Source organism: Diabrotica undecimpunctata, chromosome 8 (assembly GCF_040954645.1).
Source record: "Diabrotica undecimpunctata isolate CICGRU chromosome 8, icDiaUnde3, whole genome shotgun sequence".
NCBI classification, from domain to species: domain Eukaryota; kingdom Metazoa; phylum Arthropoda; class Insecta; order Coleoptera; family Chrysomelidae; genus Diabrotica; species Diabrotica undecimpunctata.
The window spans coordinates 95,980,402-96,124,580 of record NC_092810.1 but is presented as its reverse complement, the minus strand read 5'-3'; the positions used below and the strand labels follow the sequence as shown (position 1 = coordinate 96,124,580).

Sequence of the window (144,179 nt, the reverse complement as noted above, 5' to 3'; positions counted from 1 at the left end):
GATTAACCGGAGTAAACGATAATTAGGTCCTCTCATTATATGACCAAAGTATTGGATCTTTCTCATTTTGATGATGTTGATCAATTCTCGCTCTTTGTGCACGGTCTCTAGCACGCGTTCGTTAGATATGTGTGCTGTCCACGGGATTCTGAACATGCGACGGTAACACCATAACTCAAACGCTTCTAATTTGTTAAGATTTTTTATTTTTGTTTTCCAGGTTTCACATCCATAGAACAAAGTGGACCAGACGTAGCACTTCAATACTTTTAGACGTGTGGTCAACGACAGACTTCTACTGCATAATACAGAACGCCAGTTAATAAAGTTTTTCCGTGCGAGTTCTATTCTGGTCGAAATTTCCTCGTCACTTTTAACCCTGCAGTCAATCCAGCTACCTACATATCTTAAGTGTTCCATCCGTTCCAGGATTTTGTTATCTAATCTTAGTACTGAGTCTTCGATATTAATTTTTCCGACCACCATCCAGTTTTTTTGCGTTGATTGTTAAGCCCTTTTCGGTGTATTCGTTGTTTACAGCATTTAACAGGGTTTGAACATCTTCTAGACTCTCTGCCATTATTGCAGTGTCATTGGCGTATCTGATGTTGTTAATAATTTCACCACCGATCTTAATACCTTCGCAGCGATTATTTAACGCTATTTTAAAAACTGGTTTAGTGTAGACCTTAAACAACATCGGTGACATAACACATCCCTGTCTGACACCACGCTTAATACAAACTTTAGCTGAAATCTCTTGGTCCACCTTAACACAAGCGGTCTGATTGTAGTAAAGATTTTTAAGCAATCTAATGTCATAAGTGTCCAGACCAACTGAGTCTAAGCATTGAAATAATAATACAGACGCCGACAAGAACATACAGACACAGAAATAAAAAAATAAGTAAAACCAAACCCTTGCTTAACATAACAAAGGAGTAAAAATTACCATGGTCATATAATACAGAAGGACAGTATCAGGCAAGTGAAAAGTGTGTAGTAAGGTAAACCAATAAGAAAAAACAGAAGGGACAGGCAAATAAAAGCGTGGGGAAACGACACAGCAGAGATATTACAAAATAAGCGTAAATCTTGACAAGAAGCAATAGAGATGGCGAAGAACAGAAAATAATGGAGAAAATTCTAAAAAGCTAAACGCTCCGTCCTCGACAACTAAGGTATACCAACAACTTATGTATATGTTAATTAATATATTTTTAATTTCATTGCTAATATGTTCCTAGCTTTATATTAATATTATTATGCTGTGTTCAAATATTACTGTAATTAAAGGTAATCAGTATTAATTATAAAATACATAAACATTTGATAAACAAGAACCTTTGATTCCTTGTTATTCTAGTGGAAATCTTTATATTGATAATAAAAATATAATAAATTTCTATTTCACAAAAAATAAAGTGCCGTCAATCATTTAGGTTACTAGCAGGATAAGCTTACAATCTTTTTCAATGCATACATTAATTAAAATAGTTGATACAGTTGAATGCATTTATGGTATTTAATTAAATATATTTTGTTTAAATAAAACACTTGTCTGTATATATTGTGTAGACGAGATACTACATACTTGGGACAGTTACGTTAATTAAGTATTTTATGGTAAAATATGTGTTACAGACATTTTAGTCGGATTTATCTTCACATAATACATAATTTGCAAACAGTTTTCATACAGATGATTTAACCCGCAAGCCTTTGAAGAGTTGTTGCGAATACATGCATCTAGGAGTGGAGAAGGCACTGCGCAACAAATGAAGATCAAGAAGTGTATTCCCTAAGCCTGTGCTGTAAAAACAGGCCTTCCTAACTTTAACTTTATAAAGTCACTATGCCTCAGCTAAATATTTTATTAACACGCGTAGTGTGGCTGCTGTCATCGTTCTTGGCTTTCAGATTTTTTAGGTTTCCAGCTCATATAGGAACCGAGTCAAAAAGAAGAAGAAAAAGACTTTAAAAACTTATTGCGCAATGTAATATAAGGTACATCAATTCTCGTACTTGCAGTTAAAACTGGCATAACCATTTACGCTACTGATAAAGCTTTTGACATTTAAGTCGCTCAGAAGCAGAGTGGCCCAACTGATTTTTTTGTATAATTTAGATAGGTAGTACCATAGGTGGCATTTTATCATATCTTTCATTTCAAAGTGGCTCAACTAACATTTAACTGTATACCAAGAGAAGGCGTGAGTGGTATAGTTATTCTACGTAAACATTTAATATGATCTAGGTATGGAAATGTAGCCTATAGTACAGTTGGGCCAGTGTGCAGTATGATATTTTAGACATTTTCACTCTTGTCTTGTGTGTTTGTATCAGTTTATCTAGCGTTAATTCGCTAACTTCGGTAACTGTTTGCAAATCATTTTTTAAAATAGCTCTACAAGTTTCAGATGAAAGACTCACCAGAGCTTTAATAAACATATCAAGAGGTGGCGAATTAATCACTCCGCTACTAGATAAAAGAGGCGAGCATCCCCCCAAGAAGAAGAAAGGGAAAACCGATATTCAAAATATAAAAGATTTCATTAACAAATTAGTCAAATATACATCCTACTATAGCCGCAACAAAAATTCTAATCGAGAGTATCTGTCACCTGATTTAAATATCTTAATTTTTTTTATTTGTATGTGCAAAGTAAAGAACCAGAAGTGAAGGTAACCAAATTTGTCTTTTCGAAAATATTTAATGAAGATTTTAATTTTCATTTCTGTTATCCTCTCACTGACACTTGCAAACGACGTGACGCTTATAACATAAAAATAAAAAGCTGTGTAGATGTAGAAAAAAGCAGAATGGATACAGAAAAAGTGTTACGCCTACGGAAGGTGGTGGAATGAAGAAATATGCAGCCAAGAATAAAGATACCACAACAGTAATTACATTTAGTTTAATGAAAACTTTAGCTATTCCTAGTATTTCTACGGGAAGGCTTATTAAAAAAGACAGCTCTATACGTATTGTTTTGGCATCCACAATCTAACGACAGGTCAGATACACATCTATGTATGGCATGAAGGCATAGCCTCGCGTGGCCCCCAAGAAATTGGTTCTTGCATTTTACACTACCTAAAAACGTATGTTAACACACCAGTTTTGAACTTGTACAGCGATCAATGGAGGTCAGAATCAAAATAATAATAAACTGGCATCTATTTGCACATACATGACTGTCTCCAACAATGTCAGTCCCACAGTCATACATCACAAGTTTCTAGTTTCCGATCGCTCCTATTTACCATATTACTTTGGAGTGATCAAAAAACAAAAATGATATTTCCAGTTCCAAAAAAGAAGATCAAATTTCAGGTTAAAATGACCTCTGAAAATTTCAAGTGTACTGAACAACTAAAGAAGTTATTTCTTCTTCTTTTGGCATCATAACCCTGGATGGGTCTTTGCCTGTCTGGCTATGTCCTTCCATTCAGATCTCTCTTGTGCCCTTCTTCTCCATTGTCTTATGTTCATTGTTTTTAGGTCGTCTTCCACGTCATCCAACCATCTCGTTCTAGGCCTTCCTTTTTTTCGCCTTCCTATGGGCTTCCATTGTAACATTTTCTTTGTTGTTTTTGCATCGTTTTGTCTCTGCACATGTCCCAGCCATGACAGTCTTTGACTTTTCACAAATCTTACAATGTCATAACCTTCATTTAACTCATTAACCTCGTCGTTTCTCCTGATTCTCCATGTGCCATCTTCCTGTTGTACCGGGCCATATACTTTCCTTAGTATTTTTCTCTCGAATGTCCTGAGTTGGGCTTCATCTTTTTTCGTCATTACCCAAGTTTCACATCCATAGGTTACTACGGGTCTAATCAGTGTTCTGTAGATAGTCATTTTGGTTCTTTTGTCTAATAATTTCGATGTCATCAATCTTTTATTAGCATAGTATGTACGATTCCCGCTGGAAATACGTGCATTAATTTCGCTACTTACGGAGTTATTCTGATTGATTTCTGTGCCGAGATATGTAAAGGCATCCACTCGTTCGATAGTATAGTTGTCTATTGTGATATTATTTTCATTGTCAGTTATTCTTTTGACTGTCATATACTTCGTTTTTGCTTCGTTTATTTTGAGACCTCTTTTTCTTGCTTCAGGATCAATTTGTTTAAACACTTCCATTAGTCGTGGCTTATTCCTACTAATGATGGCTACATCGTCTGCATTTGCAGTAATTTGTACTGATTTGGTGTTTATATGGCCGGTTATATTGGTTTTTCTGATGACTGCCTCAAGAACTAGGTTGAATAGCATGGTTGATAGGGCATCTCCCTGTCTTACTCCCATGTTGATGTTAAACAAGGGAGTCAGTTCTCCATCTACTCTGACTGCGGCTTTTGAACCCTACAATGTCATTTTTATGAAACTGATGTATTTCTTAGGTATACCTACATTACAAAGGTCTTCCAGCATTTTGTCTCTTTTCACACTATCAAAAGCTTGTTTAAAGTCTATATACATATTATATAGGTCTATGTCGTATTCATAAGCTTTTTCTTGTATCGTTCTTAGTATGAATATGTTATCTGTAGTGGCTCTATTTGGTCTGAATCCATTTTGATAATCACCAATTATATTTTTGGAGTATTCTAATAATCTATTGTAGATTATACCAGAAAGAATTTTGTATATTACATTTAGCAATGTAATTGGCCTATAATTCTGGCATTCCCTCTTATCTCCTTTTTTATATATTGGCTGTATGAGGCCAACTGCCCATTCCTCTGGCATTTGCTCCTTCGTCCATATTAATGTTATTAGGTAATGGATTCTTTCCCAGAGTTCGGATCCTCCATGCTTTAATAATTCTGCCGAAATTCCGTCCGTTCCTGGTGTTATATTATTTTTTAGATTATTTATTATCTGAACTACTTCTTCATAACTTGGATTTTCGATGTGCAGCTCCGCCGTATAATATATTGTCTCGTTCTGATCATTTTCGTTGTCTGCATTTAGATTTTCTTCGAAATATTGTTTCCATCTCATTATAATTTTTTGCTTCTCCGTTAGTAGTTCTCCGTCCTTGTCTTTGCATATCGTTAGTTTTGGTCTAAATGACTGTGTGCTTTCTTTTATGCATTTATAGAATTTTCTGCTTTCGCGTCTGTTGTTATGCTTTACGATTTCTTGTACTTGTTTTTTCATAGCCTCTCTTTTCTTTCTTCTGCATATTCTAGTCGCTTGTATTCTTTTTTCGTTAAAAATCTCACTGCTATTTCTTGTATTTCTTTGAAGTTGGTTAAGCCTAGCTTGCCTTTTTTCCTCTACTGCAGTTCTGCATTCATCATCATACCAATCCGCATTTCTTTGCCTTTTGGCTTTTCCGACAGTTTCCTCGGCTGACTCCGTTATAATTGTTTTTAATTGTCTCCATTCCTCCTCTGCAGTATCTTCCTCTCTAGTTCGGTTGAGTTTTATTTGGAGAGCATTTCTGTAATCTTGTCTTTTTGTTGCGCTTTTGAATCCTTCGACATTCCATTTTTTGATTTGAATATTTTTCCCTTTTGCTACAGTCGCTATTTTCTGCCGTAATTTTGCCCCTACAAGATAGTGATGTGAGTCAGAGTTCGCCCCGCGATACGTTCTGACATTAGTTATGTCTGTTGCCCATCTTTTTGAGATGAGTATATGGTCAATTTGATTGGCTTCGTTAGTTCCTGGTATTTTCCATGTTCCTTTATGGATATCTTTTCTCTGAAAGTTAGTACTGACAACTACGTAATTATTTGCTGCTGCGAACTGTGCCACCCTGAGTCCATTTTGACTGGTTTCAGTGTGCAAACTGTGTTTCCCAAATATATTTGCAAACGTTTCTTTTTTTTTCCCAGTTTAGCATTAAAATCGCCTAACGTTATAACAGCATCGTGTCTTTGGATTTTATCACATACATCCTGTAGTTCTCCGTAGAATCTTTCAACGTCTTCTTCATCAGCCTCTTCCGTCGGTGCATATACATTAACCATTGCCACGTTATGAAATTTACCTTTAAATCTTATGGTGCAAATTCTATCTGATATTGGTGTAAATGCGATAATGGCTTTCCGCAGTTTTTTGGTTACCATAAACCGTACTCCTCTTTCACCTTGTCTCATTTCATTTCCGGAGTAGTATAGTGAGAATTTATTCTTATGAATTTCTCCCTGGCTCTTCCATCTGATTTCCTGCAGTGCCAATATTTCAACTCCGTATTTTTCAAGTTCTTCTGCCATACTTATCATAGCTCCTGCCTTTAAGAAGGTTCGCACGTTCCAGGTTCCAAATTTTAAATCCATAATCATGTCCATTTTTCTGTGCTGAGTTCGTCGTTGTGCGATCCGTCCGTTTGTTTCATTAGCCATTGTATTCGCAACAATTGAGTTCTACAAGGAGGGTTGTTAACCTTTCGCTTAACCCCCTTTTCATCGGAGGACCAAGGCTCCCTTCTTCGTCTGCCCTGACCCCACCTTCCACTGGGGTTGGCTACCCAGTCTCCAGTGGGGTTGCTCAGGTTACCGGTGTATACCAGCTTGGAGGTGAAGATAGGAATTGAGTAGGAGAGGCTAAGTGATGCCAACAGGATACGACATCATGTATTGCGCTTCACTACCCCTTTACACACCAAAGAAGTTATTTACAAACCAAAAAAAAGGAGAGCAAGATATAAAAGTAGAATGGCTTAAAATACAGTGGCTAATGTTCCAAGCAGAAAAGCCCTTCAAAATTTATAGTAAATATTTTAATAATGAGAGTGTATTATTTAATTGTGTTGACGTCTCAAAAAAAAACAGCCGTCTTTCAGAGAAAAAGAGAAGCCTTCTACTTGGACATCCTCTATCTTGCTAGAAGACCCATAGGGCAACTAAAATATAAAGACCTTCAGAGTTTTTTCCTTACATTCTATCATAAATTTTACACAAACTTGAAGACAAACGTGGAGGCAATAGATAATTGTATTGGATAGGAAATAGATCAATAGGTGGCCGAAATAAAAGTTTTATTTGTTTTCGTACAAACTTAATATTTGACATAGGGGCCCAACTGACTTTTTTTGTAGAAGGAAAGATTTTTTTGTTAATTTTTTGCTTACTCGACTCATATAATGTATAAGATTCTAGAAATGTTTGTGTAAGTGAAGAAAATAATACTTGGTTAATAAAAAAAAAGCATTTCATTTCATGGTTTTATTTTTAGCTCAATTCTTTATTTGCCGATATCTCAAAACATCAATCTTATACTTAGGCCATTGTACTTCTGAGCGACTCATTTGAGCAGTGGTATGATTCTGATGCCCCTTTTTAACCATCATAAAAATAACTAACTGTAAAATAATAAAATAAAATTCCTATATCCTCCAAATATATAGAATTCCTGTTTATAGCAGAAATTAGCATTTTTTAGTTCTTTGTATTGACCAGTTGGGGAGACCAAAGACAGTTGTAACAATTTCTGTATTATTGCACACTTCATCAATATCCGCTTTTTAAGCACAATATTATGCAATTTTGTAAAACTGTTATATTAAGCTTTAGCGATGTTTTAGCATAGATAAAAACACATGGCTCATTAATTTACCGAATAAAAACAACTACTTAATACATCACAAAAATTAAAAAAATACTAGGTACAAAATAATATTTATTTGCTTAAAACAACTAGATATATAATATTAAATAAAAACTAGCATTTTTTTAAATGTAAAAAATATTGAATTTTCTCATTGAATGCAGTAAAAAAATAAATCATCATCATTATCTCTGCAATGAGAATGAGCCCAACCTTTGCAGAGTTAGCTTTTCACCCATTACTCACCATGCTTGTTATAAAAGTATAGCTGCAAATAATATAAGCATTGAGCATCATCATCATCCGACGAGCTCAACTCCAGCTCCAATTTTCATTTTTATTTTTTTTCTTACTTTAGCTGTCTCTCCTTTAAGTGCGATATTCTGTAATGTAATTCTGTAAAAATACAACAAAAAATAGTAAATTCAAGTTCTATCGGCTTCCAACTTCAAAGCACAAATTAATGTAACGAGAAAAATGGATTTGTAATATCATAATAAACCAGAAGTAAGTAACACAACCCAAATTCTCTATGCTTACGCCATATTTCTTAATAAGTTTGACGTGAACATTAAATTAAAGTTCACTTTAAAGTGTAAATTTAATATAAAGTTAACTTTAAAGTGTAAATTTCAACAATAATCATTGTGCTTAAAGTTTATTTACAATTTTATGTTTTTTTCAAATTTAAAAAAAAATGCTAAATATTTCTTCAAGTTCGGATTACGCCATCCAAAAGTTGGCAAAAAGATAATTAATTATTTAAACTAATGTGATGTATGTTTTTTTAAAAGGTTTGAATATAAAAAAAGATACAGTTATGCAATTTATTCTAAAATGAACATTAGTTAAAGTGTACTTTAGGTTGTCATTACGAAATCGGGCGTTAATGTCGCTCCAAAATATTGTTATTATATGCAATTATTAATTGTATTTTACAGCGGATATGATAGTTGGTTGAAAAGGTATTTTAAGATTTATTTTCTGGAATTCAGTTATTATTATTGTATCCATATTAATAGCAAGACTACAATTTAATATTTATTCTTATTTACTACATATAATGTTTATCTTTTAATAACCTCATAACCTCAATCTTAAACGTCAAAAATATACTTATAATTTTTTACAAATCAAATCAAAATTTGTACAAAGTAATTATTGACATATAATTACAATAATTATTGTATTAAATAAATAAGTTCAAGTCACTTTATTTGCATCTAATATAAGTTCATAAAAGTAATTAAGCTGAAATATTAATAGTGCTAACACCTTTGCTGATTTATACCACTAGGTGTCTATCTTCGGAACTTGCATAAAGCGAATAGTTGTTTTCCTATTTATTCTATTTGTCGTATTGTTCTAAATTCTAAGTAGTAGTTGAAGCTTTTGGAAAGTGGCGAATACTTTGCAATAGCCCTTTAAAAGTATTTAACTTGTCGGTTACTCTAGATGCTCTCGCTGCAGTCTAAGAGCTGTAATTTGTGTTATTTGGGGAGAGGAAAAAACAGAAAAACAATGTCAGTTTGTTAACAGAGGTCAATAGTTTGAAGACCTAGGCGCGATTTATGGTTATCCAGTACAATTAGTACCTTATTTTCAGAGGATGGCTTAGTATACCTTGCAAAATATTTTATGAAGATAAAAAAAGGATCAGTGTCTATCCAATGTAACCCATGTTTCATCTAAATTATATATATTCGCAGGTTCAAATTTGTCCCCCTTTATCGCTCCACCAAAATTAGAAAAAAAATTTACCTTATTAAAATTTACAGTCTTTGCTGTAACTTGTCGCTTCTGGTACTCTTACTGACAAGGAATAGTTTCTCTTTATTAAATTGAAAAACTAATCCCTTGATGCCATTTTGAAGCTACAAGTTTTTCTTTATGCAAAATTGCGTGACTTCTCTCGATTTTTCTTATTCTAGATGATAGCATATTTCTGCAAACCAAAAAATAATTTTATTTAAATTTAATTTATGTCCATGGAGTCTAATAGGAAGAAGGAAAAGAGGTAGACCCCGAAGATCATGGAGGGATGAAGTGGACGAGGCCATGGAAATACGAAACCTTAGAGATGGAGACAGAAGGAAGGCGGCGACAGCTGTAAAAATCCTTAAATAGATAGATAATTTATGTATCATTTTAATTGTGACAATAAAATTGTAACATGTACAATCGTGTTTCATCAGAGTGGTACAAATGTTTCTGTTCTTAATTTTGTCGAAAAATAATAACTCGATAAGTAAGCGTTTAATCTTGTACTTTTTAACGTTTACATAACAGTCACATAACGTACAGTGATATTTTAAAAGCACTTGTATCAATTTTTTTTCCTATTTAATAAAATAATTAGAGTAATCAGATATTACATACCTGTTTAAAATTTGCACAACTTCACCTTGTATCAATTTTTTTTACTTTTTAACAAAATAGTGAGAGTAATTAGATATTACATACCTGTTTAAAATTTGCACAACTTCACTTGGAGACAATTGTTTCACAACTGGTGCGCTGAATTTACAGCACTACGCATATGTTATGACAATCGCGTCAATCTAACAGTGCCGCCAAATTTAAATTATCTTAACAATGAATAGGGCAAATGTTATAATTGTACCATGGCAAATTGTATGGCAAATGTTACAACTGTCTTTGGTCTCCCCTAATTTCAAATAAACACGTGTGTGGCCTTATATAAACACCCTGTCGTGTGTTATTATAAATTTTTAATGTCAATTTGAATTTTTAACGTATTTTCCATATATGCGACTGTGGTCGTCCATTTTTTCTTATGATCACGCAATAGTTTAATATATTTTGAATTAAAAAAAATTGTAAGCGGTTAAACTGTGTAAAAAAATATAATCTATTATCGCGCCCCTCCGCCCACCCTTATATTATATGGGTGGGGAGGCGCGTTTTTCAGTATTGGAACCCACACTAAAAAAACCTGGCCACGTTCATGGATCGAATGGCTCATAATGTTGATGACTCCGCTACATTAAAATTATCAGCAAATAATAACAGTAACTAGCCTATGTACTTAACCAATAGTTAAGTGGTGCTGTTTGAATCTAAATTGGTGTGATGGTATATTCATTTGTTTTCCTATCTATAAGAGGAATAAAAGTTTTTGCACAAAATTTTTCAAGCCATTTAGATGCTTGGGGTTTGAAAATGATTAATTCCTAGAAAAGCACTCGAAACACAAATTAGCGTTTATTATATTAGTGTTTATTTCTTTTTACATTTTCTATATCTTTCTTTTTATATCAATTTCTGTTGTTAGTTTCATTTGTAACGATATAATTTCCCTACCTTATTGGGTATCACTTATAGGGGGTTGAAAGTGGAGACTGAACAATTTTTGGGCTGAAGATAGGGTAATCAAACAAACCAAAACGTTTGCGAACGGATACTCTTGTTTTAGTTGGAGAGCTGGATCGTAAGTAAGTGAATACGGTAGGGACTGGATGGGGTTACTACAAATAAAGAAATCAAAAAAATACTTTCATAAATTTCCTGGGCAACAAACAAGAAGGTTCCTAAAATATTTGAAAGGGACGCCGTTTAAAATAATCCTTTTGCTGGAAAAAAAGAAAGACTCTTTCTTTCCTCAAAAATATTAAAGCGTGAAAATCGTTTTAAAAAAAATAGTTCTACAACTCCTGGTTTAGAGAGAAACATTACATTTATTATTATTATTATATTTATTATTACTTCACATCAAAGTTATTACAAATAATATTAACAAAATTGATCAACAAACCTTACAGTTTGGGCGACAGTTGTATCAATTTTATACCTTTAAATAATTATTAGAAATAAAAATTATCAAAATTTTTCAAAGGAGCTTACATTGAGGTTAACCTTTCAACAAAACAGAATTCAAAATTATGGTTATGTACCAAATATCAGAAAAAGGTAATACTGACTGTCATATGTCGAAATGAAATGTCAAATCTTTTTGAAATAATAATTAAATATTAAAATTAATTGTATTTAAAAAAAGACTAATATGACACTTAGCTAATCCATAAAACTTATAATTTTATTTATTTATAATTTTTTAGTTTGTCGTGAAAGCAAATTTTTTACTTATAAAAAATTGTTTATTTTTACTTTGACAAATTTTAATAAACAGTACCTGGTATCACTGGCTGGTGTATTACCTTTAAAAAAGTTTTTGGGATTGGAATTGAATTAAAAACACTGTAAACAACACACAACTGTATCCCACACAAACTTCAAATGGTCTGGGGTGACCATGGAACACAAAACGGACAAGTTCTGGCACTGAGTCGGGCTTTGGATTATCCTGGATGACAACAAACTGCAATCTTCAGAACTCGGCCACTCAATTACTTCTTAAAATAATGTGGACCTCTCAAACGGTTGGAAACGTCGTCTTACAAATCCCTCACATAGGGCGCATCACCAACAGTCGGTGATTAACTTAAGAAAAACTGCCAAATAGCATGTTGAGCCCAAATTCACCTCTCAACTTAAAAAAAATTGCCGGCTTTGAAGACTACACTCTAAAAGCTATCTCTTTTTAACTGCTACTATACTTCACTTTACGTTACTGAATTCCCGATAACAAAAAACCAATAAGGAAAAACCATTACCAATAAAAACCAATTTAAAAAAGGAAAACCCGGACTAAACAATTACATGAATCCTATCGTGGTCGTGGTGAAGCGGAATAAACATCAAAAGTAAGCAATTAGTGTTATTATATTCAGACCAGAAATGTTTATATTATTAATCTCAACGACGCAAAAATATTGAGAATATTCTTCGGTGTTTTAATACATACGAAGGAAAATCGAAATGCTATACATTTATTCCTTTTATCCAATCTTTTATTTTTGCCGTCCCTTTTTTTACTAAAATATTAATTTAAATCTATATTAACTTTAAGTTTTTCAAGTTTTATCTACCGTTTTCGATTTCAGATCACTTTGGGGATTGCCTTGCATCTCTCATATAAAAATCCTACGGTTTTCAAAAGTAGTATACCACAAATAAATAAGTAAACAAGAACATATAACAAATAAAATATTTAATCACATCGACTGTTTCAACTTACTAAAAGCATTCTCTACAAATAACTCACTGATAATGTATTAAAGCCATATTGATTTTCTTCCTTCACACATTACCAACAAAACCATCAAATAACACAACTAACATCTGGATTATTCTGTTATACGACTAAAATAAATATGCTTTCACCTAAATAGTATAATTGAATTGGTGTGTTTAATTAAAATGCTATTTTCATTCATTTATTATTACATATACTATGATGATGTATTGTTTGTGAATGATGTTTTAATGAGCAATGAGTGTTTTTTATTAATATATATATATATATATATATATATATATATATATATATATATATATATATATATATAAATATATATATATATATATATATATATAAATATATATATATATATATATATATATATATATATATATATATATATATATAATATATATATAGGGTTTTTATCGCGGTTCTCAAAGAATTAGTTTGTAAGTACTTTTTTAAATTATCTTTATTATATCTATTATGAAACTCACATATATATCTAACATAGCCAATGTAAATTTAAAATAAACTATCTTTAAATTGTAATTCTTATGAAAATTAAATTATATAGACAATGTAAATTTTAAACAAACTATCTTTAAAATTGAAATTGTTATGACACTAACTAAATTATATTAACAAAATGTTGTACCTTTCTGTCACTGAATACCTAAATGAAACTGTTCTCCACTACATAGATTTTAATCACGACTCAATGTCTTCGTTCTCAGCTTCGGTTACCTTGTTTTTGTGAAATTACTTTTTCTAATTATCAGCTTCCACAAAATTAAAATATTTTTCTTCTTAATAGCATTTATATTTATTCTTCTTTTTAATACACCAATATCAAATCACCAAATATATTATATAAATTTAATTTTCAATTAATACTTTCTTCCATTATCCAATCACCATTTATATATAACATAATTTTTAATCTTCAATAATATTCTTCCAATATACTTTCCAATACTATCAAATTTTAATACTAAATCACTGATTATTGCATACTTTATACTTTCTTCCTAATTCTGACTGACTTTATACTGACTTCATAGTAACTGTCTTCTGTCTTACTGACTGACTGGCTCCTTTTGAATCCAAATCACTGAGTATTTATATCTTTTTCCATGTTAGAGAATCATCTGGCAAGAAATCATATTCAAATTGTTTTGTTTTCTAAATATATGAATTTTCTGGAATAGTCTATCTCGCAAACAGGGTTAACTCTCGTGTTCTAGAGAATTCTTTTCTTTTCTATCGAGAATTTTGTTGACATTTAGGCTTTTCATATCAGAATATAAACTTAATTGTAATTTAAACAACCTAAATTAATAAACTACACTACTTCAAATCCGTAACTATATATAAACTAAACATTTTAAATTAAGAAATAACCCCACTTTATATTCGCAATCATCACTTAAATGTCATTTTCAGAGTATTTTTGGTTGCCTATGCACATGGCTCACTTAAATATATTTACAATATTATAATTATTAAAAAAAAACTTTTTACACTTATTATATGCTAATTTCTTAAGAATACCCTCATAAATTTACTAACTAAATTTACGGAAAAGCAACGGACACAAATTTTTGATGCATTACCATTTATCTCATGCATTACATAAGCGTACCTTCATTGCTTATAGCATCGAGGAAATAAAGCCAAAATATGTATACAAATCTAGCAACAGAACAAGAAAAAACAATTTGAAATGTTTCTTTAAAAATTGCAATAACCAAAAATTCGTGTATGTCAAAAATTTTTCCTAAATACTCTTGATGTATTTCTCTCAATAATACGAACAGTGCGAAATAAGGTATTTAGCATGAATAATCCGATGCCTTTACTCGAAGACGGAAGAGGTAAACATGAACATCATCATTCTGTTGACGAGTCATTAAAAAATATTGCTAGAAAGTTTATTCAATCGATTCCTCGTGTCGAGAGCCATTATATTCGAGCTAATTCTAGCAGAGAATACATCTCAGGAGGTAGAAATCTTAATGATATTTATAGGGATTATGTTAAAATGTGCACTGACAAGAAAGAAAAGTATATTAACCATGTTATGTTTCATAAGATCTTTAATACTGAATTTAATATTAGTTTTTTCATTATAAAGAAAGACGCGTGTGAAGATTTTACTACCTACAGTAATGCTGTTGGAAGTGAAAAAAAAAAAAAAGTAATAAGAAAGGTATACAAAGACCGAAGACCACATAAACGAAAAAGAATTATTACGGTAAAAAAAGAAAAAGACAAAAACGAAGCTCAATGTAGATCATCGCTAATTGTTGCTGTTTATGATCTTCAAGCATTATTGCCTTGTCCAAAAGGTGAAATTTCAACTTCTTATTCCGTATCGAAATTAAATGCTTACAATTTTACGATCTTCGATTTGAAAACAAAAGATGTTGAGTGTTTTTTCTGGCATGAGGGGCAAGGCAACAAAGGAGCTAACGAGATAGCCGCATGCGTTTTTAAGCATATCCAGGAGTTATCTGCAAGTGCAAATGAAGATATAGATATCATTTTTTACAGTGATAACTGCACAGGTCAGCAAAAAAAACAAGATTTTAATAAGTATATACATTTTCAGGATATGGCAGTAATTCCTACTCCTAATTCAATTACTTACAAATTTCTGATTAAAATGCATGCGCAAAATGAAAATGATTCTACTCATTCCGTAATTGAGAGAAACATCAAAAAAGCCCTTATATCTGGACCTATATATACTCCTTATCAATACGTTTCTTTAATAAGAACAGCCAAGAAATCCGGTAATCCTTACAAAGTAAATGAATTTACATACGATCAATTTAAAGATTTTAGGACTCTTGCTAATGATCTAGGGCGTAACTTTTAAAAACACAGAAAATTAAACTGTTAAAATGAATGATATAAAAATTTTACAAGGTACAAAAGATAATTGTGGCAGTTTTTTTATAAGACTTCATACAGTCAAGAACATTTTAAAATGGTAGAAGGTGCATCTGGTAATTCAAAAGCTCTAAGACAAAACTGTTTATTTAAATCAATATACAAATATAAATATTAAAATTTTATAGCAGAAGAAAAATAGTTTATGGGGTTTACTGCAAAAGAAAACCATTCCTGGTTATTATCTTGGATTCTATGAAAATCTTTGAAAAACTCTTCCGTTCCTTTTAATTTGTTTTTACTTTAATTGATTGTTTGTATTTAATAGTAAATGTGACTTTGTTAAATAAAGAGTTTTGACTTCCGTACACTCATTTCTAAGACTAAGTTTCATTGCAAGGTTAAATTTTTTTTGTACGTTGTAAATTCTTACATTTGTGCCATATTACTCTTTGTTATAATATTTTTGCGAATAAAAATTTGCTTATAATCCTAATCTTTCATTGGACAAACTTTATTTTATCATAATAGTTCTTTTTAAACATCTGTATAAGAATGGAAATTAATAATATTTTCTCTGAAAAAGTAGCAAAATTTAAAATATCTTATTTAAAAAAAAAAAATTTTTAATATTATTATTTATATGGTTAAAATATTTTCATGTTTTTTCGACTTAATCTTAGAAAAGATACAGCTAATACAAACTAAAACTAAAAGCTGCTAATGTTTATTGTAGAAAATTTTATTTAGCGATAAATCTTAAAAATGCACTCCCTAAAAATTTGTAAATTTTGACATTGTACAGTTTTCATCCGAACGGACGAATTAGAGAAATATTTTCAAGTCAGAATTTAATATAAGTTTCTTTGTACCCAAAAAAGATCATTGCGAACTTTGCACAGCCTATAAGAATGCAGAATCAACAGAGAAACAAAGTTTAAAAAAAGATCAAAGTCGTATAGAAAAAATACTGAAAAATTAATGACTGATAAGGGTTACATTGTAAGTTGTTATGATCTACAGGTAGTTTTGCCGGTACCAAGGGATAAAGTTTCCGTCTTCTATTACTAAACTAAGTTAAATTGTATAAATTTTACTATTTTGGAACTAAGCAAAAATCACACCTGAGTGCTATTTTTGCAATGAAGTAGAAGGACAAGGAGTTAATGTATGTTTTTGCTATTAAATTTTTACCCATAAACTAAATAACCCATAAATTCTTAATTAAAGAACATACCCAAAATGAAGGGGATTCGGAACATTCGGAACAGAGAGAGGCAAATTAAACAAAGTTTAAGGTCTGGTCCTATCTATGTCCCAAAGTTCAAAGAAGAAGGGTAACCCATTTACTGTAAACGAAATAAGTCACTCTGATTTTTATGATATGAAATCGGTGTCACAGTTTGCTTTACTAAAAACACACACGGAGAGAAGATAGCATTAACAGACATAAAAATAATGAAAGTTGTAAGAGTCGTAGACGACTTTGATAAAGTTCAGTTATTTTATAAGACCTCTTATTCACAGGACGATTTTAAAGAAATTAATTTGGAGTTGAATAAAATAGAAACTCGCAAATCAAATCAAGAACAAGGTGACCAATGGCAACTTAAACCTCTATCAAGCCAAACTAACTTTAGCTGAAAGAAAAAAGAACGAAATGAAATCACTAATAGACCAGAATCTAATATCCAAATACTACGCATCTTCTATTTTTAACTATATGATCTAATATTGTTCTGAAGCTATTTTCTTGGGCCATTTTAAAGTAATTACTATTTAAATGGGAATAAGCCACAATTAAAAGTTAAAGTAACTTTATTGACGTTTCAATTTCCACTTCGAAAATCGTTCTCAAAATACAAACATTAGTAAATTAAGCAAATTTTGTTTTTTGATATAAAACAACAAGAGGAACTCGAGGGAAATGAGAATTGTCAAGAAGATGAAGACGATGTAACTTTACCATATCTACATTTATAAAAAAAAATCCTATATATTTGGTGCTTTAATCTATCAGGACAACTTTGCAAGAGTGCAAAGATATTGGAATTTCATTATCACTTAAAGAAATAACATGCTTGGCTATCGACTTTTCATTTTCTTGAGAAAATACTGTAGGTCTTCCTACGTTTTTTAAATGATTTCGTTTTAATTTACTTCGAATTGTATTACGCGGGATATCGTATTGTTTGGAGGCCTGCCTATCACTCAGCATTCCACTTTTAACCTGTTCTAGTACTGTTTGTAGGTGTTGCTCTGTATATCGGCTTTTAGTTCCATACTGACGGACCCCAGTATGTAGACTGTGTATCTGTTTTCTCGGTATTTCGGGAAATTCTGAAATACAAAATTTAATTCAATAAATAAATTTTCCTACAACTTTAAATCGTCAAAGTAACTTTGAACCAGTTTCAATGTGGTGCAAAGTTAGCCCAAAATCATATAAATTATCAGGCCGACAAGTTTTTGCTGGAATTCCGGGTTATTTTAATGAAACTAGAAGCTCTGATGTACCGAAAGTGATCCTAAATCATTAATAAAAAATTAAAATACCTTGCATACTTACTTCTTCGACAGAATCGCTAGAAGTAATCGCTTTGAATTATTGTTTACAACATAGCACTTTACAGACCGTACAAAAACTCAAGGTTGACACAATACAACGTATCAGACGCCTTCAAACTAAAGGGAAATGTCAATGACAGAGACATCTATTGCAATTTATCCAAATTAAACAGTCTCAGAAGCAAGAATACTACTTATAACGTACACTAATATTAAAAACGATCTAAGAACAATGGGGTTACCCACGGTTCGTAGACTTACTACGGTTGCCTCTTTCGACTAACCAATGAACATTAAGCCCCAAATTACGTCACGAGATAAGTAAAGATAGTTATGAAATAAAGATGTCTAGTGGATTATAATACCTAATTATGAAAAACTGTTGATATGTAGTCAGTTTGGTAATTAAAATTAATCAGAACCGGTTATTAACGTTTATCCAATGTTAATGCAGGATTTACGTAAATCTAGGACTTCAATCTCCATTTTACCCTGAAAATTTGTCGCGTATACTGAATTTCCATCAATACTGGATTACCTATTGAATGAATTACCGAATTACATAACTATTTTTCCATTTTTTAAATATCTTGCCTTGATTGATCAATAATGATTATTTTTACAATTGGTCACATAACAACCTTTGCCTGGCATTCTAAAATTTTATCAACATTATTATTACGTTAATACGCAATGAAATTTTAAAGTTTTAACCTACCTTATAAAAAGATACGAAGACAATAGGTACGTTTCTTCGATAATTCAAAATAAGTTTTTATAAAAAGCAACACCAATATTTCAAATACAAAAATATAAAGTAAACTGAGATATTTAAGAAACGATAAATTACTAATAAAGCAAATATTAAACTGAAAGATAATTACCACGAACAAACTGTGATAATAAATGGGTTTTGTATTTTTGTGTACTCTGGTGACGTAACTCAAGCATTCCCACCCCAGTTGAAAAAGGCGACCGTAGTAAGTCTACGAACCGTGGGGGCTACCCACTGATCCAACTATTATGGACGACTGTTCAAGATGGAAGCAAGTTGTGCAGTCAGCCAAAACCCACCCCGTGTTGTGGTGCTACGAGAAGAAGAAGAAGAATATCATAAATAGTAAATGGTGCAAAGTTAGACCCTGTGGATCAAAGTTACCCCGAATGACTGTAGTTTTGTTCACGAAGCGGAGACAGTCCCTGACTGCTTTCTAAGAGATTCGCATGCGCAGTTCTGCTTTCGAGCGTTAGCGGTGTTAACATGACTTTGACAAAAAGTTCGATATTCGCGGATTGTTTCTAACTGGTTCATGATCAGACCATTTGGTTCATGCATTAAAGTACGGATTTTTGGTTAGCCCAGCGCTAAAGAAACTGTAAATTGTTGTGTAAAACGTGGCTATAGAATCTTTAGGTTCTACATCTTTTAATAAATATAACTAAAACTTCATCTTTTTATTAATATAAATAAATAAGATTAAAAGCAAGCATTTAACATTTTATTACATTATAAATATGGAACACAGTACACCTATTTATCGGCATTAAGGAACTATTGTTATTTACAGATATGTGATCGTTTTACATCCAGCAATAAGAATTTAGAGGAAATTCTGGACGTTCAGGGTCATTGATATAAATTTCACCTCCGTAGACATTGTTCCGTCTTACTACACTAATACCCTATTGTTTTTACTTTCACATTTTGGCAATATCGTCTTTAAAATAAAATGTTGTCAAACTTCTGTGTTCCTCCTTGTACATATAAACAAAACAAGGTGTTTAACTAAAGCAAAATAAAGTTTTTCAAGTTGTAAGTGTTTTTTAAAGTGTAATCCGAGAAGTGTGATCGCCAACTTAAGGTAACACATTAATTATTTATTATCATTTCGAACCAGATCGAAGGTATGGCCCCAACAGGCATTGAGCAACACTTCAGGAGGAGAAGATAAAATTCCCCGGTGTTCTACACAAGGTGTTGATGTTTTGGGGTTAGAAACAGTCAGAAACATCCGGATATCGTTTGCGGAGAATTAATTGTTAAAAACTAGTAACTAATCGCACCAGCGCACAACATTAATCCCGAATCGATCAGAAATTTATCCAAAACTAGTAAGGGACTGTCTCCACGAACAAAACTAGTATCTGTGCTTACAATACTCGGCTTTTGAGTCGAATAAAATGAAGCGAATATAGTAACAAACTATACTTACAGGTTTACAGTGGCACGTGTCTGAAAGGTATATTTTGGTGAAGCTGTATTAAGAATGCTGTGGTTAGTGTGGACTAGCGCCAATTAACAATTCGCCGATTGTGTCAACAAGAACATACACGAGCGACATAGAGTTATATAACTAGCGGCAGAATATAAGGTAGTACATAAGATACGGGATACGAAGTACAATGGCAAACAAAAGTAATATCCAAGTCTATTAAAAAAAATCTAAATTTGCGGGACAATTACAAGACATGATCTGAATAAACGAATTTCCGCCAGGTTGGCCTGCTTAACTCAAAGACTGGTATAAAAATAAAGTAATTATTGTCAAAAATTGTATAAGAGCTTTAATTTCCTCTAAAGAAAGGTTTTTTGGCTCATGCGAGATTAGCTCTTATTATACTTTAGAATTAAGGACCGACTCGAATGAAAAATTCCTTGATTTTTGGAGGTTTTAGAAAGAGAGAAAATTATATCTGTTCTTAGAAATGAAGGTTCGTGGCTAGATAAAACAAATAAGCTATTGACTTGTTTCTGAGAAGGGAAAAGATTATATGAGAACCATGACTTGCACTTAAAATGCCAATTAGAAAGCGTAGTACACCTTTTTTTAGGGATTTGTTAGCAATGGCGTAGCTTAAAGAAATTTGTGAGAGCAAAGATTTGAAATAATTTGCGGAATGATTGAACATGCTTTAATACTTGTAAAATCCATACCATTGGTCTATTTTTGGCGATATTGCAATCTGGTTTTTCATTTATTTGTATGTTTAATGGTAATTTCAAAGAAAATTCAATGTGCAATTCATCGGCCTCTTAATAAAGCTGTAGACATTCCAGATGAAGCCAAAGCTAGGGCTAAAAATTCTTGCCAATAACAATAAAACTAGTAATGTGTTTTCTTTCCATTCCGGAGAATCAAGGATCAAATTTCAGATTTGATTTTAGTATATTTTATTTGATTTTATTTTGTTTTGTTGTATTCTACTTTACTCTACTTTTATTTTATTTTATTTTATTTTATTTTAATTTTAAATAAATCTATTTCGTTTTATATGGCTTTATTTTACTCTATTTTATATTTTGTCGGACACTTTGTCCGACGACAACAAACCCTTTTGTGTTTTTCGTTTCCATCCAAACTTTTTCCCTTTATCATAACCCTATTTCTTACATTTTGCACATCTACTTTCGCAAAATGTATGTTAGCCTTTAATCATACAATTCGTCCGCTCCAATAACCATATCATATTTCATATTTTCAATTACAACAAAATACATAAAATCGACACCCCCATCGAACAAGGTTTTTTTTATTATTTAAACATAAAACCACATCAACCGCGCAGGGTTATTAGTGGGTATAACAAATACATGAAATATTACATTAAAGAAAATTGAATAACTTGATGTCTTTTAAATAGCTTAACACTGTCGAAATTTTTTTGGTGAGAACTGTCTTGAGATCATCATCTGTCAATCCGTGGGATCTTCTTTTTTTCTTGAATTGAGGACAATCAAGCAGGATGTGTTTCACAGTCAGTGGGTTAGAGCAGCTGGAGCAGATAGGTAGTGGTTCTTTTGTTATTAGGTATTTGTATGTTAAGGCAGTATGGCCAATTCTTAAACGATTAATATTGACTTGGTTTCTTTTGTTTAAAGGAGTCTCCAGGACATCAGTTATTTTTGGGCAAATTACACCTAATTTAGTACCTAATTTTTCCCAATAATTTTGCCAAGTACTAATACAGTGGATTTTAACCAGGCTTTTTAGATCGGTGTACGGATATGACTTCAATTTTGCAGGATGTTTTGAGTTCATTCGACCTTTGTTAGCCAGTTGGTCTGCTTTTTCATTTCCGTAAATATCTGTATGTGAAGGTACCCAAATAAAAGCCGCTTCCTTTCCTAATGATCAAAATTTTTCCAATTCGTTTTTTATACTCTATATAATAGGGTTGTTGGTATATATTTGTTTCAGTTCCAGTAATGCATTTAATGACTTTGTTACGATAATGCACTTCATCGTTCTACTCTTTTCGAAGAAGATTCGAACAAAGTTGTAACTAATTTTTAGCGATTTTATAGGAGGAGCAAAAAACGAAAACATGTATTTTTAATAACCTGTAGCGAAATGATTCTTTTACTCATGCGATACGATATTTATAACATAATGAGGGATTACTTTAAGATGTATGATTTGTAATTTTATTAACTATTGGATATTTTGAGTTTGATTAAGATACAACCTTGAAATTAAACATGACTCTTCGTAGAAAAAGGTTGTAACTCGCTTAACAACCATTTTAAACTCTCCGTGTTAATTATTTTTTCCGTTTTACCATTAAAAGTTTGTATATTTTAACTTATTGGCAATGTAAATAAGAGAAAATTGGTTTTTATGGTATATTTATATAAAATATCAACTTGGAAATATAACTTAGAATTTATTAATGTTACAAAAACAACAATATTCTACCACTGCGAACAAAATAAATAAATAATCACTATAAACAAAATAAAATAATTCTATCAAATTTTTATTCGAAATCTGATTGTTATAATATTTTTAAAATTTGATGTTTAATATTTTATTGTTTAAAATTTTAATTCTTTATAATAACGGTGATATTATTTCGGGTATGACATTTGACTTACAAAGGCAGTTTAAATCTTTATATTTATCTTTCGATACTCTATTTTTGTGTTGTCCACCACACCTATCAAAAAAAAATAAAAAAGTCTGTAAATCCCTCTTTTACTTTCATTTCAATAAATAAATAAACAGCAATAATAATTTCGTTAGTACTTTCCGGTCAACAGTCTCATCCATCGAGCAAAAAGACAAAAGAGGGAATCTAATCGTTATGAAAAGGAGACCAAAAAAGTGGGCTCTGATGGCGGACATATCCGGAAATGCGAATGCGCCAAATTTAAATTTCATGACACTTCGCAATGATCATACAGTGGTGTAGGGGTTCTAATTTATCTATTTATTTGTTATATTACATAATATTAATACATAATACACTTAAAATACTTTTTTTAACACTAGAACACAATAAAGTTATAATTAAATAATAACAATAATAGTCTAAAATGTGAAACAATTGTTAAAAAACTTCAATTCAAATACAAATAATCTTTCATGTGACAGTTGGGACAAACAATAACATCAGCAATAACATAACCCAACTAAATTTGATTTCTTAAACAAGGAAAGAGCCTCTCTTTCCTTGTTTAACGTGGCCTCTCAAAATGGCCCTTCCTGTCTATCAATATTTTTGCGTCTACTACCTTTACATTCCCTCTTTTGTCTTTTTGCTCGATGGTCTCATCCCAGACATAGCAGTGTCCTTCATTGTCTCCCAAATCAAAGACTGTAAAATTGTAGACGGCGAGTTTTTGCTAGTATGAAGCAGAAACTTCTGATATTGGAGTCGATAAGATCTTCTGGAGATCAAATCATGCCGAAACATCTGAGTTACTAAATTAAGGAAAATACTTATTTTGCGTTTTAAATTCTCGTACTGCAGTTTTATAAACGATATGATAAGTATAATTAAGCTGTAAACTTTCCCTTTGTTCAATCGAAGCTCTTTTGTAAATATCACATGTTGCGCATAGATCTTTCTCGGGTTTAAAGAAATCTATGTTAAATTGATCGGCTAGTGAAACACAATCAGTTAGGTACTTTCATATATTTTTTTTTTAAATAGTGTCAACCCACTTATATGTAATATTTAGAGTATTGAAAAACATTTTCTTTCGTACCTGAATTTAATTATCGTAACTGAATATTTATATGAGCAGCGGCGCCTTGAAGTTGCAAGTGTTGCAAATATTGCTTGTTTTTTAGTCTTTCAACACAGTTATTTACAGACTGTACTGGATGATCATGATTCTCAAAAGCCCAAAATTGTGAAAAAATCTGGGTTCTCATTTCTAAAGAAAACTTTTAAATACATTTTTGGAACAGTTTTGTGTACACCCTGGTTTCTTTTGCCTTTCTCGGATTTGTTGACCTAGTTGATTCGTAAATACCAACCTTAATTTTTTTTGTTTAAATTGCATTTCCAATTGTTGGTATTGCATGTTCTCTTACGACCAGAAGTACATTTTCCCGGAATATACGAATTCTGTTATATATTACTAACACTATATTTGATTCGTAGACTTAGATTTGTTTTTGGTTCAACCTCGTTTATTTTTTGTAGATTCTTTTTTTTAGTCCATCTGAATAGCTACTTCCTATAACAAAACTATTTGTATATCTACCTGAAGACCACAGAATAACAAAAGAAACAGAAATTAACAATTCCTAGCAAAAGGAAATTGTGGTCGTCTGTTAAAAAGAAAAAAATAAATACCACTGGGTATTCTAAAAACTGACATCTTACCTTCAGAACTGGGAGGTACATACTCGGACACATCAGCAGAGAAAGGCCGTAAGTTTCTTTTAAATGCGATTGTCATGTTGAATAGGTATTTCATCATATATTTTTCTGTGACATAATAATAATAATAATAATACTTTATTTCCTTTTTGACAAATACAATTTGTATAGGATCAGTCACAGTTTAGAAAACAAAATAAGTAAATATAAATGTAAATCTAAAATTACGCTAAACCTAACATTACAAGACAAACACAAATGGAAAATGTAAAATTACTAGTATATACTAGTATTACTTAAAATAATGTCAACTACTAAAATATTCATTAACAGAATAAAACGTATTCTGCAATAAAAAATCTTTTAAAGTTAATTTAAATATTTTCATATTCTTACATTTTTTTATTGGCTCGGGTAACTTATTATATATTCTTTGACCTATTATTGCAGATGAGTAAAAATGCATATTTCCTTTAGAAAAAGGCACATGTAATTTTTGATTCTGCCTTGTATTTATATTGTGAATTTGACTATTAGTTTTAAATTTCTCAAGATTTAAATGAATAAAAACACAAACTTCAAAAATATATAAAAACATTTAAAGCACAGTTAAAGTTGATATCTAGTAAAGTGACTCTTACAGCTAGTGATTCGAGAAATACCAGCAATACAACGGACTATTCTCTTTTGAGACAGAAAGACTTCACCGAATTTACAAGACCTACCCCAAAATACTATGCCATACCGCAAACGAGACTCCACCTGAGCATAATACAGCATAAATAGCTGTTTTTCACTTAGTTTATCTTTGAGGTTTCGAAGTAGGTAGCATGATGAGTTTATTTTGGAAATAATATCATCACATTGCCCTTTCCAATTGAGACATTCATCAACATACAAACCCAAAAACTTTAGGCAATGAACTTTTTCAATTTGTTTAGAATATATTGATAGTTCGATATCTAACAGATGTTTCTGTCTATTGTGGAAATGAATAGCATGCGTTTTATCCGCATTAAGATGTAAGTAATTCGAGGAAAACCAATTACTTAGATCACACAAAAGTTCGTTATATTTATTTTCAAGAGATATATGTGATTTATCTGAGATAAGTATTGAAGTATCATCTGCATAAAGTGTAAACTGTACAGCAGAATTTATTGAGACAATATCATTTAAGTAAATAAGAAATAATATTGGGCCAATTACAGAACCTTGTGGAACACCCATATAAATGTAAATGTAATCTGATTTGCAAATATTTACTAATTGTTGGGATACATCTGTTCAGGAGACATACTCACGACGTTCTGATAGGTAGGATTCTATCCATTTTAGAGAGATCTTTTATTCCAATATTTTCTAACTTATTAACGAGTAACGTATAATCGACACAGTCAAATGCCCTACTGAGATCACAAAAAATCCCGACAGGGCATTCATTCGCATCAATATAGTTAGTTAAAGTCTCATAAAATGAATGAACTGCTGTATTTGTAGACTTACCTGCCTGAAAGCCATGTTGATATTTACTAACAATACCTGTCTCCAATAAATAAGAGTTTAATCTGTTAAGATAACAGTATTCGAATATTTTTGAAAACACTGAAGAGACAGTTATTGGGCGATAATTACTAATATTCTTTGGATCACTTTTCTTATGTACAGGAACGACTTTTCCCACCTTTAGATAATCCGGGAAAATACCATTGCAAAAAGACAAGTTTATTAGAAATATTAAAGGTGATAATATGAATGGAATTACTTTTTTTAATAAAAATTGAGGTATTTCATCAAATCCACACGATTTTGAAGATTTCAATTTTCCTATCAATAATTCACTCAGCTCATTTGGAGTGTAAGGACATAATTGTAAAAAATTGTCATTTTCATTATAAGGCGGTTTCCTTAAAGTACTATTTTGATGACTGGGAATTTTAGAACGTACCTCAATTGGAGAATTCTTAAAGAAAACATTGAACATGTTAGCAACAATAGGGCATTCCTCTATTACACAATTTTCATCTGATTTTAAACATATATTTTTCCTTTTATTATTGTCAACATTATTAGTCACGTCGGCAACAAGTCTCCAGGCACTTTTTGTTGGATTATCTGATGATGAAATAATATTCTGGTAATAATTTTTCTTTGTCAAACATAAAAGTTTCTGGTGTTTCTTTTTTTCTAATTTGTAATATTCACGAAGACACGGACAGGATCTAGATAAAACATGCAAGTTTTTTAAGTTACTACTAGATAAGCGTACTTCAGTGTTTACCCATTTTTTACAATCATTTATAATACGTTTATTTTGCAATGGAAAATTAATGTTAAAATAATACGAAAAAATATCAACAAACACATTAAAAGCCAAATTAGTATTAAGTATACCATAAACAAGATTCCAATCTTCCAGCACAAGACTCGTAACAAAATTATCTATCCCACTCTCAGAAAAATATCGCTTTTGACAAGGCATAGGCAATTTCGATATATCGATTTCAAGTTCGACTAAAACAGTTCTATGATCAGACACAGTGTTGTCAAGAATACATGATGTACCTAAATTAGAAAAAATTACAAAAATATTATCAATTGTTGTTATACTGGTATTTGTTACTCTTGTAGGCCATTTCACAAGATTAGTATGTATGTTATAAGCAGATAAGCAATTAAGTAGTTTTGTTTGGTTATTGTTTGACGTTTTCATATCAATATTAAAGTCACCACAAATAATATAACATGCATTTGGCTTGTATAAATGATTTAAAAGACAGTCAAGATTATTTAAAAAAATATTTACATCTCCACACGGAGATCGGTAGCAATTCAATATGTAAAAGATATTATTGTTTTTGTCCCTAATTAAAGAACAACAAAACTCTGAATGTTTATCAGAACAGAATTTTTTAACATTAATATTATGAGCGTTTACATTTCTCTTTACGAATATTCCTACACCACCTCCTCTTACGGAAGAGTTTCTACAATAACTACTACTCGTAGTAAATCCATCAATGTATACATTATTAATAGAGTCAATGGTTTCCCATAATTCTGTTAGACATAAGATTTCTATATTTTTAAATGTATTAATATCCACAACAATGTCACATATTTTATGGTTATTTATAATTTGAACATTTAATAACATTAATTTAGGGTTAAACATTACCTCTGGAACCTCTGATTTTTCCGTAGGTACAAAATATTGTTCACACATGCATTTTCAGGCCAGAGTGCTGGATCCATAGCTTTATTGAAATTATTTTGATATATTCGGACCTTAAATGATGAGTAAAGACTTGGGTAGCGAGACTCCATAGACTCGCAAAGCACTTCCGGAAAATGGGGTTTTAGAAGATTTTCCATTGCAGTCACATTGGTGCTAGGATCAATGCGATACACATGTAGATCCACATATTTTGGAACACCTTTGACAGATCCAGCACCAGTTCCAACAACTAACTGTCTTCTTCTTTTGTTTCTGTCTTGAACTTTCTGCCATGGAGCTTCATCTTTTGTGGCTTATTTCGTAAGATTTATTAGAGATAACATAATACTTTCTTGAGCCTTTTGACACTCATTACTTCCTAAATCAACTGAAGCTGGAAGTACTGCTTCCACAGTGGACGTGGATTGACTTTTACTACGACTACGACTACTATTATTAGCTACAGCATTTGAATTTTCAGGTGGTTTAAGTCCCCCGTTAGTAGGTTTGGCAACGTTGGACGTAGTCCGTTTATGTTCAATATTTTTATTTGAATTCGTTTTTAATACTTATTCCATCTCACCGAAAAATAAATTTTGTTTTATATCTATAGTAATATATAAAATACTTATTTTGACTTACAAAAGTATGGTTATAATAATTAATTACCAAGTTCAGAGTCTAGTTCACTATTTTTCAAAGTTAATTCGATATACGTTATTAAGATTCATTTTGAAAATATATCTCGATATTAAAATACTTTTATAGTCAATAATATCAACTAAACTAAATAATGTATAAGTTACATTCACGTAAACGGGATATACTGCAACTACTGTCTGTGTCAAGTTAAGAATTCATAAAGGAGCCTTATGGGAAGCGGTGATGCCAGAACTACCGATAGACTGAGATAGGCGAGAGTAGTGGAGTTGCAGCGAAAAAGCAGGGCCGAACTGCATGTTATATTGCACATTAGACGTTTTTTCACTTAGGTAACTTTAAATTTTTTTTGTTTTTTTGAAAAATAAAAATTAAAGACATGTCTTTTTCTCACAACAGTTATTTATTAAATTTCGGCTTAGGTCATCATCAGACTCTTAAAAATATTCTTAATTGTTTAATGAACAAATTGAGTGAGTATTGTGGTAGATATTATTAGTGTCAGTAAAAAACATAAAAAAACAATAAAAACTTCTGTATATTTTAAAAAAAATACAACAGAACCATAGAAATGTAACAAATTATTTGGTTTTTTAGTTTGACATTTATATATTTACAATATTACAATTATCAAAAACTATGTACATTCTTCGTCCATATCCAAATCGGAATTGTCACTACTATCATATAAATCTATAACTATGGGAGTTACGTCTTCCATTAGACCGTCCACTTCCCAAAATTTTTTCTCCAGAGTCATTACATGTTGAATATAGTTTTTCCAGTTATCAGACGTAACATTTGAAAACGCTTTTTTTATGAGGTCCTCCATATCCTTCGCTTTGAAGGTGCTGTTATTTACGGCCACATGCCTTTTTACTTGGCTCCATACCATTTCAATTGGATTTAATTCGCAATGGTATGGAGGCAAACGAAGCACTTTGACATTATTTTGTTGTTTACAAAGTTCTTCAATTTTGTAATTATCAAAATTTTGTTTAAATTGCGCGACTACCTCCAAAAGCTCGCACTTCAGATAATTTTCTTCAAAAAATATGTCTTTTTGTCTTAACCAGTCCATAATGTTATTCTTATTCCACGATTGGTTAGGCAACAACTCGGTTTTTACACTATGATATGGAGCATTGTCCATAACAATAACCGTTTTTCGAACTAAGTTGGGCAACAGTTTGTTTTCAAACCAGTTCTCAAAACACGGACCGTCCATTTCGTCGTGATAATCAGCGCTGTTTTTTTTTGCAAGGAAAAACATTTCAGCACCGTTTACAAAACCATTTTCACTTCCGGCATGGACAAGGATGAAACGTGGTCCACGCTGAGTGGGATGCTTTAGTCCAGTACTTAGCCCTTTTATGAACGCATCTCTTGCCGAGGTGACGGTTTTGTCTTTCCATTCTCTGGAAACCGAGTGCCCCACATTGACCCATGACTCATCCAAATACACAATGTCATAGCCCTCAGCCCGATATTGTTTAATGGCCCTTAAATATCCATGCCTCCATGCAATTATATCAGGACGTTCTATTAGCACGGCACTTTTATCACGTTTTGCATAAACAAAGTTCATGTCTTTTAACAACCTGTACATTGTACTGCGGGTAAAATTTGGCAAGTTTTCGTCTTGGTTCACTTTTGGCAGAAGACGATTCAAAGTAGGAGGAATGTTTTCAAAAAAAAAACTATGCACTGTTCGACGAACGCCGATACGAACACCTTCATCGTAAGTATAGTCTCTGGAGTTGTTTCGGCAACGGGTTCTTTTTCTGTTTGTTTTTACCTCAGAAAGCTCACCTTCTTTGTCTTCCTGTACGATTTTTTGAATCGTACGAACTGACACTCCTGTCATCGCGGATACTTTGTCGAATACAATACGTTGACTTTCATCTCGAAGCAAATTAATGTGGTATCTCACTACGTTTAAGATCACTTTTTTAGCACTCAGATGTAAAATTTGACCACTTTTAAACGGCAAAACTGGATCCATTTTAACAATATAATTTTTTACACTTGAGATTTGAGTGCGCGATGGTTATGCCTTAACCCTTGTCCGGGCAGAAGAATTTAAAAACGTAATCGGGCAGTTTGGGCTTATGTATACAGACAAACATATAATCTCCACTTCACCTAATTACACTATTTTGAAAAACATACCGCTCATTTATCTATAACTCATAAATCTGTCTGCTTTCCAAATGTGCTTTCCAAATGACACTATTGTTTGGAATGACTAAGTACATAAAGAGAATTAGAAAACTATTAATAGTCAATTATAAAGTAATCAATATTGTTTACTGTTAGGGCCTGTTAGCCCGGCTTGCCCGATAATGGAAGTTTAAGCACAATATCTTAATTATTATTGCTTTCTATTTATTAACTATTGTGAAAGTAATATTTTATAAATAATTTTGAGAGTTGACACCTAAGCTGTCAGAATTACCTGTGCCATAATAATTAACCAATTGCGTAAAACCTAATATTTTAACCACTAATAAAGACATTTTTCTAATAATCTTTAAAATCACTTCCCTGAAAATGTAACCATATTTATAAGTAATTGTAGTCGTTAAGCTTATTAAATAGATACGTACCTATCTTTTTAAAATAAATTTGATTAACATTGGAAAATATAAATAAAAATTTGAATATAAATAAAGAATGGGTTATTTCGGCCGGCCCTGCATAGTCCCGTGAACTATTGGCAACATACGCCCGTAAGAAATGCACTGGCCTATCTGTTCAGTTGTGAATTCTTAACTTGAAACAGTCTGTAGTCGAACACAAACAAAGCAGCAAATCATATAGCATATGGAATTCCCCAGTAAACTATTCATACAACAAGATTGACTTATGAAATACATTGTATGTTTAATTACTTTTTAACAAAAATCATACGTGCAACAATGCTGTAACTTCTTTAAAAACCTTATTAATCGTCATAATATATTGTAGGCACCTTTGTAAAAAGAAGAATCGTGAGATCTGTTGTCAAGTGACATATCTCTGGATCTCTACTTTCTTTTTATTTATCCTTGTGGTCTATTGAATTGGTTGTTATCATGGAATCTATTAGTATGTGGTGTTGTTCGAGTCCTGTCGTGAGTTTTTCTTTCCTATATTGCTTTTTACGTATTTCCCGTACATGTAAAAATTGGCATGGGCTGTCTATATCATGATAGTTTTGTAGCATCACATATTTTATGGTTTAATTAAAGTGACTCGTTGTCAAATCCTTCATATATTCTTGTGAATAATTATATTTTAAATATTTTGCATTGTTATAAAGTTGTAAAAAGCGTATCTTTTTTTTGGATATTGTTGTCCTTTTATTGAATTAACCATTTTGTAGTACATTTTTAATTTTCATTTGTTTTGTTTTATCGTAATATTATTTCAAAAATTTTGTCTCAGAGACTAATGTATATTTCTAGCTTTCAAACCAAAGATCTGCGTTAAATATACTAAAATTAAATAAACTATAAATTTATTTTTAATAATTATTTTTATGAAAGTCACTGGATGTTGTTTTCTTACGTTGAGGCGTTTGATCTTGATGTCACTAGAAGTTTTTATGATAACTTTTCCGATTTTCCTGGACAAATTATCTATTTCCTATTTCTTTAACTTTTTGTTCAATTTTTAAATTTCTTTTTTTGTTTCTTCCACTGCCTGGAGGTTATGAGCGCGATGACTGGGTGTAGCTCAGAAGCCGCGTTCATGCTCACAGCCGGTCCTAAGCCCAGATAAAGGAGAAGGAGTGATGGGCTAGGTCAGCATCCTACCCATTGTAAAAGAAAACAAGGCTCAAAGAACCGATATAAAGCTTCGGAACCAGACGGAACTTAAGATGATCAACCACTCAAAGAAAAGGAAAGTGAGAAGGAAAAATAAGCCCACAATCAGATTAGCGACATGGAACATTACTTCTTTCAACAACAAAGACCAAGAGACAATAGAAGAACTTTTAAATAGAAACATAGACATTTGTGTAATCCAAGAAACCAAGAAGAAAGATAAAGACCAGAGAGACTTTAACTAATATATCCTAATATACAGTGGAGTAAAGAAAGAAGAACGAGCACGAGCAGGCGTAGGTATACATGTCCATAAAAAATTTACTACCAAAAATTAAATGTCATATCCATCTATAGCTCCGAGGACTGCAAACCTAAGGAGGAACGAGAGGCATTCTATGAACAATTGCAAACCATTCTGGATGAAATACCTTATAAAGAACCCTTAATTATTATGGGTGACTTTACTGCACAAATCGGAAATAAAATAGTTCCAGGAGTAAAACAAATATTTAGTAAAAACCATGTCAACGCAAATGGAGAACTTATGGCTAATCTCTATGCTTTTAACGAACTGAGAATCAATATTACATATTTTGACTATTTGCTCCAGTATAAATATACTTTTGAAAGTTCCAGTGGGCACAAAATTATGATTGCTTTAATAGTCACTAATAGAAAAGTCTACCAAAGGCAGATTCTAGATATCCGAACTTTAAACTCAGCAGACGCAGGAAATGAACACAAACTAGTACTAGCAAAGGTAAGAATGAAAATAACAACAAAACATTTTTTACAGGAAATCACCAAGGAGAAATTTAACATAGAATCACTGTGGAACGACTCCATAAAATAAATGTACCAACTGAGGCTAGCACATAAGATACAGCTTAAATAAATAGACAACATCGAAGATACAAACGCGAGCTGGGAGAAAATTAAAACCAAAATTAAAGAAGCAGCAACAGAAGCTCTAGAAAAACGCAAAGTTATACTAAACAAAAGAAACAACAATAATAAACCATGGTTTAAAAAAGAAAAAAAAAAGAGAAGTGTAAAGAAAAACGAGAAGCATACACGAAGTACAAAACATCAAATACTTCAGAATCCCGAGACACATATAGAAGAATATAAAATGAAACAAAACAGTTAGCAAGAAGAAAAAAAATAAACACTGGGAAGAGCTTACAAAAAGAATGGCAAGCGGCTTCTACGGTACACAAAAACAAATATAGTAATTTATAAGAAACCAATGGAATTAAATGGCAAAATTGAAGGAATACAATGTAACAACCTACCAACCAACAAGACACGAAGTAGAAATCAGTTTTCAGGAAGTAGCAATAGTCCTAAATTCACTCAAAAATAGAAAGTCAGCAGGACCAGATGGAATAACCAACGAGTTTCTAAAACACGTAGGAGAAAGTATAACCCTAGAGATGACAAAACCTATACAAAAACTACAATTGAACTGGAATGTTCAATAAAGGGGATAAAGAATAGTTATAGAGGTATAAATCTGCTGAACATCGCACTTTTACGCTTACCACAAAAACTCTAGCCAACAAAATCAATAAACTAACAACTTTATCAGATAAACAAGGATTCTAATCCGAAAAATCCTGAGTAGACGTAGTATACGTGCTAAGACAAATCACAGAAAATGCCATCGAGTACAATAAACCATCATATCTATGTTTTATAGTCCTGTTAAAAGCTTTCCATCCCATCCAAGTCGAAGACGTCTATCACCTACTGTTTAAAAGAAACATACCAGTCAATATTGTACAAACTATCGAAAACATGTACTTCCATAATCAAATACAGGCAACTAACACAGTGTATACCAGTACAAAGCAGTGTCAGATAGGGTGACTCGTTAAGTCCACTTCTCTTTAATATAATAATGGACGAAATAATACAGGCAGTACATAAAGGTTGTGTCAAAAGATGAGCTCCAAATATTAACACACATCTTTAATAAAAGAGTCAAGAAATACAATATGATAATATCAGTGCTAACCAAGGACAGCAACAGAACTATAAAGACATGGTAGATACGCAGTTAGAGTCTAAGACAATAGCTTCCACTAAGGAGAAGACAGTAAAAGAAAACATTGAAGACATGTGGGGGAAAATTAAAAATACTGTCTTGGAGGCAGTAGACCAAAGTATACAGAAAGAAAACTGTAAACATAGAAAACCATAGATGACAAACGAAATATTACAAAATATGGAGCAGAAAAATGCTCTGTAACCCAAAGATATCAGTCTCAATAAGATTGAGAACACTAAAGTGATATGTGCGGTCTCTATTACTATATGGCTGTGAGTCCTGGACATTAAAACAGTATGACGTCAACAAATTAAATTCATTTGAAATGTGGATGTGCCGCCGAATGCTAAGAATAAGCTGGACCAGCAGAACTGCTAATGAAGAAGTAGTGAGAGCAATGAACACACGCCCTCATCTGGTCAATACTATCAAAATTAGAAAGACGTCATATCTAGGACACATGCACCATAGGAAATTAGAGCAGCTCCAAGTAATGTTAGAAGGCAAGATTGAAGGTAAAAGGGGCATAGGACGAAAGAAAAAATCTTGGCTACGAAACATCAGAGATTGGATCCACACAAAAGGAAATTAATTAATTCATCAAGCCCAGAATAGAGAGAAATTTGCCATATTAATCGCCAACCTCAACAGAGAAGGAACATAGTAGGAGGAGGAATATCAGTAAAAAAAAACAAATATATGGCAACATCTAAAGACCCACTATAATGAAAAATTGAAATTTATGTGAAAATAATAAAGCAGGAAGCAAGGATTAGATATATGGGAATAGATATAACTAGTTATGGAGATATTGAAGAAGAAGTACGACAACAAAACTTAAAAGCAAGCAAAGCAGCGGAATCTCTTAACGACACTATCTGTAAGAACAAACACCTAAAACAAGATACAAAAACAAGAATCTATAAAGCAGCAATTAGAACTATATTAACATACACAGCGGAGACAAGACCTGACATATCTAAAACTAGAAGACTATTATAAAGAACAGAGATGAAAATACTCCGACAAATATCAGAAAAAAGTCTGTTGGATAGGGAGAGAGGCGAAAACATAAATGGATAGGTGACAAAACGAAAACAGGAGTGGAACGAACAGATTAATGGACGAAGAAGTATTCTTCTTCTTCTTCTTAGTCGTTAACCTGATGCAGGTATCGTGATGTCATGAAGCTATTAACTAAATTTCCCAATGTTTCTCCACGTTTTTCTATCTTCTGCCATTCTAGCACATTCTGACAATGGAGCGCCAATGGTAGCAACAATATGGTCCGTGTATCGTGTGGGAGATCTACCTCTATTTCTTTTGCCTTCTACTTTTCCCTGGATGGTAAGTTTTTCAAGACCATTTCTTCGAAGGACATGTCCAAAATAGCTTATTATTTGTTCTGATATTTGTGTTCTTAGTCTTTTCTTTATGTTTAGCTGGTCCAGTATGGATTCATTTGTTCTTCGGGCCACCCATGGTATTCTCAGCAGAAGTATTAGCAGACCAATAAAAAGATGATACAATAATTTAAACAATTTAGGAGGCTTATATTGAAGAAGAAACATTCCATCACTGTCCTATTTTTTTACTGTATTTTCATTATTGTTTAATTTTTTTCTTGCTGTACTTTCATCATCTTCTTTTTTTTCTCTCTATATTTTTTTTCTATTTTCTTGCTGTACGTTCATCCTTATTTTAGTTTCTACTTGACGTGCTTTTATCATTGCTTTATTTTCCTTTTACTGTGTTTTTGTCATCATGCTTGTCACGATACTTCTAGATCAAATACAAAATATAATATAAGTACTATTTTTGAAGACTGGTAACGCTAACCTTTCTATTATTTTCCAAACACATAGCCTTATTTTTGATGATGAAGACATGCTACACAATTTTTTTTAGAAAGCTTATTATCTGGAAGAATATAGCTTATATTCTCGATAGACAAACCAGAATTAATTCCAAAAAATATTTCTATATTCTTCCTTAGGTCTCGAGGAAGATATATTTCCACTCTTTGTTCGAAATGAGATTAAAGTAGTTCAAAAATGAATTTTTTGTACAAATTTAAAACGAAAACGTAATTCCTTATCTTGGTAAGTAAGATAAAGGGTGTAACTGTTAACTAAGCTTATGTTTACGAGTGTGTAAAATACGGCTAAGGCTTAACACCGTGTTCTTGGTTTGCACTATATTTGGACATTGTATGTCTAACACATCAACTCCTGTCTTTTGTGTGATGCATAGAGGATAATAGAGCACAGTTCTACTTCGCTTTGGTACATATGATATTCTTTTTTAATGCATCCACATAAGAGATTATGTTTTTTTAACTCATTGACTAAATCTATTAAAGAAAAATAATTGCCAGTGGTAATATTGCGGACTAGTAGCTTCTATTGGCTTGGACAGTCAGACAACACATTGAGCAGGCTTGGAAAGCTTCAGTTATTTTTTCTAAAAGTTCAACACCACTCAAATCTTTTTCAGAATAAATATACTCATATACTCATAATAGAAATAGGAACTCTTGGCACCTGCTAAGGATATTACTTTTGTACCGTATTTTCAAGGTTTACTGCCGATGTAAATTCGAAAACAACAGTGAAAACAATCAATTTTATTTCGCTCTTATGCTCATCCATGCTTTTGTCTAATCTAAAACATCATAACAGTATTTTAAACCTATTTAAAGACATCATCATTTTAAATATTGGGTGAGGAGACAAATCTTATGATACTGTTACGACTGACAATTGAGTGACAACTGTTGATATTTAAAATGACCCTTAAATCAGAAGTGTCTTGGAATGACATTTTATATTGAATGTAAATTAAGACAGTTGAGTGTCGAGGTGTTTTGTCAAATTAATTAATTTTTTAATGTCAGTGAGTTAGTTCAGTATTTTATACACTTCCAATAAGTTTGAGTTTGTGATTTATGGACTTCAATTAAACCACCGTATAAATTGGTGTCAGAAGTGGAACGTCTTAGTGGCTGAGCTCAGATGATTATTATTTAAAAATTCTGAGAACTACAGGTCAAAGCGATTTGCTGACGAATTAAGATAATCGAAAACCAGACTGCGTTTGCAAGAAGGCGTGAAACACATGCATGCTATGCACACAGAAAATCTGGATTCTGTTAAAGAAGCTCAAGCTACAATCACGTTACTTTTAAGTGGTCTTAAAGAAGGTATGTTTGTCAAATTGCCAGGGCTCCAAACGAGGATAAGAGAAACCAATTCAGACCTTTATGTGGAAGTGCGTGATACTACTACACAACTGCGTACAGAGATACAAGAAGCCGCTAATGAGACCATAATGCAACTTCGCACGGAGATACAAGATGCTGTGAATGCATAAACTTCGCAACTGCGAACAGAGATGCCGGAATTTGACCGCAAATTGATAGATGATCTAGTCGAAATAATAAGTCTGAACTAAGCTAAACAAGCCTATTTCTGGCCCGATGAAGTAAAGGTCACTGCACTAGTAGTTTCCCTTTTAGGAGAAGCCCTAAATGTTTTGAAGACCACATTCATTGCAGTTATTTCTGCAGAGAAACCCAAGGTAATCAGTCAGAGAAACGAAAGGGATATCCATTAATTGATGCTTGGGTATGAACAAAAAGACATTGAGACTTACTTGCAACTGCTAGAAAATACTATCACCCACAACGACCTTATGAATAAACCTGGACACATCTACAATATAGATGAGACAGGCATACAACTGAATAATTAGCTAAGACATGTTATTGTAAAGATAGGATCTAAAACCATGGCAAGTAAGTGAAAAGGGTGAAACCCTCATCATTATAACGGTAAAGGGTTTTTCCCCAACTTGCGTAATGAAAGGGAAAAATAAAAAGCAGTAACGTTTAGATGCTAGAATACTGTGTTAAACACATCATACTGCTTTGCTTACCAAATCATACGACACAATTTTTACAACCGCTTGATAGATGTTTTTCAGATCATTATAATTTATTCATTACTTAGCTTGCAATTTATACATTAAAAATAATCCAGGACGAAAGTTGACTAGACTACAATTTGAAAAGTTACTTGCTAAAGGATGAAACGAGTCTGCAACTGTAATTAATGGAACTTCGGCATTCAAGGCTACGATAATTGTGCCATTTAATCATTTGCCAGAAAAGGTAAAATGGGCCATATTGTGCTTCACCCCTTTCAAATCACCAGGGCCTGACGGCATATATCCAGCCCTACTACGGTGGGGACTAGATATCCTTCTGCCGCACCTCGTGGAAATATTCAGAGCCTCTTTGGTTCTGAGAAATATTCCTAGGAAGTGGAGAGAGGTACGTGTGGTCTTCATACCAAAACCAGGTAGGAGGGACTACACCCTACCAAAGACTTTCTGACCAATTAGCCTAACATCCTTTCTGTTGAAAACGATGGAAAGGCTATGCGAGAGGTACATAAGGGATGAAGTTCTGGTCCATAACCCACTTCACCCAAATCAACATGCATATACTTCGGGAAGATCTACCGATTCTGCACTGCATCATGTAGTGGGAAGAATTGAAAGATTGCTGGATAATAAAGAATCCACCCTAGGTATATTCATAGACATTGAAGGAGCGTTTGATAAAACCCCATTCCCAACTATTACCCAACAGCTCAACGTCAGGAATGTTCCCCTGGCCATAAGCGAATGGATATTCAGTATGCTCTCTAATAGAGCAATAAGCATAAATGTAGAAGACGTTTCTGTTAGAAGCATGGTTACGAGGGGCTGTCCACAGGGAGGGGTGCTATCACCACTACTCTGGAACATAGTGCTAGATACCCTGGTTGACCAACTCAGCAGCAACGGTTTCTACACAATAGCCTATGCAGACGATATTGCTGTCCTGCAAAGCGGTAAGTTTAAGAACACACTATGTGAGAGATCACAAGTTGCTCTCCGACTAATAGAAACATGGTGCAAGGAACACTATCTATAAATGCAAAGAAAACAGAGATGATCCTTTCTACCAGGAAAAGAAGAATCACTGGCTTAATATCCCCAAGGATTCTAAACTACAGTCTAAATTTTTCTGACGAGGTGAAGTACCTTGGTATTACCCTTGACAAGAAGGTAACATGGAACTCACACTTAGATGGTAGAGCTAAAAGAGCATATATTGCCTATGAGCAGTGTCGACGAACGGTCGGACGCACCTGGGGCCTCACGCCCAGCGGGAGCTATTGCTTGGGTACCAAAAGTGCTACAGGCAACAGCGATTAACAAACTAAACCCTATTTAGCGGATGGCTTGCATAAATATAACAGGTGCCATGAAAACAACACCAACTGCTGCAATGGAGTTGATTATTGGCATCACGCCTCTAGATATATATGTCAAAGAGGTGGCGCTAGTGACAATGATGCGACTGCGCTCAGCTGGTGCAAACCTTGATGTAGGAATGAGCCAATTGAGCACTCGTTTCTGGCGAGAAGAGTTAGATGCGTTACCACTTCTACAGGCAGGCTGTGACTCAATTGAACCAAAGTTTGTCTTTAACAAACCCTACAAAATTGAAACAGGACAATATATGGAGACAAACGTGGCAAATGCCTATTGCATATACACCGAGGTCTCCAAAATGAAAGAAGGCTCAGGATGCGGGATATACTTCAGATCACTGAACCTAAGAATAAAGTGGGGTATGGGCAAAAATGCCAGCGTAGTTCAGACAGAACTGACTCGTATCTCCATAGCCGCAAAAGAAATAACCCAAAAAGGTATAGCAGGTAAAACTATAATCATCTGCACAGATAGCAGACAAGCGCTACTAACCTTGAATAGACCACGTGTCACATCAGGTTTAGTAATGGAGTGTCATAAGTCACTAACCCAAGCTTCGGATGGTAATACCATCATCCTGAGATGGGTTAAAGGACACAATAGGAATAAAGGCAACCGCATTGCTGACCAATTAGCTAGGAAGGCGGCAGGCCTAAGACTCTTAGGACCTGGGGATTTTCTTGGTTGGTCAACTACAACAATCGCGGAAATTGTCAAATGTCACTCCCATGCGCAAACCGTAAAAAGATGGGAAGAAGGGAAAGAATGTAAACTTGCCAGGGTAACACTAAGTAACCTTGAAGAGTCAACATCTAAGAAGTACTTGGGAATGACCAGGAAAAACCTACGTTTGGCAGTTGGTTTTTTAACTGGTCATTGTCAATTAAGCAAACACCTCCATACACTGGGGCTAGCAGACACACCTCTATGTAGGAAGTGTGAACGAGAAGACGAAACTGTAGAGCATGTCCTATGTGAATGCCCAGAGTTATCGTTAATACGAGAGTACGCGTTCGGCGAGTCCTGGCCAACACCTGCCCACATAAGAGAGATGTCTCCTGGTGACTTGTCCACCTTCCTAGAATTGGCAGGATGGACAATGAGCTAAGGGTGACAGCTCCCTGGGAGGATGCACAATGGGTCAATTGTGGCCTAAGTGCTGTGAAACTTAACTCGCCCTCCCTACTCTACAGATACAGATGTGCCATTTAATCATTTTGCTATCCCAGACGATGCTTATTTGCCTAAAAAATAGTATCGTACTTGAGGCTCCTGATTCAGGTAAAAATAAACAAATTCCAGACGGTAGTTCTCACGCTAGTTTTAACAAAGTTTTATCGTATGATGATCAACAACCTTGCTGCAGTTGCCAGGCTGGAGATGATTCTGTATCAGAAAACTAAAATAAATCGGTTGCAGAAACTAATGCAAACACTCCCGTGAAAAGTACCCCTGGAAAAATGCAAGATATAATCTCACCTGTTCCAGTTGCTTCGGTTCGAAAAAGAAGCGAACAGCTAGCGAAAATGTTAACTGGAGAGACTAAAATTGGCGAAAATGAGAAAAAAGCGTCTAAGGAAAGAGAGAAAGAAATAAAGACCAATAAATTAAAACCAGTTTTAAAGAAGCCAAAAGTAGCCAAAAAGAAAATTAAGAAAGCTGCCAAAAGTTATTCATCCTCAGACAAAGATCTAGAGGTACCGACATTGCATCACTCTTCAGATGATACGAACGACGATAACTAGACGCTCCGCTTCTGGGAACATATATTTTCTTAAACCACAAAATCTGACGATTGGGTTAATTAATAACATTGCTCCAAATGGTTTTACGATTTGTACTCCAAGTTTGTGAACTTTTTGTGTTATTATGTTGTAATGTGCAAAACAAAGTGACATTTTGACCACAACACTTTTTGTTGGGTCATCTCACCTTAACACTATCTGGAGATGGTTTTTGTTAATTATTTTAATTTTTTTTATTAGGTTTAATTTTTAATGCATTTTTTTACTTTATACATGTTTCTCAACTCAATATAGATTCGTTAAAATAATTAGCAGTAATTCTAATTTAACATTTAGCAATGCTGGCATGAAATTTAAACATGGGTCATCTAACCTCGATTTACTTGAAAGGATAACAGCATAAGAAACAACATAGTTATAGCATGTTACATTAAACTTAAATTATATACACCTAAAAATACATCTTATTCATCTTTGGTTTTTCTGTTTTATTTTCGTCAGAAAAGAAACAACATTAAATTTAAATGAATACGAAATTAACAAATTTTGAAATATATACCTGAAAATACACCTTATTCATCTTAAGTTTTTCTATACATACTTATTCTCCTATATTGCATACATCATATAATGTATCTGCTGACTTGTAACTTAAATTTACATTCCTTATTTACAAACTGCGTGACGCTACTGCTCCTATCAACCTGATAAATGTTTAAACACAGTAAGTATAATATCAGTAAGCACTTTACATTAAAAACAAATTTCTGGTTTTAGTCTAGTCCAGACTAATTAAGAAAATAGCGCTAATATGGTTGCCGAGGAAAATAGTTTTGTGCTGTATGGTCCAGAGACTGATATTTCTATACCAGATGGATTATTGGGAAATTTTATGTACAACTCATTACTAAATACGAATGTTAAACACTTTTGTATGGTAAGTGTTTGTTTAGTATTAAATAACATATGATAATAAATATTAGAAATTGTTGAAAAAACTATCAAATTATGTTAAGTAAATTAAACAAAAGAGTGTTTTGTCTAACGACTTAAAAATAATAAATTTTACCGTCAAGATAAAATTAAGCCATTTTTGTGTGACGGTGTGGTAAATGCATTATTTTTAGAACTACAGAGATCAACAAACACTATGAAAATTAACACAGATTACTTATACTAATAATAGATGAGGTCGCAGGGTCTAGTAATCAGGGGGCTTCGGTTATAATTGTTCTCCCTTTGTGTTTTATGGTCATCCGATTTCATTTCTTACTGTTAAATTTGTTTACATAGTTTTGCAAACTTTTTTTAAGTAGATTTTAGCCTTACCTTCTTCCTTGTCCCTCCGATTAATGTCTATTGTTTTTATTAGTAATCAATCGATCAGGAAATATTTTTCTCAGTAGTTTTATTTTACCTATCAGCACTCTTTCTTTCCTATTTTTGGAGAGATGTACTATTTTTTTATACTTTAGTAAATATAATTCAGTTAGAATTTAAATTTATTCACCTTTCCGATATGTTGTAACTTCTGTTTTTATTGTCAAGTATTTGCGTCTCTTGTAATTAGTTTCTCTTCTTGCCACTTATTTGGTTTCTAAAAATTGTTAAACATTTACGCTTAATAATAAGTAATAATCATTGTTATGATAAAAACTAAAACAATTAAGAGTGCACTCGGAAATTTAAAGTAAAACTTCTACCCCGTAACAGATGTATTGAAAGTGTCTTTTCATTGTTATGAAATAAGGACAGATTTTTAGTGCACTTAACAGTGATGTACATCGAGGAATAAAAGAAAAAAGATAAATATGTTCCCGTTTACTATTCCATATTTTCATCTAAATCAGATTTAATAGAGCAATTACTGTTTATATTATTAAAACATTTTTATTACATGCTTAATTTTATTACTTAAATTAGAGTTTTATTAGATTGTAAAAAATATTCAATTTTTAATGTTTGTAGTACAAGTAACTGATGTAAGTGGCTAACGGTTTTATAAAGGAAAGCCAAATAAAAGAAAGAAAAAATCGTTCCAACTTTTCAATTAATTACGGTACATTAAAAGCACGTATTCAGTATTCATAATTTCAGTTTATATTCCTTTGGATAAGTTCATATAACCTTATAGTAGTAAGAGGAAAATATGTAAATACCGTGAAAATATTCTGTTTCAAACATTTAGACAATTTTCACAACTTTGTATAATACCAATCTTCTTCTTTAAGTACCGTCTCCCGATCGGAGATTGGATATCATCATCACTATCTTTACTTTATCTACTGCTGATCTGAAGAGTTCTGTAGAACTGTATTTGAACCAGTCCCCTAAATTCTTTAACCATGACACTCTCCTTCTTCCTATACTCCTTTCTCCTCTTATCTTTCCCTGTATTATCAGCCTTAGCAGTTTATATCGCTGTCCCCTCATTACGTGTCCCAGATATTGTAACTTTCTTATTTTTATTGTGTTTATTATTTCGCATTCTTTGCTCATCTCTCGCGATACTTTCATGTTAGTTTTCTTCTGTGTCCATGCTATTCTAAGCATCCTCCTGTAACACCACATTTCAAAGCATTTTAACTTATTTATGCGTTCTTGCTTTAATGTCCAGTCCAGTTTCAAGTCCATATTGCAGTATCGAAAACACGTAGCATCTCAGTGTTCTTACTCTTAGTTCTAATCTAAGGTCTTTGTTGCAGAGAATTGTTTTCAGTTTAACAAACTCATTTCTTGCTATTTCTATCCTGGCTTTTATTCCGGTTGTTTGATCATTATTTTCTAAAATCCAGGTTCCTAGGTATTTGTATTTATCAACCCTTTCTACCGGTACATATTCCAAATGTATGTTTGTTGGTATATTTATTTTCTTTGATATTATCATGTATTTGGTCTTTTTTATATTCATTTTTAGTCCATATTTTTTACAAAAACTGTTTGTTTTGTTTAGCAGTAATTGGAGTTGCTCAGCAGAGCTTGCCATAATCACGGTGTCATCTGCATATCTTACGTTGTTAATAGATCTTCCGTTAATTATTATTCCTTTACTTTCAGATAGTAATGCTTCTTAAAAATGGCTCCGCTATATACATTAAATCGTAATAGGGACATAATACACCCCTGCCTAACTCCTCTCCTGATTTTAATTTCTGGACTGGGTTCGTTATTTATTACGATTTGTGCTCTTTGATTCCAGCATAGGTTTGTTATTATTCGTAAGTCCCTATGGTCTATGTTTTTTGTCTTTAGAATTTGTACTAATTTTTCATGTCTTACTTTGTCAAATGCTTTTTCAAAATCAACGTAACAAACATGCACATCAACATTCACATCCATGCATCTTTGAGCTAACACATTAAAATAAAATGACGCTTCTCTGGTTCCTAGTCCATTTCTGAACCCAAACTGACTATCATCTATTCCTTCTTCCAGTTTTTTATTTATACGATTATGTATTATTTTCAGGAATAATTTGAGAATGTGACTTATTAGTGATATTGTTCTGTATTCATTGCAATATTTAGCGTTTGTATTTTTAGGGAAAGGTGGAGAGTAACCATTGTTTCGGTATGTGTCCTGTATTGTATACTGAGTTAAATAAGTCTACTATAATGTCTAAGGTTTCATCATTTATGCATTTTAAGGTTTCTATAGAAATTTGGTCTGGACCTACTGCTTTACCATTCTTGCTGTTTTTAATTATCATTTTAATATCCTCTTTTAATATCTGTAAAACCATATTCTCTTCTACTTCTATCTCCATCTGTTCTGTTTCATTGTCTTAGAATAGTTTATTAAGGTATTCTGTGTATCTCTTTAATTTGTCGTTAGTATTCAACACAAGTTTCCCATTTGCATCTTTCAGTATTCCCGGTTTTCTTGTTCTATTGTTGTGAGTTAATTCTTAAATTTTCTATGTGTGTTAAATTTATCATGTCTTTTCTGGTATTTTTCTATTTCTGCGCATTGTTCTTTTAACCATTGTTCTTTCGTTTTATTAATTCTGTATTTTATTTGTTTCTATACTTTTTTGTACATCTGATTATCTTTGTTTTTATATTGACGTCTTTCTTCCATTAAATCTAAAATTTCTTCTGTCACCCATTGCTTCTTTTTATATCTGGTTGGTATTAAAATTTCTTTTTTACTTTTATTTATTTCTGTCTTTATTAATAACTATTTTTTATCCGTCTCAGTATTTTGGAAAATTTGTTTTTTAATATTCATTAATCCGTGGTTGATTCCATCTGCTTGGCGTTGCCTGATGTGTGGGTTCCTTAATTTACTTGTATCGATTTTTGCATTTCTTGTTCTTCGTTTTATTATTTTCATTTTGAACCTAATTTAGCTCACTACTGAGTTGTGGTCTGATCCTATGTCAGCACTTGGTTAGGTTTTTGCGGATATAATTGCGTGCCTGTATCTTTGTCTAACTAATACATGATCTATTTGGTTTCTTACAATTCTCTCTTCTTCATCTGCTGGTGACTTCCAGGTATAATACCAATGGTGGCATTCAATCAGAACTGTTTTCATATACAATAACAATACTTATTAATGTATCTTGTAAATACAATCAAGCTTGGACTGGCCCGCCTGCTGGGTCGATGAGTCCTTCTCGGTATCGATTCTTAAAAAAAACGCTGAAAAAATGTTTAAACCTTTATCCAAAAGATAATGGAGCTGCCATTCCTCAGAAAAATATTTTAACTTGCTCCTGATTTCGCTGTTTGATTGATAATTTGATGCAAAGATGAAATATTGGATGTGGTGTTTTTTTATAATCAAAGCGCACATACTTCAATAATGGCACCCAGAATTTTGTGTTAATAACTTAGATGCGACGTATAGCAACCTAGAAAGCCTTTTATACGATTCGGGCCCTGTTATTATTTGTATTAGCTGATTTTGTTATAATATAAGAGTGTTTTATTCCACAGTTTGGCTAAACTATACGGGTGCAGTTTTCTAAGCAATCTAACTATTTTATACAAATAAAAGAGATGCGGACTGTTGTGCTCCAGACTCCTACATATGAAAGTCAGTGGGTACAACAAACAACGCCCATAGATTCTAGTTGTTAGGGAAAAATATTATGCGCCAATGTTACAAAAACTGTGGACCCAAAAAATGCCACGCAAATCTTAACAATGCTTTTCTCTTACAATGCTTTTTGTAAGTCTATAATACAAAAATGCTCGAAGTGTCCTTATTGATGTCGATATGCCCGATAGCAGCAAATTGAGGAATGCAATAAACAGTGAATAATTCATTAGAATGATATTCCCAATTGGTGTGAATTTTAGAGTTTAACACATGGATCTATTCTAGCAGTCACAGTATTTGTCACAGAAAATACAAAAAAAAATTTGCATTGACTTCGTGCCGTCTTTTATCGGTCATATTCGTTGTCTTTTAGACGCAATGCGTATTATTTTGCATCTGGGACAATCTAGTTTATAAATATGAATCTATCGGGTGCAAAAAAAATCTTAATTATATCTTCGCAGTAGTTTTTTTCATTTTTTTTTATGTAAGTAATCATTGTTATGCGCTACTCTTGCAACCAGGCTTAACCTTAATGTTAATTATAAATCACAAATTCCTAATTCAAGGAAATAATATATTTAAACAAGGACATAAAGATTATATGGATTTTTTATTTTATAGTAGATGAGAGTTTCGTCGTAAAATAAGGTATTTTTAATACAATAAAATTAAGTTTTTTTCTCATAAAATAGTAACAATATACCAAGTGGTATCAAATTGTTTAAAATATTTCTCTGGTGGGTACGTCGTCGTGATGCGTTGAAAGTCAGGAATAATATATTTATATAGCATTTTTCACATAAAAATGCTTGCACGTCATTCAAGATTTACAACGTCAGAATCCCACAGCGTTGCCAAAACATCAGAATATTTAGAAAGTGAGGAATTTTTAAAATGTCAACTATTTGCCAAACTATTATATTAACAGTAAATACACTTAGTTTCAAGACTACTACAACACACTAAAATACATAAGAAAACATTTTAATACAAAATTATATATTCTAAATTTTAAACTTACCTCTTTTAGGGCTGTAATAGTAAAGACCTACCGCCATTATTTCTTGTTCAAAATTAACTATCTTATATGAAAGCTTATCAGCTTTCTACAGACTAGTTATTTGTTTTGACATAGCACAATCACAATACACAACAATAATTAGTTTTTAAAGCTTTTAGTCTAAATTTAATATGTATTTATAAATACAATTTATTAATATTTATTATATTATGACCAATTTGTGTGAGAAATCAAAACGTAAACAAAATTCTTGCTCTAAAAAAGCGGCAACACTTTATATACTTTTGCCACACGCTGAACTGTCAATAAAATTTGAAGTATTCCGGTATCAGTTGCGTACAATTATCTAATCTATTTAATTAAAATTATTATTTTGTGTAATATTAGACTTGAAGAGTTATTCCATAAAATTTATATTATTAATAATAACAAATGTTTTTGGTTATTTAATCAATATAATTCTAAAATTTTCAATATAATGATGAATAAATTTTTCTGATTATTACATCATGTTAACGCCTATGAAAGATCGAGCTGTTCCGTATAAGTTTCGTATTATTAGCTGTATTAGAACCATTTGAACTCTAAGGTTGACGTTCTGGAAATTTTAAATACAAGTGACGCCACTTTGTATAAATCGTGACATGCAAGTGTTTTACTTTGAAAAATGGTATATACCCAATTATTATTTGAAGAAAAAAAAAAATTATCTCATATTTAAGCTTGCTGGGAAAAGCACCCTCTCACCCTCCGTATTATCCCTTTATTTTTTTAAATTAGTTTCCCCTCTTTTTATTTTATATTTGGTTTATTCTTTTTGTGCTGATTTCAAAAATGTATAATACATTCTGCTTAAAGTGATTAGGTAATTCATAATATATATATTTAAAAACCAAGAAACAAAAAACATTTCACATTTTTTTAAAGTTTAATCAAAGGTTTACATTTTGGAGTTTGCAGTCAGTTTGCAACCAAAAAAATCATCGACAGGGACTCGTAAAAAACGAAGCAAGCCACTTAGCCGTTTTAGGGCAAGATACCTTGAGACTGAGCATTCACAGTCACTGTCAACAATAAACAGAGCAATCAGTGTTTCACCTCCTACAGCCTTCCGAATCCTCCATAAATTTAAGTTCCATCTATATAAAATTAAAATGGTACAAGAGTTAAATGAAGAAGACTTTGATCGTCGTCTTGAATTTTACGAATTAATGACACAATACATCAATTGCAGTCCACAATTGTTAAGCAATATTTGCTTTTCGGATGAATGCTTTATTAAATGGTTTGCTAAACAGTCATAATTGCCGATAATGGACTGAGAGTGAATTTCACCACAGCTTTCTCAAAGGTTAATCGTAGAGTGTGGTATTCTAGGTGATCACATTATTGGACCCTTCTTAATCACTGGAAACTTAAATAGTGCATTGGATCTACGTTAAAGTTACGTAGACAAGTGGTTGGCCGTATTAGAACAATAGTAGAAAATGATGATAACCATTCGGTAGATTTGGTTGTATTTCAACATGATGGAGCTCCTCCACAAATTGCTCTACCTGTTTGACAATTTTTAAACAAATTTTTCCCGCTAGTTGGATAGATAGAAGAGGACAGATGACGGATTGGTCACCCAGGCCACCGAATTTAACACTCCTAGACTTCTTCTTATGGGGGTATTTAAAAACAAAAATTTGTGCTATTCGACCAGAAAATCTAGATGATTTACGACAAAGAATCGAGGATGAATGTCGACAATTATCATTCTAAATGTTTGTAATAAAATTGTTAAAATTTTTTTTTCAATCCAGTTTTCTTGCTTTTCTATTTATTTTTCTCATAAACTAATCAGTTAAAGCATCATGTAATACGGGGGGTGAGAAGATGCCTTTTGCCTGCTATTTTTAACAAAACCAAAATTATTCAACGCAGAGTCACACCCGCAAAACTACAGAAAGCACATATAACTCCCGCGGAAATTTCAAGTGTAACACAATATATATACCATGCGGTCCATATGTATGGAATAAATTCGTTTTTAGCGTTAATAAGTACTATGTGATGTAAAGACCTGAAACAGGTCAATTGTTATTCTTAAGTTCACAATTTACGGTATGCAAATATTATCCTCCTTCAGCACCCCCTTTTAATTATAAACACCCCCTCGAAAATTTTAAATAACAAAGGCGGTCGTGTGGCACCTTGTGAAAAAGGGATTTTAGTCTTCTGTATAGCAATATAAAGTTTTTTGAGTTTGTGCAATCATAACTGAGAAAATTGATTTTTACAACTAAATTAAATGTTCAACTTGACCACCATTATTAACTTCTTGATATATATTGAATATCTGAGGCGATTTTGGAATTCTCGTACATTTTGTATGACCTCAGTTGTTATTTTGTTAATTTCTTCCGTTATCCTAACTTTTAGATCAGCAATATTGCCTGGTCTATTCATGTATACTTTAGAAATATTCAGGTATTTTCCTATTTCTTCTACCAAACATTAGGGAAATAATGTTAAAGATAATAAAATATTAGTCAAACAGCCAAATAAACAATTGATATAAATCTAGTAGTCTGCTGTGATTTAGGTATTTAAAGTTACTTAAAGACGTCAGTATAATATTTGTGTGCGTATTAAATTTAATTATGGCTCATTTGTCCGAGACTCACAGAATAGACATTTTAATTATGATTGGTTATAATAATAAAACAAGAACTCAAAAGGAGGTTTGAGAAATGTTTAATAATAAATACTCTGGTTAACAAGTTTCGCAGTCTATAGTTAGAAAAATTAAAAAGAAGTTTCGTTATACTAGACATGTAAAAAATATTGAAAAACAGGTAGAAATATTAAATTTACTGATGAAAAAAAGTTAAACGTACTTCTAGAGATTGAGGAAAATCCACATAAGACAACTCGAGAACTTGCCGCCGTCAATGATGTAAGTAAATCATCAATTTTGAGAGTTTTGCATAAAGTAAAATACCACCCTTACAAAATTCAGTTAGTTCAGGAGTTAAATGAAGATGATCCTGATAGAAGGCAGGAATTATATGACATGATGATGGACAGAATAGTTTTTTTTATGAAGCGACGTTTCGTTTAAACGGAATGATTAACAAACAGAAATGTTGATATTGGAGCAGAGAAAATCCTCATTGGGTATGTGAGACTCCCACGCAAGGATTAATTTCGGTTACCACGAAATAAGTCATTAAGGGAATTAGTAAAAAGTAGAAAGTCTTTTGTCTGATATTTTTGTACACAAGTTTGGGAAATGGAAAGTGTTGGCGTTTGGAGAATTGAGTCGAGGATGATGATTGGTCAACAGAAAATTATGAAAGAGATTGAAAGACAAGAATGATTTTTGAAGCGGAAAAAGGGATCCTCTGCTTTTCGACGGAAAGTGAGGAAAGATCAAATCGACAAGTGTGTGTTTCGTTTTAAACGTTGAAAGAAAAGTATAGATTTTATGAAATAGTAGTGTCAGTAAGCTTTGAAAGCTGATTTGCCGGATGAAAAGGGTGCAGAATTTGTAAGTACCGACAAATTATTATTCCCGGAGAGATTCGTAATTAAGCAGATAGGGGCAATCCCAAAAGGAGATAGTAAAGTGAGTCAGTATGTTCTTTTGATCAACTGTTTTTATAAGCAGAACCAAGGAAGGAATTTTTTGATAGGGATTTAATTAAAGTTAATTATTTTCACAAAGTGCAAAGAACAATTTATTAAGACAAGACAATAGATTGGACTAATTTTCCTATTGTAATTTTATATGTGAAAGATATATGATTTGGGAAAATTTATTGCTAAGGGATTTCATTATTTGTATAAACAGTTTTGAAAGGTTTTATTGGCTATATTGGTTATATGAAAGGCTGAGATAAGAAAACATGAAATATAAAATTGGCGTCGTTAATAAATTTATTCACATATTCGAAATAAAATTCATTAAATAATTTTTTTGGTTTCAATTAACTAATTGGATCATAATTAAGGTAATTATTGTTTTATCATATTTCAAAATTACAATATCATAATATATATATATATATATATATATATATATATATATATATATATATATATATATATATATATATATATATATATATATATATATATATATATATATTATATATATTGTTATGCTATTTAAATTGTATTATATTGCTTACTTAGGAAAAATCCTGTCTATATTTATTAAATGATCTAATCTCCAATTAATCACAATAAATCAATAAATCAGCATTAATTAATTACAATCTCAGGCTATTTAAATTGTACCTTTGATCGTGGATTCAAAATATTTTCCAATTGGCTTCCTAATCGGGATAGGTAATATGACCTGAATAAAATACATAGAATTTCAACTGAACTATATGTGAGATGTCCTTTATTTTAATGAAATTTTATATAACAATCAATCCTGTAATATTTGCAATATACTAACTTTAAATATATGAGAAGTTGTTTTCTATCATGGACCCAAATGTTATTTTACATTGATTTTTAATATGTGTTATAACTAAGCTCTTTTTATAATTCTTTTTTTTTTTTAGTGATCGCAAAATTAACTGTCTCTATTATTTATTCAATTTATTTAATTAAAAAATGAAAATCACACTCCGGCTCTAATGAAAATTGACTGACCTTTCCTTCTCTGCCGTTGCAATTCTATGGCCACGCCACAACAAAAAAATCCTTTCTCTGCTTCTGCTCCTATTGTGGTCCAGATGACGTACACCTTTCTCCTATCTGTCACTGTATCTGCAACCCAACAACTCGTGTTAGTCTATGCAGCCTCCCTTTGAGCCAATCTCCGCGCCTGTTTACAACTCCAAATGTTTCCGGCTTCGTCTGCTATTAAAATTCTTATACCCTTTGGTTTTCTATCTCTCTGTACCCCGTTCCTCACACTGGTCAGCTTTTACACAGCAAATAAACACACCCGGTAAATTTCGTCTTCGGAACTTCAAACAAACACAAATCACAAAGCTCCTTCCTTCTTGGACGACTTAAACTGACTAACCAACTTTTTTTTCTCTCTCCTATCTCATAGCCAAAAACCGCCACCTCCTTGCATTCAAAACTTGACCAATCAAAATCATCCACCTCTGTGACGTATATCATTACCAAACAACTCTCTCTATAAAACGTCATTCGGGTAATTCCAGAAAACAACCTTCTTTAATTATTCTAACTAAATCTATCTGCTTTACAAATATTTCTTACTAATAGCTACAAACGATACCTGTTTCTCAATTCAATGTCTTTTGTTAATAAACTTTTACCGATATAATCTTTCGGATAGAAAAACCACCGCAAATCCCGGTCTATTGTTTCAAACTTTCTATATACACTTTTATTCCGGGTAAATCCATTCCACAATAACCGACTTATTTAAATTTCTTATCGATAATATTTGAAAGTCTTGTCTCTGAGGCCTAATGAACAATTCTTCGAACAACTTAAAATACATATTTTGTCTTATACAGGATGTTTGAAAATTTATATGCCCGTGTCTTTATGAAATATCAATAATTTTAATTTTTATTTAAGTAATAAAATTTGTATATCGGTTTTTTATTGCTTATGGACATTCAAAAGTACAACAATATATATATATATATATATATATATATATATATATATATATATATATATATATATATATATATATATATATATATAATGTATATATATAATATATATATATATATATATAATATATACATATATATATATATATATATATGATATATATATATATATATATATATATATATATATATATATATATATATATATATATATATATATATATATATATATATATATACTTAAGTGCATCACAAAGATGTTTTGTTTAAAATTTATTCTACTTCGTAAAGCATTTTCGTCTCTGACTACTAGAGATAAAAATGCAGATTTTGTGGGACGTCCCGCGAGACAAAGTGCAAGTCCCGTTCTGTGTCCCGTCCTGTGTTCCCACCCGTATCCCGTCCCGTGTCCCGTACCGTGTGACGTTCCGTGTCCCATCTTCTCCCGTGGGACAAATTGTGGGACGGGAGATCCTGCGTGCATCCCTAGTTCTCTTTTATCTTTCTTTATATTGCTTTCCTTGTTTATACTTTATTGTAACTCTTAGTTACTTTTTTCATAGCTGACTTCATTTTCGTATTATGAGTCTCCTCTGCTGACACTATTTTTTTGTTTGTTCTGTTTTCCGTGCTCTTTTCCCACTTTTATATCTATTCTTCTATTGATATCTTTCACCAGCCCAATTTCACTTTCTTTTTATTTTCTGGTAAGCCCTTTGTCTTATCATGATCTGCAGTATTCGTTTTTTTTTTATTCAAATTGTGGTTTACATAAGCTCATAATTTTGTCATTATTTTTAGTTTAGTTTTGTTCTGCTTTAGTCTTTTTATCAACGTTTTTAAATCAACTCTTAAGTTTATATACAAATGAAGCAATTTTATGCACAGCAGGTTGCGAGCGGGTTCTCCTACCATAGTTAACGAAAAAAAAATTTCTATTTTGAATATATGCTTAAAAAAGGCAAATATTATATTCTCATCTTACAAAAAAAGGTACACAGACGCTGAGGTGGAAGAAAAGAACAACATTAGTGGCTAAAAAATATGAGGGATTGGTGTACTATCAAAGACGTATCCACAATATTCCGAAGAGCCGAAAATCGTTTTACCAATCCATTTCTCAAAATAGTTGATAGATTTATTACGAATCAAATTAGATCAGCGATATTTTTAATCTGCCTAACGATCACGTTGTCCTGGATTAAAGTAACAACCAATATTGTAGAAAACCGTTATTGTAAATAGAGTCAGCAAAATATAAACTGACATGAATATATGTCAGTTGTATCATATGTGCGTTTCATTAAAAATCTAGCTGATTCACTTTCATGTGGTACTAATACGTACAAAATAAAAAACTCTCTATTGTGGTGGCTGGGCCACGTTAGTTACAGATGGACCTAGAAAATCAAAATTTACCTGCATAACGAACAATTTGAAGTATCTCAATTGAGAGTAATGAGTTAGATTTAAAATTTTGTCAAATTTTTGATCATTTATACACTTGTAATGCCACTGTAAAGAACAGTGACATACATATATCAAACACACACGACCCAGTAAAGAATCTAAGAAGTTAGATCAACAAGGCATCCGCAAAATTCCTAAGAACAATAGTGAGCAAAACAAGAAGAGACAGGGTGAGAAATATAAACGTCAGAAAGCAGTGGAAAATTTAATCTATTGTAAGATGGGAAAGGCAGCAACAGAGGATATCGTATAATCATGTAAGACGAATGGAAGAGAATATACTCGCAAAAATTGACCTAGAAAACAACCCGCCGGGTTCAAGACCTCTCGGAAGACCACCTAAAAATGGAGGGATATTTGGCAATCTACCCCCAGAAAATAAACAAGAGGCAGCTTCAGACTTAAACAGATCAAAAGATCTCCAAGAAGTAGAAGAAGAAGAAGAAGAAGTAAAGAACAGTGGCAAATATTCTTCATTTTATAAAAAATTCCAAAGTATCAAAAGAATCGAGAAGTAAAAATCCTAATTCCTACAGAGTTACAGCATGCTATAAGTGTATAATTCAGATTTCTATTATTATAAAAACATATAATACTTTTACCGCATAGACATTTCGGAATAATCAAATATGAACATTACAACTTATTTTATTGCGGATCTAAGAACAGGTTTTGCTGAATAATATGGTGGATCCATCTGGTTGTGGATCTTCCTCGTGATTTTCGACATTTTACCTATCCTTGGATAATAAGTCTTTCCATGTTTTCTGTCTCCGCTCTCACACATGTCTAAAGAATTTCAATTGTTGAAGATGGACTTTGCTTGAAATTCCTTTGCCAAACTTCAAGCTTTGCAAACTAAATAAATGCTAGTATTGCCCAAAATCGGTCTTGGTCTTGCAGTCTTGGTCTTGTTCTTGCGTTTTTGCAAGACCAAGACCAAGACCAAGACCGCCTAATTTTAGCAAGACCAAGACCAAGACTGACCGTGCAAGATTTAAGCAAGAACAAGACTAAGCCTGCAAGACTCTTGCGTCTTGCAGTTAGGACTGAATGTGGTTTTAGCAAGTATAGTAGTTCGGTTATAGGCTTAAAGACTCAATGAGACGCAAAAAAATGTAATAAAAATTTAAAAAACTGAACTAATGCGTATTACAAACAATACCATAAACATACATACCGAATCAAAATATTCATTAAAAAAACACGTTTGACACGTGCTCAGAGGTCGAGATTATAAAATTAAATATTTTGTACATTCTTTTCCAGCACACGACTTCTTCGCTCTGAAATTAATTGTCCATATTTTGAGTATAGCCGCCCTCTAATCATAAAAATAATCTTCTTGCAATGCGACGCCGACAGTAATATCGTATTCCCATTATAATTTAGTCAGAAGGAATCTAAATAAACAAATCTTATCGGCCTAAGACTATAGGCCGATTAGATAATAACTGATTGTTTCTGCTGAGTGTGCGATGAGACCATTCGGTTAAACAAAATTTGCTGAAAGAGCGCGAAAGTAACGAGATAAATTAATAACATATAATGCCGCTTACCGTAACAAAATACCGAAGTATTTAGAATAACGAAGTAACGATATATAATTCTCGGTTTGTTATTAGATACTTATTGGATAGTAACGAACATAAAGTAACTAGTAGTATCGTAGTTACTTTTTCGTCATTACTTAACTTCATTCCCAATTGAGCTTTCCTTTGAGTTTAATGTAATAATTGTTTTTCATCTAATCCTTTTTGTTCCCAGAGTGACAAATTTACAATTTGACATGAGAGACAAAAATTCAAATAATTCTAGTCGGAATAGTGAGCGTTGGAGTTATAGATCTAAAAGACCTAAAAGCAAATTTTATGAGTTTTTCGAAATAATTCATGCATCGCCAATTGGTTTGTGTAAATTGTGCCTACATAGAAAGGTTGAAATGAAAATGAACAACAGAAACACGTCAGGTTTAAGGAAGCATCTAATATCTTTTCACAAAAAGGAATTACAAATATTTCTTCCTGAAAAACCAAAATTCGGTAGGGATATCACAAGCTTTTTAATAACCGCTGGTAAAAGTGGACATGTAAAAAAATATACTTATTACCTTATTACCAACTACATAATATCATATACCTACTACCTTATTTTGGTAAATTAATGTATTTATTAAGTAGGTATCTCCTTAATTTAAAAGAACTTCTTATGATTGTCATTGCTTTTTTACCTATTCTTTATTTTTTCAAGTTAGTTTTTTATATAAAAGTAGAGATAAGATTTTTAAAAACATTTATTTTGCTTTAATAAGTGGATTATAGTTTGTTATCTTATCACCTAAAAAATCTGTGCCCTTGATACATGTATGTGGATTTTTTGCCCATCATGTCCATCAATCTCTTTCTAGGCAGATAATATTCTTTAAAATACAGGCATGCTTATGTCATTAATTTGTTTTTTTTTGTGTTTTAACCATGTTTTAGCACATTTAAGATTAGTAAATGCAAACGTTTATTAAGAAACAGATTGACTTCTGTGGGGCATGGTAGATAGCTGAGTTAGTTAGAGCATAGGCACGGTAAGCTTAGATCGTGGCTTCAAGCCCCACCCGATGTCAGTTGTTTAGACATTTATTAATTTGGTTGGTCTTTATTATGGCTATGTTAATTCAAGCTTAAAATGTACTTACTCCGTTACGTTGTTCTAAGATCTAAAGTAACGTTTAATAAATAGCAATAGGCTAATGGGTAACTGCAAGACTTGCAAGACTCTTGCTGCAAGACCAAAACCAAGACCAAGACCAGGAGTGCAATACCAAGACCAAGACCAAGACCAGGTGTATTGGCGCAAGACCAAGACCAAGACTGCCTAAGTCTCGTCTTGTTCTTGCATTTGGGCAACACTAATAAATCGATTAAAACGTTTCCTTTTTTTACCTTTTTTGATAGAAGTTTTCTTGGAATTAGCAATTCAGTTTTTTATACGTACAGATTTCTTGCATATTTCTGGCACTTATCTTTCTAGTTAGATACTTTGACTTTTCTTTTTCTGCTATTACTAAATCCGTTTTTCATCACCAGGTAAGCGTAACACCCATCCTAATCGCAATATTTAAATAGCAAATATTCCGTGTGATCACGAATTTCGTTTGCAATGTTCTTCTGTTTAAAACTCAGTTTTAAAAAAATGTCGCTTGCAAAGTTGCTCAGTGAAACTATGCAATTACATATTTTCCCTATTTCTCTTTTTAGCTTATACCATAATATAAGAGAGTTTTAACTTTTAGTTTCTTAGTTAGCTGCTCGTTATCTATCGGACAACTTTGGTATTCCTAGCTCTTTCATTGCTTTGAACATTTTTTATTTATTTACAGAGTCGTAGGCTTCTTTGTAGCCTATAAATATGTGATGAGTATCAATGCCATATTTCAGTGTTTTTTCTAAAATTTGTTTCAGGGTTGCAATCTGATGAATTATCGATTTACTACCTCTAAAACTAGCCTGATATTTCAGACTATCCGTTCTGCATATGGTGCAATACGGTGACATATTACTGTGGAAAATATTTTATACTTTCTCTGTGGTTAGAGCAGGGATATCTCCTTTTTTGTGTATGGTGCAAAGTATTCCACTATTCTAATCATTGGTGAGGGATTCCTGTGTCCATATTTCTTTTATTATCTGCTGTAATGCCATTATGGTGTCGTGGCCATCTTCTTTATATAGTTCAGCTTGAAGATTATCTATTCCGGGTGACTTGTTTTTGGCTAGTTATTTAACTTCATCTTTACCTTCAAGAATCGTTGGTGATTTCTATTCCCTCTCGTTTGTTCCACTTACCTTATCTCTTTCATCTTTTAGGTTTTCTCCTTCTTCCTCCATATCAAATGCCTGCTCATATTATTCCACCCATCTATTCAATATATCTTTCCTTGTTGTTAATAGGGCGCCATTCTGATTTCTGCATTGTCTTGTGGTTTACGCATCTAACACACATAATTTTTGTTTATATCCCGAATATCTTTTGGTGCTTAAGTATTCCATTTATATTAAATAATATTAGCCATCTCTTTTGTTCTTGGTACATCTATTTGTAACCTATATAGTAATATATAAATACATGTTCAAAGTAAGTATAATTAAAATATTTATTTAAAATAAAAAAAAAATGTGTTTAATTCGTTATCTAGCCTTATTTAAAACCCGAAGTTATAAATAAGAAATAAAACTTTTCCAACGTTTAATGAAGTGTATATAAATGGTTATCATGTAAATGGTTGATTGAATTTTTTACCCAATGGCATAAAGTCCAATGTCTTTAATTAAACATTTTGATGTTTACGCTTATCAGCTGTAAATACAAATACACATATTAATTTAAATATTAACTAGACTAGAAATAGAAAAATATCTAGACAGTAGTTATTTTTAAGGCATTTTAAAATAAAAAATGCTTGAGTACAAAATGTGCTCACAATTAACTAAAAAAACAACTTGTCGACGATTAAGAGCATTGTTTGTGACTGTTTTAGCAAAATAAATAAGAGTTTTTCTATTTTAATAAATAATGTTAGATGAAACATGGATCAAGTACTTCAGTCCAACAGTAGGCAAAAACTTCTCAAAACAATCAAAGGCGTAAACACCAACTGACAAGAATTTGCTTTTTGTATTTTGAGATAGGCAGCTATGTTGTTGATTGATTACTTTAAGAACATAAATATTAAATATTATATAACCTTACTGCTGTCTGGAAAAAAAGAAACTGTACATAAACAACCCTAATAGAAAAGAAAAAGTGCTTGATCACGAGATAATTTACTGTGTCACACGTTAATCACCGCGATGACAAAAGCATTTCTAGTCCTTTCAAAACAAGTTTGACATTAATAAACGTTAAATATAGTCGAATCGAAAATAGCTCTCGAAAAAATTAATTTTTTTTAGTTTTTTTTTATTTAATTTATTGTGCCTCAACTACAAGGTTATTGAGACTGGGTCAATTTTGTTATATACAGGGTGGTCCTTAAGTAATTGTACAAAAAGAAACAGTAGATTCTACACTTTAAAATATTACGATTTAAGCCAAATTGCTTTAATAAAATGTTGATATTAAGAAAGATACAGGGTGTTAAAGTGAAAATTTAAAATTTTATTTTTCGCTACAACTTATATGTTTATAAAGATTTATACATAAAAATTTACAACTGGGTACTTAAGAAATTTTAATTTTATGAACACTTAAATGTAGCTGATGGAGGGAGCCACATATGCTACATATGTGGCATAAATTTGCACATAACTTTTTTGCTCTTTAAGTTACCTGTATTTGTAACCAAAAATATTAAAGATACATTATTTTAACAAAAAAAAGGTATAACTCTTAATAACTTTAAAACTCAACAGTTTTTGTGATAATCGCATTTTACAAATCAGCTGCATAATTCTGACTTAAGGCAATTACTCCAGGCAATGAAGGAAAAATAGACAAAAACATTAATATATCTAAATTTTGGTATAAAATACCCTTAACTAGAGTTAATAGTTGAAGTTAATAGTTAACGCAATATTAAATAAAATAAATAAATCAGCAGGATAATTAATAATAGGATTTGACAAAAACAGAATAATACGATTTCACATCAAACATTTTACCTTTTATGTTAAATTAAAGTCATAATCAAAACATTTTTTCCCTTTTACATTTGGGCGTACATTAGGTGTAAAGGTTGGGTAGCAACCTTTACACCTAAAATGTGTAACAACTTTTATAATTAATGTTTAAAAAAATATTCGTTCAATAGAAAACACAAAAATGTAAGACGATAATAATTACTGGTTTGGAACACGTTTTAAAATCAATATACAAAGGTAGCTTCTAAGGGCAGTACAACATATTTTAAAAATGGGCCATTGGAATACTAGATCTAACATGTCAAACAAATGCAGTTTAATGCAATATTTAAACAATGAAACAATTGATATTATAGCTTACTAGTAAAACATGGTTAAAAAAAGACTCTCAATATTATTTTAATGATTATAATCTTATTATAAGAGATAGTTCGCCAGTTAAGGGACACCTGCATTTAATAACATTGTTGTGTAAACAACGGAACTGGAACAGTTAGCTATATCTTGCTTGATCCCAAAGTTGTACAAGCTAGTACAGGGTTCCATAATCCTAAAATTGGTATTATAAATTAACGAAGGATTTACAGTCAGCTAACTGGCAGGAGTACAACCGGTTAACAACAAACGACTAAAAAAAAGCTCTCATAAATGTCATCCAATTAATAACAATATTAAATTTTTATGACTTTTCTCGTTTTAAAATAATTTCATATAAATACAATGTCGGATGTTTACAATTTATTATTAGGTCGACTGTTGTAGCATGACAAATAGTTATAAGTAAAATATGTATTTTAAGTTAAATTTTCATATCTATACTTTGAGAAAGATTTCTACAGCAGCACTTTTCATGAAATGACAGTCACAGTAAACATTTGGAAGAGTACATTTACGTTACTAGGAGAGTCATTATGCAACATGTAAACTTTTATTTTACTAATTTAATACTTACTTACTTATTCCGTGGCGTTACAACCCTTCGTGGGTTTTAGCAGACTCGATAACATGCCTTCACTGTTTTCTGTCTTGAGCAACCTCCATCTAATTCTCCACGCCCATAGTGCTTAGGTCTCCTGCTATACTATCTCTCCACCGGAGAGGACGGCGTCCGCGTGGTCTCCTTCTAGTTGGGATTTCCTCCCACATCAGTCTTACTGTTCGTTCGTCAGAATGTCTTCTGATGTGTCTTGCCCATTGAAGTCTTCTGGACTTTATTTCTTTTATGATGTTGGTGTCTGGGTAAAGTTCTTCGAGCTATTTGTTAGTTCTTATCATATATTGTCCTGATGCTTTATCCAGCATAGGGCCAAATATCTTCCTTAGGATTTTTCTTTCCCAAACGCATAGTCTCTCTTCGTTTGCCTTTGTTATCGTCCACGTTTCGCTTCCATACATCACAACGGGTCGTATGATCATTTTATAGACCTATACTTTCGTACGTCTTGTTAGTTGTTTCGATTTTATAAGGTTTTGGAGGGCAAAAAGACATCTGTTGCCAGCCTGGATCCTGTTGTTTATTTCTTGTGATCCGTTTGTCGGCAATTGTCTTCAGTTATTGTTGTTCCAAGATACTTAAATTCTCTAACGCGCTCAAAATTAAAATCATCGATGGTGATGTTCTGACCGATTCTATCTCTGCTTTGGTTATTGCGGCTTACATATATTTCGTCTTGTTTTCGTTGATGTGGAGCCCCATCTTCTCTGCTTCCTTCTCGAACCTCACGAAAGTCTCCTTCATCCTTAATCGTGTGTTTCCTATTAAATCGATATCGTCTGCAAATGCCAGTAGTAAGTTTGGCCCTTTTCGATAAAATACTGTATTCTGCTATAATTTAATACACAATAAAATTAGTTTATTTAATTTTAAAAATATTATTTAAACTTTAAAAATACAGAAAACGTAGTGTCAAACTTTGCGCTAGTCTACAGTACAGCCTACTCTACCATTTTATTTTAAATTTCTTAAAATATAATCTTATATTCCTATTTTTAATACACGGCAATGACCATTTGGAAGTCTTTTTATCTTATCTGTCTGCTTATCAACTTCATTTGTTTTATCACCAAAAAAAGATTTTAACATTAACTACACTACTTACCAATAGCGGTAGGTATTAGGTATAATGTTCAGTTAAAAATCTCGATAAGTAAATTAGGTATATAAATAGTCAAATGTTTATAAAATTTATCTACAACAACATAACAGATTAATTTAAATTGTTAGATAATGTGACATGTTTATTATTTACTATCTTGGAATGTATGACTTTTGATATCGAAGATATGATTAAAAGAATTGCTGATTGTGCTTACTGCCAGAGATGCAGAAATGTGTTAACATGTATATCAATTTAGTTGTCAAAAAAATTAATATTTTGAAATTAACTATGAAATTTTTAAAAATGTATTTGTGCGAATAGAGGTGGGTGGGCACTTTTATTTTCTTCTTTCCGTATCGTCTCCTCTAATGAGGTTGGTAATCATCACAGCTATTTTCACTTTTGAGATTGCAGCTCCGACGGAACTGCAATTATACCATTTTCTCAGATTGTTGAGCCAGGAGATGCGTCTTCTTCCAATACTTCGTTCTCCCTGTATTTTTCCCTTTGTTTGGTTTGTAGCAACACATATTTATCCCCTCTCATAACGTGGCCGAGATATTGTAACTTTCTTATCTTAATCGTATTTATGATTTCCATTTTCTTTATCATCATTCTGAGGACCTCAACATTTGTTATTCGGTATACCTAACTTATTTTTAATATTCTTCGGTAGGTCCACATCTCGAATGCTTCAAGTCGATCACTTACCTCTTTCTTTAAGGTCCAGGCCTCCACCCCATACAGAAACACCGAAAACACATATGAACGTAATATTATAATTTTGAGTTGCAAACTAAGGTCTCTACTGCATAATACTTTTCTCATCGTATTAAATGTTGCTCTAGCTTGTCCAATTCTCACTTTTATACTAGAGGTATATTGATGGACGGGATGACCAATAACTCCTTATCGATTTAAAGCAATCGACCGATAGCATCACTAAATCTTGTCTATGCTGGTCCAAGCATGACAGTTATGACCGCGCTAAGATTCAATTAGACGGTGGCGTTCGACAAAAGCATAATAATTATTGTTCTTTTGAGTGTGCCCGAGTAAAAAAATATATAAAATCCACAAGAAAAATGAATTTCCTGTAGTTGGCTGTATACTATAAATAACAAAAATTTTGTTTAAAAAATCCTATATAAATATAAATTTGTTTTTTATTTTTCCTGTTTTTGCGTGTAGGTATATCAGTTTGAAATGTGTTTTAAAAAATACCCTTCGGTTCCAGAACTAGACTTATAGTAGTATCAAAAACCTTTTTATTAACTATTTTGAGTATTATTATATTAACTATAATAATCAATTCAAGTTGCTTTAGAAGTATGCCCAATAAAAGTGATATGTTATAGTTTTATACCAATAATAAAAAATAATATAAAATCAAAGGAAAAATAATTAATTCAAACGTTGAATATTGTAGTCAGCCAATATTTAAATTAGTGAAATAGATTCCGAAGGAAATAAATTGCTTTTGGCGTTGAATTGGCCGCAAAAACAGGGTTCTCCAAAATCATCTTAATGCGATTATCAGCGACTATTAATACTTTTGGAACTGGTGACTCTACAAAGGTGTTATGTCCTTTTTTTCTAAAAAACTTCACTTTGAAGTCTCCGCTCGTAGTCTTTTCTTTCATAACAAGTTCAACGTAGATCTTACTATTATGGCTGTTTAATTTATATTATACCAGTACATAATCATTTTTAATGGGTGACCTATCCAGATCTATGAATTTGTCCAAGTCGTCATCAGTCTCAATATAATTGACTAGATCTTCTTCTTCAGATGAAGACAACCTCTTCGATTTTTTTGGATTTTTTTCCAGTGTCTTTATTAAAATGTGTTATTTTCCGTTTGACCATTTCTCTTTTTGCTATTGATTCCGCCGTTTTATTGACAATTGCAGTAATTTCTGGAATACTGGTTGCTATCATACTGTTTCCTCTTGCTCGACCGTTTCTATTGTTACTCTACTCCCTGCCTTGTGAAATCCTCATAAGGAAGTCCGCATAAGGAAATTTTTACATTACTGCTGATAGTAGAAGTACTGGAGTCTTGAAATTTGTTATTAAAACTTGAGGAGTTGGCATCTGCATTGATTTCTATTGTCATATAGGTAAATCCCTGTTTTCTTGAAAGCAGCAATGAGGTTTGATTTATCATTCCTCTTTTGTGAGTAATCTTTACAAAACCGACAACATTGTACATATTTGCTATTTGTTCAGGATGCTGCATTATCCAAATATCTATTGCAGCATTTTAATACGTCTTGAATGGCTTAAACACTCGTGATTTTCGTATAATATCAGAGTGGGCGATTGCATGCTGCTTTTTGAGTGGTGGATGATATTTTTAATATATATATGTATATATATATATATATATATATATATATATATATATATATATATATTAAACTAAAATTATATGTATTTATAAATATATATATACTAGCACTAAAGGCCTTAGAGGCCCATGGCTTAAAATGTTTGTTCTTTCTTCATTTTCGCTTTCCTTTATGTACTGAAATCTTCTCTGTACCCTTTTTGGAGTCCGCGTGTTCGGCATCCTTTCTAGGTGACCTCGCTATCTAGGTGACCTCGCATCCTAGTCTCTGTGCCTTTATGACTCCTATTATGTTAGGTTGATTATATAATTTCTTTAACTTATCATTTGATCTTCTTATCCATAAACCGTCCCTTATTATTCATTCCATATATCTTCCTCAGGATTTTCCTTTCCCATATCTCCAGTAAATTTTGTTCATTTTTTGTCATTGTTCATGTCTCACTGCAGTATGTTACTATTGGTTGTATAGTTGTTTTGTATAACTGTATTTTTGCCTTTCTTGATAAAAACTTACTTTTCAATATTCCACTAAGAGCATGTACACTTTTATTGTCCGCCATTATTCTAGCTTGTATTTCTTCTTTAATGTTAGGTTTACGTGATATTATTGTACCTAGGTATGTAAATCTTTCTACCATTTCGAATTCGTATGATGATCTGTCTAATACTTCTACTTTAAACTTTTGTCCATCTCTGAACTGATCATCTGTCCACTGCATACATTTTGTTTTAGTTTCATTTATGTAAAGTCCCATTTTCTTTGCTGCTTTTACTATTCTCTGTACTATCTCCTGTAGCTCTTTTTTCCTCTTGCTAGCAACACTATATCATCCGCAAATGCCAAAACTTGGTGTCTTTTATGATATAGGAGTCCTTCTCTATTGATTTTCGCTTCTCGCATTATTTTTTCTACGCATAAATTAAAGAGTAATGATGACAAAGTATCGCCCTTACCTTAATACCTAAGTACCTTAATCCTTCGTTTACTATAAATTTGTCCGATGCATGATTGTTTACATTGACTCTATTTCTGTATTCTCTAAAGTAAGATGTATCATGTTACGCAACTTTCTGCTAACTCCCAGTTCCTCAAGGATCTCTTTTAATTCCTTCCTTTTTATTCTATCGTATGCTTGCTGGAAGTCGATGCATAGCGCTATCGTTGGTAAGTTGTGTTCATAGCTTTCTGCTTGTAATTCTCTGATTATGAATACTTGGCCCGTTGTGCTTCTCCCTCGTCTAAATCCGCACTGATATTCGCCTATTATATTTTCAACTTCTTTTTCTAGCTTATCTTTTATGTATTTTGATAGGATTTTATATACGGTATTTAGTAACGCTACTCCTCTGTAATTACTGCATTTTGTTTTGCCTCCTTTTTTGTGTAATGGGCAAATAATGGCTACCTTCCAATCTTTTGGTATTCGTTATTTTATCCATATCTCCTTTATGATCTTGTATATCCAATTATTCAGCAGCTTTCCACCATATTTCATCATCTCTGCTGTTATGTTATCGCTTTCAGGGGATTTATTGTTTTTCAGATTTTTTATGATTTCCTCGATTTGTTCTTTGCTGGGTGAATTATCTTCTATGTGTTCTAAGTATTCGATTCTTGTTTCTGCTTTCATACATTCTCTTTGATGTTTGCCTGACTTATTATTGCCATTTAGTAATTCATCAAAATATTCTTTCCATCTTTCGACTATTTTTGCTTCCACGTTTATATTATTTCCTGCTTTGTTTTTAACGAATATGGGTTTTTGTTGGAAACCTTTTTTTTTTCATTTCTAGCACCTTGATATAGTTTTTTTAATTTTTTATTTTTGTAATTCTCTTCTATTTCTTTTAGCTTATTTTTTATGTGTTTTCTCTTCTTTTCTCTCAGCACCCTATTTACTTTTTGTCTTTGCTCCCTATATTTATTCTTTGTCTGTGTTGTTTCTTTCGTGATCATTTCCATCTTTAATGATTTTCTTAGTTCTATTTCTTTTTGGCACTCTATGTCGAACCAGTCTTTCCTATTTTTATTCTCTTGTTTATTACATTCTTTTGCTGCTTTGTTCATTATTTCCTTTATGTTTTCCCATTTGTTCTCAGTTTGCTCTTCCATTTGTATCTTTTTTCGTTCTCTTTCCATTGTTTTCTCGTATATTTCTTGCTCTTTCTTTGTTGCTAATCGAATTGGTTTTCTGGTATCAGTTGCTTAATTTTGAGGCCCACCATGTAATGATCTGAGTCAGCGTCTGGTCCTCTGTATGTTCTAATCTTCTTTATACATTGCTGTTCTTCTTTTTCGATAAGCACGTGGTCTATTTGGTTTTTAGTCTTTCTATTTGGTGATATCCATGTTTTCCTGTGTATTTCTTTTCTTTCGAAATATGTGCTCATTTTGATCATAGTTTGTTCTCTTGCGAAATCTATCTATCAGGAATTGTCCGTTCTCATTAGTTTTATTGTGTTTACTATATTTTCCTATTGTCGGTCTAAATACTTCTTCTTTCCCTATTTTGGTATTTGCGTCGCCTAGAATAATTTTCATATCATATTTGGGTATATTTTCGATTGTTCTGTTTAATTCACTGTAGAAACATTCTTTGACATCAATATCTTTTTCTTCTGAAGGCGCGTGAATATTTATGATGGTGATTTTTTGGTTTTTCCCTTGAACCTGGTACTACATATGCGGTCTGATACTGGTTTAAACTCTACCATTGCTTCTTTTAGCTCTTTTCTTATCATAAAACCTGTGTCTAACGTTCGATTCTTTCCGCCGCTGTTAAAAAACATTGTATCTTTTATTTCTAATAAATCATTTTCCAGCTGTTTCATCTCCTATAAAGCTACTATGTCAAAATGGAACTTTTCGATTTCTCTCGCTAAATGTTTAAGTTTGCCTTCTCCATATGTGCCTTTTACATTCCATGTTCCTAAAAGTAAGTGTTCTTTTCGTATGTTTTCTTGTATTTTTTTCCTTTTTTTTCCTTTTTTTGTATTGTATTATCGCTAACCTTATTCTGTGCTTGTTTCGTCAACTTTATTCCGGTAGTACATTTAGTTGCTAGTTTTTTGGCGTTATATTTATATATATATATATATATATATATATATATATATATATATATATATATATATATATATATATATATATATTTATATATATATATATATATATGTATATATATTTGTATATATATATATATGTATATATATATATATATATATATATATATATATATATGTATATATATCTATATATATATATATATATATATATATATATATATATATGTATATATATCTATATATATATATATATATATATATATATATATATATATATATATATATATATATACAGGGTGGTCCTTAAGTAATTGTACAAAAAGAAACCATAGATTCTACACTTAAAAATATTGCGAATTAAGTCAAATTGTTTTAATAAAATGTTGATATCAAGAAAGATACAGGTGTTAAAGTGGAAATTAAAAATTTTAATTTTTACTATAACTTTCATGTTTGTGAACATTTATGTATAAAAATTTATAACTGGTACTATTAAATATCAGAAATTATAATCTGATGCATACTTTAATGACTCTGATAGAGGGCGCCACATATGCCACATATGTGGCATACTTTTGCACTTAACTTTTTTGCTCTTCAAGTTATCGGTGTGTGTGATATAAAATATTAAAGATACATTATTTAAAAAAAAAGATATGCTTGTTAATAACTTCAAAACCCAACAATTTTCGAGATAATTGCATTTTACAAATAAACTACATAATTCAGATTTAACGCAATTACTCCAAGCAACGAAAGAAAATTAGACAAAAACAAATACTTTTGAATTTTGGTATAAAATGTCTTTTTATATAGTCATAAGTGACTTTTGAATCAGTTACTATAGTTTTCGATAAAGATATTTTTAAAGTATAAATACCAGAATTATTTGTTTCTTAACTTTATTTATCTAAATATAATCAAATCAAAGATCTCCTTTGCAGTTTTGTATTTTAATTCGTGTTTAAGTACGTGTTAACGAACAGCTGTCAGAAGAAATTGAAATTAGATGTGGAGTGAGATAGAGATGCATATTCTCGCCAATTCTTTTTAATGCACACTCAGAAGAGGTCCTGAAAAAAGCTCTTGAGGGTGAAACAGCTGGAATAAAGGTAAATGGAGTTCCCATTAATATTAGATATGCGGACGATACTGTGATCTTAGCCGAAAACATTAAAGATCTTCAGAGACTGGTGACCAGAATAGCGGAGTATGGAAAAGAGTATGGTCTAACAATGAATGTCAAGAAGACGAAATTTATGAGAATATCGAAAACTGAAAGAAATAACGAGAATCTTCTAATAAACGGAACTAACGTCGAACAAGTGGACAAATATGCATACCTGGGAACAATGATTAACTTTACAAATGATTGCAATCCGGAGATCAAAATAAGAATAGAAAAGGCCAGAGCAAATTTTAACAAAATGAGAAGAGTGCTATGTGGCAAGGATTTAAAACTGGAACTAAGTGTTAGGTTGGCGAGGTGCTATGTTTTTTCGACTTTATTTTATGGAATGGAATCTTGAACCTTGAATGCGACATCAATGAAAAAACTTGGAATAATTCGAGCTGTGGGTGTACAGAAAAATTCTGAAAATATCATGGACAGAACACGTCACAAACAAAGAGGTTCTGGGAAGGATGAACAAAGAAATGGAAATTTTAAATACAATAAAAACAAGAAAATTAGAATATCTCGGATATATTACACGTGGAGAGAAATACACCTTGCTCCAACTGATTATGCAGGGAAAGATCCAAGGAAAGAGAAGTATAGGGAGGCATAGAATATCATGGTTGCGCAACCTGAGAGAGTGGTACGGATGTACATCAAATGAACTTTTCAGAGCAGCCGTCTCAACAGTCCGAATAGCTATGATGATTGCCGACTTCCGCCGCGGAGGTGTCACTTAAAGAAAAAGATTTTAATTCAATTTTCCTTCTCTCTCTTGTTCGCTCTTAACTGACTCAACTTCGAGCTCGACTTTAGGAGGTACATACCTCTTCGAATTAGGATTTTTATAAAATCCATGGTATATTGTGGGTATTTTGCTAGTATTACACAGTCATAGTAATTATTTTAGCTTTTTGTCTTCAATTGATAATGGTGCATCATAAAGTTTCCGTAAAAATTTGATGGTAGTGGAAGGCCGTCCTCTGCATTTTCGATTTAACTCTATGTCATAACTTTTAAAACCATCAACAAATTCGTATTTAAACGTTATAGAATTTTGGTGTTCATGCGTAAATTATATTTCTCGTATTTTACTAGTTTTTATGGATTTTTTTCGTTATCAACTTTCCAAGTATCGGTATCAGTCAGTTGTTTAAATTTAAAAAAAATATATCTTGGGGCATTTTCGTAACATCATAAACTCTTCCTGTAGTTGTTGCCATTCTGATTAATGTGACCTCTACTTGTTCTAGAACATATACAACCTATGGCCTTTTCTTTATATTTTTGATAACAGCGTGCATACTGTTACCCCCGTTCGAAGGGTGGCCCTTTTTCTGTAAACAATATCAATGCGAAAATGTGCAGCCAAAAGCAAACATCGAAAACACAAAACGATTAATATTTTGTTTCCCACAGTTGTCTGAGTAGAATATTATCGTTTTAAAAATATTTTAAACCTATTTTTAAAAACTTTATTACAGCTTCACCTCGTAGGGGACCCAGCTCGACTGTTTAGACTTCCTGCACTGAGCACATCCATAGTAATTTTATAGTTATACCATTGACTGTGGGTTCAACTGAACTACTTGGATTACACCCCATTTATATACTTTGCTTTCCATTTTGATTTTCAATTATTAGTATTTTAATTACATAGTCAGATCTCTTCCTTTCTACATTACAGATAGTGCTTGGTAGACCATTTTATTGTAGTCAACCACCCACTGTCCAATATATTGTTTAGTCCGCTTCTTGCATTCTTACTTTTCGTCTATTTCAGTTTCTCTCAAACTAACACCTTAATTATTACAGACATGTTTGAGTGTAAGATCTGGATTATTCAATCTACTTAAAAAATATTCTATATAATTTTATATTTCATCAGTGACCTCCTATAGTAGTGTCAGTTGGACTTTTGGTCAATACTTAGTTTCATAGAATTGTAAAAGGTGCAGATCACATATCTATGATTGTGACTGCTCATCCAAGTTGTCATTTGTCACATGTCACCCCAACATTTCCGTTAGATCAGGAGCCATTCTGTCTCCGGCTTCTTCAAGTAATGTAGCCTTTCTTAAATTATTTTAAAGTGTTTGTTTGTCCATTTGTAGTGTAGTGTAATGTACATTTATGTTTATGACATCTTGTTCTTGCCGGATAGGCCACAATTGACGAAGTAAGTCTATAAACGTTAATCACATAAAAACCTTTTTTCAACCATAAACTTCGAGTTTTTATCGAAGTTAATCAATTTCTTTGGTTATAAAAAAACGTTTCTTGGCTTATTTCAGATGCCCCTGAAGATGATCTAGGAATCGAAAGTACTTGGGCAAGATTTAATTAAACTGCTCGATATATGCCTTTTTTCTGATCAAAGTTTACTAATAATAGACTAAGATGGCACCTACCTGGAGAGACAAGATTTAATTATTCCAGAACAAAGTGGTTTTAGAGAGCAAAGGTTAACCATAGATAATATCATAGATTTAAAAAGTGACATTTCTGAAGCATTCGCACTAAGAAATAAATGTCTAGCGGTTTTCTTTGACATATCAAGAGCTTTCGATACAGCCTGCCACGATTATATAATAAAAAAATTACATAGTTGGAACATCCAAGGTCACTGTTTTTTCTTTTTTAAAAACTTTCTTCAAAATAGAGCTTTCAGTTAGGACAAACAACACAACATCAGATATAATGTATCCAGAAAATGGCATTCCTCAAGGCTCGGTTATACGTCCTACGCTCTTTATAGTGGCAATCAATGATATTCTCAAAAATCTAAAATTGCCTATAAAAGCACGCGTCTACACGGATGATCTTGTAGTTTTTTTCAAAGGTAAAAATATACAAAATATATTTTGTCACACACAGAACTTTATACAACACTTAGAACTCTGGTCACAAAAAACAGGTTTCTGTTTTTCCACTAAAAAAAACTCGTTTCATCCTGTTTTCTAAGAAAAATATCACGAACACCCCCACCTAAGACTATGTGATGAGAACCTAAAACGTGTAACGTCAATAAAATTCTTGGGCATGACATTCGAAGAAACTCTAAGCTGGAAACTTCATATAACAAATTTGATCTTATCTTGTCACAAGCGATTAAATCTTCTAAAAACTCTGGCCAATAAAGAATGGGGTGCGGATCGCCAAACACTTTTAATGTTATACAGAACATTAATCAGATCAAAATTAGATTATGGATCTACTGTGTATTCTACAGCCACTAAGACACTGCTAAAAAAACTTGACAGTCTTCACAACCTATCTTTACGTATAATAACTGGAGCTTTTCGCACAACACCAATCGAAAGTATTTATTTTTAAGTTGGTGAACCGTCCTTAGAAGACAGAAGACTTCATCTAAGTGTAGCATACGCCGCAAAAATCAGGTCTAACCAAAAAACCCTACTATTCACAATTGTTTTACAGAAAAATTCCCAAATCTCTTCATAAATAAGCCAAGAACTGCCAAACCTTTCTACGCAAGGATTAGAAGCTATTTAAACCAATTAAACTACACGTTCCCAGAATGCTTTTCCTCCCAATCGTCCTCAATTCCTCCATGGCAAATAAAGAACCCTCAGTGCCTAACCCGCCTTATTTCTTTCGACAAACATTCAACAAACCCACAGTTAATCAAATCTGCGTTCAACGATACGCTTCACAACTACAAGGATTATACACATATATACACAGACGCATCTAAATCAAATGAAGGTATTGGTGCTGCAGTCATAACCCCAACATCGACAAATAAATATAAACTTTCTTCAGAGTACTCCATTTACTCTGCTGAACTATATGCTCTATACCAGGCCACCATTGCTGTCAACACATCCAATAATACCAATTGTATTATACTCACAGACTCTCTAAGTTCCATACAGTCAATCCAATATGTCTATCCAAGTAATCCTTTAGTCATCAAGATAAAAGAAGAAATCCACACCGCCCAACTGAGTGGAAAAAACATTATATTATTCTGAATACCATTCCATATTGGAATCCCAGGAAATGAACAGGCAGACAATGCTGCAAAACAAGCTGCAAGTAGTGATAGTGCGGAGTGTAATAAAACATTTACGAGTGCGGACGTGAAAGGGGCGGTTAAATATAAAGTGCGATATATGTGGGAAGAAAAGTGGAAAGTGTCATCGGCCAAGCTACGCGATGTTAAAAAATCGATAAAACCCTGGCCCACATTACCAACAAGTCGGAGAGACCAGGTAATATTAACGCGACTCCGACTGGGTCATACGCGATTAACTAATAGCTACGTGTTCTTTAACAAACAAGAACCAAGATGTGACAACTGTGATGAAAAATTAACAACCAAACATATATTAGAGAAATGTCCAGCACTAACGCCAAAGCGCATGTTGTACAATATACCAAACAATCTTAGTGATATTTTAGGTCTACAATACGATATTTCAAACATAAAAAGTTTCTTAAGCTCAATTAACGTTTTAAATGCTATCTAAACTAACATTATAAATGTAATACAAATTATTGTTCACTATTATTGTTTCGCTAATAGCCAATTTGGCTGATGCGATTTTTGTTAATAAAAAAAAAACAAAAAATACCCGTTGTACAATCAATAAATTTTTTCCATATTTAGCCTTTCTTCAAGATACATCTTCGTCGTATTTTTACGCGTATAATGGAAAAGTACTACACGAAACTGATTTATGCGATTTTTTACCTTGTCTATGAGTTGTCGTTATAGTTTATGTGGTCTGTTAGTGTGTTTTCCATGTTTATCTTCCACTCATGATCCACCATCTTTCAGTGTTTTTAATGCTGTAGTGATTCAAGTTTCTGAAACGTTAAGCGTTTCCAAGAACATAGTTTTGTAAACAAGTTGTTCTTTATTGCGAATTTAGATGTAATGTACTCGAGGGTAATTTCTTTGAGACCGTTGTTCTGCATTAATAGCTGCTTTTTTGGCTACCTGTCTCATACGACGAGAAATAAAATTCCATTTTTTGTATGATCTTTTAACTTTTAAAATTCATTGAACAAAGGTCTCTATCTTCTCTAGCTCTTTTGGTAGCATATTTTAGTCTTCATGTGTCTGCGCATTCTTCACCTATCTAGTCGACCTTTATTTTAATACATTTTCCAGTTTCATATTTAATTCCCAGATTAAAATCAGGTTTAGATTTTTCATCCACTTACTAACGTTCCTAATTATTTTTCTACTTACTTCATGTATATTTCTCCTTTTTCTTCGTTTTTTTCTCTATTTCTCTATTTGTGGTTGTCTCAGTTATATTCTTATTGAGCTCATTTATTTTTCCAGGAATGTTTTCCTCTTCTGTCGGTATGTAATCTAGGTCAGCATTAAAGTCTGCATGAAATGGTTCCTCACCGGTTTCCTTCTCAATTATTTAATTTTCGTTCCCATTAGCTTTATTCTGTTCTAATGTTGCTAAAATAAAAATACAATATAATATAATATTTTTTTATGCAGAATTTATACCAAGCTGTAGAACATTCAGGATTACTATCAGTCTCGTGGTCACTCTGATTCACATTTTTCTTTTTGTTTTTGCTTTCTTCTACAATACTTACATCAATATGTTTACCTTAAAAAGATAAGTAGGTTTTTACTTTGTTTTTATTATTTTAAAGAAAGTTTATTATGCATTTACCTTCAAAATACCAATAAGAAATAATATCCTTTTCAGTGTTTTCTCAGCTAATCATCTCTAAATCTTAGCTCATCTAGTTCCAATATTAACTTACTTCTGAAACACATTATGGCAGTAATAGCAAAATTAAATTTTTGCACATTGAACATAACCTTAAATTAGCGCCGAATGCCGTAGTAACTCATGTTACGATAACTATAATGCTATAATATAATTATAATGCTATCGCCTCGGATAACAACGAACACAATTGTAACTCAAGATACGATGATTTCCTACATTTTCTTTTCATAAATCGGAGATAGTATAAGACGTGTACACGTAATATTAGTTGCATAACTATATTTACCGAAATACGATTCTATAAGGAAGAGATCATTATGTTTTATTGTTTGGCGCTCGTAACTCAAAAGGTGGAAAATTTGAGTTACTACAGTCTTCGATGGACCAGTCGATATGTTAAAAACAATATTTGGCACTCGAGAAACAGAAAGTGTTTCTAAGTTTATGAATATTAGTTAAATGGAGAAAGTTGATAACTTAGTAATGTATGTATTCATTAAATATGAAAAACAACAACATTGATGGATTAAGGTTGACTCTATATAGATAAAAGGACAATTTGTGGTGTTGTATTGTTATTTTAAAATGGAGTAATGACTAAAAAAGTGGTTTTATGTGAACTTTGGTAATATTAAGGACCATAGGTATGTTCTTCTTCTTATGTACTCCATTTCTGGAGGTTTACAACCACTACATCAAAATGATCTCTCTTCTGCGCTACTCTTCTAGTAGTTGTTGAAAAATTTGAAACATAGCGCCATTTTACGTTCCAATGCTTAAAAACGCAGTAAAATACAAATTATAGGAATTGAGCAGTGTAACGTTTACAAACATAACTAACATTGCCAGTTGAGTAATTCCAATTGTTTTCAAAGTTATCCTGATCAAAGATGGGTTTCAATTGAACAAGCATATTCAAATTGAATATGTGTCCAAATAATTTTAGTTTATATAAAGCTAATAATATTATGTTAAGTAAACCGTATTTTTATTTATAGGTAGACGTATTTTCTGGAGAAACGCGTACATACAGAAGCCTAGTGGAAGATTCCTGCACTTTAGCACAAGCCCTGCTTAATTTTGGACTACAGCCCAACACAATTGTTTCAATAAGTAGTGAGAACAACGTGAGATTCTTTGACGCTGTTTTAGCTTCTTTATACGTAGGAGCTACAGTAGCACCCATTAATCATGTGTACACAGAAGATGAGTTAAGACATGTACTCACACTGTATCGACCAGAGATTATATTTTGCTCGAACACAACTATTAAAAAGTTCTGGAACCTTCAGAAGGAATTTAGTTTTATTAAGAAACTGATAATAATTTATGGTGAGTTTTGTTAATTTTAATTAACTCTTACAAGAATTAATATTAAACTCAACAGTCTTCCGGGTTGAACAGCGTCGATTATCATTGATATCCTCTTTGATGTCTTCTTTGAGCCCCGATTACTTAGACACTACTGGACTGATCAATAACCAATGCATTATTTTTTGTTATATTTTTGTATTTTTCTCGAGTTTCCATGAGTTTTAAGATATCTTCTGCCATCATATCGTTTGCCTTATTTAAATGTTTTATTATATGCTCTAATAGCGGTATAGTAACAGTCTCTTTATTGAATTACATAAATTATAATTATCAGTCAATTTCTTAGTTATTATTCTTTATTTTGGTACTTTATTATCTCTTAATATTATTCTGGAGTTGTTTTCTTGTGTTATTTTAAATGCACAAATTTTGTTTTTTTTACATTTGTGAAAAATTCTTCTATTAATTTAATTTTATCTGACTTAGTCATATTAACAATTCAGATACTCATTTTATAGTAGACGACTTAAAAATGCCAATACTGTTGAGTGGCGTTCCTGGGACGACTTTATTGTAAGATAGTTGATTCTATTACATGAAATCAACTTTAATTTGAGAATAACCGTCATAAAAATCATAGCATGCGATTCGTCTTTAAAATGGCAACCACCTGCAATGATGATATTAAAGTCCTCTGTTAATGTTTTCATAGTAAAATATGAAAAAAGTCAGAAAAAAAGCTTATAATACTATCCCGACATGGTAAGTATTTGGTCTTACATTTAGTTTGCTCTCAATAAATCCCAAACTCTGTTATTATCTATGATATTGATTTACTAATATTACAGAATACAGAATCCACTGTATTCTGCAGAGAAACTTACGACGCAATTGGTCTCATTTAGCGTAAATAAAGCTGCCTCTTTCATTTATCTCCATTTACCATATGTTGCTTTTAGGACAATACTGGAATCTTTCCACTGAACTCTATGTTTATTTTTCCATGCATGTTTACATATTCGAGATCTATCAAATTCTTTATTTTTAACCCTCATTCGGACACTTATTTTTTCTGACGTAGTAGGACAGAGTGTGTCCGTCGGACACACGTTGACAATATTATGGTATTTCATGTTATATATAACAAAATATGTATAAATTCTTTTGAATTTTTATTTTTAGCTAATAAAGTAATAATTAGTAAGTGCTCAGTCTATAAAAATTAATAATCAATGCAAATGTTAAGCTATAATTCTAAAGTATCTACGATGATATGACATTTAGGTAACTAATAAGCTCATAAATTAGATTTAGACAGTCCTACGTTCGACCTGTGGAAAATATGGGGTTTTATAAGTTGTTCTGCTGTTTCAATTATAAATAGACGTCTTTTTTATATCTTTTTATGTTACAGTTTGAATGCAGGTTGATCCAAATAACATAAGATGTTAGACAGTATACATCTAACATATTCATAAAATATGCGACAGTCCAACAGTTCCACATTTGCACATATATTGATGCAACATCTGGTCGAGCGAGTCAAGTTCACCTTTTGTTTTATTATAGTCGAGAATAATCTGTGGTTTATCGTTCATCTCCTCTCTATCATTCGAGTAATGCATTTCTGACAACACTATGACACTTTTTATAGGCTTAGGCACGTATGTTACCTTTTTTGTCAAACCATATGTAGAAGACAATGGCTCCTTGTTCTTAAGTAGTTAAAACTTAGGAGGAAAAAAATTTTTATTTTTTTTTAGCTGTGCCAACAATTGTTGAACCATTAGATAGCATATTATAAGCCATATCTAAGTCCGTAAAATAGTTATCAAATGTTACGTTCCTATAGGTTTGGTAATAAGTTTCGCTTAGCGATTCAACCACTTTATGTTCCAAACCAGTAGCTACTTGTTTACCTTCTTTGCCAAGATATGGGATCGCATTTAGAGGATAAAAAGTTTCTGAGTCACATGCACACTATATTTTCATTCCATACTTGTCGGGTTTTGAGGGGATATATCGTTTGATTGGACATCTTCCACAATAGTGAATCAACTGTTCGTCGATTGTTATATTTCATCCTGGCAAATAATGATTTTGCAAATTTCCTAGCCCTTGATCCCATATATCCCGTATAGCAGCCAGTTTATTTGTTTACGTCTCTCGTATCTTGTCGTTTGCATAATTTGATTTTAGATTCCCGGCGGTAAACGGGAGACCAAAAAAAGCATACATTTCAATTCTATCGCAGGACTTCAATGGTTTATTTGACAATACACGATAAGCCTTTAGATTGGTGTAACGGACAATGTCATTCACAATATTTTCAGTCAAATATAAGCGAAATGTATCTATTGGTTCTTTAATGCATGTTCCAGGTGAAAGTTGAACTCTGTGTAGTGGTCCTTTTACTAAATTTTGAACTCGTGTTCGTCCAGTCGGAAAAGGTTGTAATGACCACTCAGTTTTATCTTTAGCAACATACATTTTTGGTTAACTGTTTTTGATGTGTTCTTCAAGAGCTGAAATTTTATCATAAATTATACTAATCTCAATCTACGTTTTATTTTATACTAACATGGATTTTCCTTTAAAATTTGTATATCCTCCACTTCACTAGCTTCCCAACAAATGATCCTAATCTGATTCAGATTCGTCGTGGAAACCCACTACGCAGTATTTATCATCATCAAAATAAGATAAGTTCTCAATTATATCTTCAAGCTCCGTTACGGTTAACTTTCTTTTGCTCATATTTACTACTTTATAATTTAGTAAATGTGTGAAAACTAAAAAGTGAAGATATTTCTATGTACGGAATAAACACTAGTTAAATAAATTGAAAAAAATACCCGAAACTACAGGATTACAAAGATACAAAGAATACCAGGTATGATATTGCGCATACCACTGTCAGCAGGTCCCCTACTCTTGACGTCACAATGAGAGTGGCCGTCATTGTAATATATCTGTTTATAACAGGAGTTCTATTAATTTTTTAGCTTTTGTCTTCTTTGGTAAGATTGTTGTAGATTTTATGGTGTTTTGTAAGATTTAAGTTGATTTGTAGGCTTTTTAGTGTGAAAAATTATTATTAGAAATATTTTGAATCCTTTATGCGATTTTATAAGTGATAGTGGCTTTATAGGCATACTTACTTTATATAAATAATATTTTGGTGTTTTAGAAGTTATAAATAAGGTATGTTTATTAAGAACAATACTAAAGGGAAATAATGCTTACTTTTCACTCGCCCATGTGTTTCGCTCCAAAAACACTCATTGAAGATCGAAAATCAGGGTCCACAAAACTATTATCAGACCAATAGTATGTTATGGATGCGAGACATAAGTGATGACAGAAAACACAAAACGAAAGCTAAAAGTCTTCCAACGAAAAGTCTTAAGGAAGATATTTGGACCTATTACAGAAAACTGAGTATGGAGATCCAGAGGAAAAGAATGAACTCTACCTACTGTTCAAAAGGCACCGATCTTGGAATTTATCAAACTTAAGAGATTTTGATGGTCTCGTCATGTACTGAGAATGGAGACTAGATTTACTAGATAGTAAAATGCAGGGCGAAAGATTAAAAGGAAGGCCACGGAAAAGGTGGGAGAATGAAGTGGCAACGGACGCGCAAAATTTGCTAGACGTGAGAACCTGGAGAAGATTGGCGCGGGACGGGCAAGGTTGAAAGCCTAGTTTGGAGGAAGCGAGGGCTCGTTTTGGGCTGTAGCGCCATTGGAGAGAGAGAGAGAGAGAGAGATATGTTAGAATTATTATTGAGTCAGTACTTAATACTCAACCATACTCATACCCCTTCTGTATGTTTTAGGCTTTCGCGAGGAATAATAAAAACGTAAAATGCGTCGTGCAGTAGCTGGTTGTTTGAGTGATATTCAGACAAGAGATGCCGATAAATCTGGTAGGTTTCATGATTTTCTCAAGGACTCGCTAGTGTAAAAACTGTGAGTTGCTTGTTGCCGTGAAGATAAATTTAATACTAAAACCTAAAGGATTTGTGCCAAACATTTTACGTCGGAAGACTTTGCAGCATAAATGACTTCAATAAAAATCAAAGAAAGGACCTAAGCTAAAGGGTGATGCTATTCCTTTTCTTCATCTGCCACAATCAAAAAGTTTATTCATAATTCAACTTAAAAGGCAGGAAAAGCTTTCCAAAAGAGTCGAAGAGGATTGTGAAACAGATAATTACATTACTCTTTCGATCTCGAATGTATTTTAGAATTAAGAAATTAAACCCAATACTTAAAGAAGATAAGAGAAATAAGTGAACTTAAAGAAAATTGTAACTTAAAACCTTGCGTTTTATTTGTTTTGTCGATTTTATTACAAATAGTTACTGATCAATTACTTTCATCTGTTAACGTGATACTAGACGAAGGCTCAATATCCTCCTTGAGACAGGATAAGACAATCCAATCAAAAGAGAGCTCGTAAAATTAACGAAGGTTATATTTCTAGGATTAAAAAGCGAAGAATACAAAAAGGTTTTAAATAAAATTCAGAAATTTATTTTTCAGATTTATTTTTGTTCACTGTATTATTTATTAATTTTTTCAATCAGAATAATAAAACACCTATATTTCAATAAACCTAAAATAGTTCAATAGAAACTTTATTAATCTATAAAACGACTTTATTGCCAATTAAAAATTAATTGTGATACGAGCGCCGATGTCCTTACGGGGAATATTTAAAATCACTCTTATTGTGACGTCATGCGCGAATTCGTCTCAATTTCGAGCTAGAAAATATCATACCTGTTATTTTTTGTACCATAAGTCAGACTAAATTAATATAGTATTATAGTCAGAGCTTGTTTAGTACTTCACGTGACCGATAGTCAATAAATATTGATGACCAGTGGCGTAACCGCATCGAAAGGCAAATTGTGTCTGACGGATACACACTGTCTGTTCATGTCAGTAAAAATCATTTAAGATAATAATATACTGTGATTTTTGAAATATAAAGTACCATATCTTACAGTTTGTCCGTAAAGTATGGAATAAATTCGATATTTCCTAAATGAAAAGCCTTTTTAAAAAAATCTAAAACACGTCGATTTTTAGATTTAATGTTCTACATTTTACAATAAAATTTCATTATACAAGGTGATACACATTACATTGATGACGTCATCGGCTCTTTTTTTAAATGTAACACTCTGTATTTTAGGACATTTTTAGATCGACAAAAATGAGCTGATTTTAAAAAGGTATAATACTGAGGGTCTAACATATATAATTTGAAAGATATGCGCTTAGAAAATTAATTTTTATTGATTTATAATATTAATAAATTATAAAAAATAAATTATAATAAATAACTTGAAAGTAATCCAGTAATTAATACATGACTTAATCTTAAATGTTCGAATTGTAGCCCTTGTTGTATTTGACAGTAACCTAAACGTTGTACAATTTCTTGTAGAACCTTGTTTATGCTTTCTTGAGAAATATTGTTTTTTTATATACGAATTCTTGTGTTTAAGTCTGTAGTATTTGCAGGTTTCGTTTTATAAACAACATTATTTAAATGACCCCACATAAAATAATCCAAAGGATTGAGGTCTGGCGACCTCGCTGGCCATTCAATATATCCACGTCTTCCAATCCACATGTTCGGAAAAATTTCGTTTAGGTACCTTTGAACATCTAAAGGATAATTCGGAGGCGCACCATCCCATTGAAACCATAAACTTGTATCAAAACCTTCAAGATTAATTGTACTCTGGAATAAATTAACTAAAGTAAGTACGAGATACCCACTTAAAAACTAAAGGTATGCTGGCCCGTTTAAATTCCCTTCGAAATAGTAGGGTCCAATGATTTTATTTATTACAATGCCAGCCTATACGTTTACCTTCTGCGGGTATTGTGTATGATGTTCCTGCATCCTGCATCCAGTCCTGCATCCAGTTTCTTTTACCCAGTATCTACAATTCTGACGGTTGACCTCACCATTTAATTTGAATGTAGGTTTATCAGAAAAAATAATATTTTACTTACTTACTTTACTCACTTTTACGTACTTTGTGTACCGTTGTTTTGCAACGAGTATATCGAGATCACTACTAACCTTACGGACAGAAGTGTGCGCATCTTCTTCAAAAGCAAGTAGAATATCTAATGTAACATAATTTACAGAGGGACGACCTGATTTGTGTGCATTTTCAACCGTATCAGTTTCTCGAAATTGCTTTTCAATCTTACTAACTGTTGATTGCGTGATGGGTATTTCTAGATATTTATCATTAAATAAATTACACACTTCCATCTGAGTTCGCGATTTGTCTCCATATCCAACCATCATGATTATTTCAATTCTTTGCATTACACTCAAATTCATTTCTACTTAAAATAATTCTAAACAATAATACAGAACATTCACTAATTAAAACAATTATTGTACCACTTAATTGTTATTGAACGTTACTAAAAATAATTACAGTTTACCAAAAACTAGAAGTAGGCTACTTTTTTGCAATTGATAATAAATAATTTAATTTCTAAGCGCTTATCTTTCAAATTATATCCATTAGACCCGAGTATTATACTTTTTTGAGATCAGCTTATTTTGATCGATCTAAAAATGTCCTAAAATACAGGGTGTTACGTTTAAAAAAAGAGCTGATGACGTCATCACTGTAGTGTGTATCACCTTGTATAATCAAATTTTATTGTAAAATGTAGAACATTAAATTTAAAAATCGACGTGTTTTAGATTTTCTTAAAAAAGGCTTTTCATTTAGAAAATATCGAATTTATTCCATCTTTACGGACACACTGTATAAGTGTGTCCGATGGACACACCTTTTCGGATAAAGGTTAATATAAGATTGATGTTCACTTTGAATCATTATTCTAAAATAATCTTGATGTTTTAGCTAAATAAAAATAATCTCATTCACAGAGTATTTTATAAATACAATTCTTTTTTCTTTCTTGTTTATTGCTAGGTTTAGTTTTAGATAAAATAGATCTCAATGTACTTGTTGTTTTGAGAGTTGTTAAAATGTTAAATTTATTTTCTATCGTTTAAAGTTTTCCAATAATCATTTAATGCATGGTATTGTTATTTTTCTTGTATTATTTTTTTGTGGATGCTGTATGATCACGTTCTATTCCCGTATAAGTTTTTTTGTTTTATTTGGTCGATTCTTGAAAATTATTTATTTATAAACGCCAAAGGATAATCGTTTTTAAAAAAAACGGATGTTAACAAATGTTTTATCTCTAAGAACGAAGTTTTGTTTGAATAAGTAATTTTGGCTCTATCGTATAAGGATATAATGATTCTCTTTTTAATATTGCTGTGATTTGATTTGTCATTTATATACATATCTAGTATCCTTCTTTGAGATTAAAACATCTAGGAAAGATAGTGTGTTATTATATTCCTTTCCCATGGTACATTGTATTGTCTCTTCTTAATCATTAAATATCATTCAGGAATGTGTCCAACAACCCTCATCCCCAAGGCCATGTTAACAATACATCATCTACATATCTTCACCATACAGTGGGATTTCAATTTTGTTCAAAAATTTAACGTTTTCTTTCGTATACAAAGAATTGTATAGATAAAAACCCTGTGATCGTTTTTATTTAGGTGATACTGTAACGTTGCAACGAACATTCATTGGACGTCAATCTATGACGTGCCAACGAATATTCATTGGGTGCCAATTTGTAACCCTTCGAGGCTCAATTTGTAACATCCCAACGTTGAGATGCTGTTGTTAACTTGTAACCGCAAACCTTAGTTTGCTTCTACAACCCGACTAACATCACTAACAACGTTGGAGCGACAAATCGTTTCTTGTTGGGACCAATTTTTAACGTCATAACCCCCAATGTATCAATTGCAAAATTGCTACATTAGACGTTATACGAAACACTTCCTGGCTAGCTCACTCAGGACGTGAATATGGCCTACTCTGGAGCAACACACGCAAACAAGTAAAAAGAAGAAACAATACACAGTTAAATTAACACATGTTTATTAAAATATTAAAAAAAAAAGACAGAAAAATACATGTTTAAATATGATATTGAATTTAAATAAAAATTATTCGACTTCTTGCTATAGTGTTACATTATAGTAAAGAAAAATGTTTGTCACCAAATCCTAGGTTTTATCCTGGTCTTTTCTGCTATGGTTGTTAGCAAGCCATGTTGTTAGCTGTGGATTTTCTTGCCCCGGAGTCAACTCTCCTATCGGAATGATAGTGCCATTCTCAGGCCGGTTGGTCTTCTGGATGTTAATAGAATTTGACCAGCACCTGAGAAATGTATTAGGGAGGTTGACTAAAATGAAGAAAAACACACCTTGCTTCAGAAAATGGTGAAACCAAAATGAGTGACCTTGCTTGGGGGATGAATAGGTGACCAATCAAATTTATCAAAATTTTATCATTATTTACCCAAGCAAGTCGAGAAACAATTCTTATTTATGTATTTATCAAAAGCAAATAAGTAAAAGTAAGGATATATAATATTTTAAAGCAAATGGTAATTACTTTTTACTACTGAAATATTCTAATATTAATTAAAAGCGGATTCGGTAAAAATGACAAGATATATTTATTGAAAAGCTAGATAATTTAGAATTTAGAAACATTTCTATATAGAAATGGTAGTTTGTCAAAAGTTAATTATTATTAAAATCAAACGATATTATTAAGGATTTAAAATTAATATTTAAAACTATAAAAATATTCGTAAAACTTTTACATACTATATTAAAGAAACTATATATTTCTTATCGCTAGTTTTTTATATAAAATAAAAAACATAAGAAATATCCACAAAATATGATCTTAGAATTTTCAAAGTTAAAATTATAAAAAGATTTTTATACAACAGGTAGAATCAGGAAACCGATAAAATATATTATACTCTTACCTCCTAATCAGGAGACGACACAACAATTGGTTATTGTACTTTTACAGAAGTCATGAAGAAAATCGACATTTTTAGAAATAGAAGCCATTATATCGACTTTTGTATCGAACGGGAAGGGGGAAATGTCAACAAAAAGGAGTCTTTGACAGACAGTTAACCAACAATGCAATGACAATGTCACTAGCATTAAACTAAACAGAGAATAAAGATGGCACCTCTCGTTCCAAAGTAACAGAAATAGAGATGAAAATAAAATTCATTCTTTAGAAACTTGAGTAAAAGATAAAAATGATGATTATTAAGAAAATAGGAAAGGTAGATACTGAAATATATATATAAAGAAGATAGATTTGGACGCCAACTGGTTTTTATACCAAATACCAGTAAAAATGAAAAGAGAATAATGAATCAATTAAGTAACGACATAATTCTGATATAATCTATATCTGAGAAAATATATAGAAAAATAAGAGATACAATGGAGGATATAGAAGAATATGAATTATGATAGAAGATATGGAAATTGGAGAATAGAATTAACGAAATATATTAACATAAGAAAGAAAGCAGGCAATGTAGCAGTTATAACGCTACAATATATATGGACCATTAAATGATAGAATAAGTGATCATCAATCTATATAAAACATAGAGAATTATTTGATAGATCTCAAATAATCTTGAATGAACATCAGTTCATTTGAGATTATTTGAGAGTTCCATGAGTTCAATGGAAAGATTTAAGTAAGTCCTAAAAAAAACGGATGGTAAAAACAGAAAAATAAAGCGACTCTCAAAGTTAAGTAAGGCCAGTTGCGTCACGAATTGCTAGGCATAATGCAATAGGATCTGATTGTATTGAAAGAGGAAATCGATAAAAAAATACCACTATTAGTGGTTGTGTCAATAACCTAAGAAGGATACATCATTTATGTTTTTAAATAACATTCATATATGATCAGAATTTGGTGTTTATTGAAAGTAAACTAAAGTAAGACCAAATACTTACCATATCGGTATAGTATTATGAGGTTTTCTTCCTGTTTTTCCCTTATGTTTTACTATAAAATCACCGGGAAAATTTTACTGTCATTATTGCATGTGATTGTCTTGTTAAAGACGAATTACATGCTATAATTTTTCCGAAGGGTATTCTCAACTTAAAATGAATTTCATGTAAACGAATGAACTATTCTACAATAAAGTCTTACCACGAACGCAATATTGGCAGTATCATTTTAAAATCGTCTTCTTTAAAGTGTATAATATATGTCTGAATTCTCAATATAAATGAGTCAGATAAAATTAAATTATTAGATTATTTTTCACCAAGTAACAAAAAGCAAAATTTGTTTAATTTATTAATGTCTTGTATTTTTAGAACGGTTTCCGAAGTGGAAATCGAAACGTCAAAAATAAACTTATTTTAAAAATAGTAAGTTTGTTATCCAGATTAAGCCATACGGCTCACACTCCCTCTAAGGGGAAAATTCACTCATCCCAGATACTTACGGTATCAAAAGGATTGAGCTCTGGCGGGACTCTTTTCGTGTTATCGAGCCCTAGGTGACTTGGTATGTTGAAGTATCCCCCAAAAATTTTCGTACACATCTGGAAGTCGCAAGGAGTACAGCTTTCTGCATGGTCTTATAGAGATGTTCATTTAGACCCAGCTGTTTTATGTTCTCTAGGAGGTTTTTGGGAATAACACCAGTAGTAGATAAAATAATAGGTACGGTCTGGGTACTTTCCATTTCCCATTCTTATTGGTGTTGGGTATTGTCACATTAATGAGTGTTGTTGGTCTAGTAATTTTATTAACTAGTATGAGATCCGGTCTATTATGCACCACTGGTTGGTCTGTAAGCACAGTGCGGTCCCAGTATAGCTTGTAGTTGTCATTTTTAAGCATTCTGTCAGGGACGTTTTGATAATAAGGAAGATGGTCGGTTTGGAGAAGTCACATTTTGTCAGCTAGTTCGTGGTGGATAATCTTTCCTACTAAGTCATGGCGTTCTTTATAATCCGTACCGACAAATACCTGACAGCCACCAGTAAGATGTTGGATGGTTTCCTGGGCTTGGCATCCATATCGGCATTTGTCATTTTGGACTTGAGGATCTTTAACAATATATTCCAGGTAATCTTTAGTTGGTATAACCTGATACTGAATGGCAAGTAGGAAACCCTCAGTCTTAACATCTTTCCTGTTGTCAACCAATAGTTCGACGCTGTATTGTCGACATATTCTTGGCTGATCTCATTGAGATGTCGCCCATGCAAAGGTTTACTCATCCAGGTGCGCATTTTTTCTTGCTGAGTCAGGTGGTTTATGCGCATTTCTTGTTTCCTCAATTTAAGCGGCGTTTTATCATCTACTGCGCAAATTGCTCCATGTAAAGTAGATTTCTCAGCCTGTATCGGAAAATAAGTACTTAAATTAGCAAGTTGTTTATCCAACTGCCCACCTATATCCATAAGTCCTCTTCCCCCTTGATACCGCGGTAATGTTGTTCTCTCTACTGCGCTGCGTGGATGATGTTTTTGCGCTTTTATGGAAAGTGTTCTTACTTTCCGCTGAAGACCCTCTGTATCTATTTTTGACCACTTTATAATACCAAATGAGTAGCTAAGCGCGGAACAGGCGTACGTATTTAATGCCTTAAACAAATTTTTAATCTCCGGGCTGAAGTTTGTTATTATTATTATTAATTATATATATATATATATATATATATATATATATATATATATATATATATATATATATATATATATATTATGATTGTTTATTTTGACTTTAATCTTAGTTTATTGAGCCAATAAAAAAGAATTATAACTTATTTGTTATCAAAAGTAAAATAATCCTTATATTACCTGTGTTCGATGGATTCAAAAGATTTTCTAGTTGTCTTTTATCGGGATAGAGAAGAAAGGATAAGAATAAAAATATATTATATTACAAATATTTACGTTTCTTTATTTTATATGAACGAATAAAACAATTATTAAATTCTGTCAATATCTTATCAATCAGCATACAAGAAAATAAATCAAATTTTTATAATAATAAGATTATAAAGCTACATACATTTATATTACGTGAAAACCAATTATACTTAAAATTTTCTTTACTTGAAACAAGAAACAACAAAACTTTAAACTTTTGATTAGCCTAACAAAACCTCAGTTCTTAAATTTGAATGCTAATGACCATGATGTCAAACCGATCCTTCACAGATATAAAATTCAATTGTACAAACACTTACAGCTTATTTTCTTCTTGCGTTGTATGTTGGAACATACCCAGAAAAGTCCAGTCTCCTCAACGATGTGATCTCTCCTCTTTGGCACTTCGGCTCCTTCTTAACGTCTCTGCAAACCTCCTGCAGACTACACAAAAAACACCTGATTCACTTCTCCAAACGCAGCTACTTATTTATGACACCAGGACCTCCTTTTGTCAACTTGATGCCGTAAGAATACTTTCACATATACTTTATAAAATGCCCACGGTAGATACAAGGACCTCTTTTAATCTACTTGTTATCTCCTTCTGCAAACTATTCACTTATTTTCATTACGCCGGTATCCAAACTCACGAACCACACCCTATCTTGAGACAAACGACTGTTTCCTTTCGATGACCAAAATATAACTAACTCCTTTGGTCTCCTGATCGGCTCACAAATTCCCATTTAAAAATGACCGTCCAATCAAAAGCTTAAATTGTGTTTACCATGATTTTGGAAAAGCCTAATTTCGGTTTCAGAGAAAAACTAAATAGCTTACTTTAAAATTGGTTTTGTCAATACACAATTTATACATATTTCAAAAGATTAGAATATGGTCATTTAATACTCGACTATACAAACAATGAAAAGATTAACTAAGACAGGTAAAATGTCTTCTAATTCTAAAAAGTATGACAATATATATATATATATATATATATACAGTGTGACCCATTTAGATTGGAAACACCTCTATAAAATTTGAAGTTGTTAACCGATTTTAACCAAATTTTTTTTTAATGTCATGTAATACAAGGTCTATTGCGGGACAAAATATGAAATATTTAGTTAAATTTTCAGGGCATTCTATGATACTTTTTCTTCGTCGAAAATCTAGAATTTGTATTAGCGATTTTTTTATTAAAAAAATTTCTACGCCACTGGATTTAGAGTGGCTTCAAATAACTATGACCAAAAATTTCATTAAGATATATTTATTAATAACATACTTATGACAACTTAAAATTTTAAAACTCACTAAGAAAAAAACACTCTGTATTAACGTTAAAAAAACACTCTGTATTAACAGAAACATGGAAACATAATTTTAGTTTAATCCTAGTTGCCTCTACCAATCCACCATCTAATTGGATACATTTGTCGTAGTGTTTATGAATATTTCTAATTACAGTTCTTAGTTGTTGGGGAGTAATTTCTGCACATGCCTATCGAATACTTGCACGAAGTTCGTTTTCGTCTCTTGCACGGGTTTGGCAAACTTTTTGTTTGATAACTCCCCAGAGAAAGAAGTCTAAAATTGTGAGATCTGGAGATCTGGGTGGCCAATCTATCAACGGACTACCCCGGCCTATCCAACGGTTCGGAAAATTTTCATTTAACCATTGCATCACGGTTCTGGCGTAATGAACAGAACACCCATCTAACTGGATATACAAATTTAATCGTTCATTAATTGGGAGCTCATGAATAGCATCCCACAAGTCGGTGTTTAAAAATTCTAAAAAGTTCCGTGAGTTCAAGTTTTCTTCAAAAAAGAAAGGGCCAATATCTCGCTCGTTCAGTATACCACACCAGACATTGATTTTTTGAGAATACTGGCTTTTACAGTTTATTACCCAATGGGGATTATCTGCTGTCCAATAGCGACAATTCTGTGATGATACTACTCCATTTGTAGTGAAAGTGGCTTCGTCGGTAAACAACGCGTTTTTTTAGAAAATTTATATTGTTTAAATATTCCCCTTGGGCCCATAAACAATATTCTAAACGTTTTGCTTCGTCGCCTTCTTGGAATGTGTGTAAGAATTTTGGTTTGTAAGGTTTAATATTATTTACCTTAAGACATCGTCGAATACTCTCTCGAGGCACATTCAAATATAAACTGGCATTCCTTAAATTGGCATTAGGGTTATTTCTGAAATGATCTAAAATGATTTTATCATTTCCTCTTCTTCTTTGTAACGGGTTATTTTTTAAAATTAGTTTTGATACTGCACCATATTCATTAAATATTCTGTTAATTTTGTTTACCGTACCGCAGCTAATATTAGGACGATCCACATGTCTGTTATTAAATATTGTAGAAACTTCCCTGGCACTTCTATCGTTATCTCCCAAAAGACGTATAATTTCAATTTTTTCTCTCAAACTTAATCTTGCAGCCATGACACAAAATATTATTAAAAGAATTTGAAGTTAATATTGTTGCAGATATTATGCATAAATTTATGCTAGCACTGAAATTTGTATGACACAAATAATATCAAACAGTAATATCGTTGTCATGGCAACTGAGATTTAAGTTGTAGCATATAAAGTTAATAATAATGTAAGTGCGTTACTTGCATTAAATTTTTATGCTATTTTAAACATTTTTTTGTCTAGTAGTGGTTTATTATTAAAATTATTTGAAAAATAATTAGTTTTATGGTTATCTGTTGATACAGGGTGTTCTTTTTTAACTCGCAGCTTAGTGAGTTTTAAAATTTTAAGTTGTCATAACTTCGTTATTAATAAATATATTTTAATGAAATTTTTGTCATAGTTATTTGAAGTCACTGTAAATCCAGTGGCGTAGAAATTTTTTTAATAAAAAAATCGCTAATACAAATTCTCCATTTTCGACGAAGAAAAAGTATCGTAGACTGCCCTGAAAATTTAACTAAATATTTCATATTTTGTCCCGCAATAGACCTTTTATTACATGACATTAAAAAAAAATTTGGTTAAAATCGGTTAACAACTTCAAATTTTATAGAGGTGTTTCCAATCTAAATGGGTCACACTGTATATATATATATATATATATATATATATATATATATATATATATATATATATATATATATATATATATATATATATATATATATATATATATATATATATATATATATATATATATATATATATATATATATATATATATATATATATATATATATATATATATATATAATATAATCCCACTAGGTCCCACTAAGTTGGAACCATTTGGAAAACTTGTTAATAAATTATTAATTTTGCGAAAAAAAATTATTCTTTATAAAAATTTTTTTATGTTCTAAAATCTAAAATACAGTCATCAGATATCAAATTGTATCAACAGTATACAAGGAAGGTATGTCAAAAAATATGAATTTCGCTCAAGGGTGAAATACCTTTGTATTTCACAATATCGAAAATTGTTATAAAGAAATGTTGATCAAAACTAAAAACTACGTTCAAATGTACAATTTTATACAGTTACATTAAAGAATTAAATTTTGTTATTTTTTACTAATATTTTTATTTTGAATGAACATTTTTATCACTTGTAATTAAGAAGCATATGATATCCTTTTCGCTTCTAAATGTTTTCTAACAATTTTGCAATTTATACACGTAATTAAAGCATGTGCATTTATTTTGCAAATAGGTACATAGGTACACAACTAGTGTATCTGACATAACATTATTACTGGAAATAAATAGATATTTATTTTTCCTTCTTTCTACTAATGCCTCGACATATCCATATTTTTGTCTACAATATCAATGCAAGTTTAACTGTAACTTTAGTAAAGTGAAATCTGAGATGCACTGATAAACATGGAATTTGTTTCCTGTAAGATATGTCTGACATTTACTTTCAAAACATCAGTTGCATTTTAGACAAATTTGTTAGAAACTATTTATAAAATTGTCGCTGGTGGTCTGACACAAGTCTGGTGACCAATATTCATTTAAGACGAACGTGTGATATGCCATTTATAATGACAGGTTAATAGGACCTTTTTTTCACCAATCTATTAACGCCGAACGTTAATTGTAGTTTTTACAAACTCATCAATGATTTCATGGACGAACTATCCTTACAAGAACATAAATGTATCTAATGTTAGGAAATATCTTCAACATACGTTTTATGGAAAAGTTATTCACAAATATTCTTATCTTTTTTGTTTTGTTTTGCTTTGTTGTTTTGTTTACAATAAAGTGCAGTTTTAAGATTATATAACCATTTGGAGAGAATAATTTTAGAAATATTCCAGGAAATTTCTCCACAAATGAAATGGAATATATTACGTGGATTTGCTAATATAATCATTAAATGTCAAGTCATTAGTAGAATGAGAAAAATAAATATCTATTTATTTTTAGTAGTAATGTGTAGTGTAACTAACACGTTTTTCTTAATCAAAAGAGATAAAAATGTTTATTCAGAATAAAAAGATTGGTAAAAAAAAACAAAACTTATTTTTTTTTATGTAAATATATGTAATTGTACATTTGATCGTAGTTATTAGTTTTGATCAACTTTTTTTAATACTTATTTTTAATATTGTGAAATATAAAGATACTTTACTCTTTAGCGAAATTCATATTTTTTAACACACCTCGTATACTGTTAATAAAATTTAATATCTGATGATTGTATTTTAGTTTTTGGAACATGCAGACCTTTTTATAAAAATATTAATTCTTTTTCGGAAAATTAATAATAAAAAAGTTTTCCACATGGTTCAAACTTGATGGAACATATTGTATATATAGATATATACATATATATATATATATATATATATATATATATATATATATATACATATATATATACATATATATATATATATATATATATATATATATATATATATATATATATATATATATATATATATATATATAGAAAAGAAATTTAATCTTTGCAGATAAGTTAAATAGTAAACTCTTAAATATTGGGGAAATCTGCAAGAAAGACTCTAATGAGTATCAATTGTTTCGCCGAACGTTTTCGCCAAAGAGAATTAATTTGGCTTCTTCAGGGCTGAAAGAGAATAAATTATAATTAACTACCATATTATCTATTAAAACATTATTGATCTTACCGTAACTTAGAATTGTAGAGTTAGAATATTAAAAAACTTTGCTAGTAACATATTGGTGTTTTTTGTTACTATGTGCAAAAAAAGTTTTTTCTTAAGGTTTGAAATGTATGGTAGCTTTGAACTTAAAACGCAAAGGTTTACCCAAGGTTAATTGAAAAACCCAATGTAACTACATTTAAAAGGAGGTAATTCTTTGAATTGTCGGCAATAACCACATTTTTGATTTTTAGAAAGTTTAAAAGTGAGGTTCTGTTTTAGCCAGAACGCATGCGCTGACAAATTCAAGTAGTTCTTATGAATATTTATGTCGTTATGGTTCATTGGTAAAAACGAATGAAATTAAATCCCAGTATAGGGAAATATTATTTTGATTTTCTTTATTTAATTATATTTTATTGTTCATGTATTATTATATCTTATTGAGATGTATCTAAGAAAAGCAAGCAAATGTTATCTTTTTTAGTTAATCAAAATTAATTATAAAGGTAGGTTAGTTGTTAATGCATATATCAGTCAAGTAAGTTATCTGCGATGTTGAATTGTTCGTGGTATCTGATTTAAGTAAGAAGTGGTATATATCGCTTAGATTCTTAATGTCACTCTTAACATTAATGGAGAAATCGTTAAGGAAAATATAAGACATTTCAATGAACTGTCTTTTAGATTTATTGTTCTCACGGTGGAGAATTGTAGTGTTAGTATAGTCCATGAGATGACCAGTGGACACGTTTGGCTAATGCACAACGGTCAGGGTGAAGTCGAGAATCACTTTTGTGTAGTGTAATACGTGATTTCAATAATTGAGATTTTATTTAGATATAATTTATTCTCTTTCAGCCCTGAAGAAGCCAAATTCATTCTCTTTGGCGAAAACGTTCGGCGAAACAATTTATACTCATTAGAGTCTTTCTTGCAGATTTCCCCAATATTTAAGAGTTTACTATATATATATATATATATATATATATATATATATATATATATATATAAAATTGTTGTTTTGCATCTTACACTAATTGAGGTTAGTTGTCGTGATGTTTATCAAATGAAATGAACAACTCATTTGACCCCTACAATTGATGGCGAAAACTATCCAAAATTGTTTTTTTTTTTTTTTTTTTTTTTTTAAACGTTCTTTAACAAATACATATTTAAAACACTTATACATGAAGACTTTAATAAAATTATGTTAAAATAATTGTGAATTCGTTACTGTCAACTTAAAACGATAGAACGTTAGATCTTAATGATAACAATGTAAAGGTAATAGTATACCTGATAGACGCTGAACTTCTTGAAACAGAAAAGGTAAAAAGACTTATTTTAGAAGAAGTAGGAGAGGTATTGTATATCTCATATATAATGAAACTTATATTGTTGATGATGAATTGTCTGTATTAGTAGATTCGTGTTTATCCAAAGTTAACAATAATGAATATAAGTTGCTTAAATTATTGGTATCTGTCTTTTTGTTAATAGTTTCTTTTTCTTGAAAAATGAAAGCCATCTCGAGAATCAATCTTTTTAAATAATTGCTCTCCGTTGATAGGATTTTTACATTTGGAAAATCGAAAGAGTGCCCTGTTGTGTTAGCATGTGTGGCTAGAGAACATCTATCAGGGTGTAACCTCTATCACATCACGTGAACATCTATCAGGGTGTTCTCTAGCCATATATGTATATATATATATATATATATATATATATATATATATATATATATATATATATATATATATATAATCTAATATAATCTAATATATAATATAATATTTTATATAATATAATCTTTTACACATTTCGTATGGCCCAGAGGACAGAAAACGATATTACTAAATAGTTTTCGTTAATGGCCTCCAAAGCAGGTGGCACCTCTGCATGCTAGCCACTGTAGTTATCAAGTTTTAATAAACGTTCATTGGACTTTCCAAGTTTGAATTCATTTATTGATACCGATTCGAGCACGTGAAGTTTAACGAATTTATTCTCCTAGGTCATATATTTGGCCATTTAATTCAACTAAGCGATAGCAGCTTTTACTAAAAGGTTTTAATCTTTTACACATTTCGTATAGCTCAAAGGACAGAAAACGATATTATTAAATCGGTTTCGTTTATGGCTGCCAGAGCAAGTGGCACCTCTGTATGCTAGCAGTGGTTAATTTTTAGAGACATTCGTCGGACTTTCCGAGTTTGAATTTGTATCAGCCCAAGTGATTCATAACACTTTATTGATACAGATTCGAGCACGGGAAGTTGAACAAATTTGTCTTCCTAGACCATATTTTATATATATATATATATATATATATATATATATATATATATATATATATATATATATATATATATTTATACATGTGTGTGTGTGTGCGTGTGTTTTTATCTTTCTGTTTACGATGTTTCATTGTGTATTTATTTTTTATTAGAGTTAGAATAAATTAAATAAAAAAAAATACTGCGAAACACTGTTTCCGCAAATATACAAATATATAAGGAACAACCTTGTCTCACATTATTTGCTTATTTCAGGTGATGAAGCTTTTGGTGTAGAAAATATACAATCGTTTAAAACACGATTTTTGGGATCTGATATTATTCGTCCAGAACTTTTTAAGCCTTATGATGAAGAAGATCCAGTTCATCATCTTGCTTTTATATTATCTTCTTCTGGAACGACCGGTCTCCCTAAGGGAGTAATGCTCACAGACCGAAACTTTTTGGTTAGAATTGCTCAATCAAGGTAACAGAAACTTTTATTAGAATAAAATCTTCTTTTTTGTTTTTATTTATCGTATGTGTGATATATAAGGTTGCTTTTTTTAATGTGAAATGCACTAGACAACCTGACTCTTGCGCTAACAAAACAGGTAATGAGTACTATATTTGTTATTGTTTTGCATTACTTGTTCATTTACCTGATACCTATGCTGAAGATTATACGGGAAAATATTACGTAATTACTTGTCCTAACTGTTTCATTCTAGATACCTATCGTGCAGTAGTTTATACATCCTTGGATATAAATTTAAATTTTATTATTCCAGCATATTTTTTTAAACGCCACTGCATTTAACACCACGTCTTCATATTATGCCTTAGTATTTTCCTGTACTATTTATGTGACATACATATCTGTTTATATTGTACTTCACCTTTCAATAAATAGAAAAATCTAATTTAGTTTTGTTATGTGCTTTATTATCTATTACATCCATTACATTCTTATCTCTTATTTAATTCATTAGTTTCCTTTGAACTAATCCATCTTCCTAATCGCATTTCTGTTTATGTACTCTTTATTTTTTATATTTATTTTTATTTTAACAGTTAAATATTTTAAATACATAATTTTAGACATGAAGATTTTAGCGTAGGCCCACTTCATGGTCACACCACTTTAGCATTAATGCCCCTCTTCCACGGATTTGGTCTAAATATTATGATAAACGGACTTGCTAACAAAGAACAACTAGCAGTTATGAAACATTTTGATGAAGATATTTTTTTAAAGACAGTGCAAGATTATAAAATAAGCACTCTATTGATAGCGCCACCTTTAGCAGTTTTTCTAGCTAAAAGTCCAAAAGTAAATAAGTACGATCTGAGAAGTGTTAAGGAAATAATTATTGGTGCTGCTCCACTCTCCAAGGAAACAGAAAGTGCATTACATAATAGGTGCGTATAGCTTTAATAAATATCGTAAATTATTATTAAAAGTAAGATTAGTTAAAGGACTATAATTTAGGTAGCTTATGTTGAAATTGAGAAACAGATATTTTAAGTTGTTTATAGCGTAAACGATAGATAATAGGATAATAGGTTCAAAAAAGTTTTAAAATTTACCTGAAATTCAATTCAGCTAAAACGAGAAGCATTGAAAGCGAGATTCAATTCACATAATATGTCCAAAGAAAAATCAAGTGTCCATTAAAATAGGAACAAAAATCATAGGAGACTTCACCACAACAAAAGGGCTCCTGCAAAGTTGTTCCACATCTCCAATTCTATTCAAAATATACTTAGAGAAAGCCTTGACTACAGAGAAAAGAAAATTCGAAGGCATGGGAGTACTGATACGGAACGAATACCTATATACGTTAAGCTTTGCAGACGATCAAGTAGTGATTGCACAAGACCAAGACGACCTCAGCTACATGACGAAGAAACTACAAGAAGAATATACTAAGGCTGGCCTAGATATTAACCTCGCGAAAACAGAGTACCTATCTACAAATGAAGAAGACATAGAAGATCTACAGATTGATGATAACGTAACAATCAAAGGAAAGATAAAATTTAAATACTTGGGGCTTATAATCACGAGAAAGGCAACAACAGAGCAAGAAATTAAACACAAAGATTGGGAAAACAAGAATAGGAATCCGACAACTTAACTCAGTATGAGGGATAGACACCTAAATATGAAGACAAAAATACAGATTTATAAAACATTATTGCGAAGTATTATGACATATGGGGCTGAAAATTGGATCATAAACGAGAAAAACAGTAGAGCAAGATAGTAGCAACAGAGATGGAATACTTGCAAAGATGCTGCAGAGTAACAAGAATGGATAGGAAAAGTAATGACGAAATAAAGCAAAGAACATCAATAGAAACAGACAAACTAACATATAAAGAACAAAACAGACCAAAGTGGTATGGACATCTAAGAAGAACTAGCGACAGCAGATCGATAATAACTGAATGGAGCTCCATAGTAAGGAGGAAAAGAGGACGGCCCCAAAAATCCTGGAGGACCGAAGTAGACGACGCCATAAGTAAGAGAAATCCTAAACGATGGAGAATGGGACAACAGAGAGAGATGGAAACGGTTGAGCGAGGGAAGGCAGTGAATACTGTAGAATGAATCCCTAAATATATATATATATATATATATATATATATATATATATATATATATATATATATATATACACTGGTACGTCTCGAGTGAGGGGAGTAGACAGATTGAGACCCCGAACTCGAACCGAACCGTATCACTCTTGATAATGGCTCCAAAATGGGTGCCGAAATGTCGAGTTTTAAATTCTCAACGCGGTTCTTCCCGAGAACTCAGTAATTTTCATATATATATATATATATATATATATATATATATATATATATATATATATATATATATATATATATATTTATATATATATATATATATATATATATATATATATTTAATTTTATATATATATATATATATTATATATATATATATTTATATATATATATATATATATATATATATATATATATATATATATATATATATATATATATATATATATTGTAAAAACTACGACCGTCAATTTATATTTCTAAAGTATTCAACTAGTGAATTCAGAGGTTTAATCGGTATATATCGGCAAATAATGAGTAAAGTGTACAGTAGATATATGATAACATCGATAATATACTACATATTGAGTTAGAACTGATGAAACTTTAGAAATATAAAGCGAAACGTCTTCGATAAACTTATGAAGTAGTTGACTTCTTTTTTTATTTGCCAACCTGAATGACCGATTAAACCTCTGAATTCACTAGTTGAATACTTTAGAATATATATATATATATATATATATATATATATATATATATATATATATATATATATATATATATATATATATATATACATATATGTCCGAAGAATTGTAACTTTCGAGATTTGATGGTGGTCAGTACCTTTCGGTTTTTATTTATTCTTTTGAGGACCTCCTCATTTGTGACTCGGCCAGTCCACGGGATCTTAAGTATTCTCCGATATAGCCACATCTCAAATGCTTCCAGTTTTCTGCATATATCTTCGTTAAAGGTCCACGATTCAACACCATAAAAAAGGACAGAGAAGACGTAGCATCGCAGCATTTTTTATTTTTGTATCAAGAGAGAGGTTGTGACTCTTGAAGAAGGCCCCCATCCGATTGAAGGTGGATCTAGCTTCTCCGATCAGTGCTCTAATCTCCTGGTTGTTGGTCTATTCTTCATTTAGTATGGTGTCGAGGTAGTTGTAGTGCGTCACTCTTTCTACAGGTGATTGGTTGACGTAGAGTTGACTTTCTGTTATCCTTTTCTTGCTAATTATCATAAGATCCACAAGGAATCTACGTTCCTGTATTTGGCTGTATACCATATATTAAAAAATTAATTAAAATTCTTTGTAAAAGGTATATATTTAAAAGGTATATATATACCTTTTACAGAGGATTTTAATTAATTTTTTAATTATCATAAGCTTTGTCTTCTTAACGTTTATATTAAGTCCATATTGTTAACTGTAATACGTAATTTTGTTCATAAGAACTTGTAGGTATTCTAAGTTGTCCGCAAATATTATGGTGTCATCTGCATATCTAATGGTGTTTAGCCGGTAACCATTTAGTAGAATACCTTTTTCAGTTTCGTGCAAATCTTCGATAAATATTCTTTCAGAGTACAGATTGAAGGTTAGAGGAGACAAAATACAGCCCTGCCTCACTCCACGCATGATTTTCACATAATAAGTGTGTTTACCTTCAACTCTGAGATTTGCTGTCTGATTCCAGTAAAGATTTCTAATTATTTTTAGATCTTGGTTGTTAATTCCTGCTTCATTTAGTATTTGCATCATCTTGGCGTGCTGTACTCGATCAAACGCTTTCTCGTAATCAACCAAACATGCGTATACGTCGCAGTTGACGTCTCTGGATCTCTGAAATAAAACTTGTACTGAGAACAAAACCTTTCTAGTAACAACAGCATTTTTAAACCTGAATTTGGTTGAGGGAAATGTGACTTTTACACAGCTCGTAGATTCTTTTATGAATTATCTTTAGGACCAATTTTAGGAGATATATATATACATATATATATATATATATATATATATATATATATATATATAAAAATATTGAATTGATATATTGAAATTTATTTAAATATCAATCAATTTAGTCATCCCGAAATTTCACAAATACTTGGTTAATGTAGTTAAATATTTTATGGTGGTAATTTAGGAATTTTGCCTTGGAAAAGGCAAGTGTCCATTTTTATTTATTAGTATTTTTTTTAATGCATTGGCACTGAAAAATTTATTATATAAATGTACATTCCGATGTTTCGATTGCTACGTTTTATGATGTACAATATATTGTTACGAACATACTTTTGGCAAGGCCCAGGTAACGGTTGCATCGCATCTCTAATACTCTCGAAATTTCGCGGCGTATCGAGTGCGAGAGAGAATAACCGGTCACGTAGGCGAATTAGAGGTGGGACAACGCCAGAATATTCTCGAACCTAGTAACTGTAGTATATATAGGTAACAATGTTAGAAGTAGAGTTTAGTTGTTAAGATACTACCGAACTGTAAAGTTATAAATAAATGTATGTATATAAATTCGAACCGCTCGTTTTAATAAATCTCGCTACAGTTGGTGTTACGGTGTGAGTAAAAACAGATAAATTCAGCAGTGACTTTTGAAAAAGACTTTTGAACTTTTGAAAAGTATTATTCGTCGAGAACATCCGCGTAGTGATCTTTATATAAAAGAACATTTAAAAAGTACGTGTGTGCCTGACCAAAGATGCTGCTAGTAGAACTTTCAGTAAAACAGTTGCGTGAGCAGCTAGAAGAACGCGATAAAGACTGCAGTGGGTCCAAGAAGATACTCCAAGAACGACTGAAGACTGTTCTCAACAAGAATGGAGAAGACCCAGAAAGATTCCAGTTCCAGTCAGCAGACGAAGCCGTTTTAACTAAAATAATTGATGGAAAATTCGAGAATGTTTCCAAAAGATTCGATGAAACGTCTCAAATGATAGAAGAATCTTCTCGAAAGAATGATGAAAGATTCAACGAAACGTCTCAAATTATTAAAGAAATAGCTAGACAAAATGACGAGAAATTTGAAAATGTGTCTAGAAGATTCAATGAGACTTCTCAAATAATTAAAGAAGTATGTAATCAAAACAATGAGAAATTTGAAGAAGTCTCAAGAACATTCGATAAGATACAGAAAAATGTAAACGACAAGATAGAAGACGTAGAAGAGAAGATCAAACAATTAGAGACCATGATAACTAATACAAAAGTACTACCACCAGTTAATACAATAGCCTTAGATCCGGTAGTGAAAGAAGAATCACCTAGAGACGAAACGACACATAATATGAGATTCAAATTGCCACCATTTGATGGAAAGTCTTCTTGGTCCATATACCTTAGACAATTTGAAGCTATTTCGACAGCCAATCATTGGACAGAACAAGAAAAAGCTGTTTCCTTGACTGCTGCCTTACGAGGTGATGCTGCAGATATCCTAAGATCGATTCCTAAGGGTCAAGAAAAATGTTACCAGACCTTGTTTACTCGACTAGACAAACGTTACGGAGATGCCCATCTACAACAAGTCTACAAGGCGCAACTAAGAAATAGAATTCAACGAGCAAGTGAAAATTTGCAAGAGTTTGAAGCAGATGTTGCTCGTATAGTGCGGTTGGCCTATCCGGAGGTACCAGACAACATTTTGGAAGAAATTGCTGTAGATACCTTCGTCAATGGGTTAAGAGAAAGTGAATTACAGAAAGCTTTACGACTAGCAAGACCGAAAGTTCTAGATGAAGCGCTCGCTATTGCCTTGGAACATGAAACAGCTAGTCAAACTTCACGGAGTCATCGGGTAAGAACCATTGAAGAAGGCGACGAACCAAACGATGAACGTCTGGAAGAAATGGTACGAAAAGTAGTTCGCAACACGATGCCGAAGAGACGCGAGCCCAGATGTTGGAATTGCGGTGACGTAGGTCATATTCGCCGTAATTGCAAGAAAATGATACAACAGTCGGATAACTAGAACGGGTCTACAACAAGGGGCAACTGCCGACCTCGAGAAACACAGCCCCCATAGTAACTGTGAACATTACGTCCTCAGGTGGAATTCATAGCTTGTACATAGAGGGTCGTATCAATAATAAATGTAGATCGTTTTTGGTAGATACAGGTACAACGAGAACTATTGCACGGCCAGAAGTAGTACGAGGCCATCTTAAATTATTGCCTGCAACAGTAAAGCTTAGAACAGCAACTGGTGAGATAATTTATACATATGGCGAGGCTAATATGTCAGTATCCATTGGCCAGACCACAGTGAAACATACAGTATTAATTGCAGAGATCTCCGATGAGTTCATATTGGGGATGGATTTACTAAGGAAAGTTGGGGCTGTATTGAATGTCAAAGATGGAGTTCTCGAGATCAGTGGTGAAGAGTTGCCGTTTCATGAAGACAAAGAAGATGTTATCAGCTTAATAACTACTTGTGACGTAACAATACCCGGTAATAGTGAGAAAATTTTGATGACCAGACCTGATGGTAACTGCCGAGAGGGAAGTTTAAGGATGGTCGAAGATGTGAATAATGCCGAGTTCCTAACGGCAAAAGCTTTGGTGAGAATTCGAGATGTCGTCCCTGTAAGAGTTATGAATTTAAAGGGAAATGCTATTAAGTTAAGTAAAAGAACTTCGTTCGTAAAAGAAGATCGGACAGTGTGTTCCCGTGGCTTCGATTTGTTCCATGAATACTAATGAGAAACCGTCGAAATCTAAGTATCCAAAGGAGCTTGTTGAGACGATGATTAAAACGTGCCAAGACCTTGATGATGAACGAACAAAAAAAGTGAAGTCTATGCTGATAGAATTTCAAGATGTTTTTGCCATGGATAAGAAGGATAATGGCAAAACAAGCATAGTAAAGCATAAAATTAATACCGGAGACGCTCAGCCAATCAGACAACAACCTAGACGACTTCCATTTGCGAAAAGAGATAAAGCCGAAGACATCATCAAAGATATGAACAAACAATGGGTAATTGAACCATCAAATAGTCCATGGACATCACCAGTAGTGCTAGTAAAGAAGAAAGATGGTTCAACACGTTTTTGTATTGACTACCGACAGCTCAATGCAGTAACTAAAAAAGACAGTTATCCTTTGCCCAGAATAGACGATACTTTGGATACACTTTCTGGTTCTCGTTGGTTCTCCACACTCGATCTGAAAAGTGGATATTGGCAAGTAGACATGGAGCCAGCTGATCGTGAAAAAACCGCATTCTCGATAGGATTAGGGCTTTGGCAGTTTACAGTTATGCCCTTTGGTTTATGTAATGCCCCGGCCACATTTGAAAGATTAATGGAGGCAGTTTTAAGAGGTCTAACATGGAAAACATGCCTGGTTTATTTGGATGATGTAATTGTGGTTGGAAGATCCTTCGATGAACATGCCAATAATCTGACAGAAGTCTTTCAACGATTGAGGGCAGCGAATTTAAAGTTAAGTCCAAAGAAATGTCACTTGTTTCGACGAGAAGTGAAGTACTTGGGACATATTGTAGCAAGTAATGGTGTAACAGCTGATCCTAAAAAACTTTCAGCAATTAAGGATTGGCCTGTACCAAGAGATAAACACGAAATTAGAAGTTTTCTTGGCCTATGTGCATATTACCGACGTTTTGTCAAAGGATTTGCCAACATCTCCAAGCCATTAACAAAGTTGACAGAAGAAGGCAAAGAATATACATGGAGCGAAGAGTGTCAAAGAGCTTTCGAAAACTTACAAATGGCTCTAACCAGCGCACCGATTTTAAGCTACCCTAGACAGGCAGGAAAATTTGTGTTGGACACCGATGCAAACAACAGTGCAATAGGAGCTGTTCTCTCACAAATCCAAGATGGACAGGAGAAAGTCATCGCTTACTTTAGCAAAGTCTTGTCAAAACCAGAAAGAAACTATTGCGTTACTAGGAGAGAATTGCTAGGCGTAGTAAAGGCTTGCGAGCATTTCCATAAATACTTGTATGGCAGAAAGTTTTTTCTTCGCACGGATCACGCTGCTCTAAAATGGCTTTTACAATTCCGTAATCCAGAGGGCCAGATGGCAAGATGGTTAGAACGATTGCAAGAATATGATTACGAGATCGAACACAGGGCTGGCAGAGTTCATTCAAATGCTGATGCCCTTTCGAGAAGGCCGTGCAGTGCAAACTGTAATCACTGTCTTAAATTAGAAGAACGACTTTGCCCCGTGAAACGAACCACCGTCATTAATGATCAATGGCAGCCTCAACAGCTACACGACGCTCAAGCAGATGATCCATGTATAAAAAGAGTATTGGATTGGATGCGTCGAAGTGAAAGACCTTCTTGGCAAGACATTAGTGCATGTAGTCCAGAAGTCAAGTGTTACTGGAGCCAATGGAATTGTCTAGTGCTGAAAGATGATCTTCTGTATAGAACCTTTGAGAACGATGATGGTACAGAAACTAAGCTTCAGTTGATTGTACCTAAAAGTAAAGTGTCAGAAGTATTGCGTCAGTTGCATGACGGTGCATCAGGTGGACACTTTGGTATCACGAAGACTCTGAAAAAAAGGTTCTAGAACGGTTCTATTATGTGAACTGTAAAGATGATGTAAGAAGATGGTGCCGGAAATGTGAACTGTGTGCAACCAGTAATGGGTCAGCTGGTAAAAAGAGGGCACCCATGAGACAGTACAATGTTGGTAGTCCTATGGAAAGAGTAGCAATCGACATTGCAGGTCCACTTCCAGAGACAAATGATGGAAATAAATATATCCTGGTAGCCATGGATTATTTTACGAAATGGACTGAGGCCTATGCGATACCAAATCAAGAAGCTGCTACCGTTGCAGAGGTACTTGTTAAAGAATTCTTTAGCCGATTTGGTGTTCCTTTGGAGATCCACTCCGACCAAGGGCGAAACTTCGAGTCAACCCTTTTCCAAAACGTTTGTAAATTGATTGGTGTCAATAAGACCAGAACGACACCCCTGCATCCTCAATCAGATGGAATGGTCGAGAGAATGAACCGAACAATGGGTAAACACCTATCCAAAGTTGTATCAGAACATCAAAGAGATTGGGACCAGCACATTCATTTATTCCTAATGGCCTACCGCTCGGCCGTGAATGAAACTACAGGCCAGACTCCAACCTGTCTGATGTTAGGTCGTGAAGTTCGTTTACCCTGCGACCTAGAGTTTGGCTGCAGACCTTCCGAAGAACATGTTGCAAGCGAAGATTATGTCGACCGCCTGAAGTTAAGAATGAACAACATTCATGAACTTGCCCGACAACACATCCAGATAGCCAGTGACAGAATGAAAGATCAATATGATTCTCGATGCAAGAGTGAAAACTACGAAGCAGGTGATCTTGTTTGGCTTTATAATCCACAACGTCGTCGAGGCTTGTCTCCCAAACTGCAAAGACAATGGGAAGGTCCATATGAAATTAAAAAGAAAATAAATGACGTAATATACCGAATTAAGAAGTTGCCGAAAGGTAAACCAAAAGTAGTTCACATAAATCGTCTTGCACCATACGCTGGCTCAAATGAAACAGAGGAAGCACGAACCCTTCAACATGAGATCAAAGATGACCGGCGACCAAGCTTTAATGAATTTATGTCAAATTACGCAGAGAGAAAGAGTGCTAGATTCGGCGTGACCACAGAAGTTCAGCAGGATCTTTTTAGTGTTCCGCATAACGTCTCTCTAGCCCACTGTGTTGCCCAAGATCTTGAGATGACTAAAGGAATCTCATCCGTATATTATAAGAAATTCGGTCGTTTGGACGAGTTAAAAAACCAGCAGCCTAAAGTTGGAAGAGTACTGAGATTAGAAGATGGTTCTCGATCTTTGCTGTATATGGTGACCAGGAAGTCGTATACAGACAGGGCAAGCTACAAGGATGTATGGCGTGCTCTAACTAATTTGAAGAAAATTGTGTGCAATTACGACATCAAGAATTTGGCCTTACCCAAGATAGGCCATGCACTAGATAATCTGGACTGGAAGATTGTCAGAAGGATGCTTGAAGTGATCTTCCGAGACACCGGCGTACGAATTACTGTGTGTTGCATTAACCCGATGAGATCGTATCCTTCAAAGTCAGTAGACTGTTATTTCTTTCTAAAGGGTTCATGCAGAGCTGGAGAGTCCTGTAGATTCCGCCATGCTGTGCCTACCTATAGAGTTGCTGATCGGGACGATCAGATTTAAGAGGGGAGCAGTGTTACGAACATACTTTTGGCATGGCCCAGGTAACGGTTGCATCGCATCTCTAATACTCTCGAAATTTCGCGGCGTATCGAGTGCGAGAGAGAATAACCGGTCACGTAGGCGAATTAGAGGTGGGACAACGCCAGAATATTCTCGAACCTAGTAACTGTAGTATATATAGGTAACAATGTTAGAAGTAGAGTTTAGTTGTTAAGATACTACCGAACTGTAAAGTTATAAATAAATGTATGTATATAAATTCGAACCGCTCGTTTTAATAAATCTCGCTACAATATGGTTCATAAAGTAGTAAAATTTAAATTATAATAATTTATAAATCAATCTTAAAATTATAATTTTTTACTGCCTAATTTCAATATTTCGATTTTTAAATGTAGGGAATTTAATATCTTGCTATAATACTTCAGATACACAAATAATATACATGAATACACTTGTAACAGATACTAAAATAATAAGGAGGCATAACACCTAATTTCGCTTTTAACTATAAATGTATCGTATATCGTAACGTAGCAATCAGTAGTGAGTCATTACTCAGATAAAATATTTCGGTGACTTTATGGTAATTTGATTCTAGCCAACATATCTATTACAATTATTACGTATATGTTCGGTCTTATTGTTTTAAATAATTTGTCGCTTTGTCGTTTCAATTTTTTACAATATAGTTATAGGAGCTTTCTTTATTTAGTGTGTGTTCTTAGTCTACACGGATTTGTAGCGATATAATAATGAGGTTAAAAAAGTTTTCTTATTATTTTTTTTTTCAAATAGTCGGAGTTCTTCCATATTGGTTTTAGTCATTGTCCATGAATCGCATCCATGTATTAAAATAGGTCTGAAGTGAATTATGCTCTGTATTTCTTTAGTGACATTATTATTAAGCGTGATTATTGATTTAAGATATTTAAAGTGTTCCATACTTTCGAAATTATAGTTGTTGACTTTAATATTTTATCTAGATGTATTAAATTACTTTCTTCTGTTGATTCGCTTGTATTTGGTTTTTATTTTGTTGATTTTAAGTGAAACATTTTTCGTGCTCTCTTCACTTTGTTGAAGATGTCTTTTGCGGACGGGAGAGAGTTTCTTATAAGATCAATATCATTAGCAGATACTAGGACTGCTTTGTACCTTGAGCTATTAATGGATTGCATTTTAAATAGACGTTATTTCTATTTTAGTATGCTGTTCATTAAATTTTTGAATATTTGAATCGTGCTCTCTTCACTTTGTTGAAGATGTCTTTTGCGGACGGGAGAGAGTTTCTTATAAGATCAATATCATTAGCAGATACTAGGACTGCTTTGTACCTTGAGCTATTAATGGATTGCATTTTAAATAGACGTTATTTCTATTTTAGTATGCTGTTCATTAAATTTTTAAATATTTGAATCGAGAATCTGTATTTTATTCAACTGTTTTATAACACAGAGTTTCTTGGCGCCTATCTTCATCTCTGTTTTTTTTTTTGTTTAGCGTATCATTCTTCTTCTTCCTATGCCGTCCCCATTAATGGAGGTTGGCGACCACATTTCTAAAAGTATTTCTGTCTTTTGAAACGTGGAATAATTCGTCTACAGTCATGTTTGCCCAGTCACGAATATTTCGCAGCCATGACTTCCTCTTTCTACCTATTCCCTTTTTGCCATCGACTCTACCCTCCAAATAGTTAAGAAGCTTGAAGCTTCTTAACTATTTGCGCTTTTACCGTCCATATTTCTACTCTGTACAATAGTTGAGACCAGACGTAACATTCAATAAACCTCAGTCTCAGCGCAGTATTCAGATTTTTATCACAGAACAATTGCTTGAATTTTAAGAACGCTGCCCTTGCCATTTCTATTCGTACCCTGATTTCTTAGTCTGAATCTAATTCTTTGTTAATGTAAGCTCCCAGATATTTATATTTTTACTCCCGTATCATTATTAAAAGGATTTTGCTAAATGTCGATCTAGGGAATCCGGTGGTATGTACATGATGTTTCCATAACCAACGTTCTAAAATTTGTCTAACTGTAAAGTCATGACGATTTTACTAGGAAATATAGTGTTGTTTAATAATAATAAAGTTCAAGCAACAATTCCTATATGCACTAACTTGGTACTGATATCTCTGCTCCCCGATACCAGGTAGCAGTCCCGAAAACATTAAAACTGCTACACTCATGCTTCCAATTATCCAACGATTAGCTAGTCCAGGACTATACGCCTTATTATGGTACTGATATTGCTGCTGTCCCTCATAAGTAAATATAATATGCAAGAAAGGTTTTGGCAATTTAATAGGATTTTGTATGTTAGAATATTATTTCTCCGAGAAAGTGAAAAATATCTATTTGCTATCCGGATTTAATCCATAGATTAAATATTAGAATGCTATAAAATAATGCTATTAGCAGCAAAAAACGGTCTGATAGTAAGTAATGAGAAAACTAAATAAATTTTCTTTAACATATAAGAGAGAGGACGTAGAGTAGGGCATAACGTAACAATAAACCCATATAATTTTAAAAGATTGCAGCGTTTTAGGTATCGTAGATAACGCTGTCACATAAGAAATAAAGTGGAATATTCAGGTAGCTAACTGATGTAAATATAACCCACATAACAATTTTAAATCCAGAAGTCTAATACAAATCCCTAAAATCAGGATATATAAAACAGTGATTAAACCAGTGCTATTGAATGAAAATGTGAAGAGAACGCTGACAAAACAATGTAAGTAAAACTTAGGTACTAATTAAATCAGGATTACTAGAAAAGCCATCAGAATTATTTTCCAACTTACAAAGGTCCGAATACTAACCAATACCGAACCGGAACTAATGCCAAGGTCTAACACATATATAAACATAGCAACGTCATACAAGAGACTAAATCCTAACGCCAAAGTTACGCTGGCTATATCCAAAGGCTCTCTAATAACTGCATTGCCAAGTTAAACTGGGAGAATGCCCCGAGAGAAAAAATGCCCTTAGAACGTCCACGAATCAACAGGTGAGGTAATATAAGGTCAGATTTAGGAATAATGGGACTACCTACCGACCCATCATATTTATCAACACATGCCTGTACAACCAACTGCTATCCAATCTACAATCAATACTTATCTGTTGGGAACTATCAAATTCATTACATGTAGTCAAACGAACTAGGCATAAAAAAGATATTTTAGGAAAGGCACTTCAGAAATATTGACATCTATTTTTAAAACGTTATTTACGTTGCTAAGTTTTCAATAGGAATGAAGAGACAAAAAGCAGAAAAGCCAATGGAACCTTGTTGCGTTCTGACTATACTATGACGATGACCTTCACAATATAAACAATACTTGAGACAGACAACTGTTTGTCTCAATTTGGTCATTCAGAATTTTGTCTGTATTTTTTAATTTGCTAATTTCCGTAGATTCTAATTTCCATAGAATCTAAAGATATCTTAAGGCCTTTATTTTAAATATACTTTTTTAGTAATGAAAATACGTAAATAGAACCTGGAATATACATGTAACATTAAATCTCTGGAATAAACCATCTCCTGAACAATGGCGCCGATATATTTAGTTAAAATTCTGTGCACTTATTTTAACCGTTTATGTCCTTATCATTCATATATGAGTTGTGACTGATATTACAAACTCATTTACTTTTCACAAAGAGACTCCATATTAACTATAGTTATTACTATCCAAATCTGATTCGAAATATCGTCGAAAAGTAACAGTATGTAAAATTATTTTTAATGAAAAGTTAATTAGCCATATCTTATGGGGTTCAAAAGAGAAGCCTTTACGAAAATTTGAGTACAAATAAGACCACCGTAATCAGTTGTATCCTGGATAATGAACAATTAATTAATCGGCTAATCACAATCACCCGTTCAATATGATTTTCGTCAAATCGGTCCTTTTTAGGATCAATTATTTTAATTATATTTATAAATATTAAGGGCATATCTAGAGTGGGTTTCCGGTACACGGAATAGGAAAAACTGTGAGGTGGATTTTTCTTAATAAGAACATCAAGGAATGGCAAAGACGCTTCAGACTCAACTTCTATCGTAAATTGAAAGCTAGGATGTATTCCATTCAGGTGGGAGAGAAAGAGATCTAATGTGTCTTTACCATGGGGCCAAATGACAAAGGTGTCATCAACGTACCGTAACCAGCAGGTGGGTTTGAGATTTGACGAGGACAAGGCTACTTTTCGAAATGTTCCATGTAGATATCTGCTATTACGGGAGAAACAGGTGATTCCATTGTGGCACCTTTGATTTGGCGATAGAAATGATTTTGGAACGTAAAATATGTATTAGACATGCAGTGTTTTATAAGAGATAATGTGTCTTGGGGAATTTGATGTTTAGAGTACAAGATAGAAATTGTTTCATCGATGGAAATGTTAGTAAATAAAGAAACAATGTCAAAACTGACTAGTATATCTGAGGGTAAAATAGAAAAGTTTTTCAGAAGATCAATGAAATGAAAAGAGTTTTTGATAAAGGACGAGGCATTTTCGGCTAATGTTTGTAAGGATGAGTGGGACAGTTGTATGCACTGACGATGGGTCTTAGCGGAACATTGGGCTTATGTATTTTTGGAAGGCCGTATATCTTTGGAATTCGGGATGATTTTTCTCTAGGTATCAGAAATTTTTTGAGGTCTGGAGGTAGAGTAGACTTATTTATAATGGATTTGGTTGTTTTTTCTAGATATGTGGTTGGATCCTTTGGGACACTTTTGTATTCTGTGGAATTCAGAAGTTCGGACATTTTGTCGAAATAGTTAGAAGAGTTGAGAATGACGGTGGCATTACCTTTGTCGGCCGGAAGGATGACGATGTCAGGGTTGTTGTAAAGTTCTTTGAAGGCATGTCTTTCTAAAAGACTGATATTTATAGGTGGGGGTTTGGAAGTACGGAGAATTCTGGCGACATCTTGTCTGGCAACTTCGGCTTGCTCGGAAGGAAGATGAGAAATAGCTTCTTCAGTTTGACAAATAATTTTCTCAGTTGGAATGGAAAGAAGAGTAACAGAGAAATTGAAGCCTTTTGTCAGAGCTTTGGTAGCTGAATCGGATATGTAAATATCCGAGAAATTGTGAACAACAGTAGAAGGTTGTTGATTTAAAGTGGGCTGTGGATTTTGCTGAGAGATAAGTTAGTCCAGTTTGCGCTTCTGGGTTTGGGTTTTGTTGTCAGAAATGTGTTGGGCTTTTTGGTGAGAAAGACGATCAAAAGTGTCCCATAATAATGGTTGGATATTGAAAGAGTGGATGTCATTGTAGGTTTTAAGAAGTTGGAAATTTGTTGTATCTAAGTTGCGTCGGGTGGAATGAATTGAATTTCTAAGAAGCGAAAAACACGCGCGATAATGCTAGACGACTGCCGGCAACATGGCGACCATTGCTTCAGCGACCCCCCTCCAACCCACACCGCTCAGGCCACGTCACCTCACACCACGTCAGCGCATACCGTTCCCGCGCATACGGATGGTATAAAAGCAGCCACACAGGGTAAGACTGGTTGTCACTCGACACTGAGGAGTAGGCAGATTGAGACTTTGGTGCCGAGAGACAGTTCTGGTATTTATACAGAACACGATACTGGTACGTCTCGAATGAGGGAAGTAGGCAGATTGAGACCCCGAACTCGAACGAAACCGTATCATCACTCTTGAAAATGGCTCCAAAATGAGTGCCGAAACATCGAACTTTAAATTCTCAACGCCGTTCTTCCCGAGAACTAGGTAATTTTCATTTGTCTGACCGCGGAAATTTATCCGATCATTTTATTCGCCTCTACGGGGAGAAATTTTTTATTCTAACTAAATCTTTTTCTAATCTTCTAACACGCAAATACCGTCTTCTCTGTGATCTTGCTTGTCTTAAATCATATCGTGAATATCAAGTCATCCCAAAATCTCTTCAAGTTAAACATCACACCAAATCTTCATCTGTTTCCAAAATTCTTAGAGCCACTGGTTTTTCGCTTCTTAGAATTTCAATTCATTCCACCCGACGCAACTTAGATACAACAAATTCCCAACTTCTTAAAACCTACAATGACATCTACTCTTTCAATATCCATTCATTATTATGGGACACTTTCGATCGTCTTTCTCACCAAAAAGCCCAACACATTTCTGACAACAAAAACCAAACCCAGAAGCGCAAACTGGACCAACTTATCTCTTAGCAAAATCCACAGCCCACTTTAAATCAACAACCTTCTACTGTTGTTCACAATTTCTCAGATATTCACATCTCCGATTCAGCTACCAAAGCTCTGTCAAAAGGCTTCAATTTCTCTGTCACTCCTCTTTCCATTCCAACTGAGAAAATTATTTGTCAAACTGAAGAAGCTTTTTCTCATCTTCCTTCCGACCAAGCCGAAGTTGCCATAAAAAATGTCGCCAGAATTCTCCGTAGTTCCAAACCCCCACCTTCAAATATCAGTCTTTCAGAAAGACGTGCCCTCAACGAACTTTACAACAACCTTGACATCGTCATCCTTCCGGCCGACAAAGGTAATGCCACCGTCATTCTCAACTCTTCGAACTATTTTGACAAAATGTCCGAACTTCTGAATTCCACAGAATACAAACGTGTCCCAAAGGATCCAACCACATATCTAGAAAAAACGACCAAATCCATTATAAATAAGTCTACTCTACCTTCAGACGACAAAAAATCTCTTATACCCAGAGAAAAATCATCCCGAATTCTAAAGATATACGGCCTTCCAAAAATCCATAAACCCAATGTTCCCCTAAGACCCATCTTCAGTGCATACAACTGTCCCACTCAGAAATTGGCAAAACATCTCGCTTCATCCTTACAACCATTAGCCGAAAATGCCTCGTCCTTTGTCAAAAACTCTTTTCATTTCATTGATCTTCTGAAAAACTTTTCTATTTCACCCTCAGATATACTACTCAGTTTTGACATTGTTTCTTTATTTACTAACATTCCCATCGATGAAAATATTTCTATCTTGGACTCTAAACATCAAATTCACCCAGACACATTATCTCTTATAAAACACTGCATGTCTAATACATATTTTACGTTCCAAAATCATTTCTATTGCCAAATCAAAGGTGCCCCAATGGGATCACCCGTCTCTCCCGTAATAGCAGATATCTACATGGAACATTTCGAAACAGTAGCCTTGTCCTCGTCAAATCTCAAACCCACCTGCTGGTTACGGTACGTTGATGACACCTTTGTCATTTGGCCCCATGGTAAAGACACATTAGATCTATTTCTCTCCCACCTGAATGAAATACATCCCAGCATTCAATTCACGATGGAAGTTGAGTCTGAAGCGTCTTTGCCATTCCTTGATGTTCTTATTAAGAAAAATCCACCTCACAGTTTTTCCTATTCCGTGTACCGGAAACCCACTCATACAAACCGCTATCTCAATGCTCAGTCACATCATCACCCCGCCCAACTTAATTCAGTCATTAACACTCTTATTTCTCGTTCCATAAGACTTAGCGACAACAATCACAGGTCATCCGAAATCAATTCAATAAGACAAACACTCTTACAAAATGGTCACCACAAAACCCAAATCAATAGAAGCATTCAAAAACTTCTAAACCCCATTCCATCCAAAAAAGAAACCTTGCCGCCGGATCAAACCAAAATCTTTCTACCTTTCATTAAAGGTGTCACTGACAAGATCAGTAGAAGATCATCTTCACTACTCACTCCAAATTGTCCAATCTCATCAGATCCGTAAAAGACCAAATCCCCAATGAAGACCATGGTGTCTACGAGATACCTTGTTCCAGTTGCCCACGTACATACGTGGGACAGACAAACCGACGAATCCATAACCGGATTTACGAACATTCTTTATCAGTCAAACATTCCGATACCACTTCAGCCCTAGCCCAACATCATATTCAGACAGGCCACAAAATAGATTTCGAAAAAGCAAAAACCATCGCTCCTATCCGCTTCTTAAAATCGAGAATCATTCGTGAAGCCATCGAGATCGAAAAACGGCCAAACAGTTTAAACACGCGCGATAATGCTAAACGACTGCCGGCAACATGGCGACCGTTGCTTTAGCGACCCCCCACCCCAACCCACACAGCTCAGGCCACGTCAGCTCACACCACGTCAGCGCATACCGTTCTCGCGGATGCTACGGATGGTATAAAAGCAGCCACAAAGGGTAAGACCGGTTGTCACTCAACACTGAGTAGTAGGCAGATTGAGACCTCAGTGCCTTATTAATTTAAGATGTAATTTATATATAAATTTGTATTCTGATCTGAAAGGCCTAAATTTCCATAAAATTTTCGATAGAATTTTAGTTAAAATAGTTTTCTAGATATCAATAGAAAAGAATTATCTAGAAATATAGAAAGAAGACGTCAATAGAAAGAATTTAACCTTTGTTCACAGTAGAATCTTTGCAAACATGGTTATGTCTATGACATAGAAACATCTGAACATATATTTTTTCAAGAACATTCGTGAACAGAAAAAATGATATAAATATGATGTGATTTGGATTCAAAATGGTCAGAAAGTCAGTCAGTAAGATCAGATTTTCAATGGGGACAGTTGATCAGTAAGTTCAAGATAGAATACAGTCAGTCAGTTGGTGAGATGTTCAATATAGTAGGTTCAATGAAGATTAAGAAACATAATAAAGAGAATATTATTGAAGATTAAAAATTATGTTATGTATAAATGGGATTGGATAATGGAAAAGAGTATTAATTGAAAATTAAAATTATATAATATATATGGTGATTGGAAGAGAGATAAAGATTATTAGAAGGAAGAATAAATGGAAAAGAAGAAAGAACAATATTTTACCGATTTATAAATACTATTAAGAAAAAAAATATTCTAAAATAGTGGAAGCTGATAATTAAAACATTGTGGTGTATTTGGCAAGGAAAGTTTACAAAAGAAAGATAACCGAGGCTGACAACGAAGACATTGAGTGGTGATTAAAATCTTTATTGTAAAAAACAGTTTCATTTAGGCATTCAGTGACAGAAAGGTACCAAATTTTGTTAATATAATTTATTTAGTGTCATAAGAATTTCAAGTTAAAGATAGTTTGTTTTAAATTTACATTGTGTATATAATTTAAGTAGTGGCATAAGAATTTCAATTTAAAGATAGTTGTTTTAAATTTATATTGTCTATATTAGATATACATGTGTGTTTCATATTTCAAAAAGTGCTTACAAACTGATTCTTTGAGAACCGCGATAAAAATCCTATATATATATATATATATATATATATATATATATATATATATATATATATATATATATATATATATTGTGACAATTAGGGTTTATAGAAAATAATTTATAAGTTATATACTACATAATATTAGATATTTGGTTGTTTTAAATAAGTTATATACTAGAGAATTTAATAAAAATATATTTATGTGAGGGCATTTTTAATAAATTAGCATATAATAATTGTAAAAAGTTGTATTTAGTAATTTTAATGTTGTAAATAGATATATGTTTAAGTGAGCCATGTGCTTAGGCAACCAACTATACAGTGGATTGACAGATGGAAATTAATTATAATACGAGTATAAGTGGGGTTATAATATTATATTGTTTGAAATGTGTATTTTATTAAATTAGAGTGTTAGTTACTAATTTAATTATATATTCTGATCTGAAAAGCCTAAATGTAAACAAAATTATTAATAGAAAAGAATGGAATTCTCTGGATCTCCGGAGATGGCCATGTTTGCGAAATGTTTTGTTCCAGAAAATTCAGACAAGTATTAAATAGAACAAATTGGAACATGATATCTTACGAGATGGTTCTAGAAATCCAAAAACATATAAATACCCGTGATTTGGATTCAAAATGGCAGTTTTTGGAAGTTTTTAGTCTGAAGTCAAGCAGTTTTAAGTTTTTATTCAGAAGTCAGGCAGTTTTTAAGTTTTTTAGTCAGAAGTCAAGCAGTTTATTATGAAAGTTAGTTAGAGTCAGTGAATCAAGTACAAATAGTCCAATAGTTTAATATAGTGAGTTAAATGAAGATTAAAAATTATGCATATAATTTAATGCACATTTATAATTATACACAAATAATTATTGAAGATAAAAAAAGGTATATTGGAAGAAATTAAATTATATTATGGTTGGAGATTAGTATAAATCAACTTATAATAATTGGATATTGGTATATTGAAAAGAAGAATAAATATAAATGCTGTTTGCTGGTTTGGTTGGTGGTGTATAGATGCTGGTGAAGAAAAATATATCTTAAATTGGTAGAAGCTGATAATTGAAAAAAGTAATTTCACAAAAAACAAGGATAACTGAAGTACGAAGACATTCAGTGGTGATTAGAATCTATATACTTAGTGGAAAATAGTTCATTTAGGCATTCAGTGAAAGAAAGGTACAAAATTTTGTTAATATAATTTAGTTAGTGTCATAACAATTTCAATTTTGAAGATAGTTTGTTTAAATTTTAGATTGTCTATAGAATTTAATTAGTTTTATAAGAATATCAGTTTAAAGATAGTTTATTTTAAATTTACATTGACTAGGTTAGATATATATGTGTGTTTCATAATAGTTATAATAAAGATAATTTAAAAAAGTACTTACAAGCTAATTCTTTGAGAACCGCGATAAAAACCCTATATATTATATTATTAAAAATACTCATTGCTCATCATTCAAACAAAAAACACATCATAACAATTTGGCACCCAACGCGGTGGCTCTCTATTTAAAAGAATTAGTTTGGGAAGATAAGTGCTCTCATATAATTAAATTAATTATCAGTAGAAAGGAAAAATTATAGAATTTATTTTTAATTATATTTGAACAAGTAAAGTCTCAAAATGTCTCAAGGAAAGAAAGGTACAAGAAGCAAAAAGAATGAAGAAGATGTGGAAGTAGAAACACAACCTATACAAGAGGAGAGTTTAGTTCAAGTTCCACAAGATACTGCAGAAATGAATCCAGAAAGAGAGGAAAATGTCAATATGGCAGCTTTGATGTCATTAATGATGCAGATGAACAAGACAATAGAAGAGAATTCAAAAGAAATCAAAGAAGACATAAAAAAATTGGAAGAGAATTCAAAAGAAGTCAAAGAAGACATGAAAAAAATGGAACAGAAATTGGAAGAGAATTATAGAAAATTAGAAAAGAAAATAGAAGATAATAATAATAAAATTGTAAAACAAATGGAAAAACAAATGGATAAAAAACTTGAAGCTGCAGAGAAAAAAGTTGCAAATGAAATAAAAAGTATACGGAATGACTACAAGAAAAGGATAGACAATGAGAGGACAGAAGTAAAGAGGATTATTCAAGATAATAAGATAGATATAGAACAGAAAATAGAGTTACAGAAATGTAACTTAGAAGTAAAAATTAACGAAGACAGGAGAAACACAGAAGAAAAATTAGACGATATACAACAAAATATCCAAATAAATAGTAATCAAATAAGAAATGTGGAACAGAGAATAGATGATATTTCACAAATGAGAGACATAGGGAGACCTTATTTAAATTTAACAAATAAGACTGGGATTAAATTCTCTGGTAATATAAAAAATTTGCATCCTAGAGTATACATAAATAGTTTAAAACATAAATTAAGATTTGTGAATAATATTAATGATATTAAAGATTATATTAGAATGACATTAAATGACAATGCAGCAACTTGGTTTGCTAGTATTGAAAATGATTTAGATAACTTTCAAACATTTGAAAATAAATTTTTAAATTATTATTGGGGTGAATTAGAGCAAGCAAAGTTTAGAGAAATTCTATATTTTGGAAAGTATAATCAAAATTTAAAATCAAATATGGTAGATTATGCATTGAAATTGATAACAGTTGCAAAATATTTAGAACCACCACTTAGAGAGGATGAAACAGTCTTAAATGTATCTAGACATTTTGATGCTGATGTTGTGCAAACCGTAACTGTACAAAATATTCAAACAATAGATAGTTTTATTAATTTTATTCAAAGAATACAAAGAGGCAATATGACAAGTAATAATAACAACAGAAAAAACAATAATAACTTTCAATATAATAAAAATGATATTCAACAATATAGACAATCATATAACAATAATACTAGGTATGGTGATAATTTACAAAATTTTAATAATACTAACACTAATCCAAATAGACAGAACTTTAATAATAATACTAGTTATAATAGACAAAATTTTAATAATAATACTAATTATAATAGACAACATTTTAATAACAGTACTAATAATAATAGACAAGATTTTAATAATAGAAAAAATACAGAGCGACCTAACTATAACAGACAGGTAAATTGTGTTCGAAGGAATAGAAGCTGCGAAGACAGGGAACGAAGTACTACAAGGCAGGAAAATGTGAGTAGAAGTCATAGTAGGGAAGGACATAGGACATCAGATTCAAGTGGTCAGATACAATCTGACAATTCTAATAATCAAAATTTTGTGCAGTAAACTTTCTGAATTACAAGTTAGGCCATTGCTATTATGAAAAACCTTCTGAATTTATTTCTTTAGATGAAGAGAAAATTATTGAATCTATTAATTTAATTTATATAAATGCTTTGGCCAAAAATAAAATGATTAAGATTATGATAGATACTGGTTCAGAAAGTACTTTAGTCTCGGAGAATTTTATTTTTAATACATTAAAACTATCAGATATAATAAAGATTCCAAAAATTAAAATTATTGGTGCAAATAATAAGAAGTTGGGTGAAATTGATAAACTAGCCAATTTTAAAATTAATATTCTTAATAAAGAAATTAATATGCAAGGATTTATTGTCAAGGATTTATGTGTTGATATATTAATGGGAAATGATGAATTGGAAAAGAAGAAAGTAAAGATAGATTTTGAAGAAAAAATGGTAACTTTGGAAGGGCAAATAATTAAATTTATGCAGAAAGATGAGGTGGAAGAAGGAATAAGAGTTGATAGGATATTATTAAAAGAAAATAATGATGTTTATGAAGAAGAAATGTATTTTGATGATAGGGCTATGTCCCAAAAGAAAGTAAAGAATAATTATTGTAGTGAATATTTAAGGAATGGAAATTTTAAGCAGATGGATGCCTACGAGGCGGAGTGCGTAAAATTGGAAGCAAGGAATAATGAGTACATAATGAAGAATTATGTTATTTGTAAAGAAGAAGATATGATGAAAGTTTTAAATTGCCCCGAAGAATATAAATCAATAGTCATTTCCATATTGCAGCAACACAAGGGACTTGTCAATAAAGAAAATAGAATTGCACAAAATTATATCCATAGTATAAAAGTTAAAGAAGAAAAAGATTTTAAAACAAAATCACACCCAATACCATATAAATACAGAGAAGAAGTAAACAAAACAATTAATAATATGTTAGAAGATGGGATCATTGAGAAGGCAGACACACGTTTTATTAACCCCATAGTAGTAGTACGAAAAAGATCAGGTGAAATCAGGTTATGTTTGGATGCAAGGAATATTAACAAGATTACTGAAAAGCAATTTGAAGCACCAATGAGTATAGATGGAATATTAGGAAGAATTACAGGAATGTCATTTTTCACTAAAATTGATTTACAGCATAGTTTCTGGTTAATACCTCTAGAAAGAAAAAGTAGACAGTATACAGGATTTCAGATAGATGGAGTAGTATATCAATTCAAAGTAGTACCATTTGGACTTCAATCATCTTGCAGTGCTCTATGTAGATGTCTTCATGATATTTTGGATCAATATGAACATTTTGTAATTCACTACATTGATGATATATTAATTTTTTCTAAAACAGCTGAAGATCATGAGAAACACCTAAAAATTATAATAAATAGATTAGATAAAGTTGGACTAAAAATAAATCAAGAAAAATGTACATTTTTTCAAAAAGAAGTCATATATCTAGGTTATAAACTTAACACTAAGGGAATCGAAATGGATCCAGAACGGACACAAGTCATTCAGGAATATAAAACACCACACAATTTAAGAACTTTAAGAGGATTTATTGGAATAATTAATTATTATAAAAGGATGATACCAGATCTAAGTATAAAAGAAATTCCATTACTTGAACTACTGAGAAAAGGTGTAAAATGGAGATGGGATCAGAGAAGAGAACTAGCATTCCAAGAAATTAAAAACATTTTTCTGTCAAATTTGAAAATATACTATCCTGACTATACACAGCCATTCATATTAAGAACAGATGCATCAATAGAGAGATTATCAGGGGTATTATTACAAATACATGATGGGGTCGAATACCCAATACAATTCATTTCAAGAATCACAAAGCCACATGAAAAGGGTTACTCAGTTTCAGAATTAGAACTAGCAAGTATAATACACTGTGTCACAAAATTAAGATTTTATTTGTTGGGTAATGAATTTACAATAGAAACAGATCACCAAGCTTTAACGTCTATATTAAATAACAAATATGGAAACAGTAGAATACATCGGTGGAGTCTAATACTTAGTGAATACTGCTTTGAAATCAAATACATTTCTGGAAAATCCAATATAGTGGCAGATGCTTTATCAAGGTTAGAAAATACATCACAAAAAGGGCAGAGAACAATAAAAATTGGAATAAATCAATTAGTAGAAAGTACTGGATTATATTCTAAAGAAGAAATTATAAGAGATCAGATCAATTTGAGTGAAAAACAAAAAGTCCTTAGGAAAGATGGGGTATATTATAAAATAATAAATGGCATAGAAGTATATGTAATAACTAGAACTTTAGCAAAGAAAATATTGAAAAATTTACATAACGATTATATGCATATTGGTTCAAGAAAGCTATGGATGCTATTTAGGGACAATTATTTTGCAAAGAATGACATAAGTATAGCAAAAGAAATTACTAACCAATGCCCAATATGTCAACTAAACAAAGAAAAGAATTAAAAAAAAAAACTTACTGATAGATCCATTTCATAGATAGATGGTAGATTTCTTTGTTGTGAATAAATTTGACATCATACTTGTTGAATTTTGTACATATGGAAATTGTTTGGTACCCTAAAAATCATAATTTGGGGTTAGACACAAAATTGATACTATAATTGCTATAAAAATGTCTTTCTAATATAATAAAGTGGAAAAACTTACCAATTTATATTGATGAAAGTTATTTTGAATGGAAATACTTCCTAGATTTTGTCTATAAATAAACAGAACACAATATAGATTATATTTTTAATTAAGGTTATATTTTATTCTCTGATAAAATCCATTCTCCAATTGACATGACAGTTTGACCATAGAATAGCCGAACTGTGCTCCGTTGTTCTCTGTTTTGACATAGACAGCGAACAGGGATGTATTTAACACATTTTAAATAAAAAAAAAATTTTTGATTTATTAAATTTAATAAGGTATGAGAAAATTAATATTTAAAAAAATAATAAGTAAATTATTTATTTTAAATATTATTTTTGGGGTATTGTGACAATTAGGGTTTATAGAAAATAATTTATAAGTTATATACTACATAATATTAGATATTTGGTTGTTTTAAATAAGTTATATACTAGAGAATTTAATAAAAATATATTTATGTGAGGGCATTTTTAATAAATTAGCATATAATAATTGTAAAAAGTTGTATTTAGTAATTTTAATGTTGTAAATAGATATATGTTTAAGTGAGCCATGTGCTTAGGCAACCAACTATACAGTGGATTGACAGATGGAAATTAATTATAATACGAGTATAAGTGGGGTTATAATATTATATTGTTTGAAATGTGTATTTTATTAAATTAGAGTGTTAGTTACTAATTTAATTATATATTCTGATCTGAAAAGCCTAAATGTAAACAAAATTATTAATAGAAAAGAATGGAATTCTCTGGATCTCCGGAGATGGCCATGTTTGCGAAATGTTTTGTTCCAGAAAATTCAGACAAGTATTAAATAGAACAAATTGGAACATGATATCTTACGAGATGGTTCTAGAAATCCAAAAACATATAAATACCCGTGATTTGGATTCAAAATGGCAGTTTTTGGAAGTTTTTAGTCTGAAGTCAAGCAGTTTTAAGTTTTTATTCAGAAGTCAGGCAGTTTTTAAGTTTTTTAGTCAGAAGTCAAGCAGTTTATTATGAAAGTTAGTTAGAGTCAGTGAATCAAGTACAAATAGTCCAATAGTTTAATATAGTGAGTTAAATGAAGATTAAAAATTATGCATATAATTTAATGCACATTTATAATTATACACAAATAATTATTGAAGATAAAAAAAGGTATATTGGAAGAAATTAAATTATATTATGGTTGGAGATTAGTATAAATCAACTTATAATAATTGGATATTGGTATATTGAAAAGAAGAATAAATATAAATGCTGTTTGCTGGTTTGGTTGGTGGTGTATAGATGCTGGTGAAGAAAAATATATCTTAAATTGGTAGAAGCTGATAATTGAAAAAAGTAATTTCACAAAAAACAAGGATAACTGAAGTACGAAGACATTCAGTGGTGATTAGAATCTATATACTTAGTGGAAAATAGTTCATTTAGGCATTCAGTGAAAGAAAGGTACAAAATTTTGTTAATATAATTTAGTTAGTGTCATAACAATTTCAATTTTGAAGATAGTTTGTTTAAATTTTAGATTGTCTATAGAATTTAATTAGTTTTATAAGAATATCAGTTTAAAGATAGTTTATTTTAAATTTACATTGACTAGGTTAGATATATATGTGTGTTTCATAATAGTTATAATAAAGATAATTTAAAAAAGTACTTACAAGCTAATTCTTTGAGAACCGCGATAAAAACCCTATATATTATATTATTAAAAATACTCATTGCTCATCATTCAAACAAAAAACACATCATAACATATATATATATATATATATATATATATATATATATATATATATATATATATATATATATATATATATATATTATTAAAAAATCATTGCTCATAAAACTTTTCACAAACAGAACATCATCACAATATATATAAATGTATATACTGTGATGATGTATTATTTGTGAATGATTTTAATGAGCAATGAGTGTTTTTTAATAATATAGGGTTTTTATCGCGGTTCTCAAAGAATTAGTTTGTAAGCACTTTTTGAAATTATCTTTATTGTATCTATTATGAAACACACATATATATCTAACATAGCCAATGTAAATTTAAAATAAGCTATCTTTAAATTGAAATTATTATGAAACTAATTAAATTATATAGCCAATGTAAATTTTAAACAAATTATCTTTAAAATTGAAATTCTTATGACACTATTTAAATTATATTAACAAAATTTTGTACCTTTCTGTCACTGAATGCCTAAATGAAACTGTTCTCCACTATATAGATTTTAATCACCACTTAATGTCTTCGTTCTCAGCCTCGGTTATCCTTGTTTTTGTGAAATTACTTTTTCCAATTATCAGCTTCCACCAATTTAAAATATTTTTCTTCTTAATAGCATTTATATTTATTTTTCTTTTTAATATACCAATATCCAATCACCGTATAACTATTATAATTTTAATTTCTTCTAATCTCCATTGACATTGACCATATAACCATTATAATTTGATTTCTACTAATCTCCAATCAGTATTCTTCTAATATACTTTCCAATACTTTCTAATTTTAATACTAAATCACTGATTATTGCATACTTTATACTTTCTTCCTAATTCTGACTGACTTCATACTGACTGCTTACTAACTGTGTTCTGTTTTCTTTATACTGACTTTACTATCTTGAAAATCTCCCCAACTGACTAACTATATACTGACTGACTGACTGACTGACCTTATACTGACTTTATAGTAACTGTCCTCCTTTCTTTCCAAATCACCGGGTATATATATATATATATATATATATATATATATATATATATATATATATATATATATATATATATATATATATATGTTCCATGTTCCAGAATCATCTGGCAAGAAATCATATTCGAATTGTTCTATTTCCTAAATATATGAATTTTCTCGAATAATCTCGCAAACAGGTATAACTTCCGTGTTTTAGAGAATTCTTTTCTTTTCTATCGAGAATTTTATTGACATTTAGGCTTTTTAGATCAGAATATAAACTTATATGTAAATTAAACACCTTAAATTAATAAATTACACTATTTCATATCCGTAACTATATGTAAACTAAACATCTTAAATTAAAATTAACAAATAACCCCACTTCTACATTCGCAACCATCAACTTAACTGTCACTTTCAGAGTGTATTTGGTTGCCTATGTACATGGCTCACTTAAATATATCATAATTATTAAAAAAAAAACTTTTTACACTTATTATATGCTAATTTCTTAAGAATACCCTCATATAAATAATTTTTATAATATTCCCTAGTATATAACTTATTAAATTAACCAAATACTTTTTATATCTAATATTATCTAGTGTGTAACCTATAAATTTTTTTTAAACACTATTTTTCTTTCTCCTTTGTTTAATATCATCTCAATACATACACATATATATATATATATATATATATATATATATATATATATATATATATATATATATATATTATTGTGATATTTAAAGTCTTGGTGCGCCAAGCAATAATTAGCTAATTAATTTTTGATTAATTAAAATTATTTAAATGATATGATTATGACTCTATCACAATTTTTAATTCTTTTATCTCAGGGTTAAATTCGTGCTTCAATATCTATGCTATTACATGTGAAAGGTAAGGTCCAGAGAATACCGGAATAATAAAAAACACATATGATCTAACACTATATATTGAAATAAAAATAATGAAATAATTCACACTCAAACGTTTTCAATACACAAATCTCATATAAGGATTCTCAAAATTTTGTTCTCCGTACGTGAACAATCAAAATTAATGGTACAAACAATATTAATTGAAAACTCAAAATTCCACACTATTCTAACTCTCCTAATCAAAATATTTATATCTTTTCTAAATTACGTGTAAAAATTGTGTTATCAATAAAAGAAAAAAAAACTGCAGAAAACAAAAATATCTCTCTCTGATGATGAGTGGTCCAAATCCTTGTTCCTTGTAGACTATATTATCTCCTCTCAACCGCTCCCTATGTAATCAGCAATCTTACACAGATTGTTGCAAGTATATCGTCCTTAATGATCTCCTTCAAAAGCACAAATCATTCAAATTATGATAGCCTTTCTCCTCTCGATAAACTGAATCTCTCGTTGGCCCGAGTGAAAAATGACTCTTGGAATATCTTCTCTTTACGATAAACTGAATCTCTCGTTGGCCTGAACAGTGACTCTTGGAATATAAGTAGAGAAATATGACTTACAATATTTTGCTGTTTCAGCTTCTGTCAGATACACTAACTCCACAAAAACTCACTAACATTCAACACTACTGCTTGCTACATTTCAGGAACCGCCAGAGAACAATCACTGTTCGTCTTACAGACTTGGAAACCAACTGATCCTCCTTTTCTCTCCTCAATCTCGCTAAACTTTTTCCTACATACTTATCCCACCTTTTTCAATCTCCGCCAATCAAAACTCGTCACAATTCCCCCATTTTTTCATTTCGATAACAAACAAATTTTTACCTATAATTATAAATTTCCTAAAACTTATTTACAAATAATATTTTTCTATAATTCTTAAAAACTAACAAAAACCTCTTTCTATAATCCCTTCTATTGTCTTTAATCACTGCATTAATGTATTTTGAAAAACCCCGTTCAATTGTCTTTGGCTTTCACTTAAACTTATGCGGGTCACTCAAGTATAACAAAGAAATAATTTATGTATAGCTTACATTTTGTTTAGTACAGGAAATTCAAGAATTTAATAACTTTCCTTCTTCGAAATGTTTGTTGTTTATTATCCTACTTATCTGAAATATTTTAATGTTTTTGAACTTTGAAATATTTTAATCAACCCAATATTTTTCTCGATTTTACATATCATAACAAATCCCCGCCATTTGATCTGCCGAAAATTTTTTGTTAAATTTTAAAATGACAAAAGTTTTCCAGGATCAAATTATTTCACTATGTTATTAAAATCTATTCATGATATTGATAAATGTCGTGAATGTTAAAATACCCCGTATATTGCCTGTCTTTATACGGGATTGGATATATTTTCGTTTTAAATTTTTCCAAGTATTTTCCCTTAAAAGAAAGTTCATAATTTTTAGCCACTCGGTTTACTTCATTAACAAAATCTCCATGGTTTCCTAAAATCTTCTCTATTTTCTTTCCCATGTTTTCTCCACAATTTATTTTTCTTTCATCCTCCTTTTGTTCACATGTGTTCACTGTCCATAATACTTCTTCACAAAATTCTGGATTCTCGTCCATCAGTACCATTTTTTCTTCTGTTTTCTTTTTATCCTCTAATTCCCTTTGGTATTCCGAGCACCATGTTTCTATTCCTTTCATTTCTCTGATGATACCTTTTTTTTCTTCCTGCTTCCATTCTGTTTTATCGTCGGTTGCCAACAATTCTTCTGTACCTTCTATTTCCTGTTTTTCTCTGGTCTCCATCTTATTTTCCTGCTTTCTTTTCGAACTCTTCTTCTTTTTCTTCCTTCTCTTTTTCTCTTCTGTTAGATCTTGTTCTTGTACTTTCGGTTTATCTTCTAAAGTCATATCGATTTCTTTGCGTTTTTCCTGTGCATTGATCCTTCCAAAATTTGTTTTCCTATTTGTTTGCTTTTCTTCTCCTGTGTTGTCTGGTTCTGCTCTGATTTCCAGTTTATTTTCCGAAAAATTTATGGTGATATCTTTTTTTCTCAATTCATCAATTCCCGCTATCATATCATGATTTAAATCTTCAATCACCACACATTTCATAATATGGAATTTGTTTCCCACTCTTATCTGTACTCCCAAACCTTCGTTTACTGTCGTCAAATTTTTATTGTTTGCACCCACTAAATCAACCCTAGGAATCTTATACACAAATCTGTCCAAATTTAATTCTTTTACTAGTTTTTTATTGATTAGCGATATCTCCGAGCCAGAATCAATCACAATTTTAATCGCTTTATGTTTTATAAATGCATCTAAAAATATTAGATTAGAATTAGAAATTTGTCTTTCGTTTCCTATTGCTACATGATTCATCTCCCTTCTATTTTGTTGTTGGAAACTCTGGTTATTTCTATCGTCCATTTGTTCGTTAGTATTCCTATTCGGAGGATTTTGTGCATCTCTATTCCTGTTGTGATTTTCATATGTTCTATGTTGTGTGTCATTCCTGTTATCGTAATTTTGTTGTCTATTGTAATTATTGTAATTTCTCGGCCTATATTCGTTTGGTGATCTGGGATGTCGGTTTCTCTGGTCATAATTTGATGAATACCTTCTTTCCGGTCCATTATATTGGTCATGTTGTCTTCTATTTCTCATTTCTTTTCTTTTCGCTTCTTTTAATTGAAGGAATTGGCACAAACTATCAATATCTTGATAGTTTCTCAAAATCACGTGATCTTCCAACGTTTCCTCAAAATGTCTGCTGATCATTTCTACCAGCTGTTCGGTAGAATATTTGTATTCTAGATATTTTGAATTGTTATATATCTGCAAAGCATATCTTTCTTCAGATATTCCCATTTTTTCGTGATATTTTCCATTCTGTAGCTCTTGGTTGATTTCTCTCTGTTTATTTTTCCCCCAGAAATAGTTGAGAAATTTATTTTCAAAATCTGTCAATTTTCAAACTCATCTTCCTTGCTTTCATACCATAACGCTGCTCCTTCTTTCAAATGGTTTCTAATTGTTTCTTTGCAATCGTCAAAATATCTAATATGTTGTAATTTGGTTTTCAAATTTTTAACAAACGGTACTGGGTGTGTTTTCCGAATATCCCCGCCAAACTGTATTTTTATGTCACCCGGACTTTGGATGAGTACTTCTCTCCTGTCTCCCATATCTCGTTGTTTTCTGATATCCTCAATTTGTTTTTCTATTTCTTTCTTGTCTTCTTGTAAAGCCATTTCAAATTTTGTTTCTAACTGTTCTAATTCCTTTTTCTGTACAGTCTTAATATCTTTCATCTTATTTTCTACTTTCTTTTCTTGTTCTCCCATTTTCTTTTTAATTTCATTAATCTCTTCTATTTGTTGTATCAGTTCTTTCTTTATCCCCTCAACACATCCTTTAATTTCCTGTTCATAGTTTTGCAAACGCTGCTCTATATTGCTCATTGTTTGTTTTGTTTCTTGTTGATTTCTATCCATTTTTAGTGATGTTTCTTGTTGGTTTCTATCAATTTTCTTTGATGTTTCAATTTGGTTTTTCTCTATTGTTTGTTTTGTTTCCCTTTGATTCTCTTGTATTTGTTGTGTCTGTAATTGCATTAGTTGTAATATTTTCTCTATTCCTGATAATTCTTTTTTCTCCTCAACTATTGTAACATTTCCTTCATTATCCGATCCTTCTTCAACAATTGTTTCCTCTTCTCTGTTATCCTCCTTCCTTTCTTGCATTTTGCTTTGACTCCTTGTGGTCGACATGTTGTTTCTTTTCGTTACTGTTTTTGTCCCCGCCAAATGTGAAATTTTACAACACTCTATATGTTTCAGAACACGACAATATTTCTCCCCAAATGTATTAAATTTTCACGACAAATATCAAATATGCAATCAGTAAAATTCAAATAGCAGTTCAAATTCAAAGAACAGTTTTTCGAAGACCTAGAACAAGCCTACAGAAGATGCCCCAAAAATGACATTAAAATAGTGCTAGGTGACATGAATGCAAGAATAGGACGAGAGCATGTTTTTATGCCGACTATAGGAAGGCATAGCCTACACAACATCAGTAGCGATAATGGATTACGACTGATAAACTTAGCAGCAGCACTGAACATGACCGTCGCTAGCACCTATTTTGAACACAAGAATATACACAAGGTAACCTGGACCTCCCCTGATTTAAGAACAACTAGTCAGATTGATCACATCTTAATAGATTCAAGACACGGAACGGACATAATAAACTGCAGAAGTTATAGAGGCGCAAACATAGACTCAGACCATTGTTTAGTGATCTCAACACTAAGGGCTAGAATTTCAAACTCCAACAAAGAAAAAGAAATAAATAGAAAGAAATGGAATGTACAGAAGCTGAGAGATGCAACTGTTGCAAAACAGTACTGGGAAAATGTTACCAATAGGTTAAGGAATCAAAGTCTAGGCGAAGAAGACCAGAGAGATATAGACTCATTCTGGAACAGGATAAGGGAAGATATTGAGTCAGCAGCACAAGATGAAATAGGAACAGAAACTTGTACCCGAAAAAATCACTGGTTTGACGATGAATGCAAAGACGCAACACAGAAAAAAAATGAAGCCTATGCAAAAATGCTTACCCGCCGAACTAGAACAAGTATAGAGAATTACCAGACAAAGAGAAGAGAAGAAAAGAAGATACACAGAATGAAGAAACGAAACCACTTAAAAAAGGAACTTCAATATATAGAAAACCTCAACAGAGAGAAAGAATTCAGAACATTCTATAAGAAAGTTAACATCAACAGAAAAGAATTTAAGGCAAACACAAATCAATGTAGAAGTTTAAATGGCGATCTCTTAACAACAAGAACAGACGTACTAAACCGATGGACGGAATATTTTAACCAGATACTTAATATAGATGAAGAAGAAAACCCGGAAGACGAAAGCTGCGAGGTAAGCGGAGCAGACGAGAGGGAGGAGGATCCACCAACGATCCTGGAAGTTAAAGACGCTGTAAACAAACTAGCCAGAAACAAATCAGCCGGAATAGATAATCTCCCAGCGGAATTATATAAAGAAGGTGGCCACGATATCATAATAGCCCTACAGCAGCTTATAAAAGAAATATGGATACAGAAGTCCCTTCCCAATGATTGGAATATTGGAATACTTTGCACCATACACAAAAAGGGTGATATCTTTGAATGCTCTAACTATCGAGGAATTACGCTCCTAAATGCAGCGTATAAAATATTCTCCAATATACTATGCCATCGTATGGCACCATATGCAGAGCGAATAATAGGACAATACCAGGCTGGTTTCAGAGGTGGTAAATCAACAATTCATCAGATTTCAACCCTAAGACAAATTCTAGAGAAAACACTGGAATACGGTGTAGACACGCACCACATATTTATAGACTACAAGGCAGCCTACGACTCTGTAAATAGAAGAGAATTGTTTAGAGCAATGATAGACCTAGGAGTACCAAATCAGTTGGTAAGTTTAACCAAACTAACCCTTGAAAAAGTTGAATGCAAAGTACGAATCCAGGGGGAACTCTCTGAACCTTTTAAAACAAATAACGGGCTACGTCAGGGAGACCCACTCTCCTGTATACTATTCAATCTAGCTCTGGAAAAAGTAATACGTACGTCACAAATCACAACTACCGGTTCAATATATAACAAATCTGTGCAAATCTTAGCATATGCTGATGATATCAATATTGTTGGGAGAACGGAAAACGCAGCACGAGAGGCGTACGTAGCATTAAAGGAAGCGGCTACAAAAATGGGTTTAATAATAAACACCAACAAAACAAAATACATGAAAATAGGTACGCAACCACAAACACTACGGCCACTTGTTATAGAAAATGACGTCATCGAAGCAGTTAACGAATTTGTATACCTGGGAACGCTCGTCAATTCTGAAAATGACACTACCGCAGAGATAAACCGCAGAATTTGCACGGCTAATAGATGCTATTTTGGGCTTAATCTCCTTTTTATATCTACAGTTATATCAAGAAATACAAAAGTAAAACTCTACAAAACAATAATACGCCCAGTCCTAACATATGGTTCAGAAACCTGGACTTTAACAAAAAGCAATGAAAACATGTTAGGATGTTTCGAAAGAAAAATACTAAGGCGCATCTATGGAGCGGTAAATGAAAATGGTGTCTGGAGAAGACGATACAACTTCGAACTCTATAGGATATACCAGGAACCAGATATCGTAAAACACATAAAGATAGGACGTCTGAGGTGGGTAGGCCATGTAATGCGGATGGAACAAACCGACCCAGCTAGAAAAACGCTCCTTGATAGACCTATTGGTCAAAGAAGAAGAGGAAGACCCAGAACAAGATTCCTAGATAACATAGACCAAGATATGAGAAATATGGAAATACGTGCTTGGCGGAGGAAGGCGATGGATAGGGACGACTGGAGAAAAATTCTTGGGGAGGCTAGGACCCACACAGGGTTGTAAAGCCAAAATGATGATGATGAAAATTCAAATAATTTAAAATAAATATCAAATGTACGATTGGTAAAGAAAATAAAATCAAATAATTCAATAGCAGTAAATATCCACTAACTACGATCAATCAATAAATCAAATTTATATTCCCTGGAAAAATTGTCAAAATACTTTCAAATTCAAATTCCCTCAATGTTATATGTTTTTATCTCTGGATCACCTGTACTTATTCCAGATCTCTTTCCCTTCCTTCAAATGTAAAGCTGCGATATTTTCAAGCCCCACGTTTTGGAAGCCAGTTATTGTGATATTTAAAGTCTTGGTGCGCCAAGCAATAATTAGCTAATTAATTTTTGATTAATTAAAATTATTTAAATGATATGATTATGGCTCTATCACAATTTTTAATTCTTTTATCTCAGGGTTAAATTCGTGCTTCAATATCTATGCTATTACATGTGAAAGGTAAGGTCCAGAGAATACCGGAATAATAAAAAACACATATGATCTAACACTATATATTGAAATAAAAATAATGAAATAATTCACACTCAAACGTTTTCAATACACAAATCTCATATAAGGATTCTCAAAATTTTGTTCTCCGTACGTGAACAATCAAAATTAATGGTACAAACAATATTAATTGAAAACTCAAAATTCCAAACTATTCTAACTCTCCTAATCAAAATATTTATATCTTTTCTAAATTACGTGTAAAAATTGTGTTATCAATAAAAGAAAAAAAAAACTGCAGAAAACAAAAATATCTCTCTCTGATGATGAGTGGTCCAAATCCTTGTTCCTTGTAGACTATATTATCTCCTCTCAACCGCTCCCTATGTAATCAGCAATCTTACACAGATTGTTGCAAGTATATCGTCCTTAATGATCTCCTTCAAAAGCACAAATCATTCAAATTATGATAGCCTTTCTCCTCTCGATAAACTGAATCTCTCGTTGGCCCGAGTGAAAAATGACTCTTGGAATATCTTCTCTCTTTACGATAAACTGAATCTCTCGTTGGCCTGAACAGTGACTCTTGGAATATAAGTAGAGAAATATGACTTACAATATTTTGCTGTTTCAGCTTCTGTCAGATACACTAACTCCACAAAAACTCACTAACATTCAACACTACTGCTTGCTACATTTCAGAAACCGCCAGAGAACAATCACTGTTCGTCTTACAGACTTGGAAACCAACTGATCCTCCTTTTCTCTCCTCAATCTCGCTAAACTTTTTCCTACATACTTATCCCACCTTTTTCAATCTCCGCCAATCAAAACTCGTCACAATTCCCCCATTTTTTCATTTCGATAACAAACAAATTTTTACCTATAATTATAAATTTCCTAAAACTTATTTACAAATAATATTTTTCTATAATTCTTAAAAACTAACAAAAACCTCTTTCTATAATCCCTTCTATTGTCTTTAATCACTGCATTAATGTATTTTGAAAAACCCCGTTCAATTGTCTTTGGCTTTCACTTAAACTTATGCGGGTCACTCAAGTATAACAAAGAAATAATTTATGTATAGCTTACATTTTGTTTAGTACAGGAAATTCAAGAATTTAATAACTTTCCTTCTTCGAAATGTTTGTTGTTTATTATCCTACTTATCTGAAATATTTTAATGTTTTTGAACTTTGAAATATTTTAATCAACCCAATATTTTTCTCGATTTTACATATCATAACAATATATATATATATATATATATATATATATATATATATATATATATATATATATATATATATTTCCGGTAATACCATAGATATTTATTACAGTATTTTATTATTTTATAATTAAATTTATACAGACTTTAGAAAGGCATAATTTACTTTTAAAATATATGAATCAACCGCAGCCTATTTTGACGCGTGTGGTCTATAGTTTAATCCTACTTAATTTATATTTTTATTTAATCTATAACACCATTTTGTTTGCTTTTAGACTACGAAACTTAAATTCGGCACGGCAAGCTTACGGTCTAACCGAAGCGACTTTAGCCGTGACTGCTGGAAGAAGATTTGACAAAGTAAAACCTGGTTGCAGTGGATATGTAATTACGTATATGGCTATAGCAATTAAGGATCCCGAATCCGGTAAATCTTTAGGACCTCATCAAGTTGGCGAAGTTTGTATAAAGGGCCCATTGGTAATGAAAGGATATTTCAGAAATCCCGAAGCCACTAGACAGACATTCACTTCTGATGGGTGGTTGAAATCTGGTGATTTGGGATATTATGATGAGGAGAAATATATTTTTATTGTAGATAGATTAAAAGAACTGATAAAATATAAAGGATTTCAGGTAAATTCTTCGCACTGGCGGTGGCCGCTAGCGCAAATATTATACCCTACCGAATATTTTTACTATCTTTGAGATTGTATTATGCTCCAATTAAGTTATCTTTAAACTAGACTACCACGAAAAAGTACACAAAAATAAAGAACTGAGAAAATATTTCAAAATTATAGTTAATTGTTAAAATAAATAAAAAATTTATTTTTAATTACTAATTTTATTCAATAATTGTAAACTGGATTCTTTAATATTCTTTAAGATCTTATCAAATACAAGAACTTCTAAAAACTTGACACGTACCTTCTAGTTAAAACTTTAGAAATACTAAGTAATTATAAATAATTTTTATCTTTTTTGATAATGATTGACATTACACTAGCCTGATTATACAAGGTATAACGTAAAGATAGGCAGTAAATTAAATCACATATGTTAGAGCTAAAAGTAGCTCGATTGAACCTAATTTATATGAAAAATGAAAATTGATTGATCTTTTGAGCTTTTTTACTTTTAGGGAATTTTAAAATTTTCAATTGAGATATATAAGACCTTTTTTTTATCAATAGTTAAAAATTACAGTCAATTAAAGAAAGTCTATATAAAATAAAGGCAAACAGTCAAAATTTGAAGATTTTTTAGTTTTTTTTTTTTAATTTTTGAAGCAAACAGACGATGAATGGAGAAACATGGAGAATCTTAATTTGTATTTCACAACATATCAATTCATATAAGCAAGAATGTTTTGTGAGCTTGTTTCTTATTTTCAAACTAAGTAAATAAAGATATAGAAAAGTCTCCAAAAGTACTCCACTATTCGCGTATATGTATTTCGTCCTCTTAGGACTCTTTAGAGTGACTGTGCAGAACCTCTTAACGTGAAATCAAATCTTGTCCGCCAAAAGAATGTACTTGTCCATCTTTTCTATATTTAAAATGTCCTTCATGTTCATAAATAATCTTTTGACGCCATTTTAAGTAAAATCAAATATTTTGGAGAAATATTAGTTTCTGAAGATTAAATCATTTGCAACTTAAATGAGTAGATTCCCGAAAAGATGTTCTTTAACTCTGTTAACTTAACTATCCTTACTATAAATCAAAATTAAAATGACAGACAAGAGACCATTATTTTCGATTTGCCTAATAATTCCCCTGACACATTGCATCATCTTTTGGACGACCTCGGCGTCAATTTCTCTAATTTTTGTATATATGCGGCGTCTTAACTGTTCCTGATTTTGTGCTTCCCATCCGTTATTACAGACTTCCCTACTTAATATTGCCCAGAACTCTTCAATTGGACGAGCCTGAGGTAGGTAGGGGGGATTGTCTGCTTTCGGTACAAAGGTAAAGTAAAGTTTCAACTTGTTGACGAAATGCACTCGCCTTAACGCGCGGCAACATCTCAGAATTCTCTCTAATTGATACTCTGTGTATTTTGGAGCTTTCCTTCTTTTCCGGTAGATAATATTGTTACTCGATAGGGTCCTATATACTGTAGTCTTTCCAACATGAAATCTTCTGGCCAGTTTTCGCTGTGAGACCCCAATTTTGTTCTTAGCTACTTCAATCAGTCTTGCCTCTCTTATATGGTTCAGAATTTGCAGTCGACCACTTTTGCGCAAGTTAACACATGGTATCCCTTCTTCACATTCTCTGATTGTGCGATAAATTGTCGATTTGCTTATGTTTTGATCTCGATAAATATTAACAATATATCGTTTCGACATTCGCCCAACCATATTATAAACACCTCGACGAATATCAATTTTATAAGACATTTTGCAGAGCACAAACCAAAATATTCTGCTTTGTTTATTAAATATCAATTACTGATATCATTTCAATTCCATGGCCTTCTTTGTTAAATGCATTTTGCTTCTCAATCAGACCCGGTGAAATTTGTCCCAAAACTTTAGGACCATACGTTACGGCATTTCTAAGTATTCGTTAAACGCTTTGTGAAATAATTTTTACCATTTAAATAAATTAGAAAAAATACTGGTCCTACTAAGAAGTTGTCTACTATTCTTTCCAAATATTGAGTTTAAAAATAATTTGATGGTGAGAGACTATCTTTTTTTAAAATAGTCCCAAAAGACTAGTGATCTCTTTATTTAAATCTCGTAAACTTTTGTATTTATTGGACAACCATTACTACTAGCATAGTTCAGTTGTTTTGTCCTGAAGTCCCCCGTAGGCTATGGGATGATCCATGGAATATAATAGGTTTCTGGAGTGTTTCGATTATGACACTTTTTCGCATAACGCCTTTCGTAATAACTGCACGACTCCCCTGGCATTTACATCTTATTACAAAATTAAAAATTTTATCTGAAATTCTAATTAATTCCAATTAAATTAATTTATAATTAAATGCACCTATGCAGTTTTTAAAAATATGTACAGTATTGTAATATAAAATTTAATTTTACCGCTAGAATGTTGTTAAAATAATTATAGTAACTTTAAGAATAAATGGGAATTGCATTGCAAAACGTATTGCCCTAATAGCCTTACACTATACATACTGTTACATTCAAGTACTCCGACAGCGTTGTGGAGCAAGATTATCATTTTACAAAAAATTATATTGTGACCATTTGTAGACTGAAATTCGAACATGCAAGCTTCACTCAACGCTTATATATACAATCGTTGTAGTTAAAGTGTGTAGGGATTATATATTTATTTGTGTTTTAGTTGGTGTTTCATTGGAAGTTCCCCCCACCCCAAGACAAATGTTTAGATTCTCCACAGGTTTTGTTTATAATGTCTTTACAAAACTGTTCATTCAAGGTTTTTCCAAAATCATTACTTTTTAAAAACTAATTCTCTAAAGGAATAGTACAAAAATAAAGAGAATATTTTTTTACTAAATTAACTAGAGGATAAATTTTAAAATTAAATTAATCCCTATATTTTGCTACTGGTTATAAAATATCTCCAACAAAGTTAACTAACATCACAGTATTATTTTCTTGAAGAGTCTATTGGTAGTCAAATGTAAAAAAATTATCTAAAATCTTTATACGTGCTTTATATAATGCTTTATATTTAAAATATATGGCAATTTTTAATTAGGATTTCAAACTGTTAACTTTATTATATCTGCTAATAAGCCCCTGCAATGTTTATGTTCCTTTATTAAAAATATTAAATTAACGAATGCTTTCTTGATTAAATAAGTATCAGTCAAATGCAATGACGTTCTTTATTGTAACCTTATATATTTAAATAATTTATGTTAGAACTAACGAAAACGTTTTTCTCTAAATTGCAGGTAGCTCCAGCGGAACTAGAAGCTGTGATATTAAATCATCCGAAAGTTTTAGACGTAGGAGTAGTGGGAGCTCCAGACGAACTCGCAGGTGAACTCCCGCTCGCATTTGTTGTTAAAAGACCTGGCGTAGATCTAACAGAGAAAGAACTACAAACATTTGTTTCTAGTGAGTATGAACTTTGTTTTTCGATCATATTATGGAAGGTTTTTGGACAAATACATTATAATGCGGTTACGCCATAAATTTTTGCGCCATATTAATAGTGAGATAATGCTATATAATAACTATATAATATATATATATATATATATATATATATATATATATATATATATATATATATATATATATATACCGTAAAACCGTAAAACAAACAACAAAATTGGTATATCGATAGAAGACAAACGTATATACGTATTTCTAACTCTTGGTCTATTTTGCGAGGCATGCCATTACATTTTACTTTTATTTTTCACTCGCATTAACCTTTTCTATTTGTTTTAAACGTTTTAACGTTTGGTATTCCTTTCCTTAGGTAGCTGTAGCTTCCAACGTGGTTATTTATTATTATATTAGTTGTTGTATTATTATATTGTATTAGGATATTAGTTATTGCTCTGGAACTATCAGAGTCCTTTAACTCTTATGCCACAAATTGGTCGCATTGTTCGTGTAGTAATTCTCTCCCAATTTAACATGCTAATTTCCTAACTTAGCTTCTTAAAAGAAGAGAAAGATACAAGAATCAATAGAAATAAAAAGAAATTCCAACGCAATAAATGACAAAAAAGATACACAAAACCTAAATAAAATATATTTCAATCTGATTTGAATAATAATAAATATAACACCATAAAAATCTCTTAAGTCATAACATATCTCCACTTTACCTTTCTCGAAAAGATTTCAGATATCAACTTTTATTTGTCACTTCATTAATGTCAGTGTACCGTTTTACGTTTTGGTAAGTAAGTAAACAAGGACAACTAGAAAAAAGTAAATCTGATATAGCAAACTCAATTGAAAAGTTCTACGCCGATCTGTTTCGTTCCAGAAACGATTCCCCTTACTCATCAAAGAACTTGAAAAGGCAGATAACAAATGTCAACTCTGAAGTGATGCCCGAAATAAGCCACGTAGAAATAAAAAGAGCAGTAAAAGAAATAAAAAGGAATAAAGCTCCTGGAAGCGATGGAATCCTAGCAGAAATGTTGAAGGAAGCCGGAGAAGAAGCCATCACGTATCTTAAAATACTATTTAATAAATGTCTATTTGAAGGCAACATACACGAACAATGAAATACTGCTAAAAAATACTAATTCACAAAAAGGGAGACACCACAGATCTGAAAAATTATCGACCAATTTCACTTCTTTCGCAATTTTACAAAACCTTTACAAATATTATTACAAACAGGTTAACAATTAAATTTGACGGATATCAACCAGTAGAACAAATCGGATTTAAAAAAGGGTATAGTACCTGTGACCATCTATATACCTTGAAAATCCTTATAGAAAAAACTAACGAATACAATATTCCATTATGTCTTGCTTTTATAGATTATGAAAAAGCTTTTGATAGCGTAGAACTGTAGGCAATAGAAAAAGCATTAGTCAACAACCGAATCGACTCCAGGTACAGAATAATAATACATAATATTTACGAAAAAGCTGAAATGATAGTGACGTTGGATAATGGAATCAAAACAAGACCAGTATAAATCAACCAAGGTGTAAGACAAGGAGACGCAATATATCCAAAATTATTTACAGCTGCCCTAGAAGATATCTTTAAGTTAATAGACTGGAAAAATAAGGGATTCCCTATTAACAGAAGATACTTGAACCATCTTAGATACGCAGATGATGTAGTATTAACAGTCGACACGTGGAATGCACTGAATACGATGATTGAGGAGCTACACACAGAAAATAAAGGGACTGAAAATTTTAACAAAACTAAACTAATGTAAAACAAAGATAAAATCCTATGATAAACATCCAAGGGACAGAGATAGAACACGTAGATGAATATACATATCTGGGTCAAAATGTCAAAGTAAGCAAAGAAAATCAGACTACCGAAATAAGCAGACGTGTAAAAATGTAATGGGCAGCAGACTCTCATATGTACTTAAATATAAAAATATACCAAAAATACTGCGAACGAAAGTGTTTAATTAATGTATCCTATTTGTACTTAGATACGGAGCTCAAACCTGGCCATTCACTAAAATAAACATGAAGAAGATCAGAAAAACTCAGAGAGCTATGAAACGACAGATGCTGGGTATCGCCGTCAAAGACCATGAAACCAATAAAGACATTAGTAATAAAAAAAATAATAATAAAAGATGCTTTTGAACAGGCAGCTAAACTGAAATGGAAATAAGCTAGACATAACGAACGCCTTAAGGATGGCCGATGGAATAAAGAAATCAGGAATTGGCGGTCTTTTTCTTTTTTTTTTCAAGTTTTGTTCCTATCGGAGATTGGAAATCATTCTGGCAATTATAATTTTACTTTGATAAAATTAAAGGCAGATATCGAGCACAATTTTATTAATTAAATCTTGCCAAAGTACTTTCGCTTTTCTAAAGCATCATCAGGGGCATTTCGAGCCCAACTACTTTCCTTTAGAAAAGCGAAAGTACTTGGGCAAGATTTAATTAATAAAATTGTGCTCGATATTTGTCTTTAATTTTATTAAAGTTCCTTTATTAGAGCATTCAACCTTATATCAAATTATAATTTTGTTGGTTACGCGCCTAAATATTTCAATTGAACTGCATCTAAACCATTCACGGAGATTGCGTAACCACGAGATTTTACGTCTTTCTACGCTTTTTCTGCCTTTGATTTTACAATCATATTTCTTAGTAGTTCATATTTTTCACCTCTCACGATGTGCCCCAAGTATTCCAATTTCCTGATTTTTATGGAATTTAAAACTTCGCATTGTTTTCCCAGTCGTTCGTTCGTTTTGCGATCCATCCATGATATTTTCAAAATACTTCGGTAACACCACATTTCGAATGCTCCTACGTTTCTTATGTTAGATTTTTTAAGTGTCCAAGCTTCAACCTCATACAAAAGGGTAGAGAAAATATAACATCGAAGCATTCTTATTCGGAGCGATATATTGATATCGCGATTACAAAAAAAGTTTTCTCATTCTATTAAAAGTTGACCGTGCAATTTCAATGCGGCATCTTATTTCTTTTTTCTGATTAGTATCTTCTGTGATCCATGCTATAAGGTATTTGTACGAAGATATTTGTCCAATTTCTGTATTATCTAGTACTAGCTTAACTTTGATGTTTTGTGCTTTTGTAAACACGATGAACTTGGTTTTCTTCAAATTTATTTTTAGTCCATAATCGTTGCAATATATATTTAGTTGTTCAGCAAGGTGTTGCAGTTCTTCTAGTGTTCCTGCCAGAAGGACAATGTCGTCAGCATGTCTTATGTTATTAAGTGGCTCACCGTTTATTATAAGGCCCTTACTAACCTCGGCTAGCGCTAATTCTGAGATGACTTCACTGTATAAATTGAATAACAAGGGTGATAAAATACACCCTTGGCGAACCTCACGGCGAATCTGGACATCCTCGGTCCGGTCAGTTCATTTTCAACTTTCACTTTTGCTGTTTTTGCATTTCAATGGAGGTTACATGATTCTAATGTCTTTACTGTCTATGTTTTTATTTAATAAAATTTCTTTAATCCGATTATGCTACACTCTGTCAAATGCCTTCTCAAAATCAATGAAACAGGCATATATTTTCTGATTTATATCTAAGCATCTCTGCGAAACAACACTTACTGCAAACACTGCATCTCGTGTTTTCAGTCCTTTTCTAAATCCAATTTGTATATTACTTATGCCTTCATCTAATTTCTTATGTATTCTATTGTGAATTACTTTTAAAAACAATTTCAGGACATGACTCTTTAAGGCTATGGTGCGATGTTCATTTGCACTCTTTTGCATTGGCTTTTTTGGGTAGCAGTATGAATGTTGATTGGAGCCATTCTTTAGGTATTATAACTGTTCTATATATGGTATTGAATAGATCCAAAAGAAGATCAATAGATTCAGTATTTACAATTTTGAGTAATTCGATAGGAACTTCATCAGGTCTGGGAGATTTACCACCTTTAGCTTGTTTCATTGCATATTCAAGTTCTTCTCGTATAATGTCAGGCCCAGTATCATCCTTAAATTCTTTTAGTGTTTGTGTTCGATGGCGGCCATATAAAGCCAAAAGACCACGAGGAAGACCGCAATCACGCTGGAACGACGATATTAAAAGAACTGCAGGACCAATGTTGAAACGTCTTACAAACAGCAAAGATGAATGGCGGGAGTTAGGAAAGAGAGAATATATTATATATATATATATATATATATATATATATATATATATATATATATATATATATATATATGTATATATATATATATATATATATATATATATATGTATATATATATATATATATATATATATATATATATATATATATATGTATATATATATATATATATGTATATATATATATATATATATATATAATGGATAGAATACATATACAAGAAGTAAGTGTAAAACAATGGAATGGAGTGAAATTACTTTCACACTGTAACTCTTGAACATCTCAGTCAGATAAGAGGAGAACAGAAAAGAAATTAAGATGTTAACTCTTTTATATATTAGCTCAAACGTTTTTTTGTTTTGTATTTACATAACAGCATCAGTTCATATATGTAAGAACAAAGCTACTTTTAGAAGGAAAAAGTTTTTTTCATTCCTGGTAGGGTGCACTTCTGCTGTAAAACTGCAACTATGACTTACAAAACGCCAAGTACATGCTGCATTTGTAGATTATAAACGGGCTTTTGACTTCATTATCTATCATTTACTGTGGCAACTTCAAAGTTAGGAAATAAAATTATAATTCGGTAAAATAAAACTTTCAGTTGAAACAGGTAGTTATTCTCTACAATATACAAAATATAACTCTATATACAGTGCTAGTCAAAAGTCCGTTCCAACCTCGTATCTTTTGAACGGTTGTACTTATAATAGTGAAAACTAGAGGGAGGTAATAAACAGTCGTAGGCTTCTTAACTAGTCATAAAAAGTGACGTAATAGTGACAAATGTCGTTACAGCGCCACTTTGAGAGATAATTTTAAATAGGATTTTATGACAAGTGATACCTCGCTTGGGAGGTATTGAAAATACCTTTTTAATTATATTAATTTTATTTGAGTTTAAGCTAATTTTAATGAATAAATTAAATAAATACTTAAATTGTAGTTTCGCATTTAAAAATCTCCGCCTCTGTTTACTTGTCAAAATCTGACGTTTTTTAATTTTCTAATTGTTTTAACGCCAATGTCAACATTGTTTTTTTGACAATAACCAGATGCAAACATTAGAATATTTATTAATTAAATGCGAAACTACAATTATTTTAATATACCCATTCAAATCATTCTAATTTTGTTTGGATTTAATGTGATGTTGACGAATAAATTAAATAAATACTACAATTCTAGTTTGGCGTTTAATTAATAAAAATTCTAACGTCCGCTTTTGGTTATTTGTCAAAAAGTTGACGTTTATCAATTCGCTAGTTGTTTTTACTTTGCAAAAGCATTTACAACTCAATATTTAGTTTCTGTTTCTTCAATACCTTTCAAACGAGGTATCACTTGCCAAGGTCGTATATAAAATTATCACACTGGCGCTGTAACGTCATCTATCACTATTACGTGAACTGTTATGATTAGTTAAGAAGCCTACATCTGCTTATTACCTTCCTCCAAATTTCACTATTGTAACAACAACCGTTCAAAAGATCCAAGGGGGGGAACGAACTTTTGACTAGCACTTTATTTAAAAATAAATATTGCATAATTAAAAAATCTTTTCTAATAAATTTTACAACAACGTAAATAGTGCACGTGTCCTATACCCTATTCATTTAACAAATTCCCAATTGTCAATAGAAGCGCGTGAAAGCCAAACAGGGTCGTACTAATGTGTATCATATGATTTTTAAAAATATTTACTTTTGAAACTGTTAGTGTAAGAATTTCTTGAAATTGATTCATTATATCACAATTAAACTAAACTCTAAAAAATAAAACGACCAGTAAATAACTTAACAATAACTAATAACATAAATATAATATTAACTTAAAAATCAACACGATACAATTTGAATTTAAGATGCTGGCAAGTTTGGATCTGTAACATGAGAATCTGTCTGGCTTAAGGTAATAAATTATATTTAATGGCCTCTTTACGAATGAGACGGCGAATATCAACACGTGCTCATATTTACTGATGGGAATTTGCTAAATCAATGTACTTTATAACTACATATTTCAATTTGAAGGACTTATAGTATTTTCTGAGCTTACGGGGTGGCTTATGGGATAGCGATTTATCACAAATGGATGAAATCTGCCTTCAATTGGAATATCACGCTTCTGTCATACGTTGTTTATATTTGTTGTCAATTATGTTTTTACTTGAAGAAATATATTTTATCTCTTGATATAACTAAAATTTTATTGTTCGTTGTTTTGTTTTTAGAAAAAGTTTCGCCACAGAAAAGATTACGAGGAGGAATAATTTTCATAGATGCTATACCCAAGAATCCAAGTGGTAAAATTTTAAGAAGAGAATTAAGAAAATTGGTACCCAAACATACAGTACATCGTGAATCCAAATTGTAATCATTGTTTTATAACTAATTTTTGTACTTTTAATGAGATTGTTTTTTAGAAAATTTGATAAAACCTGTTTTGTTGTTTTATTAAAAATCTGATTTCATTTCAGACCTAAATTATGAAAGAGTTGTTTAATTAAATATTAATATATTTGACAAATGCATATGGATTCTGTCAGTATGCATGTTTCTAAACCGTACGTGAATACTGGTCTGATCGGTATTTGATTTCATAACTCTCCAACGTCTACTGTAAATCTGATTTACTATGTATTCTATGAGTCTTCGC

The 144,179-nt window shown here is 31.9% G+C and overlaps 1 protein-coding gene across 1 annotated transcript; it reads left to right on the top strand.

The window, feature by feature from the left end:
* Nucleotides 1-42,309: 42,309 nt before the first annotated feature.
* Nucleotides 42,310-143,964, top strand: LOC140447784 (luciferin 4-monooxygenase-like). The gene is made up of 7 exons (XM_072540642.1): nt 42,310-42,510; nt 75,787-76,120; nt 95,698-95,908; nt 96,523-96,843; nt 133,501-133,861; nt 137,139-137,304; nt 143,755-143,964. Exons 1-7 carry the CDS (start codon nt 42,385-42,387, stop codon nt 143,895-143,897), a joined length of 1,662 nt encoding a protein of 553 aa, XP_072396743.1. The 5' UTR covers nt 42,310-42,384; the 3' UTR covers nt 143,898-143,964.
* Nucleotides 143,965-144,179: the final 215 nt, after the last annotated feature.

Bases quoted from the DNA above. Each gene is read 5' to 3' on its own strand.
- LOC140447784 (XM_072540642.1), top strand. From the start codon at position 42,385: ATGGTTGCCGAGGAAAATAGTTTTGTGCTGTATGGTCCAGAGACTGAT. The intron at 42,511-75,786 runs GTAAGTGTTTGT...TTTTATTTATAG, and splicing joins ATGTTAAACACTTTTGTATG to GTAGACGTATTTTCTGGAGA. The intron at 76,121-95,697 runs GTGAGTTTTGTT...TGCTTATTTCAG, and splicing joins GAAACTGATAATAATTTATG to GTGATGAAGCTTTTGGTGTA.